Here is a 144179-nt window from a genome sequence, read left to right as displayed (position 1 = left end):
GAACAAAATATACAACATGTATTGATTCCATGTTTCACAGCTAGTACTACTACACTGAACAAAATATGAATACAACATGTAAAGTGTTGGTTTCATGAGCTGAAATAAAAGATCCTAGAAATGTTCCATACGCACAGAAATCTTATTTCTCTCAAATGTTTGGTGCACAAATTAGTTTACATCCCTGTTAGTGAGCATTTCTACCATGCCAAGATAATCCATCCACCTGACAGATCTGGCATATTAAGAAGCTGATTAAAATAACATGATCATTACACAGGTGCACCTTGTGCCGGGGGACAATAAAAGGCCACTAAAACGTGCAGTTTTGTCACACAACACAATTCCACAGATGTCTCAAGTTTTGAGGGAGTGAGCAAATTGGTATGCTGACTGCAGGAATGTCCCACCAGAGCTGTTGCCAGAGAATTCAATGTTAAGTTCTCTACCATAAACCTCCTATTATATATCCTTTTAGAGAATTTGGCAGTACGTCCAACCGGCCTCACAACCGCAGACCATGTGTAACCACGCCAACCCAGGGTCTCCACATCCAGCCCCTCCCCCCGAGGGATCACCTGAGACCAGCCACCCTTGACAGCTGATGAAACTGAGGGTGTATTTCTGTCTGTAATAAAGCCCTTTTGTTGGGAAAAACTCATTCTGATTGGCTGGACCTTGCTCCAATGTGGGTGGGCCAGTCTCCCAAGTGGGTGTGGCTATGCCCTCCCAGGCCCACCCATGACTGCGCCCCTGCCCAATAATGTGAAATCCATAGATTAGGGCCTAATTTATTTATTTAAATTGATTGATTTCCTTATATGAAATGTAACTCAGTAAAATCTTTAATTGTTGCATGTTCCTTTTCATATTTTTGTTTAGTACAATATTCGCACATCATTAACAATGGCATTGTTGGATTCCTTTTCACTAATAAATGACTCAACTAGAAATCAACATGCTGTGGTTAACCAATACATTGTAACGTGGGCTGCATTTTATACAGCAACATTCTGTTTAATTTAAATTACAACTGTTTAATACCTCATGCTGCCTGCAACATATTGCACATTTTCTGGGTGGGTTGGGTACCATGGCAACCTCTTACGCCACACCAATAAATAGCAGGAGAGGGAAGTAAAAAGACGCTGCCATTGTCATCAGACACAAACATTTGTTTTACTATCGTTGTTGGGAACCAAACAATTGATTCTCATCCAAAACCAAAGCCTAAAATAGCCTTTTTCCTTGTGTGGACCGGGAAAAATGTCCACACTTGTCTGGATTTTCATTGTTTTACTACAGTAAAACCAAACACACAAAAGAATAAATGTCCATAACCTCATACGTTGTTTTTAACTGGATGGGAACCCCAGGTCATATGCATTCTACTAATGGTGTGATAAACAACAAGATAACAAATCAGAAGCTAAACATTTAGAGTGTCACTGACAGGAAGTACCAGTTTGACCCAGTGCAGGCACACTGCTGATTGGTGCTGACTGTTGGCCTTGATGGCCAAACACAACAATGTACACTTAATCAGGTCTGAGAGGAAGAAGGTAAGAGAGTGTTCCCCACACCCATATGCACTATATAGACAAAAGTATGTGGACATGCCTTCAAATTAGTGAATTTGGCTATTTCAGCCACCCGTTCCTGACAGGTGTATAAAATTGAGCACACCGCCATGCAATCTCCATAGACAAACATTGGCAGTAGAATGGCCTTATTGAAGAGCTCAGTGACTTTCAACGTGGCACCGTCATACAATGGCACCTTTCTAACAAGTCAGTTCGTCACATTTCTGCCCTGCTACATCTGCCCCGATCAACTGTAAAGGCTGTTATTGTGAAGTGGAAACGTCTAGGAGCAACAACGGCTCAGCTACGAAATGGTAGGCCACACAATCTCACAGAATGGGACCGCATAGTGCTGAAACGCATAGGGTGTAAAAATAGTCTGTCGGTTAAAACACTCACTGCCGAGTTCCAAACTGCATCTGGAAGCAACTTCAGCACAATAACTGTTCGTCGGGAGCTTCATGAAATGGGTTTCCATGGTTGAGCAGCCGCATACAAGCCTAAGATCACCATGCGCAATGCCAAGCGTTGGCTAGAGTGGTGTAAAGCTCGCCGCCATTGGACTCTGGAGCAGTGGAAATGCAATCTCTGGAGTTTTTTAATAAATTTTTTATTTCACCTTTATCTAACCAGGTAGGCCAGTTGAGAACAAGTTCTCATTTACAACTGCGACCTGGCCAAGATAAAGCAAAGCAGTGTGACACAAACAACAGAGTTACATGTGGAATAAAGAAACGTACAGTCAATAAATTACACAATAGGAAAAAATCTTATACAGTGTGTGCAAATGAGGTAAGATTAGGGAGGTAAGGCAATAAATAGGCCGTAGTGGCGAAGTAATTACAATTTAGCAATTAAACACTGGAGTGATAGATGTGCAGAAGATGAATGTGCAAGTAGAGATACTGGGGTGCAAAGGAGCAAGATAAATAAATAAATAACAGTATGGGGATGAGTTAGTTGGATGGGCTAAATCAAATCTTATTTGTCACAAACACATGGTTAGCAGATGTTAATGCGAGTGTAGCGAAATGCTTGTGCTTCTAGCTCCGACCATGCAGTAATATCTAACAAGTAATCTAACCTAACAATTTCACAACAACTACCTTATACACACAAGTGTAAAGGAATGAATAAGAATATGTACATAAAAATATATGAATGAGTGATGGTACAGAACGGCATAGGCAAGATGCAGTAGATGGTGTAGAGTACAGTATATACATATGAGATGAGTAATGTAGGGTATGTAAACATTATATAAAGTGGCATTGTTTAAAGTGGCTAGTGATACATTTATTACATCAATTCTTTCATTATTAAAGTGGCTTGAGTTGAGTCAGTATGTTGGCAGCAGCCACTCAATGTTAGTGATGGCTGTTTAACAGTCTGATGGCCTTGAGATAGAAGCTGTTTTTCAGTCTCTCGGTCCCAGCTTTGATGCACCTGTACTGACCTCGCCTTCTGGATGATAGCGGGGTGAACAGGCAGTGGCTCGGGTGGTTGTTGTCCTTGATGATCTTTTTGGCCTTCCTGTGACATCGGGTGGTGTAGATGTCCTGGAGGGCAGGTAGTTTGCCCCCGGTGATGTGTTGTGCAGACCTCACTACCCTCTGGAGAGCCTTACGGTTATGGGCTGAGCAGTTGCCGTACCAGGCGGTGATACAGCCCGACAGGATGCTCTCGATTGTGCATCTGTAAAGGTTTGTGAGTGTTTTTGGTGACAAGCCGAATTTCTTCAGCCTCCTGAGGTTGAAGAGGCGCTGCTACGCCTTCTTCACCACGCTGTCTGTGTGGGTGGACCATTTCAGTTTGTCCATGATGTGTACGCCGAGGAACTTAAAACTTTCCACCCGCTCCACTACTGTCCCATCGATGTGGACAGGGGGCCGCTCCCCCTGCTGTTTCCTGAAGTCCACGATCATCTCCTTTGTTTTGTTGACATTGAGTGTGAGGTTATTTTCAGGCTATTTACAGATATGATGAATCACGCTTCACCATCTGGCAGTCCGACAGATTAATCTGAGTTTGGCAAATGGCAAGAGAATGCTACCTGCCCGAATGCATATTGCCAACTGTAAAGTTTGGTGGAGGAGGAATAATGGTCTGGGCTGTTTTTCATGGTTCTGGCTAGGTTCCTTAGTTCCAGTGAAGGGAAATCTTAAAGCTACAGCATACAATTACATTCTAGACGATTCTGTGCTTTCAACTTTGTGGCAACAGTTTGGGGAAAGCTCTTTCCTGTTTCAGCACAAAAGCGAGGTCCATACAGAAATGGTTTGTTGAGATCGGTGTGGATGAACTTGACTGGCCTGCACAGAGCCCTAACCTCAACCCCATCGAATTCTTTTGGCATGAATTGGAACGCCGACTGCGAGCCAGGCCTAATCACCCAACATCAGTGCCCAACCTCACTAATGCTCATGGCTGAATGGAAGCAAGTCCCCACACCAATGTTCCAACATCTAGTGGAAAGCCTTCCCAGAAGATTGAATGCTGTTATAGCAGCAAAGGGGGGACCAACTCCATATTAATGCCCATGATTTTGGAATGAGATGTTTTATGTGCAGGTGTCCACATACTTTTGGTCATGTAGATGGGGAGAGAGAGAGTGGGGAGAGAGAGAGAGAAAGGGAGAACGAGAGAGAGAGGGGGGGGAGAGGAGAGAGAGAAAAGGAGAGCGAGAGAGGGGGAGAGCGAGAGAGAGGGAGTTACTACTCTGCAGGAATTTTAATTAAACCCTCTTGCTGTTTGGGGTTTTCGGCTGGGTTTCTGTATAGCACTTTGTGACATTGGTTGATGTAACAAGGGCTTTATAAATACATTTGATTGATAGTGCATGTAGCTTGCTCTCCGTCAAGCCTCCAGCAGCATAATGTAATAACATCAAACATTTAACAGAATCAATCAACAGTCCATTGGCAGGGCAGTGGTTCCAATCATGACAGTATTGTCCCCAAGGCTCTGTGACTAGGGAATATAATGGGCTTTTGGTACAGAGGCCGTTTCAATCATTAATCTATGGTGCTGGGAGACAGGGGGACCCCAGCTAGATTTGTACCCAGCAGAGAGAGGGGAGCCTGGGGGTGGCCTCCTGTGATCTCAAAATTTCAGATTGGTCAGTCCCCTCAGTAAAGGTACAACACATTAATTTACAGAGAAGGGCTGAGAAGGTCAGTCTCCACAGACTGACTGCTTGTGGAAGGCCAAGGGACAGAGTATTCATTCTTCTATATACTGTACACTACACTCAGCCAACATCCTCGGCTTTTTAGCTGGAGGATAAGGGGCCAGCTTTGTATAAGCCCACATCCTTGGCTTTTTAGCTGGAGGATAAGGGGCTAGCTTTGTATAAGCCAACACCCTTGGCTTTTTAGCTGGAGGATAAGGGGCCAGCTTTGTATAAGCCAACATCCTTGGCTTTTTAGCTGGAGGATAAGGGGCCAGCTTTGTATAAGCCAACATCCTTGACTTTTTAGCTGGAGGATAAGGGGCCAGCTTTGTATAAGCCAACATCCTTGGCTTTTTAGCTGGAGGATAAGGGGCCAGCTTTGTATAAGCCAACATCCTTGACTTTTTAGCTGGAGGATGAGGGGCCAGCTTTGTATAAGCCAACACCCTTGACTTTTTAGCTGGAGGATAAGGGGCCAGCTTTGTATAAGCCAACATCCTTGGCTTTTTAGCTGGAGGATAAGGGGCCAGCTTTGTATAAGCCAACATCCTTGGCTTTTTAGCTGGAGGATAAGGGGCCAGCTTTGTATAAGCCAACACCCTTGACTTTTTAGCTGGAGGATAAGGGGCCAGCTTTGTATAAGCCAACACCCTTGGCTTTTTAGCTGGAGGATAAGGGGCCAGCTTTGTATAAGCCAACATCCTTGGCTTTTTAGCTGGAGGATAAGGGGCCAGCTTTGTATAAGCCAACATCCTTGGCTTTTTAGCTGGAGGATAAGGGGCCAGCTTTGTATAAGCCAACACCCTTGGCTTTTTAGCTGGAGGATAAGGGGCCAGCTTTGTATAAGCCAACACCCTTGGCTTTTTAGCTGGAGGATAAGGGGCCAGCTTTGTATAAGCCAACACCCTTGACTTTTTAGCTGGAGGATAAGGGGCCAGCTTTGTATAAGCCAACATCCTTGGCTTTTTAGCTGGAGGATAAGGGGCCAGCTTTGTATAAGCCAACATCCTTGGCTTTTTAGCTGGAGGATAAGGGGCCAGCTTTGTATAAGCCAACACCCTTGGCTTTTTAGCTGGAGGATAAGGGGCCAGCTTTGTATAAGCCAACACCCTTGGCTTTTTAGCTGGATGATAAGGGGCCAGCTTTGTATAAGCCAACACCCTTGGCTTTTTAGCTGGAGGATAAGGGGCCAGCTTTGTATAAGCCAACACCCTTGACTTTTTAGCTGGAGGATAAGGGGCCAGCTTTGTATAAGCCAACATCCTTGGCTTTTTAGCTGGAGGATAAGGGGCCAGCTTTGTATAAGCCAACATCCTTGGCTTTTTAGCTGGAGGATAAGGGGCCAGCTTTGTATAAGCCAACACCCTTGGCTTTTTAGCTGGAGGATAAGGGGCCAGCTTTGTATAAGCCAACACCCTTGGCTTTTTAGCTGGAGGATAAGGGGCCAGCTTTGTATAAGCCAACACCCTTGGCTTTTTAGCTGGAGGATAAGGGGCCAGCTTTGTATAAGCCAACATCCTTGGCTTTTTAGCTGGAGGATAAGGGGCCAGCTTTGTATAAGCCAACATCCTTGGCTTTTTAGCTGGAGGATAAGGGGCCAGCTTTGTATAAGCCAACATCCTTGGCTTTTTAGCTGGAGGATAAGGGGCCAGCTTTGTATAAGCCAACACCCTTGGCTTTTCTCCTGAAGGACATGATTCCATTGCACCACAACACTTTTTATTTTGTCTTCAGATGACTGTGGGCTGAAAACTAATTTCTCTCCTAGCAAAGGATGATATTTCTGACCTGTCAGCAATGCATTTTATTAGAGAAGAGGCAGAGTGGAGAGAGAGAGAGAGAGAGGGGGAGGGAGAGAGGGAGGGAGGGAGAGAGAGGGGGGAGGGTTGGGAGGGAGGGGAGGGAGAGAGAGAGGGGGGAGGGAGAGAGAGAGGGAGAGCGAGAGAGAGGGCGAGAAAGGGAGAGGGCATTAACACTGCAGGAATTTTAATTAAACCTTCCCTCTCAGTGAAGGCAGAGCGCTGTGGTGAGAACCTAGAGTGAGAGGTTGAGGGTCACACCTATGAGCTGCTGGAATTGTCTAGCAGGAAGCTCACATATAAAAACGCACAGTAACAGACGTTCCATTCCATCCGACGCTCTAGAATCTAAGAGGTGCATTCTTGGGATTCTAATATGAACAGTCATGGACAAAGAAGAATCAAGACTCTCGCCTTCGGTTGTGACTTGTCCTTGGTTGCTCAGCAACTCTCATGTATGGTTGAAAGAAACACTGTCTATAGTACAAAAGGCAGTCAGCGAATGCTGGGTATTCACATTTTGCACAGTAGAACATCTTTTCTAAGGGGAAAGCATGCTTCCAGATAGACAGACACTGGATGGTAATTTTGGTGGATATTTTTCTCCTCGTATATCCTTTTTTTATTTTGCGATGTTCATGTTATGATCAGTGGACTGACGTTCACTGTATATTTCAGCTATCTGTCAGTAGAGGGCACTAAATCGGACCAAAAGGTTTATTTCAGACGCTGAACACTGGTCCATGTCCGGTGAAAACCGGGCTAACATACAGAACCTGTCCTATTCTCCAGTTGTGATCCTTACAGAGTTGTCCATCCAGAAGCTGGGCTACCAGTAGAGGGTCTTTCTAGAGTGGATTGTCAGCACATCTCCAACTACAGTCCAGATCCTCCTTCCACAGCATCCTCGTTCTCAGACGTGTGAATCCTGGCTGGAGGTTGCCAAGTAACCACAGATCCCAAGGGCACCAATGCTACCTCAACCAATCTGTACTTGTCAATAGACTTAATTCGTGCAAGGTGCTTTTTGTAAGGTCTGTTTGAGGTACAGTATTTATTTAGCTACAGAAGAAAATCATATTTTATGTAAATGGTGAGGATTATTAATAAGTGCCGTTAGCACCATGGCAACAAAAATAGCATTATCCTCAAGCATCTTTTCTAACCCTATGGACTATTTATCAAGCCTGTTGGATTGAACCTGAGGGCTCTCTTCTCCCAGTACAGTGTGTGAACCAGAACCACATCAACCCTGGCTGACTAGATGGATAGAACCTGTTTTAGCAGGGACAATACAAGGAGGAGTCCTTTTTATATATCTCTCCATGGGTTGGCCTCTTGGCCTAGAGACAGACATATTTGGAATACCATCCCCAGTAAATGAAGCCTCTCAGCAGCAGAGGAGCTGCTAACAGCAGAGACAATGGACGTCTGTTAGCCCACAGTCAGGCAGTCCAAATATCAACACACTGCAATGTGCACCGTGACTGTAACGGTATGAACGTGGCAGTGTTCCAAATGGCACCCTTTTAGTTAGTGCACTGTTTTTGACCAGGGAATCTGGTCTAAAGTAGTGCACTATAGAGAGAATAGGGTGCCATTTGGGACACGACCTGTGACCTTACATTGAGATAAAGAACCTTATTGTTGGTGAACTGAAACCCCATATAATCCAGCCTGGATAAAACCCGGACAAAAAGTGACAGTTCAATAAACAACCAAATCTGTGGGCAAAAACTGGGTCAACTAAAATCCAGACTCGTTAAATTCAGACTCATCAAATCTCAGAACAATGAGAAAAGAGTGGGTTTGCAATGGGGACAGAATAGGATGAGTCATTCAACAGCCATCTGTAGTCATAGATGGTCTATGGTCCCTGAGGACACTAAGGAGCAATGGACCTAAGTAAGTAAGAGATTCTGTAGACGGCGTACAATCCATATTCATACCTGGCATGTCAACTCATATAAACAAATATTATATTATACTATAGGTCTACTATATTTATATGCTGGGGCTCCCGAGTGGTGCAGTGGTCTAAGGCACTGCATCTCAGTCCTAGAGGTGTCACTACAGACACCCTGGTTCAAATCCAGGCTGTATCACAACAGGCCGTGATTGGGAGTCCCATAGGGTACGCACAATTGGCCCAGCGTCGTCCGGGTTTGGCCTGGTGTAGGCCGTCATTGTAAATAAGAATTTGTTCTTAACTGACTTGCCTAGTTAAATAAAGGTTAAATGTGTTTTTTTATTTTATTGTATTCACTGAATGAAGTCCACAAAGACACTACAGTGAATACTGTAGTATTTAATATATCATACTGTAGTATTTACAGTTAATACTAGTATAAATAATGTAGTGAAAATAAATACTATACAATATACTATGGTAATTAATGTAGTGTTTTTGTGGATTGGAGTATACTGTAATATTTACTGTAGTGTTTTTGCATACTGTAATATATTCTAGTAATTACTGTAGGATTTTTGGGGACATTACTGTAGTATTTTGGTTTTATTATCTTTGACATAGAAGTGGGGGGCTTTCTCCTTGGGGAAAGCAACTGGAGAAAAACAAATAGCAAAATGTTCCATAAACTGTAGGTAGGTCTGGGTTCTGACAGGAGAGTTCAGAGCTTCTGCTCTTTTCTATATCCATAGGGAACACAATATATGGTCTAGACTTGGCATGTAGGTTTCTCCCTTACGAGTGGTACAAGTAAGGATACGGAGGGGAAAAGTGTAGTGTTTTTGCGGACATTACTGTAGCTTTTACTACTGTTTTTTTTTGTGGATAATACTGTAGTATTTACTGTAGTATTTTACAGCATACTACAATTAGGTGATAATGCCCGAGAAGCTGGTGTTTGGAGGATATATTGATATGGTGTTGTTAAGCCCGAGATTAAGTCTATACTGTAGAATACGTACATTTTATAGTAAGTACTACACATGATCGAGGGATACTACAGTATGTAGTATAGTATTCTATAGTATACTACAGTTTACAATAGAATTATATAAGTTTACAATAGAATTCTATAGTAAGTACTATAGTATTCCATAGTAAACTGTACTATTTTTCATATGGGAATATCCACAGCAATATGTAACAACACAACCCCAGTGTAAATAACTTACAGTAAATAATTTACATCAGATTTCAATGCTTCAGATTTGATCCCACCTAAACCCAAAACATTTGGTCAAAGTTACTTCGGCAGGGACTGTCCACGCCCAATTTAAATTCCAGCTGCCTGCGAGCTAAGTGGCTGAACCGTGCGGAACTAGAAAATCATGTTAGAAAAACAAGGTTCTTGTTCCAGAGGTTGGTCCAGTGGTTAACCCTCCATTTCACACCGTCTCTACAAACAACAACAAAAATACCAAAGGGAAGTGGAGTTCCCCTTTAAACAAGCAAAAACAAGGTTCTTGTGTAACAAGTTATAAGATGAGGTGTCACCAAACCTGGTGAATAGCATATTATATCCTACACGGGGTGTGTGTGTGTGATGTGTGTGAGGTGTTGCACCCACCCTGATGAATAGTATCTTCTCTCCAACGCGGTAGCGGCCCTGGGCCTGTCTCTCCACACAGAACTTATTGGAACACTTGCAGGGAGGGTCCTCCGAGATATGCTTCACCTGACACACACACACACTTTACTTGATTTGAAGACACAAATTTGCATTTCAGGACAGATATCTGGACCCCTAGGGAAACAGACAGCACCTTCTGGAACCCTGGGGAAACAGACAGCACCTTCTAAACCCTAGGGAAACAGACAGCACTTTCTGAACCCTGGGGAAACAGACAGCACCTTCTGGAACCCTTGGGGAAACAGACAGCACCTTCTGAACCCTGGGGAAACAGACAGCACCTTCTGGAACCCTGGGGAAACAGACAGCACCTTCTGGAACCCTGGGGAAACAGACAGCACCTTCTGGAACCCTGGGGAAACAGACAGCACCTTCTGAACCCTGGGGAAACAGACAGCACCTTCTGGAACCCTGGGGAAACAGACAGCACCTTCTGAACCCTTGGGGAAACAGAGAGCACCTTCTGGAACCCTGGGGAAACAGACAGCACCTTCTAAACCCTTGGGGAAACAGACAGCACCTTCTGAACCCTGGGGAAACAGACAGCACCTTCTGAACCCGTGGGGAAACAGACAGCACCTTCTGGAACCCTGGGGAAACAGACAGCACCTTCTGGAACCCTGGGGAAACAGACAGCACCTTCTGAACCCTGGGGAAACAGACAGCACCTTCTGAACCCTGGGGAAACAGACAGCACCTTCTGAACCCTGGGGAAACAGACAGCACCTTCTGGAACCCTGGGGAAACAGACAGCACCTTCTGGAACCCTGGGGAAACAGACAGCACCTTCTGGAACCCTGGGGAAACAGACAGCACCTTCTGAACCCTGGGGAAACAGACAGCACCTTCTGAACCCTTGGGGAAACAGACAGCACCTTCTGAACCCTTGGGGAAACAGAGAGCACCTTCTGAACCCTGGGGAAACAGACAGCACCTTCTGGAACCCTGGGGAAACAGACAGCACCTTCTGGAACCCTGGGGAAACAGACAGCACCTTCTGGAACCCTGGGGAAACAGACAGCACCTTCTGAACCCTAGGGAAACAGACAGCACCTTCTGGAACCCTGGGGAAACAGACAGCACCTTCTGGAACCCTGGGGAAACAGACAGCACCTTCTGAACCCTTGGGGAAACAGACAGCACCTTCTGGAACCCTGGGGAAACAGACAGCACCTTCTGAACCCTTGGGAAACAGACAGCACCTTCTGGAACCCTGGGGAAACAGACAGCACCTTCTGGAACCCTGGGGAAACAGACAGCACCGTCTGAACCCTGGGGAAACAGACAGCACCTTCTGAACCCTTGGGGAAACAGACAGCACCTTCTGGAACCCTGGGGAAACAGACAGCACCTTCTGAACCCTAGGGAAACAGACAGCACATTCTGAACTCTTGGGGAAACAGACAGCACCTTCTGAACCCTGGGGAAACAGACAGCACCTTCTGGAACCCTGGGGAAACAGACAGCACCTTCTGAACCCTGGGGAAACAGACAGCACCTTCTGGAACCCTGGGGAAACAGACAGCACCTTCTGGAACCCTGGGGAAACAGACAGCACCTTCTGGAACCCTGGGGAAACAGACAGCACCTTCTGAACCCTGGGGAAACAGACAGCACCTTCTGGAACCCTGGGGAAACAGACAGCACCTTCTGAACCCTTGATGAAACAGAGAGCACCTTCTGGAACCCTGGGAAAACAGACAGCACCTTCTAAACCCTTGGGGAAACAGACAGCACCTTCTGAACCCTGGGGAAACAGACAGCACCTTCTGAACCCGTGGGGAAACAGACAGCACCTTCTGGAACCCTGGGGAAACAGACAGCACCTTCTGGAACCCTGGGGAAACAGACAGCACCTTCTGAACCCTGGGGAAACAGACAGCACCTTCTGGAACCCTGGGGAAACAGACAGCACCTTCTGAACCCTTGGGGAAACAGACAGCACCTTCTGAACCCTTGGGGAAACAGAGAGCACCTTCTGAACCCTGGGGAAACAGACAGCACCTTCTGGAACCCTGGGGAAACAGACAGCACCTTCTGAACCCTAGGGAAACAGACAGCACATTCTGAACCCTTGGGGAAACAGACAGCACCTTCTGGAACCCTGGGGAAACAGACAGCACCTTCTGGAACCCTGGGGAAACAGACAGCACCTTCTGGAACCCTGGGGAAACAGACAGCACCTTCTGAACCCTAGGGAAACAGACAGCACCTTCTGGAACCCTGGGGAAACAGACAGCACCTTCTGGAACCCTGGGGAAACAGACAGCACCTTCTGAACCCTTGGGGAAACAGACAGCACCTTCTGGAACCCTGGGGAAACAGACAGCACCTTCTGAACCCTTGGGAAACAGACAGCACCTTCTGGAACCCTGGGGAAACAGACAGCACCTTCTGGAACCCTGGGGAAACAGACAGCACCGTCTGAACCCTGGGGAAACAGACAGCACCTTCTGAACCCTTGGGGAAACAGACAGCACCTTCTGGAACCCTGGGGAAACAGACAGCACCTTCTGAACCCTAGGGAAACAGACAGCACATTCTGAACTCTTGGGGAAACAGACAGCACCTTCTGAACCCTGGGGAAACAGACAGCACCTTCTGGAACCCTGGGGAAACAGACAGCACCTTCTGAACCCTGGGGAAACAGACAGCACCTTCTGGAACCCTGGGGAAACAGACAGCACCTTCTGGAACCCTGGGGAAACAGACAGCACCTTCTGGAACCCTGGGGAAACAGACAGCACCTTCTGAACCCTGGGGAAACAGACAGCACCTTCTGGAACCCTGGGGAAACAGACAGCACCTTCTGAACCCTTGGGGAAACAGAGAGCACCTTCTGGAACCCTGGGGAAACAGACAGCACCTTCTAAACCCTTGGGGAAACAGACAGCACCTTCTGAACCCTGGGGAAACAGACAGCACCTTCTGAACCCGTGGGGAAACAGACAGCACCTTCTGGAACCCTGGGGAAACAGACAGCACCTTCTGGAACCCTGGGGAAACAGACAGCACCTTCTGAACCCTGGGGAAACAGACAGCACCTTCTGAACCCTGGGGAAACAGACAGCACCTTCTGAACCCTGGGGAAACAGACAGCACCTTCTGGAACCCTGGGGAAACAGACAGCACCTTCTGGAACCCTGGGGAAACAGACAGCACCTTCTGGAACCCTGGGGAAACAGACAGCACCTTCTGAACCCTGGGGAAACAGACAGCACATTCTGAACCCTTGGGGAAACAGACAGCACCTTCTGAACCCTTGGGGAAACAGAGAGCACCTTCTGAACCCTGGGGAAACAGACAGCACCTTCTGGAACCCTGGGGAAACAGACAGCACCTTCTGGAACCCTGGGGAAACAGACAGCACCTTCTGGAACCCTGGGGAAACAGACAGCACCTTCTGAACCCTAGGGAAACAGACAGCACCTTCTGGAACCCTGGGGAAACAGACAGCACCTTCTTGAACCCTGGGGAAACAGACAGCACCTTCTGAACCCTTGGGGAAACAGACAGCACCTTCTGGAACCCTGGGGAAACAGACAGCACCTTCTGAACCCTTGGGAAACAGACAGCACCTTCTGGAACCCTGGGGAAACAGACAGCACCTTCTGGAACCCTGGGGAAACAGACAGCACCGTCTGAACCCTGGGGAAACAGACAGCACCTTCTGAACCCTTGGGGAAACAGACAGCACCTTCTGGAACCCTGGGGAAACAGACAGCACCTTCTGAACCCTAGGGAAACAGACAGCACATTCTGAACTCTTGGGGAAACAGACAGCACCTTCTGAACCCTGGGGAAACAGACAGCACCTTCTGGAACCCTGGGGAAACAGACAGCACCTTCTGAACCCTGGGGAAACAGACAGCACCTTCTGGAACCCTGGGGAAACAGACAGCACCTTCTGGAACCCTGGGGAAACAGACAGCACCTTCTGGAACCCTGGGGAAACAGACAGCACCTTCTGAACCCTGGGGAAACAGACAGCACCTTCTGGAACCCTGGGGAAACAGACAGCACCTTCTGAACCCTTGATGAAACAGAGAGCACCTTCTGGAACCCTGGGAAAACAGACAGCACCTTCTAAACCCTTGGGGAAACAGACAGCACCTTCTGAACCCTGGGGAAACAGACAGCACCTTCTGAACCCGTGGGGAAACAGACAGCACCTTCTGGAACCCTGGGGAAACAGACAGCACCTTCTGGAACCCTGGGGAAACAGACAGCACCTTCTGAACCCTGGGGAAACAGACAGCACCTTCTGGAACCCTGGGGAAACAGACAGCACCTTCTGAACCCTTGGGGAAACAGACAGCACCTTCTGAACCCTTGGGGAAACAGAGAGCACCTTCTGAACCCTGGGGAAACAGACAGCACCTTCTGGAACCCTGGGGAAACAGACAGCACCTTCTGAACCCTAGGGAAACAGACAGCACATTCTGAACCCTTGGGGAAACAGACAGCACCTTCTGGAACCCTGGGGAAACAGACAGCACCTTCTGGAACCCTGGGGAAACAGACAGCACCTTCTGGAACCCTGGGGAAACAGACAGCACCTTCTGAACCCTAGGGAAACAGACAGCACCTTCTGGAACCCTGGGGAAACAGACAGCACCTTCTGGAACCCTGGGGAAACAGACAGCACCTTCTGAACCCTTGGGGAAACAGACAGCACCTTCTGGAACCCTGGGGAAACAGACAGCACCTTCTGAACCCTTGGGAAACAGACAGCACCTTCTGGAACCCTGGGGAAACAGACAGCACCTTCTGGAACCCTGGGGAAACAGACAGCACCGTCTGAACCCTGGGGAAACAGACAGCACCTTCTGAACCCTTGGGGAAACAGACAGCACCTTCTGGAACCCTGGGGAAACAGACAGCACCTTCTGAACCCTAGGGAAACAGACAGCACATTCTGAACTCTTGGGGAAACAGACAGCACCTTCTGAACCCTGGGGAAACAGACAGCACCTTCTGGAACCCTGGGGAAACAGACAGCACCTTCTGAACCCTGGGGAAACAGACAGCACCTTCTGGAACCCTGGGGAAACAGACAGCACCTTCTGGAACCCTGGGGAAACAGACAGCACCTTCTGGAACCCTGGGGAAACAGACAGCACCTTCTGAACCCTGGGGAAACAGACAGCACCTTCTGGAACCCTGGGGAAACAGACAGCACCTTCTGAACCCTTGGGGAAACAGAGAGCACCTTCTGGAACCCTGGGGAAACAGACAGCACCTTCTAAACCCTTGGGGAAACAGACAGCACCTTCTGAACCCTGGGGAAACAGACAGCACCTTCTGAACCCGTGGGGAAACAGACAGCACCTTCTGGAACCCTGGGGAAACAGACAGCACCTTCTGGAACCCTGGGGAAACAGACAGCACCTTCTGAACCCTGGGGAAACAGACAGCACCTTCTGGAACCCTGGGGAAACAGACAGCACCTTCTGAACCCTTGGGGAAACAGACAGCACCTTCTGAACCCTTGGGGAAACAGAGAGCACCTTCTGAACCCTGGGGAAACAGACAGCACCTTCTGGAACCCTGGGGAAACAGACAGCACCTTCTGAACCCTAGGGAAACAGACAGCACATTCTGAACCCTTGGGGAAACAGACAGCACCTTCTGGAACCCTGGGGAAACAGACAGCACCTTCTGGAACCCTGGGGAAACAGACAGCACCTTCTGAACCCTTGGGGAAACAGACAGCACCTTCTGGAACCCTGGGGAAACAGACAGCACCTTCTGAACCCTTGGGGAAACAGACAGCACCGTCTGGAACCCTGGGGAAACAGACAGCACCTTCTGGAACCCTGGGGAAACAGACAGCACCTTCTGAACCCTTGGGAAACAGACAGCACCTTCTGGAACCCTGGGGAAACAGACAGCACCGTCTGAACCCTGGGGAAACAGACAGCACCTTCTGAACCCTTGGGGAAACAGACAGCACCTTCTGGAACCCTGGGGAAACAGACAGCACCTTCTGAACCCTAGGGAAACAGACAGCACATTCTGAACTCTTGGGGAAACAGACAGCACCTTCTGGAACCCTGGGGAAACAGACAGCACCTTCTGGAACCCTGGGGAAACAGACAGCACCTTCTGGAACCCTGGGGAAACAGACAGCACCTTCTGGAACCCTGGGGAAACAGACAGCACCTTCTGAACCCTTGGGGAAACAGAGAGCACCTTCTGAACCCTGGGGAAACAGACAGCACCTTCTGAACCCTGGGGAAACAGACAGCACATTCTGAACTCTTGGGGAAACAGACAGCACCTTCTGAACCCTTGGGGAAACAGACAGCACCTTCTGGAACCCTGGGGAAACAGACAGCACCTTCTGAACCCTAGGGAAACAGACAGCACATTCTGAACTCTTGGGGAAACAGACAGCACCTTCTGAACCCTTGGGGAAACAGACAGCACCTTCTGAACCCGTGGGGAAACAGACAGCACATTCTGAACTCTTGGGGAAACAGACAGCACCTTCTGAACCCTAGGGAAACAGACAGCACATTCTGAACTCTTGGGGAAACAGACAGCACCTTCTGAACCCTTGGGGAAACAGACAGCACCTTCTGGAACCCTGGGGAAACAGACAGCACCTTCTGAACCCTTGGGGAAACAGAGAGCACCTTCTGGAACCCTGGGGAAACAGACAGCACCTTCTGAACCCTTGGGGAAACAGACAGCACCTTCTGAACCCTTGGGGAAACAGACAGCACCTTCTGGAACCCTGGGGAAACAGACAGCACCTTCTGAACCCTTGGGGAAACAGACAGCACCTTCTGGAACCCTGGGGAAACAGACAGCACCTTCTGGAACCCTGGGGAAACAGAGAGCACCTTCTGGAACCCTGGGGAAACAGACAGAACCTTCTGGAACCCTTGGGGAAACAGAGAGCACCTTCTGGAACCCTGGGGAAACAGACAGCACCTTCTGGAACCCTGGGGAAACAGACAGCACCTTCTGGAACCCTGGGGAAACAGAGAGCACCTTCTGGAACCCTAGGGAAACAGACAGAACCTTCTCCTCCACACAGCAAGGCTGCCATGACTGCTGATACAGAGCAGTACCTCTCTATCCTCATCTTATGTAGGCCTGTTATCTGAAGGCCAGGTACTGTCAGCCTATAAACATGGCCCAGACTGCTATCTGAAGGCCAGGTACAGTCAGCGTGTAAACATGACCCAGACTGTTATCTGAAGGCCAGGTAGAGTCAGCGTGTAAACATGACCCAGACTGTTATCTGAAGGCCAGGTACAGTCAGTGTGTAAACATGACCCAGACTGCTATCTGAAGGCCAGGTACAGTCAGCCTGTTTAACGTGACCCAGACTTCCCAATATCGCCACAGCAAGCCTACACTGATATCCAAGGCTGTTCAGGTGTGATGATGGGCTGGTATTGAAGGATCTTGTCAGAAAATATCTGCTCCATGTACCAGTCATATGAACAGCCTACCTCCAGAATCAGCACCTCTCTCTGGCCTCCAACAACATTACCCATCATTCTAAACATAACCCTTAACCTTCTAGAAATAGCATTTCACCTTGTGGGGACTAACAAAATATCCCTAGTTGGTCAAGTGTCTTGTTTGTTTACTATTCTGGTGGAGATTTCTGTTATAGTTTATACACCAGATTAGTAGGGAGGTCAATAAGGGTCTAAAACCACCACAAATTACTGGTAATCCTCAGAAATTCCCAGAAATATCCATGGAAAAGTTCAGTATTTCTTGAAATTCAAGGAATTTTACCACCCAACTCACTGCATCATCCAACAGCTTCCCTGTGCTCTTCTGGCTAGATGACGAGCACTTGGTAGGAGAGGGGGATGGGGGGTTTGGAGAGGGGGATGGAGAGAGGGAGACAGGTGAAGGTAGAGGTGCTATCTCCTCCTGTTCTATCTCCTTCTCCAGCTTGATAAGCCCTGGAGGCTCCACGTTGTACCTAAAGAAAGAGACAATTGGAAAATCAGTTTACATTAAGGTATACATTACTTAAGGGATAAACAATGAGGGGCTACGGGTTCTATGGAAAATCATAAACAACATTGAAGGTGTGTTCCTCAGCAGAGAATAATAAACAACATGGAAGGTGTGTTCCCCAGCAGAGAATAATAAACAACATGGAAGGTGTATTCCACAACGCCTCAGCAGAGAATAATAAACAACATGGAAGGTGTGTTCCCCAGCAGAGAATAATAAACAACATGGAAGGTGTGTTCCCCAGCAGAGAATAATAAACAACATGGAAGGTGTGTTCCACAACGCCTCAGCAGAGAATAATAAACAACATGGAAGGTGTGTTCCCCAGCAGAGAATAATAAACAACATGGAAGGTGTGTTCCCCAGCAGAGAATAATAAACAACATGGAAGGTGTGTTCCTCAGCAGAGAATAATAAACAACATGGAAGGTGTGTTCCCCAGCAGAGAATAATAAACAACATGGAAGGTGTATTCCACAACGCCTCAGCAGAGAATAATAAACAACATGGAAGGTGTGTTCCTCAGCAGAGAATAATAAACAACATGGAAGGTGTGTTCCTCAGCAGAGAATAATAAACAACATGGAAGGTGTGTTCCACAACGCCTCAGCTGAGTGGAAATGACCTTTCACAGAGTTGCATTATTTTCCATCTCTTTTATACCATGGCTATAATTTAACACATTTTCCGCTAGAAATGTGTACAACAGCCACTGAAGTAGCTAACAAGTTAACTTGGATAGCTACAGTAGTTGCCGTGGTAACCAAACCATCAGTCCGAGCTTGCTATTACGAAAATCGAATACAACAATGCCAATAATATTTTCGATTTGACTTTTGCTTTTCAAAAGCAGCTCAAACATAGAACATTTAAGAACCATAGCCTTTTTAATTCTACCGTGAAAATATACTGTGTGTTATAGGAAAATTACGCTCTAGAATGCCCTTCGAGCCAATCAAAAACAAGTATTCAACTATGCAATGGTTTAAAGTGGCCTAGGGTGGTCTGGCAGTCAAAGCCACTGTCTTTTAGATCTATATACCACTGCAGCATGGGGTTGAATCTGGCCCACTGCCATTTCAGCACACAGATTATATATACCACTTCCATTTCAGCACACAGATTATATATACCACTGCAGCATGGGGTTGAATCTGGCCCACTGCCATTTCAGCACACAGATTATATATACCACTTCCATTTCAGCACACAGATTATATATACCACTGCAGCATGGGGTTGAATCTGGCCCACTGCCATTTCAGCACACAGATTATATATACCACTTCCATTTCAGCACACAGATTATATATACCACTGCAGCATGGGGTTGAATCTAGCCCACAGCCATTTCAGCACACAGATTATATATACCACTGCAGCATGGGGTTGAATCTGGCCCACTGCCATTTCAGCACACAGATTATATATACCACTGCAGCATGGGGTTGAATCTGGCCCACAGCCATTACAGCAGACAGATTATATATACCACTGCCATTTCAGCACACAGATTATATATACCACTGCAGCATGGGGTTGAATCTGGCCCACAGCCATTTCAGCACACAGATTATATATACCACTTCCATTTCAGCACACAGATTATATATACCACTGCAGCATGGGGTTGAATCTAGCCCACAGCCATTTCAGCACACAGATTATATATACCACTGCAGCATGGGGTTGAATCTGGCCCACTGCCATTTCAGCACACAGATTATATATACCACTGCAGCATGGGGTTGAATCTGGCCCACAGCCATTTCAGCACACAGATTATATATACCACTGCAGCATGGGGTTGAATCTGGCCCACTGCCATTTCAGCACACAGATTATATATACCACTGCAGCATGGGGTTGAATCTGGCCCACTGCCATTTCAGCACACAGATTATATATACCACTGCCATTTCAGCACACAGATTATATATACCACTGCAGCATGGGGTTGAATCTGGCCCACTGCCATTTCAGCACACAGATTTTATATACCACTGCCATTTCAGCACACAGATTATATATACCACTGCAGCATGGGGTTGAATCTGGCCCACTGCCATTTCAGCACACAGATTATATATACCACTGCAGCATGGGGTTGAATCTGGCCCACTGCCATTTCAGCACACAGATTATATATACCACTGCAGCATGGGGTTGAATCTGGCCCACTGCCATTTCAGCACACAGATTATATATACCACTGCAGCATGGGGTTGAATCTGGCCCACTGCCATTTCAGCACACAGATTATATATACCACTGCCATTTCAGCACACAGATTATATATACCACTGCCATTTCATCACTCTCTCAATCCAATTTATAAAAAATATATATTTTAGGAGTGGGACTGCCTCACTCCTTTAGATTTGATATTTTTACAGACTGAGGGATAATCGTTTCTGAGAGGATGTAATCAAAAGGATAATTTAACTTCTATTTAAATACACATGTATATAATATATAAACATACATACAAACTCAATTGATATTGAAGGCATTTTAATTGAATCATTTTTAATAAAAAAGGGAAAATCGCTCATCAATTCTTTCTTACCGAGATGCTATCCTTCCCAGCTGGAGGAGACACAGACACACTTCCCGTGGCTGTTTGTGCAGAACTAATAGGAGAAATCAACATAAATTAATTCATTAAGTGAATGATCTTCCTTGCAATACATCTCAATTGACCAGGTGGTAATATTATCTAATTGAAACTGTGTTAAAGTGGTTTAAAACTCCTATTCGCACATGCCAATGGGTATGAGAGGAAACGAGAAGTGATGTTTTGTTAAAGATTTTTAATATTGGTGTGGTAGCTTAAGATGAACATGAGTGTGGGGCTTAAAACAGCTACAGGAAATGTTTTTTTTGGGGGGCGGGGGGGGGAAGATCGACAAAACGGGAATTTCTAGACTAAAACTAGATTTCCACAAACACAGTGACAGACAGTGGGAGGATCGATGGGAATAATGACGTGTGACACAGCACACCATGCATCATGGCAGCAAAAGCTCTCCAAACCTGTTGTCGTACAGCTACACTGTGATGATGCACTATTCAATCCATCACAGGGAAAAGAAGGCCAGAAGGAGAAAGAACAGGACAGTTAGCTTAGCTACCCTGTTGTAACACACTGTGGTTGTGACCACACTAACTAGCCTTGGATGGACAACATTTACATTTTTACATTTTAGTCATTTAGCAGACGCTCTTATCCAGAGCGACTTACAGTAGTGAATACATACATTTCATTTCTAAACATCTTCTTTTTTTCATTTTTTTTTCTGTGCTGGCCCCCGTGGGAATCGAACCCACAACCCTGGCGTTTCAAACACCATGCTCTACCAACTGAGCTACAGGGAAGGACAATCAAGTTCTATTCCATTCTAGTCCTAAATGATCCAGGTTTTTTTTCTTCACTGAATAATAACATGTCTAGGAGCATAGCTGGCTGGGGTTGAAAACAGAGAGGAATAAACCAATCGTCAGCCAGAAAACCGACCAGGAGAGAGAAAAAAAACCTGAGAATCGTCTGCACCTCTACCGCTGACGTGGCCTACATCAATCAGGTTTAAAAGGCTAGGTATTCTCATGCATATTTCAAGACATGATCTGAGATCATCTTCACATTAAATTCAGACTTGTGTTCCAAATGGAACCCTATTCCCTATATAGGGCACTACTTTTGACAATGCCATAGGGCTCTGATTCAAAGCAGTGCACTATATAGGGAATAGGGTGCCATTTGGGACACAGACACATAATGCAGAACCTAGGCACTGACGTAGACTTTAACAGCATAGAAGAGAGCAACACGAAACTCCCTTCTGTACAACTGAGTGAAACTCATACTGAGTGAAACATTTACATAACATTCTCTCTCCAGCCAGCCAGCTAACTCCCCACTGTCTGTCTTCTCTTACTATGTGTTTCCTGGGACGTTCTGTACAGTGAACGACTGTTTAAAATACTCATTACAGTCCATATCAGTCATTTGGTAAGCCAAGGCAGTCACAGCAGTCTCAGGACAGTCTGCTGTCCAAGTGGGTATTGTGTGAAGTCAGGCTATTGTGGATGGAGTCTGTGGACAACAGAAGAGGAGCTTGTGTAGAGAGGGAGAGGAATGGAGAGGAGGGGATAGCTGGTCTCTGTCTGGGCTGTAAGTGATTTTGTTCGCTGGGGCAGGAGGACAGGACTGGGGAGAGAGTGGGACAGGGGTGGCGGGAGAGAGTCGGACAGGGGTGGGGAGAGAGGGGGACGGGTGGGAAGAGACAGGAGTGGGAGAGTGAGGGGGACAGGGGTGGTGGGAGAGAGGGAGACGGGGTGGAGAGAGGGAGGGGGACACGGGTGGAGAGAGGGAGGGGGACAGGGGTGGAGAGAGGGAGGGGGACACGGGTGGAGAGAGATGGGGACACGGGTGGAGAGAGATGGGGACACGGGTGGAGAGAGATGGGGACACGGGTGGAGAGAGATGGGGACATGGGTGGAGAGAGATGGGGACACGGGTGGAGAGAGATGAGGACAGGGGTGGAGAGAGGGAGGGGGACAGGGGTGGAGAGAGGGAGGGGGACAGGGGTGGAGAGAGATGGGGACACGGGTGGAGAGAGATGGGGACACGGGTGGAGAGAGATGGGGACACGGGTGGAGAGAGATGGGGACACGGGTGGAGAGAGAGGGGGACACGGGTGGAGAGAGGGAGGGGGACAGGGGTGGAGAGAGGGAGGGGGACACGGGTGGAGAGAGATGGGGACACGGGTGGAGAGAGATGGGGACACGGGTGGAGAGAGATGGGGACACGGGTGGAAAGAGATGGGGACACGGGTGGAGAGAGATGGGGACACGGGTGGAGAGAGATGGGGACACGGGTGGAGAGAGAGGGGGACACGGGTGGAGAGAGATGGGGACACGGGTGGAGAGAGATGAGGACACGGGTGGAGAGAGATGGGGACACGGGTGGAAAGAGATGGGGACACGGGTGGAGAGAGATGGGGACACGGGTGGAGAGAGATGGGGACACGGGTGGAGAGAGAGGGGGACACGGGTGGAGAGAGATGGGGACACGGGTGGAGAGAGATGGGGACACGGGTGGAGAGAGATGGGGACACGGGTGGAGAGAGATGGGGACACGGGTGGAGAGAGATGGGGAAACCTGACCGACTGTGATCAGAGGAAATGTACTCTTCTCGCCAGGGTTGAGGTTAATTTCATTTCACTTCAGTGAATTCAGGAAACGTTCAGATGCATTGTTCTAAAACCTAATGAGAGGCAACTGAGATCTGCGATTTGGTCAGTTGTCTTGTAGCTTGAAATAATCAATACAGAGCATTAAGGCAAATGGACATGCATCTGTACTCACCCAGTCCCTCAGACTCAAACAGGCAGGTCTCTCCCACCCCCACCTGACGACACCAGGTCAGGAAGTTAGCTGTGTTGTCCCTAGCAAAGAAGGAACCGGAGGGAGCACTGGCACGACACGGGATCCTCCAACACGGGATGGCCTGAGAGAGAGAGAGGTTAGGATTAGATGGAGAGAGGTTAGGATTAGAGGGAGAGAGGTTAGGATTAGAGGGAGAGAGGTTAGGATTAGAGGGAGAGAGGTTAGGATTAGGGGGAGAGAGGTTAGGATTAGATGGAGAGAGGTTAGGATTAGGGGGAGAGAGGTTAGGATTAGGGGGAGAGAGATAAGGATTAGAGGGAGAGAGGTTAGGATTAGGGGGAGAGAGGTTAGGATTAGGGGGAGAGAGATAAGGATTAGGGGGAGAGAGGTTAGGATTAGGGGGAGAGAGATAAGGATTAGAGGGAGAGAGGTTAGGATTAGATGGAGAGAGGTTAGGATTAGGGGGAGAGAGGTTAGGATTAGATGGAGAGAGGTTAGGATTAGAGGGAGAGAGGTTAGGATTAGAGGGCGAGAGGTTAGGATTAGAGGGAGCGAGGTTAGGATTAGATGGAGAGAGGTTAGGATTAGATGGAGAGAGGTTAGGATTAGAGGGAGAGAGGTTAGGATTAGATGGAGAGAGGTTAGGATTAGATGGAGAGAGGTTAGGATTAGATGGAGAGAGGTTAGGATTAGAGGGAGAGAGGTTAGGGAGAGAGGGAGAGAGGTTAGGATTAGATGGCGAGAGGTTAGGATTAGATGGAGAGAGGTTAGGATTAGAGGGAGAGAGGTTAGGATTAGAGGGTGAGAGGTTAGGATTAGATGGAGAGAGGTTAGGATTAGAGGGAGAGAGGTTAAGGTTAGAGGGAGAGAGGTTAGGGAGAGAGGTTAAGGTTACAAAACAAAAGTTTGTCAGGTCATCCACCACTTCATCCAGTGGTGCTGACTCTGTGTTTCTCAATGGGTGTGTGTCTTATGTTGGGAGAAAGACAGAAGATTAATTTCTGTTCCAACCAAGTACAGTTGAAGTCGGAAGTTTACATACACTTAAGTTGGAGTCATTAAAACTCGTTTTTCAACCACTCCACAAATGTATTCTTAACAAACTATAGTTTTGGAAAGCCGGTTAGAACATCTACTTTGTGCATGACGCAAGTAATTTTTCCAACAATTGTTTACAGACAGATTATTTCACTTATAATTCACCGTATCACAATTCCAGTGGGTCAAAAGTTTACATACACTAAGTTGACTGTGCCTTAAAACGGAATGGAAAATTCCAGAAAATTAGGTCATGGCTTTAGAATCTTCTGATAGGCTAATTGACATAATTTGAGTCAATTGGAGGGGTACCTGTGGATGTATTTCAAGGCCTACCTTCAAACTCAGTGCCTCTTTGCTTGACATCATGGGAAAATCAAAAGAAATCAGCCAAGACCTCAGAAAAACAATTGTAGACCTCCACAACTCTGGTTCATCATTGGGAGCAATTTCCAAATGCCTGAAGGTACCACGTTCATCTGTACAAACAATAGTACGCAAGTATAAACACCATGGGACCACGCAGCCGTCATACCGCTCAGGAAGGAGACGCGTTCTGTCTCCTAGAGATTTATGTACTTTGGTGCGAAAAGTGCAAATCAATCCCAGAACAACAGCAAAGGACCTTGTGAAGATGCTGGAGGAAACAGGAACAAAAGTATCTATATCCACAGTAAAACGAGTCCTATATCGACATAACCTGAAAGGCCGCTCAGCAAGGAAGAAGCCACTGCTCCAAAACCGCCATAAAAAAGCCAGACTACGGTTTGCAACTGCACATGGGAACAAAGATTGTACTTTTTGGAGAAATGTCCTCTGGTCTGATGAAACAAAAATACAACTGTTTGGCCATAATGACAATCGTTATGTTTGGAGGAAAAAGGGGAAGGCTTGCAAGCCGAAGAACACCATCCCAACCGTGAAGCACAGGGGTGGCAGCATCATGTTGTGGGGGTGCTTTGCTGCAGGAGGGACTGGTGCACTTCACAAAATAGATGGCATCATGAGGTAGGAAAGTTATGTAGATATATTGAAGCAACATCTCAAGACATCAGTCAGGAAGTTAAAGCTTGGTCGCAAATGGGTCTTCCAAATGCACAATGACCCCAAGCATACTTCCAAAGTTGTGGCAAAATGGCTTAAGGACAACAAAGTCAAGGTATTGGAGTGGTCATCACAAAGCCCTGACCTCAATCCCATATAAAATTTGTGGGCAGAACTGAAAAAGCGTATGCGAGCAAGGAGGCCTACAAACCTGACTCAGTTACACCAGCTCTGTCAGGAGGAATGGGCCAAAATTCACCCAATTTATTGTGGGAAGCTTGTGGAAGGCTACCGGAAACGTTTGACCCAAGTTAAACAATTTAAAGGCAATGCTACCAAATACTAATTGACTGTATGTAAACTTCTGACCCACTGGGAATGTGATGAAAGAAATAAAAGCTGAAATAAATCATTCTCTACTATTATTCTGACATTTCACATTCTTAAAATAAAGTGGTGATCCTAACTGACCTAAGACAGGGAATTTTTACTAGGATTAAATGTCAGGAATTGTGAAATACTGAGTTTAAATGTATTTGGCTAAGGTGTATGTTAACTTCAGCTGTATCTATTCTATCCTTAACAGAACGGCAAGGGTGTGTCATCCGTTATGATGTCATAGTGTAACGATCCTTCCCCAAATAATTATCTAAGAGATATCTTTATGTCTCTCTCTCTGCATCCCACCAGTCAAACAGACTGATCTAAGAGATATCTTTATGTCTCTCTCTCTGCATCCCACCAGTCAAACAGACTGATCTAAGAGATATCTGTATGTCTCTCTCTCTGCATCCCACCAGTCTGAATCAGACTGATCTAAGATATATCTTTATCTCTCTCTCTGCATCCCACCAGTCAAACAGACTGATCTAAGAGATATCTTTATCTCTCTCTCTCTCTGGATCCCACCAGTCTGAATCAGACTGATCTAAGAGATATCTGTCTCTCTCTCTCTGCATCCCACCAGTCTGAATCAGACTGATCTAAGATATATCTTTATCTCTCTCTCTGCATCCCACCAGTCAAACAGACTGATCTAAGAGATATCTTTATCTCTCTCTCTCTCTGGATCCCACCAGTCTGAATCAGACTGATCTAAGAGATATCTGTCTCTCTCTCTCTGCATCCCACCAGTCTGAATCAGACTGATCTAAGAGATATCTTTATCTCTCTCTCTCTCTGCATCCCACCAGTCAAACAGACTGATCTTAGAGATATCTGTATCTCTCGCTTTGCATCCCACCAGTCAGTCCACCACGCATAGACAATAACCTGGACAAGCGTTAAAATTTTCAGACAGTGACCACATAGCTAGATTTTCAGACAGTGACCACATAGCTAGATTTTCAGACAGTGACCACATAGCTAGATTTTCAGACAGTGACCACATAGCTAGATTTTCAGACAGTGACCACATAGCTAAACTTTCACACAGTGACCACATAGCTAGACGTTCAGACAGTGACCACATAGCTAGATTTTCAGACAGTGACCACATAGCTAGACTTTCAGACAGTGACCACATAGCTAGACTTTCAGACAGTGACCACATAGCTAGATTTTCAGACAGTGACCACATAGCTGGATTTTCAGACAGTGACCACATAGCTAGACTTTCAGACAGTGACCACATAGCTAAATGACATACTGCAGTCCCTCAGGCTCATCAGAATCTGATCGAGCTTCATTGCTCCTTTCAGAGAAAAGCCATTCCTTCTTAACTCAGTCTCAGTCCGAATATACCCCCTAGTATATCTGCCGTCTGCACCGATTTCAGATCTCTTCTCCATCTCTGGTTTCAGCTCTTGTTGTAGATGGTGGCTGGGAGGGAAACCGAGCAAGGGAGAGACGGATGGAGAGGCGGAGGGGAAGAGGGCAAGGCCACAACTCCACCAGGTCTGGTCTGGTAGAGAGGGGAGGAGGGGAGGATGGCTAGCCTACTACTATACCAGGTCTGGTCTGGTAGAGAGGGGTGGAGGGGAGGATGGCTAGCCTACTACTATACCAGGTCTGGTCTGGTAGAGAGGGGAGGAGGGGAGGATGGCTAGCCTACTACTATACCAGGTCTGGTCTGGTAGAGAGGGATGGAGGGGAAGAGGGCAAGGCCACAACTCCACCAGGTCTGGTCTGGTAGAGAGGGGTGGAGGGGAGGATGGCTAGCCTACTACTATACCAGGTCTGGTCTGGTAGAGAGGGGTGGAGGGGAGGATGGCTAGCCTACTACTATACCAGGTCTGGTCTGGTAGAGAGGGGTGGAGGGGAGGAGGGCTAGCCTACTACTATACCAGGTCTGGTCTGGTCTGGTAGAGAGGGGAGGAGGGGAGGAGGGCTAGCCTACTACTCCACCAGGTCTGGTCTGGTAGAGAGGGATGGAGGGGAGGAGGGCTAGCCTACTACTATACCAGGTCTGGTCTAGTCTGGTAGAGAGGGGAGGAGGGGAGGAGGGCTAGCCTACTACTCCACCAGGTCTGGTCTGGTAGAGAGGGATGGAGGGGAGGAGGGCTAGCCTACTACTCCACCAGGTCTGGTCTGGTCTGGTAGAGAGGGATGGAGGGGAGGAGGGCTAGCCTACTACTACACCAGGTCTGGTCTGTTAGAGAGGGGTGGAGGGGAGGAAGGCTAGCCTACTACTACACCAGGTCTGGTCTGTTAGAGAGGGATGGAGGGGAGGAGGGCTAGCCTACTACTACACCAGGTCTGGTCTGGTCTGGTAGAGAGGGGAGGAGGGGAGGAGGGGAGGAGGGCTAGCCTACAACTCCACCAGGTCTGGTCTGGTAGAGAGGGGTGGAGGGGAGGAGGGCTAGCCTACTACTCCATCAGGTCTGGTCTGGTAGAGAGGGATGGAGGGGAGGATGGCTAGCCTACTACTATACCAGGTCTGGTCTGGTAGAGAGGGATGGAGGGGAGGAGGGCTAGCCTACAACTCCACCAGGTCTGGTCTGGTAGAGAGGGGTGGAGGGGAGGAGGGCTAGCCTACTACTCCATCAGGTCTGGTCTGGTAGAGAGGGATGGAGGGGAGGAGGGCTAGCCTACTACTACACCGCGTCTGGTATGGTCTGATTTGAGGATCAAATGACACTGCAGGCTACATGCAGGCAGCAGCCCCCCACCAAACCTGGGTTCAAATACTATTTGGACATATTTCAAGTAGTATATTTGTGCTTGATTGAATTTGTCTGGCTTAATGGAATCAATGAAATAGTCCCAAAAGTGCAAACCTCATCCATCAGGGACTCCAGGAAGGCTAAAGCAAATGCTTAATGCTTATTTGAACAAAAACAAATAGTATTTGAACCCAGGTTTCAGGTCTCAACCCATCTCCTGTATCAACCTGCAGAACCCTCCTCTCCTCCTCTCCTGTAACTACCTGCAGAACCCTCCTCTCCTGTATCTACCTGCAGAACCCTCCTCTCCTCCTCTCCTGTATCTACCTGCAGAACCCTCCTCTCCTGTATCTACCTGCAGAACCCTCCTCTCCTCCTCTCCTGTATCTACCTGCAGAACCCTCTTCTCCTCATCTCCTGTATCTACCTGCAGAACCCTCCTCTCCTGTAACTACCTGCAGAACCCTCCTCTCCTGTATCTACCTGCAGAACCCTCCTCTCCTGTATCTACCTGCAGAACCCTCTTCTCCTCCTCTCCTGTAACCACCTGCAGAACCCTCCTCTCCTGTAACTACCTGCAGAACCCTCCTCTCCTGTAACTACCTGCAGAACCCTCCTCTCCTGTATCTACCTGCAGAACCCTCCTCTCCTCCTCTCCTGTAACTACCTGCAGAACCCTCCTCTCCTGTATCTACCTGCAGAACCCTCCTCTCCTGTATCAACCTGCAGAACCCTCCTCTCCTCCTCTCCTGTATCTACCTGCAGAACCCTCCTCTCCTGTATCTACCTGCAGAACCCTCCTCTCCTGTATCTACCTGCAGAACCCTCCTCTCCTGTATCTACCTGCAGAACCCTCCTCTCCTCCTCTCCTGTATCTACCTGCAGAACCCTCCTCTCCTGTATCTACCTGCAGAACCCTCCTCTCCTGTATCTACCTGCAGAACCCTCCTCTCCTCCTCTCCTGTAACTACCTGCAGAACCCTCCTCTCCTGTATCTACCTGCAGAACCCTCTTCTCCTCCTCTCCTGTAACTACCTGCAGAACCCTCCTCTCCTGTATCTACCTGCAGAACCCTCCTCTCCTGTATCTACCTGCAGAACCCTCCTCTCCTGTATCTACCTGCAGAACCCTCCTCTCCTCCTCTCCTGTATCTACCTACAGAACCCTCCTCTCCTGTAACCACCTGCAGAACCCTCCTCTCCTGTAACCACCTGCAGAACCCTCCTCTCCTGTATCTACCTACAGAACCCTCCTCTCCTGTAACCACCTGCAGAACCCTCCTCTCCTGTAACCACCTGCAGAACCCTCCTCTCCTGTATCTACCTGCAGAACCCTCCTCTCCTCCTCTCCTGTATCTACCTGCAGAACCCTCCTCTCCTGTATCTACCTGCAGAACCCTCCTCTCCTCCTCTCCTGTAACCACCTGCAGAACCCTCCTCTCCTCATCTCCTGTATCTACCTGCAGAACCCTCCTCTCCTGTAACTACCTGCAGAACCCTCCTCTCCTGTATCTACCTGCAGAACCCTCCTCTCCTGTATCTACCTGCAGAACCCTCTTCTCCTCCTCTCCTGTAACTACATGCAGAACCCTCCTCTCCTGTATCAACCTGCAGAACCCTCCTCTCCTCCTCTCCTGTATCTACCTGCAGAACCCTCCTCTCCTCCTCTCCTGTATCTACCTGCAGAACCCTCCTCTCCTCATCTCCTGTAACCACCTGCAGAACCCTCCTCTCCTCCTCTACTGTATCTACCTACAGAACCCTCCTCTCCTGTAACCACCTGCAGAACCCTCCTCTCCTGTAACCACCTGCAGAACCCTCCTCTCCTGTATCTACCTACAGAACCCTCCTCTCCTGTAACCACCTGCAGAACCCTCCTCTCCTGTAACCACCTGCAGAACCCTCCTCTCCTGTATCTACCTGCAGAACCCTCTTCTCCTGTATCTACCTGCAGAACCCTCCTCTCCTGTATCTACCTGCAGAACCCTCCTCTCCTGTATCTACCTGCAGAACCCTCCTCTCCTGTATCTACCTGCAGAACCCTCTTCTCCTGTATCTACCTGCAGAACCCTCCTCTCCTGTAACCACCTGCAGAACCCTCCTCTCCTGTAACCACCTGCAGAACCCTCCTCTCCTGTATCTACCTGCAGAACCCTCCTCTCCTGTAACCACCTGCAGAACCCTCCTCTCATGTAACCACCTGCAGAACCCTCCTCTCCTGTAACCAGCTGCAGAACCCTCCTCTCATGTAACCACCTGCAGAACCCTCCTCTCCTGTAACCACCTGCAGAACCCTCCTCTCCTGTATCTACCTGCAGAACCCTCCTCTCCTGTAACCACCTGCAGAACCCTCCTCTCATGTAACCACCTGCAGAACCCTCCTCTCCTGTAACCACCTGCAGAACCCTCCTCTCCTGTAACCACCTGCAGAACCCTCCTCTCCTGTATCTACCTGCAGAACCCTCCTCTCCTGTATCTACCTGCAGAACCCTCCTCTCCTGTAACTACCTGCAGAACCCTCCTCTCCTGTAACCACCTGCAGAACCCTCCTTTCCTGTAACCACCTGCAGAACCCTCCTCTCCTGTATCTACCTGCAGAACCCTCCTCTCCGGTTACCACCTGCAAAACCCTCCTCTCCTGTATCTACCTGCAGAACCCTCTTCTCCTGTATCTACCTGCAGAACCCTCCTCTCCTGTAACCACCTGCAGAACCCTCCTCTCATGTAACCACCTGCAGAACCCTCCTCGCCTGTCTGGTTGTAACCTGTATAGTTAGCGTCATGGGTGAAGGGAGATGGGAACCAATAATTCCAAGTCTAGAAAGCAAACATCTTGAAGTATTCTGCTAGGAAACAATAAAATAGTGACCACGAAGTCTATCGATCACTTCATTAATCGTTTATGAACTGCTTAAGTTGGTAAAACCATGGGGTTGACAGCCAATCAAATCAAAGTTGGTCGCGTACACAGATGTCATTGCAAGAGCAGCCCAATGCTAATGTTTCTAGCTCCAAGTGCAATTAAATAACCCCAAAATATTTATAAAAAAATATTGTAGTGCTAGACTACTGTACCTAATAAACTGTCCGGTGAGTACACTATATATACACACAAAAGTATGTGGACACCCCTTCAAATTAGTGGATTCGGCTTTTACAGCCCTACCCATTGCTGACAGGTGTATAAAATTGAGCACCACACAGCCATGCAATCTCCATAGACAAACATTGGCAGTAGAATGGCCTTACTGAAGAGCTCTGTGACTTTCAACGTGGCACCGTCATAGAATGCCACCTTTCTAACAAGTCAGTTCTTCAAATTTCTTCCCTGGTTAACTGTAAGGGCTGTTATTGTGAAGTGGAAACGTCTAGGAACAACAACGGCTGAGCCACAAAGTGGTAGGCCACACAAGCTCACAGAACGGAACCGCCGATCATCTGTCCTCAGTTGCAACACTCACTACCAAGTTCCAAACTGCCTCTGGAAGCAACGTCAGCACAAGAACTGTTCATCGGGATCTTCATTAAATGGGTTTCCATGGTTTCCATGGCCGAGCAGCCGCACATATGCATAAGATCACCATGCGCAATGCCAAGCGTCGGCTGGAGTGGTGTAAAGCTCGCCGCCATCTGGCGCAAAGGAAACGCATTCTCTGGAGTGATGAATCACGCTTCATCATCTGGCAGTCTGACGGATGAATCTGGGTTTGGCGTATGCCAGGAGAAAGCTACCTGCCCGAATGCATAGTGCAAGGTGTAAAGTTTGGTGGAGAAGGAATAATGGTCAGGGGCTGTTGTTCATGGTTCGGGCTAGGTTCCTTAGTTCCAGTGAAGGGAAATTTTAACGCTACAGCATACAATGACATTCTAGACGATTCTGGGCTTTCAACTTTGTGGCAACAGTTTGGGGAAGGCCCTTTCCTGTTTCAGAACAAAAGTGAGGTCCATACAGAAAGGGTTTGTCGAGATCAGTGTGGAAGATCTTGACAGGCCTGCACCGAGCCCTGACCTCAACCCCATCGAACACCTTTGGTATGAATTGGAACGCCAAATGCGAGCCAGGCCTAATTGCCCAACATCAGTGGCCGACCTCATTAACGCTCGTGGCTGAATGGAAGCAAGTCCCCGCAGCAATGTTCCAACATCTAGTGGAAAGCCTTCCCAGAAGAGTGGAGGCTGTTATAGCAGCAAAGGGGGGACCAACTCCATATTAATGCTTACGATTTTGGAATGAGATTTTCAACGAGCGGCTGTCCACATACTTTTGTTAATGTATTGCTCATGGCAGTTTATTTAGTACCGGCTCGGATCTCCCTTTGTCTCCAGAACGGAATTCTTTGGGCATAGATTGTACAAGGTACCTGAAATGTTTGCTGCTCAACTGGTATTACGGGACCTAACGTGTGCCAGGAAAAACATTCCCAACACCATTGTGTACCAGGTAGGATGGCTCCATGGACTCATGCTGCTTATGCCAAATCCTGACTCTGCCATCAGCATGACGTAACAGGAACTGGTATTCGTCAGACCAGGCAATGTTTTTCCACTCCTCATTTGTGCGGTGTTGGTGATGGCGTACCCACTGGAGCCACTTCTTCTTGTTTTTAGCTGATAGGAGTGAAACCCGTTGTGGTTGTCTGCTGTAATAGCCCATCCACGACAAGGACCGTCGAGTTGTGTGTTCTGAGATGCCGTTCCGCACACCACTGTTGTACCACTGTTTGTGGCATTCAGGCCAAAGAGTTCAATCTTGGTTTCATCAGACCAGATAATCTTGTTTCTCATGGTCTGAGTCCTTTAGGTGCCTTTTGGCAAACACCAAGCGGGCCGTTATGTGCCTTTTACTGAGGAGTGGCTTCCGTCTGGCCACTCTACCATAAATGCCTGATTGGTGGAGTGCTGCAGAGATGTTTGTCCTTCTGGAAGGTTCTCCCATCTCCACAGAGGAACTCTGGAGCTCTGTCAGAGTGACCATCGGGTTCTTGGTCACCTCCCTGACCAAGGACCTTCTCCCCCGATTTCTCAGTTTGGCCGGGCGGCCAGCTCTCTGTTTTTACAGAATCTGATCTGTTCGACTCGTTCAGTCAAAATAACTCATCTTTCGACTCATTCTGTTCATTTGAGTCAGTAATGCCAAGGGCACACAGGACTCCCTACCCATGAACGATGAACAAAGAAACTTGGAAGAAATCATGATTCTAAAAACCATCTAGTTCACCATTTGGGGGGCTTATCGGAGCTGTCAAGTGTGACTGAAACTTCTAAAACTGTGCTTCAAACAATGTACATTTGTGATTGCTAGGCATATATATAAGATTCTTTTTTGATACATTTTGAAAACGAGGTCTGGTTGCAGGCGCAACTGGACTAGATTAGATTGTGAACGACTCTTAGCGGAATGGGAGATTCCGGGAGATTTGCCCCAAATAGACCGAACTGCGAGAGCCATTCAAAATATTCGTTACCGAGTTTAAACGTTGAGCAGGAGGCAGCCGGTGTATATTTAAATTCTACAAAGCTATGTCTATCGATAACATTCAATAATCAATTGAATGCATTCATTCTTGCACCATGCGATCAATGATCAGTTTCAAACATGTATTTTTCCATTTCTCTGCGAGTAGACAGTTGCCACTGAAACGGAAGAGCGTGTATTAATCCTGCTGTAGATTTCATTGCGGCTGACAGGTCTGTTAATTGACTGAAGTATTGTGGAGAAATTGGCCACAGGTATATTAACAGTGCCATGTTCAATCTCTCATGAAATAACCTGCTTAGTAAGACCTGAGAGCAGGAAGAAAAAAAAGACATGGGAAAGGTAATAAGTCCTGAGAAGTAATACTGTAACAGTCTGCCTAACTGACTGACCATCTTTCAAGCCCAGTCTCTACAAACATGACCTATTGAGCTCAGAGATAAATATGGGTTCACTTTCCCCTTATCTTCTTTTAGGGAGAGTGAACAGGTTTCTAGGTCAGACAAGCTGAAACACCATACCACTTTCTCCAGAGTCTCAGTAGCTCGTTCTGCTCTTCTCCACATCCTGCCTCTCTCCGCTCAATTCATAAGGGCTTTATTTAGTTTCAGTTAAATTCAAAGGGGCTTTATTGGCATGGGGAAACATGTTTATATTGCCAAAAGAAGTGAAATAGATAAAACAAAAGTGAATTAAACTATCAAACAAAATTAACAGTAAGCTGCAGCTCTGTAACAGCCCCACACAAGCAGCTCTGTAACAGACCCACCATCCCCAGCTCTGTAACAGACCCACACCAGTCATTCTGTAACAGACCCACCATCCCCAGCTCTGTAACAGACCCACACCAGTCGTTCTGTAACAGACCCACCATCCCCAGCTCTGTAACAGACCCACACCAGCATCAGCTCTGTAACAGACCCACACCAGCATCAGGAGACCCACCATCAACAGCTCTGTAACAGACCCACACCAGCAGCTCTGTAACAGACCCACCATCCCCAGCTCTGTAACAGCCCCACACAAGCAGCTCTGTAACAGACCCACCATCCCCAGCTCTGTAACAGACCCACACCAGCATCAGCTCTGTAACATACCCACACCAGCATCAGGAGACCCACCATCCCCAGCTCTGTAACAGACCCACACCAGCATCAGCTCTGTAACAGACCCCTACCAGCATCAGGAGACCCACCATCAAAAGCTCTGTAACAGACCCACACCAGTATCAGGAGACCCACACCAGCAGCTCTGTAACAGACCCACACCAGCATCAGCTCTGTAACAGACCCACACCAGCATCAGGAGACCCACCATCCCCAGCTCTGTAACAGACCCACACCAGCATCAGGAGACCCACACCAGCAGCTCTGTAACAGACCCACACCAGCATCAGGAGACCCACACCAGCATCAGGAGACCCACACCAGCATCAGGAGACCCACACCAGCAGCTCTGTAACAGACCCACACCAGCATCAGGAGACCCACACCAGCAGCTCTGTAACAGACCCACACCAGCATCAGGAGACCCACACCAGCAGCTCTGTAACAGACCCACACCAGCATCAGCTCTGTAACAGACCCACACCAGCATCAGGAGACCCACCATCCCCAGCTCTGTAACAGACCCACACCAGCAGCTCTGTAACAGACGATACTTTTAGCCTGCCAGAAGTGCCAGAGGGTCAAGGTTTACACTCTTCTATTCCGTAGGGTTCCGCTGGTTCCATTGCGCCAGGCAAGCTCAATAAAGCACAGCAAAATGATTTCAAATACTATTTGAACCCAGTTCTGATAGCAGCAACACTCTGATGCCTCCAAGCAAACCCAGAGAAACTCTCGCTCAAAGCAAAACAAAAGAGCCGATTGGCCCCTCTTGGTCATTCCCTCAGTAAAATTATTACATTGCAATGCAACGCTCCAGCCCAGTGGTATAATTAAACAGCAATAGCACTTAGGGCCTGAAAGCATTAAAATTATTACCATATATATATATATATCAACTTTCTCAAAAACAGTTTCCCTTGTTTTTGACTTTGAAGCTAAATGCCCTCAAGAATCTATTCACATCCATAGTTTCTGTGGAACAACATTATAGTTAGTGATGCAGAATTGCTTTCAGAGATTTGACATTGACACTATGACCCGTTTTGTTGCCTTCTTCTCTCCCCAACCTATTTCTCGCTCTTTCTCTTCTCCATCCATCCATCCATCTCTCTCTCTCCCTCTCTCTCTCTCCAACCTATTTCTCCCTCTTTCTCTCCTCCATCCATCCCTCTCTGTCTCTCTCTCTCTCTCTCTCTCTCCAACCCATCTCTCTCTCTCTCTCTCCCCAACCAATTTCTCTCTCTCTTCCCCCCACAATCCCCCCCACAATCCCCCCCACAATCCCTCTCTATTTCTGATTTCTCGGCCGCATTCTAAAAATCGATGAGGTCCCAATGACACAGCCAGTCAGCATCACTGCTGAGGAAAACCAGGCTGAACTGGGGCCAGGCTGCTAACAGGCTTTTGATGGACAGAAGTGGAGAGGCATGAAGTAAGTAAGTAGGTAGGTAGGTAGGTAGCTAGGTAGCTAGGTAGCGTAACTGCTGACAAACCAGATCAGCAAACTAGATTTCAGGCATGATGTGTGGTGCACCAAAAGTGGGCCGTGGCACAAGATAATCAGAATATCATCTGTTAGCCCAGTGGTTAGAGTGTAGAGGCGGGAGGTAGCCTAGTGGTTAGAGTGTAGAGGAGGGAGGTAGCCTAGTGGTTAGAGTGTAGAGGAGGGAGGTAGCCTAGTGGTTAGAGTGTAGAGGAGGGAGGTAGCCTAGTGGTTAAAGTGTAGCCTAGTGGTTAGAGTGTAGAGGCGGGAGGTAGCCTAGTGGTTAGAGTGTAGAGGCAGGAGGTGGCCTAGTGGTTAGAGTGTAGAGGCGGGAGGTAGCCTAGTGGTTAGAGTGTAGAGGCGGGAGGTAGCCTAGTGGTTAGAGTGTAGAGGCGGGAGGTAGCCTAGTGGTTAGAGTGTAGAGGCGGCAGGTAGCCTAGTGGTTAGAGTGTAGGGGAGGCAGGTAGCCTAGTGGTTAGAGTGTAGAGGTGGCAGGTAGTCTAGTGGTTAGAGTGTAGAGGTGGCAGGGTAGCCTAGTGGTTAGAGTGTAGAGGTGGCAGGTAGCCTAGTGGTTAGAGTGTAGAGGTGGCAGGGTAGCCTAGTGGTTAGAGTGTAGAGGTGGCAGGTAGTCTAGTGGTTAGAGTGTAGAGGTGGCAGGTAGTCTAGTGGTTAGAGTGTAGAGGAGGGAGGTAGCCTAGTGGTTAAAGTGTAGCCTAGTGGTTAGAGTGTAGAGGCGGGAGGTAGCCTAGTGGTTAGAGTGTAGAGGCAGGAGGTGGCCTAGTGGTTAGAGTGTAGAGGCGGGAGGTAGCCTAGTGGTTAGAGTGTAGAGGCGGGAGGTAGCCTAGTGGTTAGAGTGTAGAGGCGGGAGGTAGCCTAGTGGTTAGAGTGTAGAGGAGGGAGGTAGCCTAGTGGTTAAAGTGTAGCCTAGTGGTTAGAGTGTAGAGGCGGGAGGTAGCCTAGTGGTTAGAGTGTAGAGGCAGGAGGTGGCCTAGTGGTTAGAGTGTAGAGGCGGGAGGTAGCCTAGTGGTTAGAGTGTAGAGGCAGGAGGTGGCCTAGTGGTTAGAGTGTAGAGGCGGGAGGTAGCCTAGTGGTTAGAGTGTAGAGGCGGGAGGTAGCCTAGTGGTTAGAGTGTAGAGGCGGGAGGTAGCCTAGTGGTTAGAGTGTAGAGGCGGCAGGTAGCCTAGTGGTTAGAGTGTAGGGGAGGCAGGTAGCCTAGTGGTTAGAGTGTAGAGGTGGCAGGTAGTCTAGTGGTTAGAGTGTAGAGGTGGCAGGGTAGCCTAGTGGTTAGAGTGTAGAGGTGGCAGGTAGCCTAGTGGTTAGAGTGTAGAGGTGGCAGGGTAGCCTAGTGGTTAGAGTGTAGAGGTGGCAGGTAGCCTAGTGGTTAGAGTGTAGAGGTGGCAGGTAGTCTAGTGGTTAGAGTGTAGAGATGGCAGGGTAGCCTAGTGGTTAGAGTGTAGAGGAGGGAGGTAGCCTAGTGGTTAGAGTGTTGGACTAGCAACCGAAAGGTTGCTGGATCAAATCCCTAAACTGACATGGTAAAAATCTGTCGTTCTGCCCCCCTGAACAAGGCAGTTAACCCACTGGTTCCCAGGATGGAGACGGGTACATTACTTTACAGTTGGGCTCACGGCCAAAACAAGCTAAAAATTCTCTTTAATTTACAAGGTAAACTTAGTGCTTGGTGTATTTAACATCAAGGATTCTATCAAAAGTGAACAACCCGTTTCTGTCATTAGACTGGTCGTATAAAACAGCACAGTCAGCGTTTAACAAGCTATACAGTACCTTCACATACAGTTTAACAAGCTATACAGTGTAACAAGCTATACAGTACATTCCCATACAGTGTAACAAGCTATACAGTACCTTCCCATACAGTGTAACAAGCTATACAGTACCTTCCCATACAGTGTAACAAGCTATACAGTACCTTCCCATACAGTGTAACAAGCTATACAGTACCTTCCCATACAGTTTAATAAGCTATACAGTACCTTCCCATACAGTGTAACAAGCTATACAGTACCTTCCCATACAGTTTAACAAGCTATACAGTACCTTCCCATACAGTGTAACAAGCTATACAGTACCTTCCCATACAGTGTAACAAGCTATACAGTACCTTCCCATACAGTGCTACTCACTCAAACATCGTGCACATGGCCTCTACTCAAATATGGGGCCGCCAGAGGGGGAAAGCTTGTACCAACAGCTCACTACAGCCATGGCATGACATGCCAAAGACCTTGCAGAAACAGACTTTGCTAGAATATCTTAGGAAATCCATTTTAAGAACACAAAATGCCTGGGAATCTGATGTCTTCAAGTCTCAATTTGGTGATTAGACTGTCTTAATATGAAAACATCAAAGCATTATACCATCCAATCAACAGATGCCTTCTTAACAAGAAGGAAGTCAGCTATCATTGAAGTAGGAATACTGATAACTTCAGTTTCTTTCAAATGCGGCATGTATGTAAGACCATCTGTCTAGCCACAGACTAATATTATGCCTGTTTTCAGATTCCTGTAGAACCATAAATAGGCTAAATTATAACACAATCCTAGAGGGGTGTGGGGGTGATTTTCTTCACCTCTAAAGTCAAATCCTGTCTGTCAATCTGGGGGAATTCAGAGGTTGTTTTAACAGCCAGAATACAGGGTTGGGTTGCGTTACTTGGCATTCCTAATATTCTTAGTCCTTGAGATGCCTAATGCTAAGTATTCTGAGTCATAATTCCATGGTTGCAGTAAGACCATGAGTTATTTACTAATTCAGTGGTAAGCATTCAATTCAAGGACAACAAAAACAACGAGACAAAATAATTCACATTTCCCAGATATACCTGAGAGGGTATTTTGCTGACAAGTCTTCGTTTTTTTTATGATTAGCACTGCATGGGGCAAAACTCGATCCTCAACAACAAAATCAGTCTGGTGATTACCTCCAGCCTAGCAGTTAGAGCGTTGGGCCAGTAACCGAAAGGTGGTTGGTTCAAATACCCGAACTGGCAAGGTGCCAATATTTTTTGTTTGTTGAATCAGTCGTTCTGCCCTTGATCAAGGCAGTTAACCCCCAACAACAACTGCTCCCCGGGCGCTGATGATATCGATTAAGGCAGCTCCCCGCACCTCTGTGATTCAGAGGGGTTGGGTTTAAATGCGGAAGACACATTTCGGTTTGAATGCATTCAGTTGTATTTTCTTTATTTAACCAGGTAGGCTAGTTGAGAACAAGTTCTCATTTACAATTGCGACCTGGCCAAGATAAAGCAAAACAGTTCGACACATACAACAACACAGAGTTACACATGGAAAAAACAAACATACAATCAATAATAATACAGTAGACTTTAACTGACAAGGTATCCTCCTTTCCCACAATGATCTTTAGTCTGGTCCCAGATCTGTCTTGTCATGGCAACCAACCAACCAACCAATCAACCACAGGAGTTGGTAATACAGCACAAACAGATCTGGGACCGTATTATAAAGGTTTCTCAGTAACAGTGCTGATCTAAGATCAGGTCCCCCTTGTCCATATCTATTCTCAGTAACAGTGCTGATCTCAGATCAGGTCCCCCTTGTCCATATCTATTCCTCATTATGATCTAAAAATGCTAAACTGATCCTAGATCAGCATTTTTTACTCTGAGATACTTTTTGAACACGGACCAACGGGAACCAGGCTATATGATCCCTGGCTTGGTTCTAGCTTTGCTGCGGTGAAGGTTTCTCAGGCAGTACCTTTCTGTGGCCAGCGTCAGGCACCTCTCCATGGTTCTGGGTTTGGTTCTGCTTGAACTTCTCCTGTAGCGTCTCAGCCAGCTGGCACAGCAGGAAGCCGTTGTCCAAACGCTCCATAAAGTTCTCTGCTGTGATCTCCAGACCTGGGGAGGAGAGGAGAGGAGGGCAACGGAGGGACGGGAAAGGACAAGGGAGAGGACAGGGGAGAGGAGAGGAGAAGAGGAGAATTTAACCTTTATTTAACGAGGCAAGAAGGGAGAGGACAGGGGAGAGGAGAAGATCAGGGGAAAGGAAAGGGAGGGGAGAGGAGAGGAGGAGAGGACAGGTGAAGAGGAGGATAGGGGAGAGGACAGGGGAAAGGACAGGACAGGGAGGGGAGGGGAGAGTACAGGGAGGGGAGATGACAGGGAGAGGAGAGGAGGAGAGGACAGGGAGGGGAGAGGAGGAGAGGACAGGAGAAGAGAAGAGGAGGATAGGGGAGAGGACAGGGGAGAGGACAGGACAGGGAAGGGAGAGGAGAGGAGAGGAGAGGGAGGAGAAAGGACAGAGAGGGGAGAGGACAGGGAGGGGAGTCCTGTTAGACAAAGAGACAGTATATCTGATGGTGATTCTATCATGTTGCATCATGACGCTAGTCTCATAACTTCTTGTTCTTCTGCTTAAAACTGTATGAAAGGATAGAAATTGATATAGAAAATAAAGTGAGTTAAGCCAACTGTGTAATATGTGTACTAAATTCAAAATATATGTACACTAAATTCTAAAGCCTGAATTCAATAAAAAAATACAGAGATAATTGAGAATCGCTGGTATGCCATGCAGTTAATATATTGGCCTATTAAATGAGGTCCTAATAGTTTATGGAGTTCTAATAGTAGCCTATAGTTCTTTGCTCTAATAGTAACCTATAGTTCTAATAGTAACCTATAGTTCAAACAGTAGCCCATAATTCTAATAGTAGCCTGTAGTTCTAATAATTAGAACTAGCCCATAGTTCTAATAGTAGCCCATAGTTCTAACAGTAGCCCATAGTTCTAACAGTAGCCTATAGTTCTAATAGTAGCCCATAGTTCTAACAGTAGCTCATAGTTCTAATAGTAGCCCATAGTTCTAATAGTAGCCCATAGTTCTAATAGTTAGAACTAGCCTTTTGTTATAATAGCAGCCAATAGTTCTAATAGTAGCCAATAGTTCTAATAGTAGCCCATAGTTCTAATAGTAGCCCATAGTTCTAATAGTAGCCCATAGCTCTAATGATAGCCCATAGTTCTAATGATAGCCCATAGTTCTAATAGTCAGAACTAGCCTTTTGTTCTAATAGTAGCCCATAGTTCTAACAGTAGCCCATAGTTCTAACAGTAGCCCATAGTTCTAACAGTAGCCCATAGTTCTAACAGTAGCCCATAGTTCTAACAGTAGCCTATAGTTCTAACAGTAGCCCATAGTTCTAATAGTAGCCCATAGTTCTAATAGTAGCCTATAGTTCTAATAGTAGCCCACAGTTCTAATAGTAGCCAATAGTTCTAATAGTTAGAACTAGCCTTTTGTTCTAATAGTAGTTCTAATAGTAGCCCATAGTCCCAATAGTAGCCCATAGTTCTAACAGTAGCCCATAGTTCTAATAGTAGCCAATAGTTCTAATAGTAGCCCATAGTTCTAATAGTTAGAACTAGCCTTTTGTTCTAATAGTAGTTCTAATAGTAGCCCATAGTCCCAATAGTAGCCCATAGTTCTAACAGTAGCCCATAGTTCTAATAGTAGCCAATAGTTCTATAGTTCTAATAGTAGCCTATAGTTATATAGTTCTAATAGTAGCCCATAGTTCTAATAGTAGCCTATAATTATAATAGTTAAAACTAGCTCATAGTTCTAACAGTAGCCCATAGTTCTAATAGTAGCCCATAGTTGTAATAGTAGCCTATAGTTCTAATAGTAGCCTATAGTCCTATAGTTCAAATAGTAGCCCATAGTTCTAATAGTAGCCTATAGTTATATAATTCTAATAGTAGCCAGTAGGACTAATAGTAGACCATAGTTCTAATAGTAGCCCATAGTTCTAATAGTAGCCCATAGTTCTAATAGTAGCCCATAGTTCTAATAGAAGCCCATATTTCTAATAGTTAGAACTAGCCTTTTGTTCTAATAGTAGCCCATAGTTCTAATAGTAGCCCATAGTTCTAATAGTTAGAACTAGTCTTCTGTTCTAATAGTAGCCCATAGCTCTAATAGTAGCCTAGAGTTCTAATAGTAGCCCATAGTTCTAATAGTTAGAACTAGCCTTCTGTTCTAATAGTAGCCCATAGCTCTAATAGTAGCACAGAGTTCAAATAGTAGCCAATAGTTCTAATAGTAGCCTATAATTATAATAGTAGCCTATAGTTATAATAGTAGCCTATAGTTCTATAGTTCTAATAGTAGCCCATAGTTCTAATAGTAGCCTATAGGTCTATAGTTCTAATAGTAGCCCGCAGTTCTAATAGTAGCCCATAGTTCTAATAGTAGCCTACAGTTATAATAGTTAGAACTAGCCCAGTTCTAATAATAGCCCATAGTCCTAATTGAAGCTTATAGTTCTAATAGTAGCCTATAGTTCTATAGTTCTAATAGTAGCCCATAGTTCTAATAGTAGCCTATAGTTCTAATAGTAGCCTATAGTTCTATAGTTCTAATAGTAGCCCATAGTTCTAATAGTAATCCATAGTTCTAATAGTAGCTCATAGTTCTAATAGTAGCCTAGAGTTCTAAAAGTAGCCCATAGTTCTAATAGTAACCCATAGTTCTAATAGTAGCATATAGTTCTAATAGTAGGCTATAGTTCTAAAAGTAGCCTATAGTTCTATAGTTCTAATAGTAGCCCATAGTTCTAATAGTAGCCTATAGTTATAATAGTTAGAACTAGCCCATAGTTATAATAGTAGCCCATAGTTCTAATAGTAGCCTATAGTTCTAATAGTAGCCTATAGTTCTATAGTTCTAATAGTAGCCCATAGTTCTAATAGTAGCCTATAGTTATATAATTCTAATAGTAGCCCATAGTTGAAATAGTAGCCCATAGTTCTAATAGCAGCCTGGAGTTCTAAAAGTAGCCTATAGTACTACAGTTCTAATAGTAGCCCAAAGTTCTAATAGTAATCCATAGTTCTAATAACAGCCTATAGTTATAATAGTTAGAACTAGCCCATAGTTCTAATAGTAGCCCATAGTTCTAATAGTAGCCTATAGTTCTAATAGTAGCCCATAGCTCTAATAGTAGCGCATAGTTCTAATAGTAGCCCATAGTTCTAATAGTAGCCTATAGTTCTAATAGTAGCCCATAGGTCTAATAGTAGCCTATAGTTCTATAGTTCTAATAGTAGCCCATAGTTCTAAGAGTAGCCCACAGTTCTAACAGCAGCCTATAGGTCTATAGTTCTAATAGTAGCCCATAGTTCTAATAGTAGCCCATAGTTCTAATAGTAGCCCATAGTCCTAATAGTAGCCCATAGTTATAATAGTAACCCATAGGTCTAATAGTAGCCTATAGTTCTAACAGTAGCTTATAGTTCTATAGTTCTAATAGTAGCCCATAGTTCTAAAAGTAGCCTATAATTATATAATTCTAATAGTAGCCCATAGTTCTAATAGTAGCCCATAGTTCTAAGAGTAGCCCATAGTCCTAATAGTAGCCCACAGTTCTAACAGTAGCCTATAGGTCTATAGTTCTAATAGTAGCCCGCAGTTCTAATAGTAGCCCATAGTTCTAATAGTAGCCTATAGTTATAATAGTTAGAACTAGCCCAGTTCTAATAGTAGCCCATAGTTCTAATTGAAGCTTATAGTTCTAATAGTAGCCTATAGTTCTATAGTTCTAATAGTAGCCCATAGTTATATAATTCTAATAATAGCCTAAAGTTCTAAAAGTAGCCTAAAGTTCTATTTGTAGCCCATGGTTATAATAGTGCCCTATTGTTCTAATGGTAGCCTATAGTTCTAATAGTAGCCTATAGTTCTAATAGTAGCCTATAGTTCTAATAGTAGCCCATAGTTCTAATAGTAGCCCATAGTTCCAATAGTAGCCCATAGTTCTAACAGTAGCCCATAGTTCTAACAGTAGCCCATAGTTCTAACAGTAGCCCATAGTTATAATAGTAGCCCATAGTTCTAATAGTAGCCTATAGTTCTAATAGTAGCCAATAGTTCCAATAGTAGCCCATAGTTCTATAGTTCTAATAGTAGCCTATAGTTATATAATTCTAATAGTAGCCCATAGTTCTAACAGTAGCCCATAGTTCTAAAAGTAGCCCATAGTTCTAAAAGTAGCCCATAGTTCTAATAGTAACCCATAGTTCTAATAGTAGCCCATAGTTCTAATAGTAGCCTATAGTTTTAATAGTAGCCCATAGTTCCAATAGTAGCTCATAGTTCTATAGTTCTAATAGTAGCCTATAGTTATATAATTCTAATAGTAGGTCATAGTTCTGACAGTAGCCCATAGTTCTAATAGTAGCCCATAGTTCTAATCGTAGCCTAAAGTTGTAATAGTAGCCCATAGTTCTATAGTTCTAATAGTAGCCCACTGTTCGAATAGTAGCCCACTGATCTAATAGTAGCCCATAGTTCCTACAACATCTGAAAACATAAGAGCAGACAAAGACAAAGTTTGAACAAGCCAGAGCTGGCATGTTGCATAGTAACGCCTCGTTATCCTTCACAGAGAACACTCACACTTCCCACACAGAACACACACACACACACAGTGCAGCAGAGATAGAACAGTGATCAACATATGGTCTTTCTAGTTGACTGGCGTCCAGACGACCATTCCCTCTCAGTTATATCCTTCTGACCGCAATAGGAGGTGGCAGTGGGGTGTCTAACTGTGGAAAACAAACCAGGGGGATTTCTGTCTTCATCTCAATGGGTAAAGGAAGGAGTTACAGAGTTTTAATGAGTTCCAAATGTGCTAATTGAGCACAGAGAGAGACGCAGAGAGAGACGCAGAGAGAGACAGAGACAGAGAGACACAGAGAGAGAGAGAGAGACACAAAGACACAGAGAGACACAGAGACAGAGAGAGAGAGACACAAAGACACAGAGACAGAGAGACAGAGAGAGAGGGTAATACCCTCTATAAGCTCCTGCCTTATTCTCAGTCCCCTTCCCCTCTCTCATTGAGGATCTGACATGTACAGTTTTTTAGAGACAAATGACTCTTTTTTTATGCACTGTGTCGTCTAGCCTGCAGATGAACATTCTGCATTGTAGTCAATCATGAAGGAAAATATCATTATCAGTAAAAGGCTATTAGCAAACGGCTAGCGCCACAAGGCTAGCGCCCCACAAGGCTAGCGCCACACAAGGCTAGCGCCCCACAAGGCTAGCGCCCCACAAGGCTAGTGCCCCACAAGGCTAGCTCCACACAAGGCTAGCACGCCACAAGCAAAGCTAGATAAACAGTGTGATGTGTCTTTTTACTCTAGTCTCCTCTCACCCTCCACCCCCAGACTAACCACCCCCAGGCTAACCACCCCCAGGCTAACCACCCCCAGGCTAACCACCCCCAGACTAACCACCCCCAGGCTAACCACCCCCAGGCTAACCACCCCCAGACTAACAACACCTCAGAGAAGCCACACCTCAGAGAAGCCACACCTCAGAGAAGCCACACCTCAGCTGGCTACCCTATGCCAACAGATAGGGCCTGACACGCAAGTGCACGCACACACACAGCTAACAGATAGGGCCCGACGTACACACACACACACACACACACACACACACACACACACACACACACACACACACACACACACACACACACACACACACACACACACACACACACACACACACACACACACACACACACACACACAGCTAACAGATAGGGCCCGACGTACACACACACACACACACACACAGCTAACAGATATGGCCTGACAGATAAGTAGATGGGTCTTCTATAGGGTCAGATTGGATGAAACATAATATACTGATTACAAGCACTTCCTGGAATAAGGAGGCTGCTGATATACGGAACAATTATCATGCAAAACAACTCCCACAGTGATGGATTACACAGTAGTCTACAACTGAACTTCTTCCTATCGTACATTAGGCAACTAAAGATGCTAATAATAACAATTATTCAATTAGGAGGAGAAGGTTTCAAAGCGTGTGTGACCCCACTCTCCATTCCAGCCTCGTTAATGTTTGTTAACGGCCTCCAGACCAACAGGAAAAACAGGAAGACCCTGGAGAATCCATACAAATTAAAGGGAATAATGAATAATGGCTGAAGCTGAATAGGCTACAAAAGGTATTTGCGCGTTAAACTCGGACAGCAAACAGGCCTTTACTCCACAGTTCATCCCCAGTGTTTAAGACCAGGTACCACAGGGTTAGCAGACACTCTGATTCAGAGCCACTTACAGTAGTGAGTCATTTAGCAGACTCTCTTATCCAGAGTCACTTACAGTAGTGAGTCATTTAGCAGACGCTCTTATCCAGAGCCACTTACAGTAAGTAGTGAGTCATTTAGCAGACGCTCTTATCCAGAGCCACTTACAGTAAGTAGTGAGTCATTTAGCAGATGCTCTTATCCAGAGCCACTTACAGTAAGTAGTGAGTCATTTAGCAGACTCTCTTATCCAGAGCCACTTACAGTAAGTAGTGAGTCATTTAGCAGACTCTCTTATCCAGAGCCACTTACAGTAAGTAGTGAGTCATTTAGCAGACTCTCTTATCCAGAGCCACTTACAGTAAGTAGTGAGTCATTTAGCAGACTCTCTTATCCAGAGCCACTTACAGTAGTGAGTCATTTAGCAGACGCTCTTATCCAGAGCCACTTACAGTAGTGAGTCATTTAGCAGACTCTCTTATCCAGAGCCACTTACAGTAGTGAGTCATTTAGCAGACTCTCTTATCCAGAGCCACTTACAGTAGTGAGTCATTTAGCAGACTCTCTTATCCAGAGCCACTTACAGTAGTGAGTCATTTAGCAGACGCTCTTATTTTAATTGTATTTCTTTATTTAACTTTTGTTTAACTAGGCAAGTCAGTTAAGAACAAATCCTTATTTACAATGACGGCCTAGGAACAGTGGGTTAACAGCCTTGTTCAGGGGCAGAACGACAAATTTGTACCTTGTCAGCTCGGGGATTCGATCTAGCAACCTTTCGGTTACTGGCCCAACGCTCTACCCACTAAGCTACCAGCCGCTCCAGAGCCACTTACAGTGAGTACATTTTCACACTATTTTTCTCCGTACTGGTCCCTGTGGGAATCGAACCTCACAACCTTCGCATTGCAAGCACCAAGCTCTACAAAAAATGTTTCATCCATTTCAAAATCTTGAGATTTTTTGGGTATTTTGGTCCATTAATATTTTCAAAAAGTACAAATAAAAAGTTGATGAAAATCTGTGAAAGTCTATTTTCATTTGTTTATCATAGTACAATTCATTAATTGTAACCACTTTAACACGGACATACAGCTAATTTCATCGAGAATGTTACAAACTGCCCAGTATGTAGCTTGTAACTTACTTTGAAGAGATAGATGTTGATTGGGTCCAAATGGGTGTTTGGTCGTCTAAATTCAGTTCACTTGTCTTTAACTGCCATTTCCCGAAAGTCACAATCTGCTATGTATAAGTCCAGTATCTTAAAACAAAATGAAACCAAAATATTTAGGCTGACTTCATCCAGTGTCCGGAATGAGATATCAGCTACTTTGCATGTTTAAACAATATTTCAGATAGGCCTTAAGGTGAAACTTAGTATACACTATGATGAAACACAGAATGATTTTCTGTTCAATGTGTCCATGTATTTGAACCAGCATGAATAGGATATGCTATGGACGGCTTTGCAAATCAGACAGCAACATCAAACTGCTTCCTGAACTTTGCTCAGTCACAGTCACAGCCCCATGACCGAAATAGCCTGCAGTCTAACTAACTGGTCTGCCTGAACCAGCCTGCAGACTAACTGGTCTGCCTGAAACAGCCTGCAGTCTAACTAACTGGTCTGCCTGAAACAGTCTGCAGACTAACTAACTGGTCTGCCTGAAACAGCCTGCAGACTAACTGGTCTGCCTGAAACAGTCTGCAGACTAACTAACTGGTCTGCCTGAAACAGCCTGCAGACTAACTAACTGATCTGCCTGAAACAGTCTGTAAACTAACTAACTGGTCTGCCTGAAACAGTCTGCAGACTAACTAACTGGTCTGCCTGAAACAGCCTGCAGACTAACTAACTGGTCTGCCTGAAACAGTCTGCAGACTAACTAACTGGTCTGCCTGAAACAGCCTGCAGTCTAACTAACTGGTCTGCCTGAAACAGTCTGCAGACTAACTAACTGGTCTGACTGAAATAGCCTGCAGACTAACTAACTGGTCTGCCTGAAACAGCCTGCAGACTAACTGGTCTGCCTGAAACAGTCTGCAGACTAACTAACTGGTCTGCCTGAAACAGCCCGCAGACTAACTGGTCTGCCTGAAACAGCCTGCAGACTAACTAACTGGTCTGCCTGAACCAGCCTGCAGTCTAACTGGTCTGCCTGAAACAAACTGCAGACTAACTAACTGGTCTGCCTGAACCAGCCTGCAGTCTAACTAACTGGTCTGCATGAAACAGCCTGCAGACTAACTAACTGGTCTGCCTGAAACAGCCTGCAGACTAACTAACTGGTGTGCCTGAAATAGCCTGCAGGCTAACTAACTGGTCTGCCTGAAACAGCCTGCAGACTAACTAACTGGTCTGCCTGAAACAGCCTGCAGACTAACTAACTGGTCTGCCTGAAACAGCCTGCAGACTAACTAACTGGTCTGCCTGAAACAGCCTGCAGACTAACTAACTGGTCTGCCTGAAATAGCCTGCAGGCTAACTAACTGGTCTGCCTGAAACAGCCTGCAGTCTAACTAACTGGTCTGCCTGAAACAGCCCGCAGACTAACTGGTCTGCCTGAAACAGTCTGCAGACTAACTAACTGGTCTGCCTGAAACAGCCTGCAGACTAACTAACTGGTCTGCCTGAAACAGCCAGCAGACTAACTGGTCTGCCTGAAACAGCCTGCAGACTAACTAACTGGTCTGCCTGAAACAGCCTGCAGACTAACTGGTCTGCCTGAAACAGACTGCAGACTAACTAACTGGTCTGCCTGAAACAGCCTGCAGACTAACTGGTCTGCCTGAAACAGTCTGCAGACTAACTAACTGCTCTGCCTGAAACAGTCTGCAGACTAACTGGTCTGCCTGAAACAGACTGCAGACTAACTAACTGGTCTGCCTGAAATAGCCTGCAGACTAACTGGTCTGCCTGAAACAGTCTGCAGACTAACTAACTGCTCTGCCTGAAACAGTCTGCAGACTAACTAACTGGTCTGCCTGAAACAGTCTGCAGACTAACTAACTGGTCTGCCTGAAACAGCCTGCAGTCTAACTAACTGGTCTGCCTGAAACAGTCTGCAGACTAACTAACTGGTCTGCCTGAAACAGCCTGCAGACTAACTAACTGGTCTGCCTGAAACAGCCTGCAGACTAACTAACTGGTCTGCCTGAAACAGCCTGCAGACTAACTAACTGGTCTGCCTGAAAAAGCCTGCAGTCTAACTAACTGGTCTGCCTGAAACAGCCTGCAGACTAACTGGTCTGCCTGAAACAGTCTGCAGACTAACTAACTGGTCTGCCTGAAACAGCCTGCAGACTAACTAACTGGTCTGCCTGAAACAGCCTGCAGACTAACTAACTGGTCTGCCTGAAACAGCCTGCAGACTAACTAACTGGTCTGCCTGAAACAGCCTGCAGACTAACTAACTAGTCTGCCTGAAAAAGCCTGCAGTCTAACTAACTGGTCTGCCTGAAACAGCCCGCAGACTAACTGGTCTGCCTGAAACAGCCTGCAGACTAACTAACTGGTCTGCCTGAAACAGTCTGCAGACTAACTAACTGGTCTGCCTGAAACAGCCTGCAGACTAACTAACTGGTCTGCCTGAAACAGCCTGCAGACTAACTGGTCTGCCTGAAACAGCCTGCAGACTAACTAACTGGTCTGCCTGAAACAGCCCGCAGACTAACTGGTCTGCCTGAAACAGCCCGCAGACTAACTGGTCTGCCTGAAACAGTCTGCAGACTAACTAACTGGTCTGCCTGAAACAGCCCGCAGACTAACTGGTCTGCCTGAAACAGTTTGCAGTCTAACTAACTGGTCTGCCTGAAACAGTCTGCAGACTAACTAACTAACTGGTCTGCCTGAAACAGTCTGCAGACTAACTAACGGGTCTGCCTGAAACAGCCTGCAGACTAACTAATTGGTCTGCCTGAAACAGCCTGCAGACTAACTAACTAACTGGTCTGCCTGAAACAGCCTGCAGACTAACTGGTCTGCCTGAACCAGTCTTTTTTTCTTCACTTTCATCTATCTGACATGTTTACTTAACACAGATGCTTATTAATCAAATCAAATCAATTTATATAGCCCTTCTTACATCAGCTGATATCTCAAAGTGCTGTACAGAAACCCAGCCTAAAATCCCAAACAGCGACACCGGTTGAGCATTCCTACAGCATTTCCCTCCAGAAGCCATGAGAAAGTTGTCCGGCTGCGGGGAACGTGTGAGGGGACCCTGTCTAGAGACCCTGGTTAGAGACCCTGTCTAGAGACCCTGTCCTGTCTAGAGACCCTGCCTAGAGACCCTGTCCTGTCTAGAGACCCTGCCCTGTCTAGAGACCCTGCCCTGTCTAGAGACCCTGTCTAGAGACCCTGGCCTGTCTAGAGACCCTGGTTAGAGACACTGATTAGAGACCCTGATAGAGACCTGGTTAGAGACCCTGTCCTGTCTAGAGACCCTGTCCTGTCTTGAAACCCTGGTTAGAGACCCTGGTTAGAGTCCCTATCCTGTCTAGAGACCCTGTCTAGAGACCCTGTCCTGTCTAGAGACCCTGTCCTGTCTAGAGACCCTGTCTAGAGACCCTGATTAGAGACCCTGTCCTGTCTAGAGACCCTGTCAAGGGCTCTCCATAGCGGTCAATAATAATAATAATAATAATACATTCATTTAGCAGATGCTTTTATCCAAAGCAACTTACAACAGTGAGTGCATACATTTTCTTATGGGTGGCCCCAGCAGAAATCAAACCCACAATCCTTACCCAGTATGTTGGTGAGCCACAGGGCCAGGTCTTCTTTCAATGGCAGAAGGCTGGCTTCGTGGCGGCTGGTCAGCCATTGGTTGTACTGCTGCATGTCCGTCAGGCCTGGGCCAATTACCTGCTTGGGACTCAGAGAGCTGCACATCGTGGTTACCTCCACGTCACTGGCCTATAGAAGGAGAGGAGGAGAGGGGTCAAAGACTGAGACAAGACACAGACCTGCTCTCTCTAACTCTGTCTCCTGATTCTTATTCTTTCTATCCATCCTTCCGCTGCACATATATCCTTCCCATCCTCCTCTACCGGTCCCTTTCCATCCTCCTCTACCGGTCCCTTTCCATCCTCCTCTACCGGTCCCTTCCCATCCTCCTCTACCGGTCCCTTCCCATCCTCCTCTACCGGTCCCTTCCCATCCTCCTCTACCGGTCCCTTTCCATCCTCCTCTACCGGTCCCTTCCCATCCTCCTCTACCGGTCCCTTTCCATCCTCCTCTACCGGTCCCTTTCCATCCTCCTCTACCGGTCCCTTTCCATCCTCCTCTACCGGTCCCTTTCCATCCTCCTCTACCGGTCCCTTTCCATCCTCCTCTACAGGTCCCTTTCCATCCTCCTCTACCGGTCCCTTTCCATCCTCCTCTACCGGTCCCTTTCCATCCTCCTCTACCGGTCCCTTTCCATCCTCCTCTACCGGTCCCTTCCCATCCTCCTCTACCGGTCCCTTTCCATCCTCCTCTACCGGTCGTTCCCACGGAGGCCTGTAGATGACCCTGGATAGTGCAGCCATAACACATAACCCCGTATGGGGAATTGTAGAATGCTGCTGAGTCACTCGATTAGGAAAACAACACATGCCAGTCTGTCTCGGTTGACCCCTCACTGCGCCCTGGCCCAAATTACAGGTCCACCAGGGTCATCGCCAAACAACTTTTTCACACAAAAACAGAGCTAGAATAAAGCTTGAATCCTTATTTGAAACAATAAAGCGTCACCCTGCTTCTGTTTCGGTAAAAAGTTGAGGGATGGGCCTGGAAAAATGCAACCACTCTCAAATTAATTCACAGAGCTATGGATGCAAGGACTGACCATTTACAATGTTTACAAACATTGGAGTAAAACAAGCTTATATTTTGGTTTCTGATGAGGTGATACCGATGAACTAAGCTTATGAGGCATTTATACTGGCATCTTCATTAAATAGTACCTGCAAAACACCAGTCTCAATGTCAACAGTGAAGAGGCGACTCCGAGATGCTGGCCTTCTAGGCAGAGTTGCAAAGAAAAAGCCATATCTCAGACTGGCCAATAAAAAGAAAAGATTAAGACGGGCAAAAGAACACAGACACTGGACCGAGGAACTCTGCCTAGAAGGCCAGCATCCCAGAGTCGCCTCTTCACTGTTGACATTGAGACTGGTGTTTTGCGGGTACTATTTAATGAAGCTGCCAGTTGAGGACTTGTGAGGTGTCCGTTTCTCAAACTAGACACTCTAATGTACTTGTCCTCTTGCTCAGTTGTGCACCGTGGCCTCCCACTCCTCTTTCTTTTCTGGTTAGAGCCAGTTTGCGCTGTTCTGTGAAGGGGGCAGTTACACAGCGTTGTACCAGATCTTCCGTTTCTTGCCAATTTCTCACATGGAATAGCCTTCATTTCTCAGAACAAGAATAGACAGACAAGTTTCAGAAGAAAGGTCTTTGTTTCTGGCCATTTTGAGCTTGTAATTGAACCCAGAAATGCTGATGCTCCAGATACTCAACTAGTCTAAAGAAGGCCAAACAGGACAACAGTCTTCAGCTGTGCTAACATAATTGCAAAAAGGTTTTCTAATGATCAATTAGCCTTTTAAAATGATAAACTTGGATTAGCTAACACAACTGCCATTGGAACACAGGAGTGATGGTTGCTGATAATGGGCCTCTGTACGCCTATGTAGATATTCCATTAAAAAAATCTGCCGTTTCCAGCTACAATAGTCATTTACAACATTAACAATGTCTACACTGTATTTCTGATCAATTTGATGTTATTTTAATGGATAAAAAATTAGCTTTTCTTTCAAAAACAAGGACATTTCTAAGTGACCCCAAACTTTTGAACGGTAGTGTACATCATTAACTCATAAGTCCAAAAAATGGATGTAGCAACTAAGGATTCGAGTTTTAATAATAGTAATTGTATGCAACTTGATAAAATATTTGCTTTCAATGTGTCCAAAATTGATAAATATATTAGGCATTTATAAATAAATCAATTACAAGTTCAAATAAATTTTCCTTCTGTTAACAAGCCTACAGTGCCTTTTATTGCTGAAGTATGCCCAGTTAGTTCACAGTAGCATAAAAGGTATGTTTGTGATTGTGAGCTTATGTAAATGCATTTTAAGGGGTGTTTTTGTCTCTTTTATGTCAGTGCATGTGTTCATGTCATTACCCATTGGGTACACACTGGTTGAATCAATGTTGTTTCCACATTATTTCAATGAAATTACGTTGAACCAATGTGGAATAGATGTTGAATTGACATCTGTGCCCAGTGGGTATGGATTTTCATTTTTACAACTATAAAAAAAAAGAAGGTTTTATTCTTGTCACTCATAAAATGAACCCGACCACAACAGTTTATACGTCTACGTTCAGCCAATTTAAAATGACATTAAAACACAAACACACAAATAAGAAATGTCTGAAAACAGTTAGATGGGAATATGACCACCCACTATAAACCAATGAAATTAAACATAGCTATTCAGCATAATAAAATACAACTTTTGAAGTTATTCATGTGAACTTCATTAAAAAGGTTCGGCTGCAGATAAAGAATAGATTCTCCACTAAAACAAGTCAACTGACTGACTGACTCCACACAGGCAGCTTGTTTGGTAGATAAATGTTATTTGGTCTCATACGTCAACAATTAATCTGCCTAAACATTTGATATTGAGCATATTTTGAGTTTTACTTTAAACTATACAGAAGAATAACTCTCATACCAACCTTGGAAATAAGACTACAGTTGTGTAGCCATCTGCCCATGGCTTATGGGACTGGAGTGTTGCATTCTAAACAGAATATCATGATTAATTGATTATTGGAGTGAGGTGTGTTAACTTCGGCTGGGGGAGAAGTGTGACCTCACCAATCAGGTCCCTGAGGACTGGAGTTGCCCATCCCTGCTATAATCAAGCTTTTTCCTAAAACTCTGGGGTTTTTTTGTTAATCTACAGAAATAACAATATAAGTATTGTTGAATAAGTAATTGAAATCTTATCATTTGATTCTGATTTATTCTAAATATGTAACAACTTCACAACAAATGCAATAATATATTTGCGGATAAAGCATACAGTATAAATCGTACCAAAAAAAACCTACTAGACCAATCAGAGGCATGCAATCAACAGTCCCGGTGCATCTTCCACTCACCCTCTGCAAAGCAACTCTTCTATCCGGACTGTCACCGTCCTCTCGTACAGTGTCTTTGCTCCTCCGTGCGTTCTGTATGCCTGCTTTTCACCATCTCTCATCTACCCATCGCTCTGTTGCCGAAAACATTTGCCCGGGGTAGATTCGGGCAATGCATAGCATATCTCTCACTCTGTCGATGATATTTTTGTTGTGGAGCCTAGTGCTGCACTGCCGATAGGAGGGGAGTTTTTGATCAGTCACACTGGAGTGACTGGGAGGGAATGTTATGCTGCGTTCCCTCCACCTCCACCTCTCCCTCTCTCTCTAATCTGACATTTGAGAAACTCGTTCGTGCGCAAGATTGTAATTAGATGGATGCTGAAGCAGAAGTGCATTAATTGGCCCAGCCAGTGTGCAATGTTATGTATTGCAATTGCTCGATTATAAATGACTATAACACAATACAAGTGACAAGAGTCGATGGACTTGTTCTTCTTGTACAATCTACACATAATCGCCAATTCAGGAAAAAAAAAGATGGTGAAACTCAAATGGGATAAATATTTTGTCGAAGGACAATACATTTGTTCTATTCGCTAGGTTTTATGATTTACACAACTTTTATCTTGAGAACTTTTATTTTGAAGTGACTGTGACGCGCTCGCATACCCGGAAGTTCACTTCACAACATCAACTGGTGGGGGAGAGGAGAGGACACGGAGAAAATAAGTAGCTTAAAACACCAAAGTCACTTTTCCAAACAACCTTTGGAGTAATTTCAGGCGTCATTTTTAACATTTTCAAACTCACTAGCAAATGTTCTGAGAGCAGATCGCAGCGTCACATGGAGGCTGTTGTAAAGAACTTGGAGCGGACCGCGGAGCTACTCGCCTTGTCGCAGACAGAGATAGTGCGGCGGTGGGACAAACAAACCCTGGACAGAGCCTTCCAGTGGGCTCAGTACTGCGAACACGTCTACACACGGTTCCATGCAAATCCAACCGTCAGGGACATCTTGGAAAAACAACTACAGGTGACAAACGAAAGTTTACGAACAATTTTTCAGGGGTATACGGACATCACGTTTTCTGACCTGTCGCAGTGTCAACACTTGCTGCTCGTGGGGTTACTAAGCAACGCCGCTGTTCCGAGCTCAGTCATCAAACTACTTTTCGACACTTCCTGTTCCAGAACGGCTGGAGGTAAATATAAGGACGCCACCGGTCATTGCACTGAACTCATAGAAGTGACATCAGCACGTAAAGTCTTAAGCGCCATTTATTTGAAACGCAGTACGTCCTTTCCTGGTCCTGATGCTGACGTGATAGGCATAACACTGATGGAGATATTGGATATCCTGCTCTCTCCAGCTACTGGCGGGTCCAAGGTGGGCCAAGCAGAGAAGTTATTGGACAACATCTTACAAACCTGTGGTGAAAATGAAAACTTCTCAGGAGTCGTTGCTGCTGCTCTTCTGTCAAGGAAAAACAACAAAACGGCAGCAACAACAACAAACATGGCTTCAGAAGGAGTTTCATTCGACTTTATCCTGGATTGGCTGCAGCACCACCACAGTTTACTCCAGCATATGTGTTCCACGTTGCCTATTGGACTTTTGATGGACCTCTACCAGCAGTCTGTGAGGTTTAGAGTGACCTACCGTGACATATTGAAGCAATGGGGGTCACAGTTGGAGTATGACATGGGAGAAGGAGAGTGGGTTCAAATGTATACTACCGACGGGGTGTCGTTCAAGACACTGTCTGACCATTATAGGTCGCTACTAGGGGCTTGTCCGTCAACAAAGGAGGACGTTGAGAGAGAGCTGACAGAGCTGAAGGTTGCCGATGGGGACTTTGATGTTGGAGGTCTGAGTGTTTGGGGTGACCTCCTCTCTGACCTGAACAAGGTCAGAGTGTTTGGGGTGACCTCCTCTCTGAGCTAAACAAGGTCTGAGTGTTTGGGGTGACCTCCTCTGAGCTAAACAAGGTCGGAGTGTTTGGGGTGACCTCCTCTCTGAGCTGAACAAGGTCTGAGTGTTTGGGGTGATCTCCTCTCTGAGCTGAACAAGGTCTGAGTGTTTGGGGTGACCTCTCTGAGCTGAAGAAGGTCTGAGTGTTTGGGGTGACTTCTCTGAGCTGAACAAGGTCTGAGTGTTTGGGGTGACCTCCTCTCTGAGCTGAACAAGGTCTGAGTGTTTGGGGTGACCTCCTCTCTGAGCTGAACAAGGTCTGAGTGTTTGGGGTGACCTCCTCTCTGAGCTGAACAAGGTCTGAGTGTTTGGGGTGACCTCCTCTCTGAGCTGAACAAGGTCTGAGTGTTTGGGGTGATCTCCTCTCTGAGCTGAACAAGGTCTGAGTGTTTGGGGTGATCTCCTCTCTGAGCTGAACAAGGTCTGAGTGTTTGGGGTGACCTCTCTGAGCTGAACAAGGTCTGAGTGTTTGGGGTGACCTCCTCTCTGAGCTGAACAAGGTCTGAGTGTTTGGGGTGACCTCCTCTCTGAGCTGAACAAGGTCTGAGTGTTTGGGGTGACCTCCTCTCTGAGCTGAACAAGGTCTGAGTGTTTGGGGTGACCTCCTCTCTGAGCTGAACAAGGTCTGAGTGTTTGGGGTGACCTCTCTGAGCTGAACAAGGTCTGAGTGTTTGGGGTGACCTCCTCTCTGAGCTGAACAAGGTCTGAGTGTTTGGGGTGGTCTTTTTTTTAACCTGAAACGTTAATGATCTAAAAACATGTAAAACATAATCCGTTGCCATCAGTTGAGACAAAACATGCTCTTGAATACAGGGTGATGCAACAAATGAAGAAAGAAAATTGGAGTTTACTTGTTTTTAGATAATTGACGTTAAAAGTAAAAAAAAAATATATATATATATATATATATTATTTATATATACTGTAAAACAGTTTGACAACCCTGTTTGTAAGCTTTTAAATGAAGCGTTTATCTTTTCCAGTAATGAAGACATGGATGTCTCATGGTACGGTGGGGTTTGCAGAATAGGTCAACTGTGATCACCTTTTATCTCCTGAATGTTTTGGCATTCAGGTCCAAAAAGTAACTTTCTGACCACTTCCTCCATAGGCAAACATGTATGGAAAGTTGAAATAAAAATGAAAGCTGTCAAAAAGTGAATTGAAATGGATTTACCACTCTCTTGAGCAGAACAAAGCCATGTGTAGCCTCATCAGTATCCTGGCATTGGCAGTCAGTGTTCGTTGGACAAATGCGGAAGTTTGATACAATTGATTTAAATATATTTGTTAAAGGATACATGTTTTTGTGCCAATACATTCATATACGTTTGTATTAATAGCAGAATAAAGAGGTCTTTCATTAAACAAATGTGTTTTTATTTCAAGTGAGCAATAATACTGTCACCCTTTTGTTTTCTTTTGGACACACCGAGCTACTGAAACATTTGTATTTATTATGGCTCCCCATTAGTTCCTGCCAAGGCAGCAGCTACTCTTCCTGGGGTTTATTATGGATCCCCATTAGTTCCTGCCAAGGCAGCAGCTACTCTTCCTGGGGTTTATTATGGATCCCCATTAGTTCCTGCCAAGGCAGCAGCTACTCTTCCTGGGGTTTATTATGGATCCCCATTAGTTCCTGCCAAGGCAGCAGCTACTCTTCCTGGGGTTTATTATGGATCCCCATTAGTTCCTGTCAAGGCAGCAGCTACTCTTCCTGGGGTTTATTATGGATCCCCATTAGTTCCTGCCAAGGCAGCAGCTACTCTTCCTGGGGTTTATTATGGATCCCCATTAGTTCCTGCCAAGGCAGCAGCTACACTTCCTGGGTTCCAAACACATCAAGATGCTTACATGACATATTAAACAAAATATAAAACAGTACATCATATAACATTATTACACAACTACATATCTACAATACAAAATGTACAATACCACCGAACAACAATATTACAATGTGCTTGTGTGCATATGTGTGTCTCTTCACAGTCCCCACTCTTCCATAAGGTGTATTTTAATCTGATTCTACTGCTTGGCAGTATGTCCAACATCAGAATGAGCTTGTTAATGAAATCCAAATCTCAATGAGCAGGAGTGACAGATGGTAGCGTCACACGTTGCCCAGGCAACCACTGCTTGAACTCTGAAAGCCAGAGAGAGAGGATGTTGTGCGCCTTCCAAATGAGTCCCCAGGGACACAAGGACCCGTGCCTCTCATTCACTATCAGAGCAGTTTGGAGAGGAGGAGGAGGAGGAGGAGGAAGAGAGCTAAGATGAGGTTCTAAGGTAATCCTGTCTTTGATGATTCTAGAGGTTCTGATGTGTGAAAATATACTGAGCAAAAATATAAACGCAACATGCAAAGTGTTGGTCCCATGTTTCATCAGCTGAAATAAAAGATTCCAGAAATGTTCCATATGCTCAAAAGCTTATTTCTCAAAAATGTTGTGCAGAAATTTGTTTACATCCCTGTTAGTGAGCATTTCTCCTTTGCCAAGACAATCCATCCACCTGACAGGTGTGGTATATCAATAAACTGATTAAATAGCATGCATGATCATTACACAGGTGCACCTTGTGCTGGGGACAATAAAAGGCCATGCTAAAATGTGCAGTTTTGTCACACAACACAATGCCACTGATGTCTCAAGTTTTGTGGGAGTGTGCAATTGGCATGCTGACTGGCAGGAATGTCCACCAGAGATGTTGCCAGCTAATTGAATGTTAATTTATCTACCATAAGCCGCAAACAACATCGTTTTAGAGAATTTGGCAGTATGTCCAACCGGCCTCACAACCGCAGACCATGTGTGGAGAAGCGATGAATCCCAGTTTCAACTCTACCGGGCATATGGCAGACAGTGTGCATGCCATCGTGTAGATGTGGTTTGTTGATGTCAGCGTTGTGCCCCATGGTGGTGGTGGGGTTATGGTATGGACAGGCATAAGCTATGGACAACGAACACAATTGCATTTTATCGTTGGTAATTTGAATGCACAGAGATATCGTGACGAGATCCTGAGGCCCTTTGTCGTGCCATTAATTCGCCGCCATCACCTCATGTTTCAGCATGATAATGTATGGCCCCATGTCACAAGGATCTGTGCACGTTTCCTGGAAGCTGAAAATGTGCCAGTGGCTTGCATACTCACCAGACATGTCACGACCCATTGAGCATGTTTGGGATGCTCTGGATCGACGTGTACGACAGCGTGTTCCAGTTCCCGCCAATATCCAGCCATTGAAGAGGAGTGGGACAACATTCCACAGGCCACAATCAACAGCCTGATCAACTCTATGCAAAGGAGATGTGTCGTGCTCAATGAGGCAAATGGTGGTCACACCAGATACTGACTGGTTTTCTGATCCACGCCCCATATCTGTGACCAACAGATGCATATCTGTATTCCCAGTCATGTGAAATCCATAGATTAGGTCCTCATTTATTTATTTCAATTGACTGATTTCCTTCTATAAACTGTAACTCAGTAAAATAGTTTTAATTGTTGCATGGTGCATTTATATTTTTGTTCAGTGTACATCTGTTTTATTGTCTGAGCTCCCGACTAGTAAGCTCCTTTTGAAAATCTAATTACAAACCCTTAACAGTCTCACATTTTGTCGGAATCTAAAATCTAAATGTATTGTGCAATATTTATATGGTATGCATGTATGTATGTATGTATGTATGTATGTATGTATGTATGTATGTATGTATGTATGTATGTATGTATGTATGTATGTATGTATGTATGTATGTATGTTTCTGTTGTTATAGCTGAATCAGTGCAAAAGCACAAATCAATGTTAAACGAAATGATAAAGGAAATTGTCAGTGAATTTAGGATGATGTATTTCCATAACTCTCTGTGATAGTACGGGTAGCAAGACAGGTTGTCGACTCGAGTGACACTGAATGACAATTAGACTGTCTCACAGGCTGGCCCACATAGGCCCTCATAGCCACCGGTGGAGCCTCCTCAGAGGAGGCAGGCCAGGACCATCCTACTTAGTGAATTTCATAAAAATACAAATTGTGAAACATAAATATGTATAGTATAAAACCATACTAAATGTGTTCATGTCACCAAATAATTGATTAAAACACACTGTTTTGCAATGAAGGCCTCAGCAGCACTCTGTAGGGTAGCACCATGGTGTAGCCAGAGGAGAGCTAGCTTCCGTCCTCCTCTGGGGACATTGACTTCAATACAAAACTTAGGAGGCTCATGGTTCTCACCCCCTTCCATAGACTTACACAGTAATTACGACAACCTATCAGAGCTCTTGCAGCATGAACTTACAAGTTATCCACCCAATCAAAGGATCAGAGAATGAATCTAGTACTGAAAACATAAGCTACAGCTAGCTAGCACTGCAGTGTATACAATGTGGTGAGTAGTTGACTCAAAGAGAAAGACAATAGTTAAAGTTTTGAACAAATTAATTCATTCAAAAATGAAGGAGAAGTTAGAGACAGAGAGAGAGCTAGTCATATTTCGTTGTATTTTTTTCCCACATTCACTTACTTAGCTAACGAATGCAACTAGCTAGTTTAGCCTACTCAAACACCCGGCTCAAACAGAGAGAGATGCTTTTGTGACTACGGCTATCCAAAACTGGAACTCTACAAGCTTTTGGTTTTATTAATTTATTGCCACAGGTGTAAGTGCTAAACTGCTTGCTGACTGTACACTGTACTGCATGATTGTATCAGGTTTACTAACGCGTTAGCTATGTTGACTGTGATGTTAGCTAATATCGTGGTTATGGTATGAAGATTTGGCTTGGAAAGGTTTTTTCGCCTGATGTGTCCTCAAGGGAACGGAAAAGGTGAGAGGAGGAGAGTGCATAGATACGAGAAGGAATTATACAACGATCAAAGTGATCATGCTGTTTGTATGTGGCCGCTATGAATGTGAAGTGTTTACGCGGGATCAGGAGTGTATTCATTCTGCCGATTCTGTTGAAAAATGTTTCTTGAACGGAAGCAAATGGAACGAAACGAGGATAAACAGACCTGAATTTATCCAATACAAGTCAGTTAAGAAGAAATTCTTATTTACAATGACGGTCTACCCCGTCTAAACCTGGACGATGCTGGGCCAATTGTGTGCCGCCCTATGGGACTCCCAATCACGGCCGGATGTGATACAGCCTGGATTCAAACCCGGGACTGTAGTGACGCCTCTAGCACTGAGATGCAGTGCCTTTAGACCGCTGCGCCACTTGGGAGCCAAACTGTTGTTTGCAACTGTTGGACTAATGATTACACCACAGATCAGCTAGATGCAGGCAAGAGGAGTGTGCAAGGCGATATTGAATGTGTCAATGTCTGTCACCTTGATAACTCAAATTTCTCTCGACCTGTGTGCACCGACATTGTAAACTTTCATTCACAGGCTAGGTTGTAGCAACTTCATGATGAAGGGAAAATTAGAACATCAACTAGTAGCCTAAACCTATTGATGTTACATTTAACTGGGTGAATTGAATATGAATGACAGTCATCCAATATGCTGTAATAAAAATAAGGCCATGTTCATAAAAATAAAATGTCCTCCCTCATCTTAAACGGCACCAACCGACACTGATAGCCACCCTGGCCAGGTTTATAGCACCGAACAAGATCACATAGGCTTGTGATGTTAATAAGCAATCATGTCTTGTTTCATATTTATTTATGTAGTTTATTACACATTTTGTCTATAAGTTTAGTTTATATACCGGTCTGTCTTGTTTCCGGATCGTTTACTGTTTTGTCTCCATGGAAACCATGTACAGTATATCAGTCTTTCATTTCACGAGACACTGAGAAAGACAGAAACAGAAAGATCTAACATTCTTCTGATATGTACCTTTAATTATGTAGAAAATGTGAATTCCGCATATAAGCAAATTCTTTATGGAAATTATTCTTCAAATAATCTCATTGTTTCTCTCCCCTCGCCTTCTCTCTCTCCCTCTTACACACACACACACCATGTCAGCAGTGTACCTTCTCTTCCTCACGAGCTAAACTGGGCCCCCACCCTCGATTCTACACAGCTGGTTGGCTGGCCCTCGTGACACACACACAAATCCCACCTCCCATGTGTGTGTCAGATCACCTCTGCTGCTCTGGGATCAATTAGTCAGATCAGGCCTCTTCTATCAAACCCAGAACAATGGCTGGTGTGTGACATAACAGCCAGCGGATTACTGGCAGGCACGGCGGGGTGTGGAGGGAAACGGCAACATGGCCACGGCTCGTTGAACACGCCACTGAAAAAGCAAGAGACGAGACGGAAGAGACAAGGGTCAGTGAGTCTGGAGCAGCGGTTACACAAGCAATTTATTAACACCTTTATGAGGAACATATGTACAGAGCTGGTGACAGAAACCCAGTGTGTTTCCTATAGCGTTTTCACCTGCTCCTCAATTCACAAGTCATTTATGAACAATCAATTGAACAGGCTTATCATTTATGAGCAATCAATTGAACAGGCTGATTTTTGTAATCTCGATGTTATGTTGGGGATATCCGTATATGTCGTCTTTGAGTTCACTGCTATATTTTGTTACGTTCCCCAGCAAGAAAACCAAAAATTGTCACTCAAACAGAAGGGGGAACTAACAAAGAGTCACTGACAACAACCAAAATGAAACAGGTGGGTTTTTAGGAAAGGTTCTGAAAGACACTGAAAGTTCCATCGCAATAACACCTGGGACCTGAAAGACACCTACTATGAGCGCCCATTAAATTTGCCCACAAAGATGCAAACAAAAGAAAAACCCACACCAAACTTAAAAGACAGGAAGCAAAGTAAAAGGTGACGCAAAATTAAATCCGATAAAGGATTGTTTGTCTCGAAATCAAAATAAGGAGAGAGAGAACTAAATGTGTTAACTAGCTGCATCACGACAACCGGAGCACTGGGCCAGCCACTCTCAAATAGCCCCTGGGCCAGCACAGGTGTAACACCTTCCTGCTAACGAGACGGCAACCAGCACAGGTGTAACACCTTCCTGCTAACGAGACGGCAACCAGCACAGGTGAAACACCTTCCTGCTAACGAGACGGCAACCAGCACAGGTGTAACACATACTGACTAACGAGGTGACACCAACCCCTAAAGACAACAAATATATCCTAGATTTTTGTTGGACAAGTTTGCTCACCACTAACAGAAAACAACTTCCATCTCACAACATAATTATCTTAAATGCATCGCTACTTAAATGCATCGCTTTCTCCAATATAAACTGGCTGTCAATCATAAAACACAAGACAAAGACATCCACTTATTTTTTGTAAATATATATATCCCCTTTTTATTGTAAATATATATATATCCCTTTTTTTGTAAATATATATATTGCTTTTTTTATATTATACATTTTTTATATAGCTGCTTAAAAGTCAAACGTTTTGAAAAACAGGGGTAAAATAATGTACGTTTCTAAAACTCTCATCCCCCTGGAACGAGCGCAACCAAAACAATACTCATCTCCAACACGGAAAAATGTGCAGTCAAAATAAATTGAGCCAAGCTGGCTCAATTTATACACTGGCTGAAACTTATTGACTACCAACCCTTGTTATACACATGGATGTTAATGGCTGTGTTTACATAGACAGACACATTTTGATATTCTGCCCAATAATTGGCAAAAGAGCTGAACTGATCGGTCAAAAGACCAATTAGTGGAGAAAAAAAATCTGAATTGGGCTGCCTGTATAAGTGCAGCCAATGTGTGGCAGTGAATCTGTGATGTTTGGCCTTGGCTTACACACTTTCATTGGTGTGTGTCCTGGTGTGAATCAGAGAGAGACAGCTCCTCTTCAACACACTAATCATCACCATGGCTGCTACCTTGTTCTGTCAGCTATGTGCTATACTGTGCAGAAGAGATGGAGAGAGGGAGAGAGAGAGAGAGATGAGAGCGAGGGAGTGAGAAAGAGAGAGATGGGGAGAGAGGGAGAGAGAGAGATGGGAAGAAAGAGAGAGAGGAGGAGAGAGAGATGGAGGGAAGGAGAGAGAGAGATGAGAAAGCGAGGGAGTGAGAAAGAGAGAGATGGGGAGAGAGGGAGAGAGAGAGATGGGAAGAAAGAGAGAGAGGAGGAGAGAGAGATGGAGGGAGAGAGAGAGAGTGAGAGAGATGGAGATGGAGAGGGAGAGGGGTGAGAAAGAGAGAGATGGGGAGAGAGGGAGAGAGAGAGATGGGAAGAAAGAGAGAGAGGAGGAGAGAGAGATGAGAGAGAGATGGAGAGGGAGAGAGAGGGAGTGAGAAAGAGAGAGATGGGGAGAGGGAGAGATTGGAAGAAAGAGAGAGAGGATGAGAGAGAGATGGAGAGGGTGCGAGAGATGAATACTGTGAAGAAGAGAGGTGAGAAGGAGAACCTGCAAGCGTCAGCCCCTTACATAGCTGTGGCGATAATGAAGTGGTGGCCATATGGCGTTCTGAGGTAGAGCGAGTACTACTATACTATTAAGTAGGTCTACTTTAATAGAGGCTGACATTACTTCTTCTGGGAGTCACAATACTCTCACGTTAAACATAATCTGTTATCTCCATTCCTGGTGTGCAATTGGGATGCGTTAGGCTAGCCCTCCTTTCTCCCTCAATTCCAATGTAACTGGAGTTTCAACACAAAGGTATTATTGTACATTTACATTTTAGTAATTTAGCAGACACTCTTATCCAGAGCGATTTACAGTAGTGAATGCATACATTCCATACATTGTTTCTCAGTACTGGTCCCCCGTGGGAAACAAACCCACAACCCTGGCGTTGCAAACACCATGCTCTACCAACTGAGCCACACGTGACCATTGTGAGTAATATGTGCTATTAAGCTGTGAACACAATCACTGTGTTTACCATGATGCCGACTGTCAAGTACTTTCAATAGACAGGAGATGTTTGACGATGATGTCATCGTTATCTCACACCAATCCGATTTAAGGGTTTTATTCTTCCTCACAGAGAGATGGGATCACGTCTGGTGGAGATGTTGTTCTAACCTTGATATCTGCGGTGTATAAAATACACAGAGGTTAGGGATTTGGATCTTTTGTCCCATATATATATATATATATATATATATATATATATACATATAGATACATATAGATACACTAAGTCTACACTGCCTCCCCAGAATGCATCTGTATATATATACAGATGCATTCTGGGGAGGCAGTGTAGACTTAGTGTATCTATTTTATATATCAGCCCTTAGAGGTCTATCATGTTTTCATATATTCTATTGTTATGTATTATCAATGAAGGCAATGTTTCTCTCGGTCAGATTTCAATTTGGGAAACAAATTGCTGCGAGAGATGCTTTGGGGCGTCTGTGAGGAGGGGTGGGGGTTGAGGGGTGTGAGAGGGGTGTACGTTGGGGGTTGAAGGATAGTATTCATTAAAACTAAACCCCAGTCCCCATCTGGTGGTTTGAATAGAGAGCCCACCGTAGGGGGGGGGGGGGGGTGCGGGGTGTAGGGACGTCCCTTGGCCCCTTGACAGGCACGTGCCTAAGCTGCTCCAGACGGTCCTCTCTTTGTGTGTGTGTGTGTGTGTGTGTGTGTGTGTGTGTGTGTGTGTGTGTGTGTGTGTGTGTGTGTGTGTGTGTGTGTGTGTGTGTGTGTTGTGTGTGTGTGTGTGTGCTCAGTGTCAGACTGGATGGGCAGAGAGGGTCCACAACACACCTGTGTCCCTCCATAGTCTCAACCAATCTGTAGACTGAACTTAAGACCTGGTCTAGCATGAATACAGAGGTGTATCATTCTAAATGGCACCCTATTCTCTATTTAGTGGACTACTTTTGACCAGGGCCCATAGGGTGCTATGTAGTACGTAGCCATATAAATGAGGAGGTATTAGTCTATCTAATGATGTATAGTATCCACTGCAGCGTTATGTTCTACACCAGAGTCAGACTTGGTGAGCTGCTGCTACTGCTGCTGCTGTCGTTGCAGAAATACTACTTTGGGAAATCGTGAAGATGAGGGGGAGGGATTGAGGACTTTGAATCCTTGGATAAAATGATTATCTCGGGAAGTGTGTGAATAATTTATGCTGGTCTGTGGATTGGTTTCTGGGGTAACTGAAAATCAAACAGATCGTCAGCTCTCCCCTTTCTGTCGACTGAAAAACAAGCCCATTGTGATGTCATAAGGCCTTACTGCATCGGTGATGTTCACGGAGCCTGAACGCGTCATAACATGACGTCATAAATATATGACTTGTACTCCATCACTGGATTCTATGGAGACCTAATGAATAATATTGGTTGCATCCTTGTATTCGGCAAACGCTTTTCAATGCTTTGCTCACATTGCTTTCAGAGAGTGTCGAATGAGTTTTTGTCTATAGCTTTTTCCTTGTACAAAAACTCAAGACAGAGACAAATCTGCTCAGATGGGTCAAGCTCAGAGCCCAACTGCCCCTAAAGGACAACCTGAGCATATAAAAGAAGAAGAAGATGAAGAAGAAGATAATGAAGAAGAAGATGCATCCAATAGTGGCTGCCTTCCGATTCGCTCTAACGTTGTCAGCTGCTCTCATGTTGTCAGCTGCTCTCATGTTGTCAGCTGCTCTCATGCTGTCGTGCTGTGGGGTCGGCTGCTCAGTGGGGTCGGCTGCTCAGTGGGGTCGGCTACTCAGGCAGGAAGGCAACACCACCAGGACCAAACCCCTCTCAACATGCCAATCGCAACAACAACAACAGCAGACCAACCTCATCTGTTTCAACCGGTTGGCCTAGATCTGCATCAGACAGACGAAACAGAAAAACCCACCAGACCACCAAATGTTGCCTGCTCAGAACATAATTACATTGGTTCAGTTTAGGACACAGTATGCCTTGCGGAGTATGGAGTGCTTCTGTGTGCAAGCGGTTGGGAGCCTAGATCCAAGATGGAGATCAATTATTGGAGGTTGGGAGCCTAGATCCAAGATGGAGATCAATCACTGGAGAGTTTAGATCCAAGATGGAGATGGATTACTGGAGAGCTTAGATCCAAGATGGAGATGGATTACTGGAGAGCTTAGATCCAAGATGGAGATGGATTACTGGAGAGCTTAGATCCAAGATGGAGATATGTTACAGTGCATGGCAATGATAGATTATTGGATGTTGGGAGCCTAGATCCAAGATGGAGATCGATCACTGGAGAGCTTAGATCCAAGAAGGAGATGGATTACTGGAGAGCTTAGATCCAAGATGGAGATGGATTACTGGAGAGCTTAGATCCAAGATGGAGATATGTTACAGTGCATGGCAATGATAGATTATTGGAGGTTGGGAGCCTAGATCCAAGATAGAGATCGATCACTGGAGAGCTTAGATCCAAGAAGGAGATGGATTACTGGAGAGCTTAGATCCAAGATGGAGATATGTTACAGTGCATGGCAATGATAGATTATTGGAGGTTGGGAGCCTAGATCCAAGATAGAGATCGATCACTGGAGAGCTTAGATCCAAGAAGGAGATGGATTACTGGAGAGCTTAGATCCAAGATGGAGATGGCTTACTGGAGAGCTTAGATCCAAGATGGAGATATGTTACAGTGCATGGCAATGGGGTTCATTTGCATATCACATCTTTTTATTTATTTTTATTTCACCTTTATTTAACCAGGTTGGCCAGTTGAGAACAAGTTCTCATTTACATCAGTGAAGTCATGATAAGTATCTCAAGCAAAAATACTCAAGATTACAACACGGTGTTGGATTTCATACCATTTCTTTCCATTAAAGACAGTTTGGTCAAATTCATTGTAACTTAAACCAATAAGGCAAAGGGAAATGGTTATTAAGCGTTTGGTTGAAATCTCAGCCCATCTGAAAAACACATACCCCTCTCAGTGATTGTTAACAAATCTAATACAACAACAACAAAAAATGAATTGATTTCAAATTATAAAATTATTTGACTTCAATTTGAGGCGCTCTCAACTATAGTAAAGGGGTGGATGAGATATGTGACAGACAGACTGATGTTGCAAATCTCACGTTAACAAGACAATGACAGTGGGAGGGGTAGGGGGTAGGGGGAAGGGAGTAGGGGAGAGGGGTAGGGGTTAGGGGAGAGGGGTAGGGGAGAAGGGTAGGGAGTAGGGGAGAGGGGTAGGGGGTAGGGGAGAGGGGTAGGGGGTAGGGGGTAGGGGAGAGGGGGTAGGGGAGAGGGGTAGGGGGAAGGGAGTAGGGGAGAGGTGTAGGGGGTAGGGGAGAGGGGTAGGGGAGAGGGGTAGGGAGTAGGGGAGAGGGGTAGGTGAGAGGGGAGAGGGGAGAGGGGTAGGGGAGAGGGGTAAGGGGTAGGGGAGAGGGTAGGGGGTAGGGGGTAGGGGAGAGGGGTAGGGGAGAGGGGGTAGGGGGTAGGGGAGAGGGGGTAGGGAGGAGGGGGTAGGGGAGAGGGGGTAGGGGGTAGGGGAGAGGGGTAGGGGAGAGGGGGTAGGGGGTAGGGGAGAGGGGTTAGGGGGTAGGGGAGAGGGGGTAGGGGAGAGGGGTAGGGGACATTGTGTAACTCTAATAGTCCTGAGGTGGTGTAATGTAGTGCTTTGGGGTGTAATAACATAATAATCACAGCGTTAGTTCCTCTGAAGGGTTGTCATTAAAAACCACTGGCTGGATCTTTACAAATGGAGGCATGAAACCATGACAAACATGTGACAGATCAACATACCACCTAAATAAGCAACCGATTCATTCAATTGACTGTATTGATATTTTCCAAAAAGAAAGTATTGTTTCATTATGGTTTGGACCTGTCCTGCAGTGCTTCCACTCCTAGCTTATGATCTGAAGACATCAATGTGTTTCACAACAAATATTATGATTTATTTTTTCATATGTTGGGAGAAGTATATGGTTATGGGACCAAAAACCATTCTACAGTTTTGCCAGTCCAAACCTATGTTATGTATGAGTTCTGATCTGGAGAGTTTTGTGTGCGTCTGCGTCTGCATGTGTGTGTGTGTGTGTGTGTGTGTGTGTGTGTGTGTGTGTGTGTGTGCGCGTGTGTGTGTGTGCGTCTGCGTGTGCGTGTGTGTGTGTGCGTCTGCGTGTGCGTGTGTGTGTGTGCGTGCGTGCGTGCGTGTGTGTGTGTGTGTGTGTGTGTGTGTGTGTGCATGTGTGTGCATGCCTGTGTGGGCATCAGGAGGATAATTAGAGTCAGGCAGGGTCCCAGGGGTGTAGTGGAGACCCCTTGGCATCAAATAGTCACTCTAGACCTTCTTCCTTTGGCGTCCCAGAGGACCCCAACTAGCACCTGCTGTCCCCATAGATGTATACAGGCTGTTGTCTGTCCAAACAGACACTCACTGGCTATACTCAGCTCATTTCTAGTGATACACCCCACCATACACACAATAGTACATGCATGAGTTAATTAATAAACACAATGTTTACACACATACTTCGACTATATTTAAAGTATTCAAACCCATAGCCACACACACAATACTGAACATCTAATCAAATGGCTTCCCAGACTATATGCATTGCCCCCCCCCCCCCCAAGCCTCCCCCCTTTTACGCTGCTGCTACTATCTGTTGATAATCTATGCATAGTCACTTTAATAACTCTACCTACATGTACATATTACCTCAATAACCTCGACTAACCGGTGCCCCCTGTAACACCCTGGCCATAGAGAGGGGTTTTTGGTTCTCTAATTTGGTTAGGCCAGGGTGTTACATGGGTGGGCGTTCTATGTTTATTTTTCTATGTTGGTTTGTTTCTTTGGTTTGGCCGTGTGTGGCTCTCAATCAGGAACAGCTGTAGATTGTTGTTGCTGATTGGGAGTCATACATAGGCAGCCTGTTTTTCCTTTGGGGTTTGTGGGTAGATATTTTCTGTTTAGTGTTTTGCACCTGACAGAACTGTTTGGCTGTCGGTTTCTTGCTTTTTGTGTTTAAAGTGTTCGATCTTTTAATAAATTCATGATGAGCACTAACCACGCTGCGCCTTGGTCCACTCTCTCCAAAGACAGCCGTTACACCCTCACACATTGACTCTGTACCGGTACCCCCTGTATATAGCCTCCACATTGACTCTGTACCGGTACCCCCCTGTATATAGCCTCCACATTGACTCTGTACCGGTACCCCCTGTATATAGCCTCCACATTGACTCGGTACTGGTACCCCCTGTATATAGCCTCCACATTGACTCGGTACTGGTACCCCACTGTATATAGCCTCCACATTGACTCTGTACCGGTACCCCCCTGTATATAGCCTCCACATTGACTCTGTACCGGTACCCCCTGTATATAGCCTCCACATTGACTCTGTACCGGTACCCCCCCCCCCCTGTATATAGCCTCCACATTGACTCTGTACCGGTACCCCCTGTATAAAGCCTCCACATTGACTCGGTACCGGTACCCCCTGTATATAGCCTCCACATTGACTCTGTACCGGTACCCCCTGTATATAGCCTCCACATTGACTCGGTACCGGTACCCCCTGTATATAGCCTCCACATTGACTCTGTACTGGTACCCCCTGTATATAGCCTCCACATTGACTCGGCACTGGTAACCCCTGTATATAGCCTCCACATTGACTCGGTACTGGTACCCCACTGTATATAGCCTCCACATTGACTCTGTACCGGTACCCCCCTGTATATAGCCTCCACATTGACTCGGTACCGGTACCCCCCTGTATATAGCCTCCACATTGACTCTGTACCGGTACCCCCCTGTATATAGCCTCCACATTGACTCTGTACCGGTACCCCCTGTATATAGCCTCCACATTGACTCTGTACCGGTACCCCCCCTGTATATAGCCTCCACATTGACTCTGTACCGGTACCCCCTGTATATAGCCTCCACATTGACTCTGTACCGGTACCCCCTGTATATAGCCTCCACATTGACTCTGTACCGGTACCCTCTGTATATAGCCTCCACATTGACTCTGTACCGGTACCCCATGTATATAGCCTCCACATTGACTCTGTACCGGTACTCCCCTGTATATAGCCTCCACATTGACTCTGTACCGGTACCCCCCCTGTATATAGCCTCCACATTGACTCTGTACCGGTACCCCCCCTGTATATAGCCTCCACATTGACTCTGTACCGGTACCCCCCTGTATATAGCCTCCACATTGACTCTGTACCGGTACCCCCTGTATATTGACTCTGTACCAGTACCCCCTGTATATAGCCTCCACATTGACTCTGTACCGGTACCCCCCCCCTGTATATAGCCTCCACATTGACTCTGTACCGGTACCCCCCTTGTATATAGCCTCCACATTGACTCTGTACCGGTACACCCTGTATATAGCCTCCACATTGACTCTGTACCGGTACCCCCTGTATATAGCCTCGCTATTGTTATTTTACTGCTGCTCTTTAATTATTTGTTACTTTTATTTCTTTATCTTTTTTTAGGTATTTTTTTCTATAAACTGCATTGTTGGTTAAGGGCTTGTAAGTAAGCATTTCACTGTTGTATTCGGCACATGTGATAAATAAAGTTTGACTTGATTTGAAAGTACATGTATGAGTTATACAATAAACACTATGCTTACACACAGATTTCAACCATATTTAAAGTTACAGGAATCGTATTCAAACCCATATTCAAACCCATAGCCACACAGATATCCAATACATGTGTATTGTCCAATTACAGCCTTAACAGGCGTTGTCTCCAGGGTAACAGCCATGACCATCCCCGGGCTGGTTAGCCGTGAGAGAAAACACGTGTTTCCTGTCAAACGAACAAACCCAGTGAGAAGCAGACTGTGCTCAGTGTCAGGTAGACAGGTTTCACAGTGTCAGGTAGACAGGTTTCACAGTGTCCAGGTAGACAGGTAGACAGGTTTCACAGTGTCACGTTGATAGGTTTCACAGCGTGTATTGTGGGGGAGGTTTATCTCTGCTCCTTACTGGAGAAAGGTCCGTGTCTTGTCCCATGGTCCTAGGCCAAATCATTCTGTACAGAGATATGGTCCATGAGACAGGGTCCATTGCCATTGAAACATTTCGATGATATCTAAAGCAAATATACAAATTGAGAACCCCAGAGTTATCTTAGAGCATATCATGCAATCTATGCCTTACAATCTCACAGAGCCGGACAACCATGTATACATTCTTGTTGAGTAGCAAAAAAATCAGACCTTATGTTGTTACAGGTGGATAGAGGAGAAAACCTCAACGTTTGAAAAATGATCTACTGATCTGTAATTCATTTAGGTTTGATTAGCACGAGGTCCTTTGTTCGGGTCAAACGGTTCAGTCTGTTACAGCGGTGTTACATGATAGATTTATCGACCTCTGGCCAGTCTCAGAAATGCTGTTTGAGGTCGGAGACATAAGGTATTATTTTATTCATTGTTTTCATACAGTAGACTTAAGGTACATGACAGGTTATGTAATCTCCAGATAACTTTCAGATTGCTGTCCAGTGTCCACCACTCCCTGAGTCAATAGTCTCCCCTGTCCACTCTACACTCTGAAGAATTCTCCATTGGTGCCAGCTCCAGCAGTCAATAGTCTCCCCTGTCCACTCTACACTCTGGAGAATCCTCCATTGATCTACTAACAAGTGTAACCGATGTGAAATGGTTAGTTAGTTAGCGGTGGTGCGCGCTAATAGCATTTCAATCGGTGACGTCACTCGCTCTGAGACTTGAAGTAGGGTTTCCCCTTGCGTTGCAAGGGCCGCGGCTTTTGTGGCGCGATGGGTAACGATGCTTCGTGGGGTGTCAGTTGTTGATGTGTGCAAGGGTCCCTGGTTCGAGCCCAGGTTGGGGCGAAGAGAGGGACGGAACCTACACTGTTACACAAGCAACGAGAGGAACTGAAGACGGAGGAGACTGATTGATTATTCGTCGCATGCTTTCTACAGGTGTAGACTAACAGTGAAATGCTTAATCGCGGGCCTTTCCCAACAATGCAGAGAGAAAGAAAATAGAGAAATAATAGAAAAGTAAAACAAGTAATAATAAAAGTAATAATTGATACACAATGAGTAATGATAACTTGGCTATATACAACGGGATCCAGTACTGAGTCGATTTGCAGGGGTACGAGGTCATTGAGGTAGATATGTACATATTAGGAATAAAGTGAAAGATAAAGAAGAGCAGCTGTGTATGTGATAAGTCAAAGAAAATGCAAAAAGGGTCAATGCAGATATTCCAGGTAGCTATTTAGTTAACTATTTAGCTAATTATTTAGCAGTCTTATGGCTTGGGGTAGAAGCTGTTCAGTGCCCTGTTGGTTCCAGACTGCATCGGTACCGCTTGCGGTGCATTACCAGAGAGATCAGTCTATGACTTGGGAGTCTGGAGTCTTTGACAGGGACTTCCTCTGACACCGCCTGGTATAGAGAGGTCCTGGATGACAGGGAGCTCGGCCCCAGTGGCGTACTGGGCTGTACACACTACCCTCTGTAGCGCCTTGTGGTCGGAAGCCAAGCATGTGTCATACCAAGTGGTGATGCAGCCAGTCAAGATGCTCTCAATGGTGCAGCTGTAGAACTTTTTGAAGATCTGAGGGCCAATGCCAAATCTTTTAGGCCTTCTGAGGGGGAAGAGGCACTATCGTCCCCTCCTTACGACTGTGTTGGTGTGTTTGGACCATGATAAGTCCTTAGTGATGTGGACACAGAGGAACTTGAAGCTCTCGATCCGCTCCACTACAGCCCTGTCGATGTCAACGGGGGCGTGCTTGGTCCTCACGTTTCCTGTAGTCCACAATCAGCTCATTTGTCTTTCTGAAGTTGAAGGAGAGGTTGTTGTGGTCTCTGACCTCCTCTCTATAGGATGTCTCATTGTCGTTGGTGATCAGGTCTACCACTGTTGTGTTGTCGGAAAACTTAATGATGGTGTTACAGTGGTGCACGGCTACGCAGTGGTGGGTGAACAGGGAGTACAGGAGGGGAGAGGTGGGGAGATTAAGCACGCACCCCTAAGGTGCCCCGGTGTTGAGGTTACCTAGGCGTTCTTGGGCACAGGGACTATGGTGGTCTGCTTGGAACATGTAGGTATTACAGACTGAGTCAGTGAGAGGTTGAAAATATCAGCAAAGACACTTGCCAGCTGGTCAGCGCATGCTCTGAGTATGTGTCCTGGTAATCCGTCTGGCTCTTCAGCATTGTGAATGTTAACCTGTTTAAAGGTCTTACTCACATCGGCTGTGAAAAGTGTGTTCCCACGGTTGTCCGGAACAGCTGGTGCTCTCATGCATGGTTCAGTGTTGCTTGACTCGAAGCGAGCGCAGAAGGCATTTAGCTTGTCTGTCAGGCTCACGTCACTGGGCAGCTCCTGGTTGGGTTTCCCTATGTAATCTATGATATTTTACAAGCCCTGCCACATCCGACGAGTGTCAGAGCCGGTGTAGTAGGATTCAATCTTAGTCCTATATTCACTGTTTAATGGTTCATCGGAGGGCGTAGTGGGAGTTCTTATAAGCGTCAGGATTAGTGTCCCACTCCTTGAAAGCAGGAGCTCTAGCCTTTAGCTCAGTGCGGACGTTGCCTGTAATCTATGGCTTCTGGTTGGGATACGTACGTACGGTCACTGTGGGGATGACGTCATCGATGCACTTACTAATGAAGCCGGTGACTGATGTGGTGTACTCCTCAATGCCATCGGATGAATCCCGGAACATTTTCCAGTCTGCTCTAGCAAAACAGTCCCATAGCTTAGCATCCGCTTCATCTGACCTATTCCGTATTGAGCGTATTGTCACTGGTACTTCCTGTTTGAGTTTTTGCTTGTAAGGAGGAATCAGGAGGATAGTTATGATCAGATTTTCCAAATGGAGGGCGACGGAGCGCTTTCTTCGCATCTCTGTGTGTAGAGTTAAGGTGATCTAAAGGTTTTTCACCTGTCGTTGCATACTGGTGGAAATGTGATAAGACGGATTTCAGTTTTCCTGCATTAAAATCACCGGTCACTAGGAACGCCACCTCTAGATGAGCGTTTCTTGTTTGCTTATACAACTTGTTGAGTGTGGTCTTAGTGCCAGACTAATATGTCTTCCCTCAGACTAATATGTCTTTCCTCAGACTGTTTCTTCCCTCAGACTAATGTGTCTTCCCTCAGACTAATGTGTCTTCCCTCAGACTAATATGTCTTCCCTCAGACTAATGTGTCTTCCCTCAGACTAATGTGTCTTCCCTCAGACTAATGTGTCTTCCCTCAGACTAATGTGTCTTCCCTCAGACTAATATGTCTTCCCTCACACTAATATGTCTTCCCTCAGACTAATGTGTCTTCCCTCAGACTAATGTGTCTTCCCTCAGACTAATGTGTCTTCCCTCAGACTAATATGTCTTCCCTCAGACTAATATGTCTTCCCTCAGACTAATGTGTCTTCCCTCAGACTAATGTCTTTCCTCAGACTAATGTCTTCCAACAGACTAATATGTCTTCCCTCAGACTAATATGTCTTCCCTCAGACTAATATGTGTTCCCTCAGACTAATATGTCTTCCCTCAGACTAATATGTCTTCCCTCAGACTAATATGTCTTCCCTCAGACTAATATGTCTTCCCTCAGACTAATGTGTCTTCCCTCAGACTAATGTGTCTTCCCTCAGACTAATGTGTCTTCCCTCAGACTAATATGTCTTCCCTCAGACTAATGTCTTCCCTCAGACTAATATGTCTTCCCTCAGACTAATATGTCTTCCCTCAGACTAATGTCTTTCCTCAGACTAATGTCTCCCAACAGACTAATATGTCTTCCCTCAGACTAATATGTCTTCCCTCAGACTAATGTCTTCCCTCAGACTAATATGTCTTCCCTCAGACTAATGTCTTCCCTCAGACTAATATGTCTTCCCTCAGACTAATATGTCTTCCCTCAGACTAATGTCTTTCCTCAGACTGTCTCCCAACAGACTAATATGTCTTCCCTCAGACTAATATGTCTTCCCTCAGACTAATATGTCTTCCCTCAGACTAATGTCTTCCCTCAGACTAATATGTCTTCCCTCAGACTAATATGTCTTCCCTCAGACTAATGTCTTCCCTCAGACTAATATGTCTTCCCTCAGACTAATATGTCTTCCCTCAGACTAATGTCTTCCCTCAGACTAATATGTCTTCCCTCAGACTAATATGTCTTCCCTCAGACTAATGTCTTTCCTCAGACTAATGTGTCTCAGACAGTCAGCGGCTCTGTGGGATGAGCTATTGAGAAGGTTCTGAAGCTTCATTCAGTGCTTTAACCCAGCGAGCAAAGCTGGTTGAAGTGATGTCATTACAGCCAGTTTACAACAATTTCAACCAATTAATATTCATCTGATTATAATGATGTCATTTCAAACATTATTGCCCGCTGAGAGAAACACAGGAAGTAATGGACGGAGAGAAAAAGAAAGGATAAAGCCATTGTTTAGGTAGTTATTTCTTTATAAAATGATTTCAGCATTTATATATATATAACACTTTTTTGACATCAGCAAACCTCTCCAATAAACACGATATTATTAGAAGCCATACAAACACATTTATAATTTATACATAAACGTCGGACTCAAAGCCCAAATATAGCAACATTCGTCAGTACTTTTTCAGTATTTGTATATATTTTTAAACACCCTTGCAGAGAATTTATTATTATTACTTTTTAGCAAACAATAAGGAAAAGAAAGGACATCCCATTGATGAAGATTCATTCAAGCCAATGAATATTCATGATAATTCAGTGGGTTATTACACAAATACCATATACTTTCAAAAAGGACCACTTACTGTAGGTTGGCAACGAAAGAAATGAAGACACATCTAGATCAACACAAACATTCAATTGTTTTCGATTTTCAGATTTTCTTGTCTGGCAAAAATGTTATAATCGTTCTCTGTATTATAAAGCAATGTTGTAATTGGTCTTTTTTTTTTTTTTACCTAGAACAGCAGCGATTTAGTTCATATAAACGTACACTTTATATTCTCCTTTATCTTTATGACAACTCCCCCCAAAAAATACCTAGTTTGATACAGCAAGCCAGTGTTACAGTAGTTTACGGAACAGAAACTGGATGGATAGTAGCAACCGTTGCATGGGGGAATTATTGCAATGCACATCAAACACAGTTGCTCAATCAATGATGCCCTTGAGAGAAAAGTTCTCCTTCACACGTAGAAATACAATAGCAGCCCAAGATGGCCGCCCTGTAGTCATGATGCCAGGGTGCCAATGTTCATTCGAGTGTAATTCTGTGCTTATAGTGCAATCATTTTATATTTTTAAATCTCTCATGGATACCATAATATGAACATAAAAGTCCATGTTATCACTGGTATGGTACTACACATATTATTCAAAATAAAGCAGTGAAAGGGATGAGGACTATCAGTGGTTATGAAAAAGCTGTATCAGAAACATCTATTTGAGCAAATTCATGCAACAACGCACATATAAATATTACACTGAGTTTTACACTTCACACACGCACGCACGCACGCACGCACACACACACACACACACACACACACACACACACACACACACACTAGTTTAAGTCTTTTCCTTAGTTGTTTAGGCCTTGCTCAAGAACAAGACTTTGTTTTGTAAGCGGATCATACAACTCCCTGAAAAGATTATGTCCGTGAAAAATATGGCCTTTTTACATCAATTTGTCACACAGATCGACGACCCAAATCCACAATAGTCTCACAGAAACAGTATATATAAAGTACATAAAACGCCATTGATAAGAAATATAATAATATCTAGTTTTTTTTTTTATATATTTTGTTTTAATACTTACAGTATCAGTGCAATCAGAAAGTGATATTTCAGACAAGGGTTTTATAGACCTATGACGTTCACAATATCTGGCTCGTTTGTTGTTTCAAGTACATTTTTATGAGGTTAGGGAGCCTTGAAGGTATAATAACTAGACCTACCGTTGCCCTTAAACTGCTAGGATCGAAGGCTCTAGATGGGCGACATGGGGATTATAATCACACTCTATTACAGATTGCACTGCATTGCGATGAACTGAAAATATATTTTACACTGATATTTTAACCTGCTTGTGTGGAACCAACGCGTGATTTTATTATTATTATTTTTTTTTTCGCAATATACGTAAATATTTTACATACAGTATCTATTTTTTTTATGCTAATTTGTGCAAACCACAATGGCATTTCTCTCTCTCTCTCTCTCTCTCTCTCTCTCTCTCTCTCTCTCTCTCTTTTAGTGGGTGAACTACCCTAGCCTGGTCTCAAATCTGTTTGTGCCCTGGTCATTGTAGGAGTGGTCTATGGTCATTGTAGGCGTTGGCAAGACAGCACAAACAGATTAGAAACCAGGCTAGAACACCCCAACCGCTGCCATAACATGATTATATCTGGGGCCGTATGTATCAAGCATCTCAGAGTAGGATAGCTGATCTAGAATCTGCCACCTAATATTATTCATTATGATATAAAAGGCAAAACATGATCCAAAATCTGCACTTCTGCTCTGATACACTTGATACATACGGCCTTGTTCTATGAGTAGTCTCAATCTGCCCAGGTCTGTCCAGCTGGTTCCTCCTCTACATTCTCCCAGCTGTCTGGTGCCACCCAGCCCCCGTTGAGCCCAGTTGTAGTGGCCCCGTAACTCTTCCCTGCGCCTACTGCCGCCATGCCACCACTATAGCCCTGTGTGATGTCACCCGTCTCCTCTGCCAGCTCGTCCTCGTCAATGAAGCCACACTTCTCGTCGCTGGTCAGCTCCGGGTCGGCCCATGGCTGCTTCTCGCCCGACGCAAAGATCCCGTAGAAGATGACCCCTCCGTAGTGAACCAGGGCAGCGATGAGGAACACCCACTGCCACTCCTCTCGAGTCTAGAGACAGGAAGTGATGCCAGAACACAGGAAATGGGAGCTCTGGTGAGTAAGATTTCAAATGTGTTTATAACAAGACAAATAAACTTGAACATAAACTTTTGTTGGCGTGAAGGAACATACTTTGTCTCTATATGGTAAACCATAACAATTATAGTGGTATATTGTAGTTAACCAGATGGAACTTGTAGAACATTTAAGTCACCAGCTGTTAACCAAAAAAATAAACGAACTAGCTTCCTGAAACAGAATGTGTACCTTGTTTTTGGTCATGGCCCCCACGATGAGTGGGCACACCATCCCTGACAGGGTTCCCACACCGTTAGATATACCCATCAGGATACTGGCATAGCGAGGGGCGATATCCAGGTGGTTCACATTGAAACCTACAAAATACATCGTTTTATGAAAACGGTCAAGAAGATCAACAGTCAGTATATGTGATTTAAAATCAGAATTTTAGGTTGAGTGAACACACAATTCAACCAGATAATTTATTCGACCTTATTCATTGCATATTTTCCAGTGTGCCTTTCGAGCAAATTATAGTTACTACACATTGAATGTGTTTGTTAAGTGACAGAGAAATGGTTGTTGTATTCAGTGGCTTTCAGTCCTGTTGCGTTCACCAAGCGAGTGTCCGTTGTTATCTTTATATTTAAAACGTTTATGACACAACATTATATACTGTACAGTATATCAGAAGACCTTTATTTGAGGGTTCAGTTACACCCTAACACAGTGGTCTGAAACTCCTATTTTAGAGGCCATATCATACCGGCAAGAAACATTATGCTGGCTTGCAAAGTCGTGTATAATTCCAACAATTTTAACTTTTAATCATCCGCAACCTGCATTGAGAATGACTGCCGGAGTAGTGAAGATTGACTATTGAGACTACCTAAATCATATAAACTGGGAAAGCCATTTACTGAAACAAGCAATTATGAAAATGAACCTGCAATAGACTATGCTGGGAAATAGGATAATGAAGTGAACCTGCAATAGACTATGCTGGGAAATAGGATAATGAAGTGAACCTGCAATAGACTATGCTGGGAAATAGGATAATGAAGTGAACCTGCAATAGACTATGCTGGGAAATAGGATAATGAAGTGAACCTGCAATAGACTATGCTTGGAAATAGGATAATGAAGTGAACCTGCAATAGACTATGCTGGGAAATAGGATAATGAAGTGAACCTGCAATAGACTATGCTGGGAAATAGGATAATGAAGTGAACCTGCAATAGACTATGCTGGGAAATAGGATAATGAAGTGAATGGTTTGGAGCAAAGATGAATTTGTTATTTTACTCAACAAGCTTGTTCAAGTTTAGCTCACTTCCAGCAGAGTTTGTTGAGTAAACAAACTAACCACATTAGCACAAATTCTTGTCCACTCAACTCACAGAATAACACTGATTAGGCAATTGTTTAAGTTGGCTTTTATTTATTTATTTATTACAGTGAACGCCGAAATATTACCTTTAAAAGGTGCATAGCCGACAAAGCTCGGAACATGATTAAATCCCGGGCCTAAATGAGAGTGTTCAACTTGAACATTTAATTGTTTACAAAATCTTTCAAATGTTCTACTACTCACCTGATATAGCGAAGCCACTGAAGCCCACAGCCATGACCAGGAACGAGATGGCCACACCCTTGGTGTGAGAGAAACCAACCACAAGAAGCAAGGTGGCCTCCATTCCAAACCCTACACACAGGCAACAACAATACATTTTAGTCATTTAGCAGATACTCTTTATCCAAAGTGACTTTCAATCAGTGCATTCAACTACAGTAGGTATAGTAAAACAACCTCATATCACAACCTTTGCAAGTGAAAAACCCTCTTAAAACAAGTCACTATCTGCCAACTCAGTGCAAGCAAGAGTAAAGGAAAACCCTATTACAGTTAGTATGCTTCTTTGTGACCTACAGCCTAGTTATTATCCTTGGTGACCTACAGTCTAGTTATTATCCTTGGTGACCTACAGTCTAGTTATTATCCTTGGTGACCTACAGTCTAGTTATTATCCTTGGTGACCTACAGTCTAGTTATTATCCTCGGTTATCTACAATCTAGTTATTATCCTTGGTGACCTACAGTCTAGTTATTATCCTTGGTGATCTACAGTCTAGTTATTATCCTTGGTGACCTACAGTCTAGTTGTTATCCTTGGTGACCTACAGCCTAGTTATTATCCTTGGTGACCTACAGTCTAGTTATTATCCTTGGTGACCTACAGTCTAGTTATTATCCTTGGTGACCTACAGCCTAGTTATTATCCTTGGTGATCTACAGTCTAGTTATTATCCTTGGTGACCTACAGTCTAGTTGTTATCCTTGGTGACCTACAGCCTAGTTATTATCCTTGGTGACCTACAGTCTAGTTATTATCCTTGGTGACCTACAGTCTAGTTATTATCCTTGGTTATCTACAATCTAGTTATTATCCTTGGTGACCTACAGTCTAGTTATTATCCTTGGTGATCTACAGTCTAGTTATTATCCTTGGTGACCTACAGTCTAGTTGTTATCCTTGGTGACCTACAGCCTAGTTATTATCCTTGGTGACCTACAGTCTAGTTATTATCCTTGGTGACCTACAGTCTAGTTATTATCCTTGGTGACCTACAGCCTAGTTATTATCCGTGGTGACCTATAGTCTAGTTATTATCCTTGGTGACCTACAGTCTAGTTATTATCCTTGGTGACCTACAGTCTAGTTATTATCCTTGGTGACCTACAGTCTAGTTATTATCCTTGGTGACCTACAGTCTAGTTATTATCCTTGGTGACCTACAGTCTAGTTATTATCCTTGCTGACCTACAGCCTAGTTATTTTCCTCGGTTATCTACAGTCTAGTTGTTATCCTTGGTGACCTACAGCCTAGTTATTATCCTCGGTGACCTACAGCCTAGTTATTATCCTTGGTGACCTACAGTCTAGTTATTATCCTTGGTGACCTACAGCCTAGTTATTATCCTTGGTGACCTACAGTCTAGTTATTATCCTTGGTGACCTACAGTCTAGTAATTATCCTTGGTGACCTACAGTCTAGTTATTATCCTTGGTGACCTACAGTCTAGTTATTATCCTTGGTGACCTACAGTCTAGTTATTATCCTTGGTGACCTACAGTCTAGTTATTATCCTTGGTGACCTACAGTCTAGTTATTATCCTTGGTGACCTACAGTCTAGTTATTATCCTTGGTGATCTACAGTCTAGTTATTATCCTTGGTGACCTACAGTCTAGTTGTTATCCTTGGTGACCTACAGCCTAGTTATTATCCTTGGTGACCTACAGTCTAGTTATTATCCTTGGTGACCTACAGTCTAGTTATTATCCTTGGTTATCTACAATCTAGTTATTATCCTTGGTGACCTACAGTCTAGTTATTATCCTTGGTGATCTACAGTCTAGTTATTATCCTTGGTGACCTACAGTCTAGTTGTTATCCTTGGTGACCTACAGCCTAGTTATTATCCTTGGTGACCTACAGTCTAGTTATTATCCTTGGTGACCTACAGTCTAGTTATTATCCTTGGTGACCTACAGCCTAGTTATTATCCGTGGTGACCTACAGTCTAGTTATTATCCTTGGTGACCTACAGTCTAGTTATTATCCTTGGTGACCTACAGTCTAGTTATTATCCTTGGTGACCTACAGTCTAGTTGTTATCCTTGGTGATCTACAGTCTAGTTATTATCCTTGGTGACCTACAGTCTAGTTATTATCCTTGGTGACCTACAGTCTAGTTATTATCCTTGCTGACCTACAGCCTAGTTATTATCCTCGGTTATCTACAGTCTAGTTGTTATCCTTGGTGACCTACAGCCTAGTTATTATCCTCGGTGACCTACAGCCTAGTTATTATCCTTGGTGACCTACAGTCTAGTTATTATCCTTGGTGACCTACAGTCTAGTTATTATCCTTGGTGACCTACAGCCTAGTTATTATCCTTGGTGACCTACAGTCTAGTTATTATCCTTGGTGACCTACAGTCTAGTTATTATCCTTGGTGACCTACAGCCTAGTTATTATCCTTGGTTATCTACAGTCTAGTTATTATCCTTGGTGACCTACAGTCTAGTTATTATCCTTGGTGACCTACAGTCTAGTTATTATCCTTGGTGACCTACAGTCTAGTTATTATCCTTGGTGACCTACAGTCTAGTTATTATCCTTGGTGATCTACAGTCTAGTTATTATCCTTGGTGACCTACAGTCTAGTTGTTATCCTTGGTGACCTACAGCCTAGTTATTATCCTTGGTGACCTACAGTCTAGTTATTATCCTTGGTGACCTACAGTCTAGTTATTATCCTTGGTGACCTACAGCCTAGTTATTATCCTTGGTGACCTACAGTCTAGTTATTATCCTTGGTGACCTACAGTCTAGTTATTATCCTTGGTGACCTACAGTCTAGTTATTATCCTTGGTGACCTACAGTCTAGTTATTATCCTTGGTGACCTACAGTCTAGTTATTATCCTTGGTGACCTACAGTCTAGTTATTATCCTTGGTGACCTACAGTCTAGCTATTATCATTGGTGACCTACAGTCTAGTTATTATCCTTGGTGACCTACAGTCTAGTTATTATCCTTGGTGACCTACAGTCTAGTTATTATCCTTGGTGACCTACAGTCTAGTTATTATCCTTGGTGACCTACAGCCTAGTTATTATCCTTGGTTATCTACAGTCTAGTTATTATTCTTGGTGACCTACAGTCTACAATGTGATATGAACAGGTTAGGAATGTGTTATGTATAGGTTATGCGTGTGTTATGAAGTCCTTATGTAGCTCATCCTTATCTCCGCAGTTCATGATCTTCCAGACCATGACGGTGGAAGTTGACAGGATGATCTGTATAGATTATGAATGTGTTACAAAGTTTTCTATGTAGCCCTTTTGAAATCCCTATGTAGCCCTTATGAAGTCCTTATGAAGTCCTTATGTAGCCCTCACCTCCACAGTTCATGATTTTCCTGACGGTGGTAGTAGACAGGATGTTTCTGGTGCGTAGCCAGTCAGCCAGCTGTCCTCCGATGGGCACGATGATGGTCATCACCAAGTGAGGCAGGGCCGACACCATGCCCACCTGACAACACAAACATCAACATCAACAATAACATAAATACAAACAATAACAATAACATTAAGGGGCTTGATGATGTCCTCAGTAAGTGTGGAGGTGCTGACAGCATGCACACCTGACAACACATACAGTGAACCATAAACATTTCAACATTAAAGTTGACCGTAAATAACATCGACATGGCAGTCAATGCCAAAACTGACAACCTATGAAATGGCCCATCTAGATACATATTTATTATGTGTCAAATTTCATTTCAGAAGTCTGTTTCCAACATGTGCGCAATTTCTCCTTGTTATGTTGTTCTGTGTTGAGATCTTTCAAACGCAGATTAGTTTGTCATTCATGGCCTTGACGTGTTCCCACGTATCATGATGTCATGACGTATCATGATGTCATGACGTATCATGATGTCATGACGTATCATGATGTGACGATGTCATGACGTATCATGATGTCATGACGTATCATGATGTCATGACGTATCATGATGTCATGACGTATCATGATGTCATGACGTATCATGATGTCATGCTGTCATGATGTATTATGATGTCATGACGTATCATGATGTCATGACGTAATGGTGCAGGGTGCGGAGGGAGTAGAAAAGAGAGATATCATCTTTCAAGCTACACCTCTTAAATCCATCCTCCCAAATATGACAGCTCAAAAAATGTATATCCTAAAAAAAAACAGTGATTGTCCCAGAACACATCTTCCTACGTGCTTTAACCACCACTGACTCCAAATATCACACCAAGGCTATAATTCACACCCTGATCCACAAGAGGGCCAGCGATCCACCCAGCATCTGAATTATTACACCTGTCAGACCAGCCTGAGTTATATCGGCACCACTCTCCCTGGGAACAACGATCTAATTCAAACGCCAGGTCTGCGTCCCAAAATGAAACGCTATTTACTACGTAGTGCACTACTTTTGATAGCCGGGCCAATAGGATGCCATTTAGGACGCAGACCAGCATATGTCTGTGGTGTCTAGAGGACATTTTACCCTCAATGTTACGAAATGGAAATGAAATCCAACACTGGTACTCAGTAAAGCAATTGATACGCCCCGTACAAGTGATGTCCAATGCATTTGACACTATGGATATTTTTTTATTAGAATGTCTGATGAGTTTTGTTTGTCCCGGTTACGTCTTACACAAATCAAGCCAACTATTCACACCTGGCTGGCATTGTGAGTGAACGGCTCATCATTTTACCTTGCTGATCTCGAAGCCGAACACCTCCTCGAAGTAGGCCGGCTGGCTGATGAGGAGGAGGTAAAAGGTCCAGCTCCTGCAGAAGTTGGCCACGATGATAGCATAGACGGGCATTGAGGTGAAGAACTTCCTCCATGGAGTCTTGTATTTCTGCAGAGCCATAGTTGTGTATAGCAGAGCACATGTCAGTTAGTTGGATAGGTGGAGAAGAGGAGGAGAAGGAGGAGAAGGAAGAGAACTCACGCTAGCAGGACCGAATAGTTCTTGACCCTCTCCGATGCTCTCCTCGATGTAACGTCTCTCCTCGGCGGTGATGGTGGGGTGAACCTCTGGACTCTCATAGGACACCAGGATCCAGAACATGTACCAGAACATCCCAAAGCAGCCTAGAGAGAGAGACAGAGACAGAGAGAGAGAGAGACAGAGACAGAGACAGAGAGAGACAAACAGAGAGACAGAGAGAGAGAGAGAGAGAGAGAGAGAGAGGACAGAGAGCGTGAGAAAGAGAGAGAGAGAGAGAGAGAGAGAGAGAGAGAGAGAGAGAGAGAGAGTGGAAAGAGAGAGAGAGAGAGAGAGAGTTATATTACTGTAAATCTGATTAATAAAATATGAGGTATATGTATATTTATGGTTTATTCCAGATTTTGTTTTTTTATTACTTAGTCAACAGACACAAATAAAGTCAAATAGACAATCTTGTCTCAAAAAGGATCCCCCTAGGACAGATATAGCTACTCTAAGAATAACTATGGACGGTGATTTAGCCAGGATAGTCCACTCAGTAACAAGTGCCACTGTTTTCCAGGTGATGAACCTACCGTACAGATAGAAGACGGAGGACCAGCCAGAGTACTGGACCAAGATCCCAGCCAGAGGCATGGCTATCACGGCACCAGCATATGATCCACAGAATGAGGTGGTGGCCAGACGGCTCCTCTCCAGTGGTGGGGCCCACTTACTCCAGATGCCATGACAGGCTGGGTAGGTCACTCCCTATGGAGGAACACATAGTATATGATATATTATATTATACATACACTACTGTTCAAAAGTTTGGGGTCACTTAGAAATGTCCTTGTTTTGAAAGAAAATTTAAAAAATTGTCCATTGAAATAACATAAAATTGATCAGAAATACAGTGTAGACATTATTAATGTTGTTAATGACTATTGTAGCTGGAAATGGCAGATTTTTTATGGAATATCTACATAGGCGTACAGAGACCCATTATCAGCAACCATCACTCCTGTGTTCCAATGGCACGTTGTGTTAGCTAATCCAAGTTTATCATTTAAAAGGCTAATTTATCATTAGAAAACCCTTTTGTAATTATGTTAGTACAGCTGAAAACTGTAGTTCTGATTAAAGAAGCAATAAAACTGGCCTTCTTTAGACTAGTTGAGTATCTGGAGCATCAGCATTTGTGGGTTCGATTACAGGCTCAAAATGGCCAGAAACAATTAACTTTCTTCTGAAACTCGTCAGTCTATTCTTGTTCTGAGAAAGGAAGGCTATCCCATGTGAGAAATTGTCCAGAAACTAAAGATCTCGTACAACGCTGTGTACTACTCCCTTCACAGAACAGCGCAACCTGACTAACCAGAATAGAAAGAGGAGTGGGAGGCCCCGGTGCACAACTGAGCAAGAGGACAAGTACATTAGAGTGTCTAGTTTGAGAAACAGACGCCTCACAAGACCTCAACTGGCAGCTTCATTAAATAGTACCTGCAAAACAGCAGTCTCAATGTCAACACTGAAGAGGCGACTCCAGGATGCTGGCCTTCTAGGCAGAGTTCCTCTGTCCAGTGTATGTGTTCTTTTGCCCATCTTAATCTTTTCATTTTATTGGTCAGTCTGAGATATGGCTTTTCTTTTGCAACTCTGCCTAGAAGGCCAGCATCCTGGAGTCGCCTCTTCACTGTTGACATTGAGACTGCTGTTTTGCGGGTACTATTTAATGAAGCTGCCAGTTGAGGACTTGTGTGGCGTCTGTTTCTTAAACTAGACACTCTAATGTACTTGTCCTCTTGCTCAGTTGTGCACCGGGGCCTCCCACTCCTCTTTCTATTCTGGTTAGAGCCAGTTTGCGCTGTTCTGTGAAGGGAGTAGTTACACAGCGTTGTACCTGTCTGTTGAACAGACAGACTGACAGAGAAACGTACAAACCGACCGACTGACAGAGTGGGTCATGTAATTCAGTCCTGCATTCATTTCCCTCTTATATCCTGACCTTAAAATGACGCAGACAATTTCCAAATGACTTAACCAAATAGGATTTAATATCATCAAACAAATATTCAGTAATAAATCAGACTGGGATGAGTCAGTGTTTGTAAAGGGCACTGACAACTGAGCAGCCAGTTCTTCTCATTAGTCAAATACAAGCAAGATTATCATGTCTTATCAAAAACAAACTGACACGACACATTTGAGCTGAACTTTCCTACTCTGGATATATGGGTTGAGGTGGGACTGCGGCTGTGTCAAATGGCAGCCTATTCGACCCTGGTCAAAAGTAGTGCACTGCTTAGGGAATAATATATATATATGGAATCAGGTGTCATTTGAGACTATATATATGGAATAGGGTGCCATTTGAGACTATATATATGGAATAGAGTACCATTTGAGACTATATATGAAATAGAATGCCATTTGAGACTATAAATGGAATAGAGTACCATTTGAGACTATATATGGAATAGGGTGCCATTTTAGACTATATATGGAATAGAGGGCCATTTGAGACTATATATGGAATAGGGCGCCATTTGAGACTATATATGGAATAGAGGGCCATTTGAGACTATATATGGAATAGAGGGCCATTTGAGACTATATATGGAATAGGGTGCCATTTTAGACTATATATGGAATAGAGGGCCATTTGAGACTATATATGGAATAGGGCGCCATTTGAGACTATATATGGAATAGAGGGCCATTTGAGACTATATATGGAATAGAGGGCCATTTGAGACTATATATGGAATAGGGCGCCATTTGAGACACGACCTGAGACTGAGTCAGCCAGGGCAGATTCAAGCTAACGATCCTACTACGCCACAAAAAGAGAATTGCTCCCATAAATTTTCAATTACTCACTAAGTGGCACACAATCAACTATTGATAGACACAAATTGCTTGGGCTTGCTGTGGGAGTCACCCTGAAATGCTAATGTTTAATTTGCAGTAAGAAGTCGATGCACAAGGGAGGACGGAGCACAGACACAGACTGCTTCTGTTTCTCCATTGAGGAATGGAGGGATGGAGGGATGGAAGGATGGATAGAGGGATGGAGGGATGGAAGGATGGATAGAGGGATGGAGGGATGGAGAGATGGAGGGATAGAGAGCTGGAGCGATGGAGAGATGGAGAGCTGGAGGGATGGAGGGATGGAGAGATGGAGAGATGGAGGGATAGAGTGCTGGAGGGATGGAGGGATAGAGAGCTGGAGGGATGGAGAGATAGAGGGATGGAGGGATAGAGAGATAGAGGGATGGAGAGCTGGAGGGATGGAGAGATGGAAGGATGGAGAGATGGAGGGATAGAGAGCTGGGGGGATGGAGAGATGGAGGGATGGAGAGATGGAAGGATGGAGGGATAGAGAGCTGGAGGGATGGAGAGATGGAGGGATAGAGAGATGGAAGGATGGATAGATGGAGAGATGGAGGGATGGATAGATGGAGGGATGGATAGATGGAGGGATGGAGAGCTGGAAGGATGGAAGGATGGAGGGATAGAGAGATAGAAGGATGGATAGATGGAGAGATGGAGGGATGGATAGATGGAGGGATGGATAGATGGAGGGATGGAGAGCTGGAGGGATGGAGGGATGGAGGGATAGAGAGATGGAAGGATGGATAGATGGAGGGATGGATAGATGGAGGGATGGAGGGATGGAGGGATGGATAGATGGAGGGATGGATAGATGGAGGGATGGAGAGCTGGAAGGATGGAGGGTAGGAGGCTTCTATTCATAGGACAGGAGGATTAAAAAATGAACAAAAATAATAAAGGAAAGATGACCTTCAGTCTGATAGTGGTATTTCAGTCTGATAGTGGTCCTTCAGTCTGATAGTGGTCCTTCAGTCTGATAGTGGTATTTCAGTCTGATAGTGGTATTTCAGTCTGATAGTGGTATTTCAGTATTTCAGTCTGATAGCAGTATTTCAGTCTGATAGTGGTATTTCAGTCTGATAGTGGTCCTTCAGTCTGATAGTGGTATTTCAGTCTGATAGTGGTATTTCAGTCTGATAGCGGTCCTTCAGTCTGATAGTGGTATTTCAGTCTGATAGCGGTATTTCAGTCTGATAGTGGTCCATCAGTCTGCTAGCGGTATTTCAGTCTGATAGTGGTCCTTCAGTCTGATAGTGGTATTTCAGTCTGATAGCGGTATTTCAGTCTGATAGTGGTCCATCAGTCTGCTAGCGGTATTTCAGTCTGATAGTGGTCCTTCAGTCTGATAGTGGTATTTCAGTCTGATAGCGGTATTTCAGTCTGATAGTGGTATTTCAGTCTGATAGTGGTCCTTCAGTCTGATAGTGGTCCTTCAGTCTGATAGTGGTATTTCAGTCTGATAGTAGTATTTCAGTCTGATAGCGGTATTTCAGTCTGATAGTGGTATTTCAGTCTGATAGTGGTCCTTCAGTCTGATAGTGGTATTTCAGTCTGATAGTGGTATTTCAGTCTGATAGCGGTCCTTCAGTCTGATAGTGGTATTTCAGTCTGATAGCGGTATTTCAGTCTGATAGTGGTCCATCAGTCTGCTAGCGGTATTTCAGTCTGATAGTGGTCCTTCAGTCTGATAGTGGTATTTCAGTCTGATAGCGGTATTTCAGTCTGATAGTGGTATTTCAGTCTGATAGTGGTCCTTCAGTCTGATAGTGGTCCTTCAGTCTGATAGTGGTATTTCAGTCTGATAGTAGTATTTCAGTCTGATAGCGGTATTTCAGTCTGATAGTGGTATTTCAGTCTGATAGTGGTATTTCAGTCTGATAGTGGTCCTTCAGTTTGATAGTGGTCCTTCAGTCTGATAGTGGTATTTCAGTCTGATAGTGGTATTTCAGTCTGATAGTGGTATTTCAGTATTTCAGTCTGATAGCGGTATTTCAGTCTGATAGTGGTATTTCAGTCTGATAGTGGTATTTCAGTCTGATAGCGGTCCTTCAGTCTGATAGTGGTATTTCAGTCTGATAATGGTATTTCAGTCTGATAGTGATATTTCAGTCTGATAGTGGTATTTCAGTCTGATAGCGGTATTTCACAGTCTGATAGCGGTATTTCAGTCTGATAGTGGTATTTCAGTCTGATAGTGGTCCTTCATTACATTTACATTTAAGTCGTTTAGCAGACGCTCTTATCCAGAGCGACTTACAAATTGGTGCATTCACCTATAATATCCAGTAGAACAACCACTTTACAATCCTTCAGTCTGATAGTGGTATTTCAGTCTGATAGTGGTATTTCAGTCTGATAGTGGTATTTCAGTCTGATAGCGGTATTTCAGTCTGATAGTGGTATTTCAGTCTGATAGTGGTCCTTCAGTCTGATAGTGGTCCTTCAGTCTGATAGTGGTATTTCAGTCTGATAGTGGTATTTCAGTCTGATAGTGGTATTTCAGTCTGATAGTGGTATTTCAGTCTGATAGTGGTATTTCAGTCTGATAGTGGTCCATCAGTCTGATAGTGGTATTTCAGTCTGATAGTGGTCCTTCAGTCTGATAGTGGTATTTCAGTCTGATAGTGGTATTTCAGTCTGATAGTGGTATTTCAGTCTGATAGTGGTATTTCAGTATTTCAGTCCGATAGCAGTATTTCAGTCTGATAGTGGTATTTCAGTCTGATAGTGGTCCTTCAGTCTGATAGTGGTATTTCAGTCTGATAGTGGTATTTCAGTCTGATAGCGGTCCTTCAGTCTGATAGTGGTATTTCAGTCTGATAGCGGTATTTCAGTCTGATAGTGGTCCATCAGTCTGCTAGCGGTATTTCAGTCTGATAGTGGTCCTTCAGTCTGATAGTGGTATTTCAGTCTGATAGCGGTATTTCAGTCTGATAGTGGTATTTCAGTCTGATAGTGGTCCTTCAGTCTGATAGTGGTCCTTCAGTCTGATAGTGGTATTTCAGTCTGATAGTAGTATTTCAGTCTGATAGCGGTATTTCAGTCTGATAGTGGTATTTCAGTCTGATAGTGGTATTTCAGTCTGATAGTGGTCCTTCAGTTTGATAGTGGTCCTTCAGTCTGATAGTGGTATTTCAGTCTGATAGTGGTATTTCAGTCTGATAGTGGTATTTCAGTATTTCAGTCTGATAGCGGTATTTCAGTCTGATAGTGGTATTTCAGTCTGATAGTGGTATTTCAGTCTGATAGCGGTCCTTCAGTCTGATAGTGGTATTTCAGTCTGATAATGGTATTTCAGTCTGATAGTGATATTTCAGTCTGATAGTGGTATTTCAGTCTGATAGCGGTATTTCACAGTCTGATAGCGGTATTTCAGTCTGATAGTGGTATTTCAGTCTGATAGTGGTCCTTCAGTCTGATAGTGGTATTTCAGTCTGATAGTGGTATTTCAGTCTGATAGTGGTATTTCAGTCTGATAGCGGTATTTCAGTCTGATAGTGGTATTTCAGTCTGATAGTGGTCCTTCAGTCTGATAGTGGTCCTTCAGTCTGATAGTGGTATTTCAGTCTGATAGTGGTATTTCAGTCTGATAGTGGTATTTCAGTCTGATAGTGGTATTTCAGTCTGATAGTGGTATTTCAGTCTGATAGTGGTCCATCAGTCTGATAGTGGTATTTCAGTCTGATAGCGGTATTTCAGTCTGATAGTGGTCTTTCAGTCTGATAGTGGTCCTTCAGTCTGATAGTGGTATTTCAGTCTGATAGCGGTATTTCAGTCTGATAGTGGTATTTCAGTCTGATAGTGGTCTTTCAGTCTGATAGTGGTCCTTCAGTCTGATAGTGGTATTTCAGTCTGATAGTGGTCCTTCAGTCTGATAGTGGTATTTCAGTCTGATAGTGGCATTTCAGTCTGATAGCGGTATTTCAGTCTGATAGTGGTCCTTCAGTCTGATAGTGGTCCTTCAGTCTGATAGTGGTATTTCAGTCTGATAGTGGTATTTCAGTCTGATAGTGGTATTTCAGTCTGATAGTGGTCCATCAGTCTGATAGTGGTATTTCAGTCTGATAGTGGTATTTCAGTCTGATAGTGGTATTTCAGTCTGATAGCGGTATTTCAGTCTGATAGTGGTCTTTCAGTCTGATAGTGGTCCTTCAGTCTGATAGTGGTATTTCAGTCTGATAGTGGTATTTCAGTCTGATAGCGGTCCTTCAGTCTGATAGCGGTATTTCAGTCTGATAGTGGTATTTCAGTCTGATAGTGGTATTTCAGTCTGATAGTGGTCCTTCAGTCTGATAGTGGTCCATCAGTCTGATAGCGGTATTTCAGTCTGATAGCGGTATTTCAGTCTGATGGTGGTCCTTCACCGCTGCTACATCCTCATTTTCCTTCTCTATTTGGTGTGATTTGATTTGATGATGGCGTCACGTGGGTTTCCTTTCTTTTGTTTATTTGCCTTTATATGTGAACAACCCTACCTCTCCCCCCACATTTCCCAGGTATGTTTCTTGTTTTCACTAAAGCTCAGGGTCAGGTATGACAGAGTCTAATAGCTTCCTCACAAAAACTGCATACAGTACATTGAATGCAGGTACACAGATAGAATGACGCTGCAGTTTTAAAGTGTACATATTTTCAAATGCATTTTCTGTGTAACTGTGTACACAGATATAATGCTTCCACTTACACTAATGATTTAGTGATATGGTATTCCAATCCTATGATCTCTGTGATGATCTTGAATGAACACCAAAAGTCTAGAGATAAACACTGCCATAATACTGACGCACAACGAGAAGCAGAAAAGTCAGATTTGTTAGCAGTAGATGTGTCTTCTGGACCTTTCTCATGTTATTGATGTGTATACACACCTATTGGTTTATTTTAATGCTGATATGCATAATTAATGACAAGGTCTCCCTCGGGAAAAAAGTGTTCTGACCTCAATGGAAGGTTAAACAACGTGTGTGATATAGGACCAAACCAACCAATCAGCAGCCCACAGTCTTACCTCCACCAGACCTTGTAGTATCCGAACACAGATGACGCAGCGATAGTCCACCCGGGCAGCGGAGGGGATGAGCATGTTGAGGGTGGACGTGAGGAAGATGGCTAGCCCAAACACTCTGCGAACAAAGAGAAACAACGGAAATACTATTTGTAATCCATCCAATCACAATCCCATACATTAGCTGGCCTTAGCATATCAATTGATTGAATACTGTGCTGTAAACCAAAGTGGACATAAAATACTGGACATGGACCGACATGGAATTATGTTCAACAAAATGCTTTCATTATTATCATATTTAATGTACAGCTAAAATAATCATATTTTCTCTCTATGTGTTCTAACTATCACGCTGGACATTTAAAACATAAAATAATCAATATATGAGAAAAGAAAGAACAAAAGAAACCTGTCGCATACGCAAAATAAAACGTGTTAATTTCAGCGGAAGCTTCGTTTAGGGGTGAAATGACAAGGTGAGGACAGTCTGTTACGGCAGAAGGCGCTCAGCTGGGACAGACTAGAGACGGTCCCTGCTGAATTACACTAAACCATCTCTTATCATCTCAATCCTGTCTCAACGTGGATAGGAATATAATAAAATACATGGATATTTTAGTCATTTAGCAGACGCTCGTATCCAGGGCGATTTACAGAATATAATAGAACATCGCCTATTTCCACAGGAATTATGTTGTATGGTTGTGTATATAGCCTATAATGTTGTCTAATGAAACGCGAACATTTTTATTTTAAAGCAACAATTGGGAAATAAAAATGATAGGTCTATTTGTTCATTTTTTATCTCGTCCTATCTGTGAACACTTGAGCGCACATAACATGTCTGGCATTACTAGTGCCCGTTGCCATGCCTCCCACCGAGTTAAAAAAAAAGATCCGACACGGTAGTCCCGTGGGAGCTCATTATCACGAGGAGGCACGAGGAGGCACGCCTCGCAGCCGGTAATAGAATCCCCAATATCTGGCGGGAGGTCAGAGTCCTCCTCCGTGATACCAGCTAAATCCACCCGTCTGACACACATCTGGATTTAACAAGTGTCTGCTTTAAACTGAAACGGTGTTACTCTGGTTATAAATCTGGATTTAACAAGTGTCTGCTTTAAACTGAAACGGTGTGACTCTGGTTATACATCTCACAGGTAGATGTCAACCAAAAAAGTAACAGAACTGAACTGTGGTAAAGTTTCACCGCAGCTAGAATAGAACAGAAAGGAATATAATATAATATATTTACTGTGTTACGCCTACTTAATTTTTTTCCCCAAAGAAAACTTCCGTATAGATACATGTTATACTATTTAAAATGGTTAAAATACCCCCCCAAAAATGGGATGATATTTACCTGTTTGCTGCCAGTCGCGAGCATATCCACCCTCCGGGTATTTGAGTGACTATGTAGCCCCAGAAGAAGGAACCGTGGATCATCCCCACCGTCTCTGGATCCCAGTTGAACTTCGCTTTCTTCCCAAAACCAAAACAATAACACATAGAAACACCAGATGAGTTATTAATGAACCATATGCATAACAATGTCCTGATTGTCCTATTTTTTTGTTCTTCCGTAAACAGTATCAAGTAAAATAGTGTGAAAGGTATTAATACAGGCTTTGGATTCTTATAAGGCCATTCCAACCAGAAAATGTTGCTTGGGTCAACAGAAAGGGATGGGGAAAAAGGATCAAAGTTGGTATTCCAACTCTATTCATTTGCTAATTTAAGTTTGCAGACTTTATGTCTAATGATAAAAAGTCGTGATGACTGCAGGGCTTATGTGGGCTATGGTGTCTGTTTGTTGGATGACTCATTCAACTGAAATCGTGCCTTTGCTATCTCAGATGCAGAAGAAGAGCGGGCGGGCGGGGGACTGGGTCATATAGTTCCCATTCCTATTGGCAACCAATTCACTGCCTATAATAGTGCACTGCTTTTGACCAGGTCCCATAGGAAGTAGTGTTCCATTTGAGGGCCCCTAGGGTTCTGGTAAAAACCAGTTCACTATGTATGGAATAGGGTGTCATTTGGGACGCAGATATAATACGGCAGGCACCTCTGTGATGATGATCTTGCCGTCCTTGTGTATGGTACTGTTATTGACCATGCCCACGATAGCCACGCCCAGGTTACACCGGATACCGAAGGAGATGCAGAAACCGAGGCCGCTCATGATGGCGATGATGTAACGGCGAGGGAGGCCGAAGCACGTGCAGTCACATAAAGGCGGTTTCTTCTCCTGCTGCTCCGAAGGCCGTCCGTCCTCCGTTAACTCGATCACCTCACCTGTCTTCTGACGTTTCTCCACCACCCTTTTAGACCAAACAGGCACCCGTAGGACTATTAATAACATCCTGTATTTCCTTAAAAATATATATATATTTGGGCTATTCTTGTAATTATCAGGCTTATTTAAAAGTTACATGACAAACAGTTTGGCTTTTAAATTGAATAGGCCTATAGACTAAGCTAATTAACACCAGATAGATGATGGCTACGGCGAGAAAGTGGGGACATTTCGTTGTATTATAAGGTAAAGAATAAGGATATATCCACTTATTTTGAATGTTTTGAAGGAAATTCTTGAAGATCATTCGGATTGGTGTGAAAAAAGTGTTTATTCTCTAAATTAGACTGAATCACCTTCTGTTTGTCTCTTTTATTCATATTTTTTTAAAGAAAAAAACATTTTTCTTTAAAAAAATATATACATTTTTTACTCGTTCTTCAAATATTGAAACATAATTTAAAATAGCATGGACATTTGTAGTAATTGTATTCTGAAGTGCAAATCAAGAGTTAGAATGCTGATGTTATTTGTGAAACTATAACATTTTTACGGTTCAATGTTCCGTTCGGTGTTTTTTAATTCCACCTGTTCTAAGAACGACAGCTTGGCGAAACGAATACACTAAAAGGACATTCGTACCGCATTGCAGCAGTACACAGACAGCACTGAACTTACATGTATGCTACATATAGACTGTCTGTGTCGGTATACTGAGAGCTCAGTAAGATAACCAATTAAATGTATTAAGATCGAGTTTTGCATTTTATTAGATTAAAATGTAAGACGTATCATAACAAATTATAGGCTACTAAATTCGATAGATGTGATAAAATGAGATTGCATAGGAAAACCAAGAGTCTTCTGCCAACATTGTATTGTGTGATGTATCACGGCATTACTATTCAGTGAAATGGTTAACACCTCCAACCACAGGGAATAGAAACACTATAATGAATAAACCATGACAGAAGAAAAAAAAATAGATGTTTCAAAAAATAGATTGCTAATAAAATGCAATGTAAAACATTTTTATTAGCTCTTACAATTGTATATGTGTTTTACAAATTTGTTTCAATCAATCATCAATCTTTATAGTGAAAAGCACATTATTTTCAGTCACGAAAAACGAAATTAATTAGCCTAAATAATGCTTTTGGAAAGTCACGTGTTTCAAACCCTGACAATTTAGAATGATCATGTTTTTCTATCATTTTAAATTATTCGATCAAAACCTGAATTTAGAAACAAGTAATGTGATCACCATGGTAGCCTATATATATATCGAGTATTTTCCGTCAACGGAGTAGCCTACAATTTTCCTATAAAAATCCATTCCCTGATTCCAATGCAGTGTCGCATTTTACACGACCACAAAGAATGACAGTTGTTATCTAACAGATCGATCTTGGTTAATACTGATGAATATATAACGTAACAGATATCGCCGACCCCTTATGTCAAGACGCGTTCTGATGCATTAATTATTTAAAACACAACCCTCACTCTCCCGGGAAATATCTGATCCTTAAATATTCGACCACTCTGATATTATTGTGCATTTCCACTTCCTGTCCTGTTGATAATTAATCTAAAAATATGTGTTTTTTTGTTTGTTCTGTTTTGAATTTAGTCCAGAATCACAGCAACCAATTTGCAAGTGAGATTTTATTTCTCATGGGGTTTGGGTGTTAGTGAGATTTTTTCTCTCTCTCATTGCCTGGATGAGACAGGAAGCAATTCACACCTGCATTACATATGGATATAGATTTTAACATTTAAATTCCCTATTTACGCTTTTTTAAAAAAAAAAAATTTATTACCGTAATTCGAGGTGAAAAGCAGACAGAGAGAAGGGGGAAGGTTTCCAGCTACTTATTTTACCTGTACAGATGGCCGAAGGTCTTTCCTGCCAAACTCTTCAGCCCTTCTTTACTGGGCGGGAAAGCCCGATGCTTAACGGGTTCGGGATCGGATTCCATTATTCCAAATTCTTCTTGATTTCTGCTCGCTTTCTTCAATATTACGATAAATAATTCAAATATGAAATATTGCTAAACATATTCGGTAAAATGTGAATCCGAATGATGTGCCTCTTTCTCGGTAGAAAAATCGAGGTTTAGACATCCAATGCCAGGTGTATTGAATGAGCTGAGAAAACAAAAAAAACGATTATATTGCAGAATTAGGCGACCAATCTGATATGGTATGGTTTCACAGTCACAAAACAGTCTGATAAATCTTCCTTTGCCTTATGCAATGTACATCCATTCAGTGCCATCTTGTAGGCTACAGATCCCAGTCAATTGCTAAAATAAAAAAATATTACAAAATCACCCTCTTGATAACGTTTGAAATGTGTCCATAATATGATAAGATCATGAGAGAAACAACGTCGATGATTATGCGGAAAAGGTCAAAATTGTATGGCTATTTTCCAGCGGAAGAAGCTCCACTCTCCCTTATCTTTCGTGACGATCTACAGTGAGGCAGGTAGCGGTTAGGAGAACGTTCAGCACCACGGAGAGCGAACGGCTGCGCGCGCCCAGTCAGCTGTGTCATGTACCTGTCGACAGCTCCGCTCCGTGGCGCGCGATACACAACACATGCGCACACTCGTCTCTCTTTACCAGGGGTGTGTTCATATTGGCAAGGTTGATGTACATACAGTGTACACACTTCGTGACTAAAATGTGATTAATGTTTAATAAGCTGCATCCTGACGGGTTGCGTCACTGGCATTGGCAACTGCTCGGCATCCGACCGCAACGCACTACAGAGGGTAGTGCGTACGACCCAGAACATCACCGGGGCCAAGCTTCCTGCCATCCAGGACCTGTATATCAGGTGGTATTAGAGGAAGGCCCTAAAAATTGTCAAAGACTCCTGCCACCCAAGTCATAGACTGTTCTCTCTGCTACCGCAAGGCAAGCGGTACCGGAGCGCCAAGTCTAGGTCCAAGAGGCTTCTAAACAGCTTCTACCCCCAAGCCATGACTCCTGAACAGCTAATCAAATTGCTACCCAGAATATTTGTATTGCCCCCCCCCCTCCCCTTCATATACGCTGCTGCTACTCTCTCTTATTATCTATCCATAGACACTTTAATAACTCTACCTACATGTACATATTACCTCAATTACCTCGACACCGGTGCCCCCGCACATTGACTCCGTACTGGTGACCCCTGCATATAACCCAGTCATTGTTATTTTTGCTGCTCTTTAATTATTTGTTATTGTTATCTCTTAATTATTTAAAAATAATGATCTCATATTTTCTTAAAACTACATTGTTGGTTAGAAGGGCTTGTCAGTAAGCATTTCACGGTAAGGTTCTACACCTGTTGTATTCTGCGCATGTGACAAATACAATTTGATTTGATTTGAAATCCAAAACGTTGGTCCTCAGTTTAGAGCCTCTGTAGGCCCTAAGTCATCTTTTTTTATGCCTTTCTTTCTCTCCATCTCTGGCACTTAACAGTTATATTTCAATGGGCCATTCCAGGGCTCTAAGGGGCTCTAGGGGGATACTATGGGAACCAGATTACGATATGAATCAAGTCCTATAGGGTAAGGATCGTCAACTAGATTCAGCCGCGCGACGATTTTGCCTTGAGCGGATGGTCAGGGGGCCGGAACAATTTACAAATAATAATGCAAATTGACCACAAGAAGCTCAAATAGATATAATATTTTACTAAAACACAAACATTTCAAACCCTGTTTACATTTGCATACGATCACATAAACTCAGCAAAAAGAGAAACATCCTCTCACTGCATTTATTTTCAGCAAACTTTACATGTGTAAATATCTGTATGAACATAACAAGATTCAACAACTGAGACATAAACTGAACAAGTTCCACAGACATGTGACTAACAGAAATGGAATAATGTGTCCCTGAAAAAAAATGGTAGGGGGGGGGGGTCCACCGGTCGAATGTCCATTGCTCGTGTTTCTTGGCCCAAGCAAGTCTCTTCTTATTGGTGTCCTTTAGTAGTGGTTTCTTTGCAGCAATTCGACCATGAAGGCCTGATTCACACAGTCTCCTCTGAACAGTTGATGTTGAGATGTGTCTGTTACTTGAACTCTCTGAAGCATTTATTTGGGTTGCAATTTCTGAGGCTGGTACCCCTAATGAACTTATCCTCTGCAGCAGAGGTAACTCTGGGTCGTCCTTTCCTGTGGCGGTTCTCATGAGACAGTTTCATCATAGTGCTTGATGGTTTTTGCGGCTGCACTTGAAGAAACTTGACTGACCTTCATGTCTTAATGTAATGATGGACTGTCATTTCTCTTTGCTTATTTGAGCTGTTCTTCCCATTATATGGACTTGGTCTTTTACCAAATAGTGATGTCTTCTGTATACCACCCCTACCTTGTCACAACACAACTGATTGGCTCAAACACATTAAGGAAATAAATTCCACAAATTAACTTTTAACAAGGTACACCTATTAATTGAAATACATTCCAGGTGAATACCCCATGAAGCTGGTTGAGAGAATGCCAAGAGTGTGCAAAGCTGTCATCAAGGCAAAAGGTGGCTACTTTGAAGAATCTCTAATATTAAACCTATTTTGATTTGTTTAACACTTTTTTTTGGTTACTACATGATTCCATATGTGTTATTTCAGAGTTCTGATGTCTTCACTACTATTATTCTGGAATGAGTAGGTGTGTCCAAACTTTTGACTGGTACAGTGCATATTTTACAAATATACAGAGGGAGCTGAGGAGAAAGACAGTCCTATGAGCTGAGGAGAAAGACAACTAAAGCACAGACATGGTCTCGCTCCAGGTCGTCTTTATTGCAGTCACGCTGTTCATCTCTAGAAAGACTTCTCCAGGCATTGTGACAGAGATCTTATAGTCTGTGCAGTCCTGCTGCTGTAATAAAGACAACCTAGAACACACCCACCTGCCAAGTATTTTCCAATCAAGAGAGGCCATTTGGAGAGGATGGATTTTTTAAACAGTTGGATGGTAATTTACCATGTTCTCTTCCGTCGACATTCACTGTGGAGTGACAGCAGTCAAGCTCTGGCCACGCCCAATGGTCCTCTGGTTCCTTTCCCTCTCAAACATCCCTGTTACTGACGTCACACGACTCACACCTGAGTGCTGCCTGGAACTCTTTTCTAAACTGTTGTCCAAAAAAGCAGCTAAACAGGCGGGTTGACGCAGGTGTTCAGGCTACATAGACAGATCTCCAGGGAGAATGCTACGGGCTGCTAGGACGCGGACGGCCTGGGTACGCCATTCGCATCATGATGGCTGCGTTCCTGGTCATGTGGTATGACAGGTAGAAGAGGGCGAAGATTATGAGCATGACTGTTAAGACAAGGGTCAGACGGAGACGTCGCCCCCTGCAGTGGTGGAGGTGTTTCTGCGGGCGGCGGCTGCGGAGGTGGAGCTCTCTGACACTGCGGCGGCAGCATGAGTTGTCGCACATACAGTACCAACTTTTGGAGAGGTATTGTTTGACGGAATAGTAAACTTTTGTAAAAAATAAATACATTTAGTCAGTCGCACACTCTATTCTTCCAATACTTTAAAAGGGGGAAGTTCAGGATTTTACAACTTGATTGTACAACTTCAGGATTCTTCGCCCTGAAAGTAGTCTCATGGGTCAGGAGAAACTGTAATCCATGGTTTGGGTTAAACAGTCAGCTAACTCCAGCTAACTTTAGCCACCACTAGCTAACATTCATTAAAAGTGATAGGATTAGAAAAACTGAATCATGGATTTCAGACGGTCCTCTGGAGCTCAGTTGGTTGAGCGTAGCGCTTAGCAACGGCAGGAAAATGGTTTCAATACCACCTGTACGCATTGACTTAGTGACATATACAGTTTCTCCTGAACCCCATAAAACTACTTTCCCGGGTGAGGAACCACCTAACATCAAGTTGTACAATCCCTTTTTAATGAATAACCCAACAACTTCATGGTATCTATTAAACCTCATCCCCAGGAAAATTGCTAGAGCCAGCAGGTGGACATTTCCATTGATACTTTAGTGACCCCTACTGGTAAATCAGTACTGCCAATGGCCACTATTACAGAGACAGTTTGCAGTGATCTGTCATAGTTACAGAACTATGAACTAAACAGGAACTAGCATCCAATCACATTCACACAATCTACCAGAACACTTAAAAATAATACTTTATTGAATACCTTAAAAGAACATAAGATGTCCCTGCTGCTGACTGTAGGGACCCTTTACAGGCAGGGTGAGATAACAGAAAATGTAAACATAGTAATTAAACAAGTAATAAAACTACAGCCTACATAAATAAACACTATTGTGTGCCAAAATCCCTAAGTACCCATTAATGCCAGTCGCGCTGCCCCCTTGTCCTCCCTATCCCCCCCGTCTCCCTGTTCTGGGCCAACTCATTCGCCCGTGTCCTTTGTGGCACTTAACTGGAAAGTAGTACAGGGCTGCAGTTCAAACAAAAGACTCGGCCAAAAACCCTCACCTTAGGCCCTTGGGGGATTCCTGTCACCATCTTGGCAGGCGGTGCAAATTATTAGCCAAGCAAGGGAAGCTTGCGATGTAAGACCCTCGGCCCTGGTTTTAGTAGTCAATTTACAAGCATAAGTAAAAACGAATGTAAATATGTTCTAAATTGTACTACTAATGCACAAACTCGTAAAGTCATTTGGTTACCTTTTAGAAATTATAATACATTTCTTCAGAAGTTCCAGCTAGACAGGCTAACTAGTTAACTAATTAATTTGCTAGCTAACATATAGTAGGTGTAAATGAGTAATTATACATTTAATTTAATTAGACATGCAATCATAATTGACTAGCCCATAAAAGCACCCACAAGTTACCGGTGGCTAACAAGACAATCTCAGGATGAACGAGCGATGAATTTCCGGGCAAGGCCATTTGAAAAATCATTCCTTCCTCCCCCTGCAAGTGTATACTCGTCAGGCAGCATTACAGGTTCTCAGAAGTGTCCACTTAATGAGGGCTGAAGGGGTAGGTCTTAAGTGTTTGGACTGCAGCCCAGGTCTGCTAAAACTAGGGCCTGTACAAATTGATCATCAAGAAACCAGAGCAGCGTTTAAATACAGACCTCACCCCCCCCCTAGCTACCGTTGAATCTTTAAATGTACCATTTCAGTGTACAATCCAGGGTTACACCAAACAGTCTAGTATCTTGAACTTGGCCAATCTCCACATTCATTACAAGATTTAGCTAATGATTTGGCCCACATACAATGCTTAGTTTGATACATAGAGCATATATTGGATAACACCAGCTGTGGGCAGTAACCACCCCTTCAGCATGTTGGAAGTAGGTCAGCACCCTTCTGATTCTGAAAGACAACGCTCCAACGCCCATCCCGTCTATGGAACCTGAAACAGAGGAACACTTGGTCAGCATAGATCCAAAACCTCACCTAGGCTACAGTTTGACAGACTACTACAGTAACACCTATATATAGTTAGTAGCAGAACCTCAGAGTGGAGTTAGAATCAGAGGCTGTTACCAGCTCTCATACGAGGTGTCAGAAAAGTTATTTGAGTTGTGTCATCACTGGCTCTGCTGCTACTATACACCAACCACTAGAAGACAAAGTGGTGTCTGAGTAGTACGAAGGGTTGTTTACCAGAGGACAGAGGGATGGTGGATCACTGCACATCACATGGTCTCAGATTGACCAACCAGAATGCAGCTTTGAGAGCCTGGTGGGAGAAAGACCAATCATATCAGGGATGTTAACTGGTGAGGGTCCAAAAAGACAATTAGCACAGAAACATGAAATATATGTATATACATTTTATCTAGACCAACAGTGGGCAATTAAGAGTGCTTCTATCAAGGGCCGGTAGTTAGGTTAGCAAGCCAACTAATGGGAGCATTTAAAACAAAAACAGGTCTTTCTCAGAGTCACTAATATCGATCATTATCATTCAGTAGCAGAACTGGACAAAGATATCTTCACAGAAAGACAGGCACCAACAGTCATAATACTCCAGAAAAGTTAGTTTCACTGCCTCAAGAGTCGTAGTGTGCAAGTGGAGAGCCTGGTTTACCTGAGGGACAGGGTGGAGGGCCGTTCACTGCAGGTCACATGGTCAGACTGACACCAGACTGCAGTACTCGACTCCTGGTGGGATGAAGGATAAAAAAAATATATCAGGAGACCTCAGTCACTGCAACTGTCACATGTATTTAACTAGGGAAGTCAGTTAAGAACATTTTTCATTGACTGCCTAACCCCATCAAACCCTAACCTCAACAGCCCAATTGTGCACAGCCCTATGGGACTCATTGTGATAAAGCCTAGAATCAAACCAGGGTCTGTAGTGACAGACCATTACAGTAACACCTATATATAGTTAGTAGCAGAGCCTCAGAGTGGAGTTAGAATCAGAGGCTGTTACCAGCTCTCATACGAGGTGTCAGAAAAGTTATTTGAGTTGTGTCATCACTGGCTCTGCTGCTCAACCTGACCAGGTGTTGTCAGGAAACAGATTGATTAACATCGGTTAATGAGACTCACCTGACGACGTGATGGCTGCCTCTGATATCATGGACTTCCTACAGCCGCCTTTGTAGACCAGAACAGATCAGCCAGAACCCCTGTTACCGACCAGACAAATAGTCGTTTAATTAAACTACATGATAAATTGTTTATCACCGGTAATTAAGTCTTTAGCGCGGTTCTATTAATAAGGCCGGGCGACTAGCTAACTAACAAGTTTGAACTAATATGCTTTGTAAAAGCCCAGGTCTTTCTCAGAGTCACTAATATCGATCACTATCATTCAGTAGCAGAACTGGACAAAGATATCTTCACAGAAAGACCCAATATTGTAATTAAAACGTTAAGCGGCATAAAAGAAAAATGGCGCATTACCGACCCACGTGGTTTAGGTACTGTTAAGATTAAACGTTTAGCTTGCTTCGTAGTAACGTTAAATTACATGCCAACCTGTTTAAGTTAACTAACTAATGTTTAAAGTATGGTAGCCACCTACCTAACTATGTTTATTCCACTAAATTAATAATTGAAATAAATGAGAAATCGCTAGCCAAGTACTTCGTAACCCAGAACAGCTAAAGCAAACGAGGTGCAGCATAAAGTCCGTTAACGACCCAACTAGCTCTCAACAAGTCTGCAAATGATTACTCACCAAAAGTATATAGTCATTTTATGACGGATGCATTGTATTTGTTGTGCGGCTGCCAAAGATAACTTTTAGTTTTATAACGACAGCCATAACTCTCTCCGGCAGATTTCAAGATGCCAAGCCGTGTCTTTGGTAGTGAAAGACTGAATGAGCGAAGAGCAGGGTATTTATAAGGCTTTTTCCTGTCTGGGGGTAGACCCACCGGCTAATCAGCCAATTATTCGTCTGTAGTTCTGAGCTACACAGGCTCCCGTAGGTTACAGAGCATTGTCTGTACTTCAATAACTACAAATCCCACAGAGAAAATGTCTGTCCCTCAAAATGGCAAGAGCACTTAAAGAACTGAGTGAATCAAGTAAGGGTATAGGGAGGGAAATAACTCAAGTACAAATCAAGGCAGGTAAAAAATAAAAAAAGGTGAAATTTGAGAGAATTTGTGTCCAACATTTGTGTGATCTTTTATTTCAGCTCATGAAACATGGGACCAACACTTTACATGTTGCGTTTATATTTTTGTTCATGTATACTTGACATAGCCCAGTCCTAATGGACATAATATATCATATTGTCTACACATTCTACCACAACAAGTTATTATTCTTATTTCTATGATACTCATTTTACATTGCTTGTTCTATTTTTGATTTGACGTTTGATTATTATTGATATCGGTACTGCAATGTTGAGGAGAGGTTGCAAGTAGGCATTTCACTGTACCGTTTATACCTGCTGTATCCTGTGTATGTGACAAATCAACTTTGATTTGATTCTCCCAGTAGGCTTCACTCTGTCTCAGTAAACTCCATTAATAAGAAGGCAGGGAGAGTGGCTGGCTGCTGAGACTGACTGGCCAGTGGCAGTATCCAGTATGATACTTAGCAGACACTTTCATCCTAAGTGACGTTTTATGGTGCAGTGAGTGCATACAAAGGTATGTGTACAGGATCCCTGTGGGGAACGAACCCACAACCCACCACACTCTAATCCAATCGAGCCACAAAGGACCACCATGTGTAGGCTATATAGGGCTGGTTTCCCAAACACAAATTAAGCCTAGTCCTGGACTAAAAAGCACTTTCAATGGAGATTCTCCAGGACTAGGCTTAATCTGTGTCCGGGAAACCAGCCCTTAGTGTAACAGTGTTGGCCTAGGCTATATGGTTGTCGTGAACACTTGTCAAAACCAGTCATACCTCTTTCTGTCTCGTCTCAGCTGCCTCTGCTAGCTGACGTCTCCTCGTCTCCTGCGAATGGAGCAGAACATGATGTTGAGTGTTTCAATCATAGAATTACATAGATAAGGGATTTAAGACTGCTTCAAGGACAGCTTTTTTCCATCTACGTAACATTCCAAAAATCAGAAACTTTCTGTCCAAAAATGACGCAGAAAAATTAATCCATGCTTTTGTTACTTCTAGGCTCGACTACTGCAATGCTCTACTTTCCGGCTACCCGGATAAAGCACTAAACAAACTTCAGTTAGTGCTAAATACGGCTGCTAGAATCCTGACTAGAACCAAAAAATTTGATCATATTACTCCAGTGCTAGCCTCCCTACACTGGCTTCCTGTTAAGGCAAGGGCTGATTTCAAGGTTTTACTGCTAACCTACAAAGCATTACATGGGCTTGCTCCTACCTATCTTTCCGATTTGGTCCTGCCGTACATACCTACACGTACGCTACGGTCACAAGACGCAGGCCTCCTAATTGTCCCTAGAATTTCTAAGCAAACGGCTGGAGGTAGGGCTTTCTCCTATAGAGCTCCATTTTTATGGAATGGTCTGCCTACCCATGTGAGAGACGCAGACTCAGTCTCAACTTTTAAGTCTTTACTGAAGACTTATCTCTTCAGTAGGTCCTATGATTAAGTATAGTCTGGCCCAGGAGTGTGAAGGTGAACGGAAAGGCTGGAGCAACGAACCGCCCTTGCTGTCTCTGCCTTGTCGGTTCCCCTCTTCCCACTGGGATTCTCTGCCTCTAACCCTTTTACAGGGGCTGAGTCACTGACTTACTGGTGTTCTTCCATGCCGTCCATGGGAGGGGTGCGTCACTTGAGTAGGTTGAGCCACTGACGTGGTCTTCCTGTCTGGGTTGGCGCCCCCCCCTTGGGTTGTGCCGTGGCGGACATCTTTGTGGGCTATACTCGGCCTTGTCTTCGGACGGTAAGTTGGTGGTTGTAGATATCCCTCTAGTGGTGTGGGGGCTGTGCTTTGGCAAAGTGGGTGGGGTTATATCCTGCCTGTTTGGCCCTGTCCGGGGGTATCATCGGATGGGGCCACAGTGTCTTCTGATCCCTCCTGTCTCAGCCTCCAGTATTTATGCTGCAGTAGTTTATGTGTCGGGGGGCTAGGGTCAGTCTGTTACATCTGGAGTATTCTCTTGTCTTATCCGGTGTCCTGTGTGAATGTAAATATGCTCTCTCTAATTCTCTCTTTCTCTCTTTCTTTCTTTCTTTCTCTCGGAGGACCTGAGCACTAGGACCATGCCTCAGGACTACCTGGCATGATGACTCCTTGCTGTCCCCAGTCCACCTGGCCATGCTGCTGCTCCAGTTTCAACTGTTCTGCCTGCGGCTACGGAACCCTGACCTGTTCACCGGACGTGCTTGTTGCACCCTCGACAATTACTATGATTATTATTATTTGACCATGCTGGTCATTTACGAACATTTTAACATCTTGACCATGTTCTGTTATAATATCCACCCGGCACAGCCAGAAGAGGACTGGCCACCCCTCATAGCCTGGTTCCTCTCTAGGTTTCTTCCTAGGTTTTTGGCCTTTCTCAGGAGTTTTTCCTAGGGAGTTTTTCCCAGCCACCGTGCTTCTTTCACATGCATTGCTTGCTGTTTGGGGTTTTAGGCTGGGTTTCTGTACAGCACTTTGAGATTTCAGCTGATGTACGAAGGGCTATATAAATAAATTTGATTTGATTTTTGATTTGATAGGATAGCTGTGGTTTCACTACCGGTCAAAAGTTTGGACACCTACTCATACAAGGGTTTTTCTTTATTTTTACTATTTTCTACATTGTAGACTAATAGTGAAGACATCAAAACTATGAAATAACACATATGGAATCATGTACTAACCAAAAAAGTGTGTCACATATATTTTTAAATGCAAGCTTTTACAGAGGCAGTAGGATGGTTTGCCATGCTTCACGCTGGTAGAAAGCCATCTTTACTTCTTGCTGCGGTGGGGTGCTGCCATCTTTACTTCTTGCTGCGGTGGGGTGCTGCCATCTTTACTTCTTGCTGCTGTGGGGTGCAGCCATCTTTACTTCTTGCTGCGGTGGGGTGCAGCCATCTTTACTTCTTGCTGCGGTGTGTGCAGCCATCTTTACTTCTTGCTGCGGTGGGGTGCAGCCATCTTTACTTCTTGCTGCGGTGTGTGCAGCCATCTTTACTTCTTGCTGCGGTGGGGTGCTGCCATCTTTACTTCTTGCTGCGGTGGGGTGCAGCCATCTTTACTTCTTGCTGCTGTGGGGTGCAGCCATCTTTACTTCTTGCTGCGGTGGGGTGCAGCCATCTTTACTTCTTGCTGCGGTAGTGTGCAGCCATCTTTACTTCTTGTTGCGGTGGTGTGCTGCCACCACCAGGTAGCTGTCTGAGGTGAGGTCCTTGGTGTTGGAGGATCCCCTCCACTCTGGAGATCTGGAGCATCCGACATGGGTCGTGTTTCAGAAGGTAGCTCTCAAAGGTCTCCCAGCCTCCTCCCACACGCACCATCACATGCTTGTTGTGTAGCATCTAGGAGAAGAAGATTATTGTCCATTCAGTGTTCACAAATTAACATGTGTGTTCTGCTTTATCCCAGGCAATGCGAATAACAAACATATGTAAAAACTGGGATAATCTTTAGCTGACATATAATTTCATGGTGTAGTACAGGGATATATTCAAATCAGATCCTAGAGGTCTAGAGTACTGCTGATTTTCTGTTCTACCTGATAATTAATAGAACTCACTTGGTGTCCCAGGTGTAAATCAGACCTTGATTAGAGGGGAATAATAAAAATCACAATGGAACTGGCTTTTAGGTCCAGATTTGAAATGGCTTTTTTTATTAGTTGGTAATCTCTAGAATCCACAGCTAGTACTACTACACTGAACAAAATATACAACATGTATTGATTCCATGTTTCACAGCTAGTACTACTATGCTTTGAGATTTTCTGTTCTACGTGATAATTAACCAGTTAAACGTAACAAAAGGTAATCGAAAATGTATCTGGACAGCAGCAAATAAAATCTCTGTGAGAGATGAAGCCTTTAGAGAGACAGAGATGAGTTGCCTCAACAGCTTCCTGTTTTGGTCTAGCTGTCTACAAGGACATTTAGTGAGAAAGGAACTGCCCTGTTCCATTATTTCTCCAAGCTGCTGGTAAAATTACCATATAAGCAAATTGCTGCTGTTGCCATCTGCTGCACTCTGAAGGAGATAGTGCATCGATAGTAATGCATTTAAAACTCCTGATTATACTGTGTGTTGATGATTTTCCACATTGCTCACCAATCAATCAATTTAATGTACTGTCTCACGAATCATTCAGTTTAATGTACTGTCTCTACCTGCTCACCAATCAATCACTTTAATGTACCATCTCTACCTGCTCACCAATCAATCAGCCTAGTGCAGTGTCTCTACCTGCTCAATGTCTCTCTGATGCATCCATTTACAACGTTTACAATTGGGCCCATATTGTGATAAGGATCTGGACTGCCCTAATTGCCATGATGGTTAGAAGCCCCTTTTACCTGGATACATTAACAATAAACACATTAATAACAAGGCAGGCACATCAATGACCTAACTTCACTTTGACAGCTAAGTCTTTATATAATCTAACTCCTCTCAGGAGCTTGTTATCACCTGAAGGCATCATCATGTTTGACTGATATTCGGTAGAGAACAGAAATCAGAGAAGTTAAGCGTATGTCCATCCTACATCCTGATATTACCAAGTTCTGACCACCAGATGGTGCTGTTCCTGCTATTAGGTGATTTTATTTTCAAGAAGCCCCCCCCACCTCAAAGTTTAAGGGTTAGCTCACCCAAATAAAACAAATTACATGTTAGTTTCTTTACCCTGTAAGCTGTCTATGGACAAGGTATGACAGCAACCCATGCTTTGGTTTTGTAGGCCACTGATTCAAATGCTAATTTTTTTTTTTTGGCACAAATCCAATGCAAGTCAATGATACCTACATTACCAGTTAAAAGTTTTAAAACACCTACTCATTCAAGGGTTTTTCTTTATATTTACTATTTTCTACATTGTAGAATAATAGTGAAGACATCAAAACTATGAAATAACACATATGGAATCATGTAGTAACCAAATAAGTATTTTTTGTTTGAGATTCTTCAAATAGCCACCGTTTGCCTTGATGACAGCTTTGCACACTCTTGGCATTCTCTCAACCAGCTTCACCTGGAATGCTTTTCCAACAGTCTTGAATGAGTTCCAACATATGCTGAGCACTTGCTGGCTGCTTTTCCTTCGCTCTGCGGTCCAACTCGTCCCAAACCATCTCAATTGGGTTGAGGTCGGGTGATTGTGGAGCCCAGGTCATCTGATGCAGCACTCCATCACTCTACTTCTTGGTCAAATAGCCCTTACACAGACTGGAGGTGTGTTGGATCATTGTCCTGTTGAAAAACAAATGACAGTCCCACTAAGCCCAAACCAGATGGGATGGTGTATCGCTGCAGAATGCTGTTCTAGCCATGCTGGTTAAGTGTGCATTGAATTCTAAATAAATTACAGACAGTGTCACCAGCAATGCACCCCCACACCGTAACACCTCCTCCTCCATGCTTCACGATGGGAACCACACATTGGGAGATCTGTTTACTAACATCGCATCTCACAAAGACATGGCTGTTGGAACAAAAAATCTGAAATTTGGACTACAGACCAAAGGACACATTTCCACCAGTCTAATGTCCATTACTCGTGTTTCTTGGCCCAAGCAAGTCTCTTCTTCTTATTGGTGTCCTTTAGTAGTGGTTTCTTTGCAGCAATTCAACCATGAAGGCCTGATTCACGCAGTCTCCTCTGAACAGTTGATGTTGAGATGTGTCTGTTACTTGAACTCAGTGAAACATTTATTTGGGCTGCAATTTCTGAGGCTGGTAACTCTAATGAACTTATCCTCTGGGCCTTCCTATCCTGTGGCGGTCCTCATGAGAGCCAGTTTCATCATAGCGCTTGATGGTTTTTGCAACTGCACTTGAAACGTTAAAAGTTCTTGAAATGTTCCGTATTGACTGACCTTCATGTGTCAAAGTAATGGACAAAAAATAAAATATATTTCAAATTGTTTAACACTTTTTTGCTTAGTACATGATTCCATGTGTTATTTCATAGTTTTCATGTGTCCACTATTATTCGACAATCTAGAACATAGTAAAAATAAAGAAAAACCCTTGTATGAGTAGGTGTCCAAACTTTTGACCGGTAGTGTATATTAGCATTTTCACAGCTCATACCCAAATCATCTAAGCAACATCATGGATTTACACACATTTTTAGATAGTTTACAATTTGGATATAACGTGTGAAAATGCTAATATAGGGTACAACAAATAGGCCATAATATGGCCTTTTTCCCCTGGAGTGACTTCCCCGGTGGTTTGACCCACGCACTGCTACTGATCCCATCCCAACGAGGATAAAGTACATTTTTACATTTTAGTCATTTAGCAGACGCTCTTATCCAGAGCGACTTACAGTAGTGAATGATTACATATTTATTTTTTTGGTACTCTGTTCTCTATGTCTGTATCCGTTCTTTATGTCTGACAAGTAGTATTGAGCTGCGGCTTGGAGTATTGTTTCATGTAATATATTCCAGGAATTGTGAATTTTTTAGCTGTTAGGGTTGTCCTAGGCTACTTGGCTAAAGTACTTACACCAGGCCAGCTAGTGTACAATAGAATACCAGATCTAGCTACAAGTTGGACATTCCATACGCTCAGGCCAGGGCCACAATGTATGAATTGATTAGATCAGAAGCACCGTTATAATCGTTGACCAGTACAGGAAATTAGGTAAAACCACAAATTATTTTGCTTTGACCAGAGCTACACCATAATGGTAATTAACTAAGTGAAATGCTACATTGTCATATTACAAGTGTTAATGTTATGAACAGCTATAGTGTTTATACATCCCTCCGTAATAAATGAATTTCTACAATGCACCAGTTCTTTCCAGCCAATAGTTCAGCTCAATTCTTGTTTGAAGACTAAAGGATTAGACTAATTTAAAACATTGTCTTTGAAGGGAATGTCATTATGATTGCATCTGAGAATATTGTGTCAGTCTTTATTTTAACCACTGACAAGTGTCCATTTAACATTCAGGCAAATTGCTGGAGCAGGCTGTTGGACATACGATGTTGATACTTCACTTATCCCTACTGATAAATCAGTACTGCCAATGGCCACTATTACAGAGACTGCATGGATAACAGTGATGGGTCATAAAGGCAGAGTTGCATTAGAACTATAAACCAACCCAGTATCAATTTCATTCACACAGAATACCAGAACACGTTATAAAACTTTATTGACAAAAAAATTTAAACTAAAACACCAGTCCTCACACTGGAGATCAACCATACTGTCGCTGACACCAGCTGTAGGGTACATTGAAATACATATTTTGTTAATGTAGTAGACAAGTCCATTAAGAACCAATTCTTATTTACATTGACGGCATACACAGGCCAAACCCGGACGACACCGGGCCAGTTGCGCAATGCCCTAAGGTATATCCAATCACGGCCGGTTGTGATACAGCCCAGATTCAAACCAGGGTCTGTAGTGAGGTCTCCAGTACTGAGATGCAGCGCCTTAGAACGCTGCGCCACTCAGTAGTTTATAGGTAGGGCAAGCAGAGGGAGGGGTGACGAGTACATTTTAAGGGATACTTTAGGCTTTTGACAACGAGGCTCTTTTGTCTACTACCTGAGTCAGATGACCTCAATACCATTTATGTCTCTGCATCTAGTTTGAAGGAAGTAGCCAACTGGCGCAATTGTAAGTCAGCATATACCACAAAACATCTTCATTTCGCTAATGCTATTTAGCAATAGCTGGCTACTTCCTTTGAAACTGGATGCAGACCAAACTGATATCCATGAGGACATTGGACTCTGGGGAAGTAAATAAAAGGCCTCATAAAATAAAAACTGAAGTATTCCTTTAAGGGCCAGCAGTACTTCTCCTTTAAGGGCCAGCAGTACTTCTCCTTTAAGGGCCAGCAGTACTTCTCCTTTAAGGGCCAGCAGTACTTCTCCTTTAAGGGCCAGCAGTACTTCTCCTTTAAGGGCCAGCAGTACTTCTCCTTTAAGGGCCAGCAGTACTTCCCCGTTCTGGGCCAACTAATTTGCCTGTCCTTTGTGGCACTAACATTATAACTGGGCAGTAGTGTGAAAACAGTATTTGTTTTGTGGCTCGACAAGCAGTGCTTTATCAGACATCCCCATTTTAGCTAACGTTACAGCAATGTGTTTTCACAACTTGCTAAATTGCAACATTGATAACATGTAAAGTCAATTGAATTGTCCCATATGCAATGCTTAATAAGGGCTGAAGGGGTAGTTTGGACTGCAGCCCAGGTCTGCTAAAACTAGGGCCTGTAAGAATTGATTATCAAGCAACCAGAGCAGTGTTATCAGACCTCACCCCCCCTAGCTACCGTTGAATCTTTAAATGTACCATTACAGTGTACAATCCAGGGTTACACCAAACAGTCTAGTATCTTGAACTTGGCCAATCCCCACATTCATTACAAGATTTAGCTAATGATTTTGCCCACATACGATGCTTAGTTTGATACATAGAGCATATATTGGATAACACCAGCTGTGGGCAGTAACCACCCCTTCAACATGTTGGAAGTAGGTCAGCACCCTTCTGATTCTGAAAGACAACGCTCCAACGCCCATCCCGTCTATGGAACCTGAAACAGAGGAACACTTGGTCAGCATAGATCCAAAACCTCACCTAGGCTACAGTTTGACAGACTACTACAGTAACACCTATATATAGTTAGTAGCAGAACCTCAGAGTGGAGTTAGAATCAGAGGCTGTTACCAGCTCTCATACGAGGTGTCAGAAAAGTTATTTGAGTTGTGTCATCACTGGCTCTGCTGCTACTATACACCAACCACTAGAAGACAAAGTGTCTAGGCAGTACGAAGGGTTGTTTACCAGAGGACAGAGGGATGGTGGATCACTGCACATCACATGGTCTCAGATTGACCAAACAGAATGCAGCATTGAGAGCCTGGTGGGAGAAAGACCAATCATATCAGGGATGCTAACTGGTGAGGGTCCAAAAAGACAATTCGCACAGAAACATGTATATTTATATATTTTTAGCTAGACCAACATAGTGAGATATTTAGAGTGCTTCTGTCAAGGGTCAGTAGTTATGTTAGCCAGCCAACTAATGGGAGCATTTAAAACAAAAACAGGTCTTTCTCAGAGTCACTAATATCGATCATTATCATTCAGTAGCAGAACTGGACAAAGATATCTTCACAGAAAGACAGGCACCAACAGTCATAATACTACAGAAAAGTTAGTTTCACTGCCTCAAGAGTCATAGTGTTCAAGTGGAGCCTGGTTTACCTGAGTGACAGGGTGGAGGGCCGTTCACTGCAGGTCACATGGTCAGACTGACACCAGACTGCAGTACTGTCACCCGACTCCTGGTGGGATGAAGGATAAAAAATATACATCAGGAGACCTCAGTCACTGCAACAGTCACATTTATTTAACTAGGGAAGTCAGTTAAGAACATTTTTCATTGACTGCCTAACCCCATCAAACCCTAACCTCAACAGCCCAATTGTGCACAGCCCTATGGGACTCCGGTTGTGATAAAAGCCTAGAATCAAACCAGGGTCTGTAGTGACAGACTACTACAGTAACACCTATATATAGTTAGCAGCAGAACCTCAGAGTAGAGTTAGAATCAGAGGCTGTTACCAGCTCTCATACGAGGTGTCAGAAAAGTTATTTGAGTTGTGTCATCACTGGCTCTGCTGCTCAACCTGACCAGGTGTTGTCAGGAAACAGATTGATTAACATCGGTTAATGAGACTCACCTGACGACGTGATGGCTGCCTGATATCATGGACTTCCTACAGCCGCCTTTGTAGACCAGAACAGATCAGCCAGTTAGTCTGGTGGTGCCATCAGAACCCCTGTTACCGACCAGACAAATGGTCGTTTAATTAAACTACATGATAAATTGTTTATCACCGGTAATTAAGGCTTTAGCGCGGTTCTATTAATAAGGCCGGGCGACTAGCTAACTAACAAGTTTGAACTAATATGCTTTGTAAAAACCCAGGTCTTTCTCAGAGTCACTAATATCGATCACTATCATTCAGTAGCAGAACTGGACAAAGATATCTTCACAGAAAGACCCAATATTGTAATTAAAACGTTAAGCGGCATAAAAGAAAAATGGCGCATTACCGACCCACGTGGTTTAGCTACTGTTAAGATTAAACGTTTAGCTAGCTTCGTAGTAACGTTAAATTACATGCCAACCTGTTTAAGTTACTTTAAACATTACCTAGTCATGGTAGCCACCTACCTAACTATGTTTATTCCACTAAATTAATAATTGAAATAAACGAGAAATCGCTAGCCAAGTACTTCGTAACCCAGAACAGCTAAAGCAAACGAGGTGCAGCATAAAGTCCGTTAACGACCCAACTAGCTCTCAACAAGTCTGCAAATGATTACTCACCAAAAGTATATAGTCATTTTATGACGGATGCATTGTATTTGTTGTGCGGCTGCCAAAGATAACTTTTAGTTTTATAACGACAGCCATAACTCTCTCCGGCAGATTTCAAGATGCCAAGCCGTGTCTTTGGTAGTGAAAGACTGAATGAGCGAAGAGCAGGGTATTTATAAGGCTTTTTCCTGTCTGGGGGTAGACCCACCGGCTAATCAGCCAATTATTCGTCTGTAGTTCTGAGCTACACAGGCTCCCGTAGGTTACAGAGCATTGTCTGTACTTCAATAACTACAAATCCCACAAAGAAAATGTCTGTCCCTCAAAATGGCAAGAGCACTTAAAGAACTGAGTGAATGAAGTAAGGGTATAGGGAGGGAAATAACTCAAGTACAAACCAAGGCAGGTAAAAAATAAAAAAAGGTGAAATTTGAGAGAATTTGTGTCCAACATTTGTGCGATCTTTTATTTCAGCTCATGAAACATGGGACCAACACTTTACATGTTGCGTTTATATTTTTGTTCATGTATACTTGATATAGCCTAGTCCTAATGGACATAATATATCATATTGTCTACACATTCTACCACAACAAGTTATTATTCTTATTTCTATGATACTCCTTTTACATTGCTTGTTCTATTTTTGATTTGACGTTTGATTATTATTGATATCGGTACTGCAATGTTGAGGAGAGGTTGCAAGTAGGCATTTCACTCTACCGTTTATACCTGCTGTATCCTGTGTATGTGACAAATCAACTTTGATTTGATTCTCCCAGTAGGCTTCACTCTGTCTCAGTAAACTCCATTAATAAGAAGGCAGGGAGAGTGGCTGGCTGCTGAGACTGACTGGCCAGTGGCAGTATCCAGTATGATACTTAGCAGACACTTTCATCCTAAGTGACTTTTTATGGTACAGTGAGTGCATACAAAGGTATGTGTACAGGATCCCTGTGGGGAATGAACCCACAACCCCACCACACTCTAATCCAATCGAGCCACAAAGGACCACCATGTGTAGGCTATATAGGGCTGGTTTCCCAAACACAAATTAAGCCTAGTCCTGGACTAAAAAGCACTTTCAATGGAGATTCTCCAGGACTAGGCTTAATCTGTGTCCGGGAAACCAGCCCTTAGTGTAACAGTGTTGGCCTAGGCTATATGGTTGTCGTGAACACTTGTCAAAACCAGTCATACCTCTTTCTGTCTCTTCTCAGCTGCCTCTGCTAGCTGGCGTCTCCTCGTCTCCTGCGAATGGAGCAGAACATGATGTTGAGTGTTTCAATCATAGAATTACATAGATAAGGGATTTAAGACTGCTTCAAGGACAGCTTTTTTCCATCTACGTAACATTGCAAAAATCAGAAACTTTCTGTCCAAAAATGACGCAGAAAAATTAATCCATGCTTTTGTTACTTCTAGGCTCGACTACTGCAATGCTCTACTTTCCGGCTACCCGGATAAAGCACTAAACAAACTTCAGTTAATGCTAAATACGGCTGCTAGAATCCTGACTAGAACCAAAAAATTTGATCATATTACTCCAGTGCTAGCCTCCCTACACTGGCTTCCTGTTAAGGCAAGGGCTGATTTCAAGGTTTTACTGCTAACCTACAAAGCATTACATGGGCTTGCTCCTACCTATCTTTCCGATTTGGTCCTGCCGTACATACCTACACGTACGCTACGGTCACAAGACGCAGGCCTCCTAATTGTCCCTAGAATTTCTAAGCAAACGGCTGGAGGTAGGGCTTTCTCCTATAGAGCTCCATTTTTATGGAATGGTCTGCCTACCCATGTGAGAGACGCAGACTCAGTCTCAACCTTTAAGTCTTTACTGAAGACTTATCTCTTCAGTAGGTCCTATGATTAAGTATAGTCTGGCCCAGGAGTGTGAAGGTGAACGGAAAGGCTGGAGCAACGAACCGCCCTTGCTGTCTCTGCCTTGTCGGTTCCCCTCTTCCCACTGGGATTCTCTGCCTCTAACCCTTTTACAGGGGCTGAGTCACTGACTTACTGGTGTTCTTCCATGCCGTCCATGGGAGGGGTGCGTCACTTGAGTAGGTTGAGCCACTGACGTGGTCTTCCTGTCTGGGTTGGCGCCCCCCCTTGGGTTGTGCCGTGGCGGAGATCTTTGTGGGCTATACTCGGCCTTGTCTTCGGACGGTAAGTTGGTGGTTGTAGATATCCCTCTAGTGGTGTGGGGGCTGTGCTTTGGCAAAGTGGGTGGGGTTATATCCTGCCTGTTTGGCCCTGTCCGGGGGTATCATCGGATGGGGCCACAGTGTCTTCTGATCCCTCCTGTCTCAGCCTCCAGTATTTATGCTGCAGTAGTTTATGTGTCGGGGGGCTAGGGTCAGTCTGTTACATCTGGAGTAACAGACTGTGTGTCCTGTGTCCTGTGTGTCCTGTGTCCGGTGTCCTGTGTGAATGTAAATATGCTCTCTCTAATTCTCTCTTTCTCTCTTTCTTTCTTTCTTTCTCTCGGAGGACCTGAGCCCTAGGACCATGCCTCAGGACTACCTGGCATGATGACTCCTTGCTGTCCCCAGTCCACCTGGCCATGCTGCTGCTCCAGTTTCAACTGTTCTGCCTGCGGCTACGGAACCCTGACCTGTTCACCGGACGTGCTTGTTGCACCCTCGACAATTACTATGATTATTATTATTTGACCATGCTGGTCATTTACGAACATTTTAACATCTTGACCATGTTCTGTTATAATATCCACCCGGCACAGCCAGAAGAGGACTGGCCACCCCTCATAGCCTGGTTCCTCTCTAGGTTTCTTCCTAGGTTTTTGGCCTTTCTCAGGAGTTTTTCCTAGGGAGTTTTTCCCAGCCACCGTGCTTCTTTCACATGCATTGCTTGCTGTTTGGGGTTTTAGGCTGGGTTTCTGTACAGCACTTTGAGATTTCAGCTGATGTACGAAGGGCTATATAAATAAATTTGATTTGATTTTTGATTTGATAGGATAGCTGTGGTTTCACTACCGGTCAAAAGTTTGGACACCTACTCATACAAGGGTTTTTCTTTATTTTTACTATTTTCTACATTGTAGACTAATAGTGAAGACATCAAAGCTATGAAATAACACATATGGAATCATGTACTAACCAAAAAAGTGTGTCACATATATTTTTAAATGCAAGCTTTTACAGAGGCAGTAGGATGGTTTGCCATGCTTCACGCTGGTAGAAAGCCATCTTTACTTCTTGCTGCGGTGGGGTGCTGCCATCTTTACTTCTTGCTGCGGTGGGGTGCTGCCATCTTTACTTCTTGCTGCTGTGGGGTGCAGCCATCTTTACTTCTTGCTGCGGTGGGGTGCAGCCATCTTTACTTCTTGCTGCGGTGTGGGCAGCCATCTTTACTTCTTGCTGCGGTGGGGTGCAGCCATCTTTACTTCTTGCTGCGGTGTGTGCAGCCATCTTTACTTCTTGCTGCGGTGGGGTGCTGCCATCTTTACTTCTTGCTGCGGTGGGGTGCAGCCATCTTTACTTCTTGCTGCTGTGGGGTGCAGCCATCTTTACTTCTTGCTGCGGTGGGGTGCAGCCATCTTTACTTCTTGCTGCGGTAGTGTGCAGCCATCTTTACTTCTTGTTGCGGTGGTGTGCTGCCACCACCAGGTAGCTGTCTGAGGTGAGGTCCTTGGTGTTGGAGGATCCCCTCCACTCTGGAGATCTGGAGGATCCGACATGGGTCGTGTTTCAGAAGGTAGCTCTCAAAGGTCTCCCAGCCTCCTCCCACACGCACCATCACATGCTTGTTGTGTAGCATCTAGGAGAAGAAGATTATTGTCCATTCAGTGTTCACAAATTAACATGTGTGTTCTGCTTTATCCCAGGCAATGCAAATAACAAACATAAGTAAAAACTGGGATAATCTTTAGCTGACAATATAATTTCATGGTGTAGTACAGGGATATATTCAAATCAGATCCTAGAGGTCTAGAGTACTGCTGATTTTCTGTTCTACCTGATAATTAATAGAACTCACTTGGTGTCCCAGGTGTAAATCAGACCTTGATTAGAGGGGAATAATAAAAATCACAATGGAACTGGCTTTGAGATTTTCTGTTCTACGTGATAATTAACCAGTTAAACGTAACAAAAGGTAATCGAAAATGTATCTGGACAGCAGCAAATAAAATCTCTGTGAGAGATGAAGCCTTTAGAGAGACAGAGATGAGTTGCCTCAAATGCTTCCTGTTTTGGTCTAGCTGTCTACAAGGACATTTAGTGAGAAAGGAACTGCCCTGTTCCATTATTTCTCCAAGCTGCTGGTAAAATTACCATATAAGCAAATTGCTGCTGTTGCCATCTGCTGCACTCTGAAGGAGATAGTGCATCGATAGTAATGCATTTAAAACTCCTGATTATACTGTGTGTTGATGATTTTCCACATTGCTCACCAATCAATCAATTTAATGTACTGTCTCACGAATCATTCAGTTTAATGTACTGTCTCTACCTGCTCACCAATCAATCACTTTAATGTACCATCTCTACCTGCTCACCAATCAATCAGCCTAGTGTAGTGTCTCTACCTGCTCAATGTCTCTCTGATGCATCCATTTACAACGTTTACAATTGGGCCCATATTGTGATAAGGATCTGGACTGCCCTAATTGCCATGATGGTTAGAAGCCCCTTTTACCTGGATACATTAACAATAAACACATTAATAACAAGGCAGGCACATCAATGACCTAACTTCACTTTGACAGCTAAGTCTTTATATAATCTAACTCCTCTCAGGAGCTTGTTATCACCTGAAGGCATCATCATGTTTGACTGATATTCGGTAGAGAACAGAAATCAGAGAAGTTAAGCGTATGTCCATCCTACATCCTGATATTACCAAGTTCTGACCACCAGATGGTGCTGTTCCTGCTATTAGGTGATTTTATTTTCAAGAAGCCCCCCCCACCTCAAAGTTTAAGGGTTAGCTCACCCAAATAAAACAAATTACATGTTAGTTTCTTTACCCTGTAAGCTGTCTATGGACAAGGTATGACAGCAACCCATGCTTTGGTTTTGTAGGCCACTGATTCAAATGCTAATTTTTTAGGATATGTGGCACAAATCCAATGCAAGTCAATGATACCTACATTACCAGTTAAAAGTTTTAAAACACCTACTCATTCAAGGGTTTTTCTTTATATTTACTATTTTCTACATTGTAGAATAATAGTGAAGACATCAAAACTATGAAATAACACATATGGAATCATGTAGTAACCAAATAAGTATTTTTTGTTTGAGATTCTTCAAATAGCCACCGTTTGCCTTGATGACAGCTTTGCACACTCTTGGCATTCTCTCAACCAGCTTCACCTGGAATGCTTTTCCAACAGTCTTGAATGAGTTCCAACATATGCTGAGCACTTGCTGGCTGCTTTTCCTTCACTCTGCGGTCCAACTCGTCCCAAACCATCTCAATTGGGTTGAGGTCGGGTGATTGTAGAGGCCAGGTCATCTGATGCAGCACTCCATCACTCTACTTCTTGGTCAAATAGCCCTTACACAGCCTGGAGGTGTGTTGGATCATTGTCCTGTTGAAAAACAAATGACAGTCCCACTAAGCCCAAACCAGATGGGATGGTGTATCGCTGCAGAATGCTGTTGTAGCCATGCTGGTTAAGTGTGCATTGAATTCTAAATAAATCACAGACAGTGTCACCAGCAATGCACCCCCACACCGTAACACCTCCTCCTCCATGCTTCACGATGGGAACCACACATTGGGAGATCTGTTTACTAACACCGCATCTCACAAAGACATGGCTGTTGGAACAAAAAATCTCAAATTTGGACTACAAACCAAAGGACCGATTTCCACCGGTCTAATGTCCATTACTCATGTTTCTTGGCCCAAGCAAGTCTCTTCTTCTTATTGGTGTCTTTTAGTAGTGTGTTTCTTTGCAGCAATTCAACCATGAAGGCCTGATTCACGCAGTCTCCTCTGAACAGTTGATGTTGAGATGTGTCTGTTACTTGAACTCAGTGAAACATTTATTTGGGCTGCAATTTCTGAGGCTGGTAACTCTAATGAACTTATCCTCTGGGCCTTCCTATCCTGTGGCGGTCCTCATGAGAGCCAGTTTCATCATAGCGCTTGATGGTTTTTGCAACTGCACTTGAAACGTTAAAAGTTCTTGAAATGTTCCGTATTGACTGACCTTCACGTGTCAAAGTAATGGACAAAAAATAAAATATATTTCAATTTGTTTAACACTTTTTTGCTTAGTACATGATTCCATGTGTTATTTCATAGTTTTCATGTGTCCACTATTATTCGACAATCTAGAACATAGTAAAAATAAAGAAAAACCCTTGTATGAGTAGGTGTCCAAACTTTTGACCGGTAGTGTATATTAGCATTTTCACACCTCATACCCAAATCATCTAAGCAACATCATGGATTTACACACATTTTTAGATAGTTTACAATTTGGATATAACGTGTGAAAATGCTAATATAGGGTACAACAAATAGGCCAAATATGGCCTTTTTCCCCTGGAGTGACTTCCCCGGTGGTTTGACCCACGCACTGCTACTGATCCCATCCCAACGAGGATAAAGTACATTTTTACATTTTAGTCATTTAGCAGACGCTCTTATCCAGAGCGACTTACAGTAGTGAATGATTACATATTTATTTTTTTGGTACTCTGTTCTCTATGTCTGTATCCGTTCTCTATGTCTGACAAGTAGTATTGAGCTGCGGCTTGGAGTATTGTTTCATGTAATATATTCCAGGAATTGTGAATTTTTTAGCTGTTAGGGTTGTCCTAGGCTACTTGGCTAAAGTACTTACACCAGGCCAGCTAGTGTACAATAGAATACCAGATCTAGCTACAAGTTGGACATTCCATACGCTCAGGCCAGGGCCACAATGTATGAATTGATTAGATCAGAAGCACCGTTATAATCGTTGACCAGTACAGGAAATTAGGTAAAACCACAAATTATTTTGCTTTGACCAGAGCTACACCATAATGGTAATTAACTAAGTGAAATGCTACATTGTCATATTACAAGTGTTAATGTTATGAACAGCTATAGTGTTTATACATCCCTCCGTAATAAATGAATTTCTACAATGCACCAGTTCTTTCCAGCCAATAGTTCAGCTCAATTCTTGTTTGAAGACTAAAGGATTAGACTAATTTAAAACATTGTCTTTGATGGGAATGTCATTATGATTGCTTCTGAGAATATTGTGTCAGTCTTTATTTTAACCACTGACAAGTGTCCATTTAACATTCAGGCAAATTGCTGGAGCAGGCTGTTGGACATACGATGTTGATACTTCACTTATCCCTACTGATAAATCAGTACTGCCAATGGCCACTATTACAGAGACTGCATGGATAACAGTGATGGGTCATAAAGGCAGAGTTGCATTAGAACTATAAACCAACCCAGTATCAATTTCATTCACACAGAAAACCAGAACACGTTATAAAACTTTATTGACAAAAATATTCAAACTAAAACACCAGTCCTCACACTGGAGATCAACCATACTGTCGCTGACACCAGCTGTAGGGTACATTGAAATACATATTTTGTTAATGTAGTAGACAAGTCCATTAAGAACATATTCTTATTTACATTGACGGCATACACAGGCCAAACCCGGACGACACCGGGCCAATTGCGCAATGCCCTAAGGTATATCCAATCACGGCCGGTTGTGATACAGCCCAGATTCAAACCAGGGTCTGTAGTGAGGTCTCCAGTACTGAGATGCAGCGCCTTAGAACGCTGCGCCACTCAGTAGTTTATAGGTAGGGCAAGCAGAGGGAGGGGTGACGAGTACATTTTAAGGCTTTTGACAACGAGGCTCTTTTGTCTACTTCCTGAGTCAGATGACCTCAATACCATTTATGTCTCTGCATCTAGTTTGAAGGAAGTAGCCAACTGGCGCAATTGTAAGTCAGCATTAGCAGATACCACAAAACATCTTCATTTCGCTAATGCTATTTAGCAATAGCTGGCTACTTCCTTTGAAACTGGATGCAGACCAAACTGATATCCATGAGGACATTGGACTCTGGGGAAGGAAATAAAAGGCCCCATAAAAACTGAAGTATTCCTTTAAGGGCCAGCAGTACTTCCCCGTTCTGGGCCAACTAATTTGCCTGTCCTTTGTGGCACTTTAACATATAACTGGGCAGTAGTGTGAAAACAGTATTTGTTTTGTGGCTCGACAAGCAGTGCTTTATCAGACATCCCCATTTTAGCTACCGTTACAGCAATGTGTTTTCACAACTTGCTAAATTGCAACATTGATAACATGTAAAGTCAATTGAATTGTCCCATATGCAATGCTTAATAAGGGCTGAAGGGGTAGTTTGGACTGCAGCCCAGGTCTGCTAAAACTAGGGCCTGTAAGAATTGATTATCAAGCAACCAGAGCAGTGTTATCAGACCTCACCCCCCCCCTAGCTACCGTTGAATCTTTAAATGTACCATTACAGTGTACAACCCAGGGTTACACCAAACAGTCTAGTATCTTGAACTTGGCCAATCTCCACATTCATTACAAGATTTAGCTAATGATTTTGCCCACATACAATGCTTAGTTTGATACATAGAGCATATATTGGATAACACCAGCTGTGGGCAGTAACCACCCCTTCAACATGTTGGAAGTAGGTCAGCACCCTTCTGATTCTGAAAGACAACGCTCCAACGCCCATCCCGTCTATGGAACCTGAAACAGAGGAACACTTGGTCAGCATAGATCCAAAACCTCACCTAGGCTCCAGTTTGACAGACTACTACAGTAACACCTATATATAGTTAGTAGCAGAACCTCAGAGTGGAGTTAGAATCAGAGGCTGTTACCAGCTCTCATACGAGGTGTCAGAAAAGTTATTTGAGTTTTGTCATCACTGGCTCTGCTGCTACTATACACCAACCACTAGAAGACAAAGTGTCTAGGCAGTACGAAGGGTTGTTTACCAGAGAACAGAGGGATGGTGGATCACTGCACATCACATGGTCTCAGATTGACCAACCAGAATGCAGCTTTGAGAGCCTGGTGGGAGAAAGACCAATCATATCAGGGATGCTAACTGGTGAGGGTCCAAAAAGACAATTAGCACAGAAACATGAAATATATTTATATATTTTTAGCTAGACCAACATAGTGAGATATTTAGAGTGCTTCTGTCAAGGGTCAGTAGTTATGTTAGCAAGCCAACTAATGGGAGCATTTAAAACAAAAAACATGTCTTTCTCAGAGTCACTAATATCGATCATTATCATTCAGTAGCAGAACTGGACAAAGTTATCTTCATAGAAAGACCAGCACCAACAGTCATAAGACTCCAGAAAAGTTAGTTTCACTGCCTCAAGAGTCGTAGTGTGCAAGTGGAGAGCCTGGTTTACCTGAGGGACAGGGTGGAGCGCAGTTCACATGGTCAGACTGACACCAGACTGCAGCACTCGACTCCTGGTGGGATTAAGGATTAAAAAAATCTGAATACCTCAGTCACTGCAACAGTCACATTTATTTAACTAGGGAAGTAAATTACATTTGTTCTTATTTACATTCACTGCCTAACCTCATCAAACCCTAACAGGACAATTGTGCACAGCCCTATGGGACTCATTGTGATAAAGCCTAGAATCAAACCAGGGTCTGTAGTGACAGACTACTACAGTAACACCTATATATAGTTAGTAGCAGAGCCTCAGAGTAGAGTTAGAATCAGAGGCTGTTACCAGCTCTCATACGAGGTGTCAGAAAAGTTATTTGAGTTGTGTCATCACTGGCTCTGCTGCTCAACCTGACCAGGTGTTGTCAGGAAACAGATTGATTAACATCGGTTAATGAGACTCACCTGACGACGTGATGGCTGCCTCTGATATCATGGACTTCCTACAGCCGCCTTTGTAGACCAGAACAGATCAGCCTCAGTGCCATTAGAACCCCTGAAATACAATACTGACAAGACAAATGGTAGTTTGAGACACTTCATTTATCATGCAGTTAATTAAAGCCAAGTAAGGTCAACTAGCTAACTGGTTAACTAATATGAGTTATAAAACCCAGGTCTTTCTCAGAGTCACTAATATCGATCACTATCATTCAGTAGCAGAACTGGACAAAGATATCTTCACAGAAAGACCCAATATTATAATTAAAACGTTGTGCAGTGTACAAAAAAAAAAGTTTTAACATCAGCGCACTATGGACCCACGTGGCACTAGCTAGGTTAATGTTAATTAGCGTTAAACCTTCAGCTAGCTTCGAAGTTTAGTTTATACCTGTTGGCATGTAATTTACTTTAAATATTAGCTAGTTAACATAAGTATTATTCCACTAAATTATTAATTGGAAGAGTCGTAAACCAAAATAGCTAACGTTAGCCATCTTGAACGTGCAGAGAAAATAAATTACAAACTAGGCTAACTCAATAAGTCTGCAAATCATTACTCACCAATGGTAGTTTATCATTTTATGACGGATGTATAATATTTTCTGTCCGGATACCAAATATAACCTAGTTTTATAATGATAGCCATAATACAGCCGGCAACCTTCTCTAAATGTCTTGACTCAGCGAAAGAGCGAACGAGGGGAAGAGCAGACTATTTATAGGGCTTTTTCCTGGTCTGGCCTGTACGCCGGCTCATCAGCCAATTATTCGTCTGTAGTTCTGAGCTACAGAGGCTCCCGCAGGTCAGACAGAATGATCTGTACTTCAAGGACTACAAATCCCTTATTTTTTTGGGGGGCGAACAACTTCAAAAACTGTCATCATCATGTCTAGTTCAGACGGTATTTACAGTGAAGGGTTTGTCCCTGACCATTTCTTATGCTTTATTTTTTTAAACCAAAGAGATTCATTCCATTCGAATGGACGTCAACAATTAAATATGTTTTTAATGATAATGCTGAATTCTTACTAAAGTCCTACCTAACGATGTCCATCATAAACACATTGGGATCCATTACTGACCCCTAGAGCTTATTAGCAGTACTGCTAAAAACAATTTATTTTATTTTATTTATTTCACCTTTATTTAACCAGGTAGGCCAGTTGAGAACAAGTTCTCATTTACAACTGTGACCTGGCCAAGATAAAGCAAAGCAGTGCGACACAAACAACAACACAGAGTTACACGTGGAATAAAAAAAATACAGTCAATAATACAATAGAAAAATAAAAAGTCTATATGCAGTGTGTGCAAATGAGGCAAGGGAGGTAGGCAAAAAATAGGCCGTAGTGGCAAAGTAATTGCAATTAAACACTGGAGTGATAGATGTGCAGAAAATGTGCAGAAGATTAATGTGCAAGTAAAGATACTGGGGTGCAAAGGAGCAAAATAAATAAATAACAGTATGGGGATGAGGTAGTTGGATGGGCTATTTACAGATGGGCTATGTACAGGTGCAGTGATCTGTTCTGACAGCTGGTGCTTAAAGTTAGTGAGGGAGATATGAGTCTCCAGCTTCAGTGATTTTTGCAGTTCGTTCCAGTCATTGACAGCAGAGAACTGGAAGGAAAGGCAGCCAAAGGAGGAATTGGCTTTGGGGGTGACCAATGAAATATACCTGCTGGAGCGCGTGCTACGGGTGGGTGCTGCTATGGTGACCAGTGAGCTGAGATAAGGCGGGGCTTTACCTAGGAAAGACTTGTAGATGACCTGGAGTCAGTGGGTTTGGCGACGAGTATGAAGCGAGGGCCAGCCAACGAGAGCGTACAGGTCGCAGTGGCAGGCAGTATATGGGGCTTTGGTGACAAAATGGATGGCACTGTGATAGACTGCATCCAATTTGTTGAGTAGAGTGTTGGAGGCTATTTTGTAAGTGACATCGCTGAAGTCAAGGATCGGTAGGATAGTCAGTTTTACGAGGGTATGTTTGGCAGCATGAGTGAAGGATGCTTCTTTTGCGAAATAGGAAGCCGATTCTGGATTTAATTTTGGATTGGAGATGCTTAATGTGAGTCTGGAAGGAGAGTTTACAGTCTAACCAGACACCTAGGTATTTGTAGTTGTCCACATATTCTAAGTGGACGGGCAGGTGCGGGCAGCGATCGGTTGAAGAGCATGCAGTAAGTTTTACTTGCATTTAAGTTGGAGGCCACGGAAGGAGAGTTGTATGGCATTGAAGCTCGTCTGGAGGTTAGTTAACACAGTGTCCAAAGAAGTGCCAAAAGTATACAGAATGGTGTCGTCTGCGTAGAGGTGGATCAGGGAATCACCCGCAGCAAGAGCGACATCATTGATGTATACAGAGAAGAGAGTCGGCCCGAGAATTGAACCATGTGGCACCCCCATAGAGACTGCAGAGGTCCGGACAAGCCCTCTGATTTGACACACTAAACTCTGAGAAGTAGTTGGTGAACCAGGCGAGGCAGTCATTTGAGAAACCAAGGCTGTTGAGTCTGCCGATAAGAATGTGGTGATCAGGTTACAAAGCACTGTAACCTGATAAGTGATCATCACAGGAAGTACATTATATTCCAAGATGGATGCAATGTAACTGATCCCTTTTTTTACCAAAAACCCACAGAGAAAACATCAACAAGAGTCTTTTATTTCTACAAAATTACATTGGCGTGACTTCATGCCCCTGAAAATGGCAAGAGCACCTGAAGCAGTAAGGGAATAGGGAGGAAAAGCACTCGAGTACAAAGCAAGGCAGGTTAAAAAGTCAATACTTCATCAAGTACACACTAGCGCCCTGCTAGTTCAGGCATGTTTCTTTCCTTCCATTTCAGTTAAGTTCTCATTGTGGTCGACAGGTAAGGCCAGTCGACAAAAATCGACTCAGTCCTATATGTTACCATCGTACCGACAGAATGCATAAACATTGTGTCACGTCGACAATATTCCAGTACATGCACAGGTTGAAATGGGAATACTCAAAATCTACGAGATACAGCCAACTACCCATACAACACGTCAAGCCGTCAACAATTTTATTATATTAAATAAAGCAGAGATCAAGATAAACATCCTTCGTACATTACAAACCAATACTAAAGTGGAGCAAATAACTCCTATTGCACAGACAATAGGAAAACCAAACCCTAAAGTAAAATGTCAACTGAATAGATAGATAGTGTTGGTGCGTGAACTCTAAAACAGCATTCAAATGTGGTTCATAAGTAGTTATATAAAAATGTAGTTAATTTTCACACTGATATACAATAGAAAATGTTTTATGAATCATCTAGGCCTATGTTGAACATTAAGGACTTTGTAGCGTTTATCATTTTTTAGGAGAAATCTATCATATAAACTGTCACAAGAATGAGAACATTCCTTAAAAAGTTTTAAAATGTCAGAAAAAAATTACAAAAGCAGTAAGCAAAATGGTATAAAATCTGCAAAGTTGAAATGGCAGAGAGAAAGAGAGAGCGAGAAAAGGTGGAGAGAGAGCAAGAGAGAGAGAGAGAAGGGGGGAGAGAGAGAGCAGAGGACTAGTAGATGGAGAGAGAGAGAGAGAAGGGGGGAGAGAGCAGAGGACTAGTAGATGGAGAGAGAGAGAGAGAAGGGGGGAGAGAGCAGAGGACTAGTAGATGGAGAGAGAGAGAGAGAGAAGGGGTGAGAGAGCAGAGGACTAGTAGATAGAGAGAGAGAGAGAGAGAGAAGGGGGGAGAGAGCAGAGGACTAGTAGATAGAGAGAGAGAGAGAGAAGGGGGGAGAGAGCAGAGGACTAGTAGATAGAGAGAGAGAGAGAGAAGGGGGGAGAGAGCAGAGGACTAGTAGATGGAGAGAGAGAGAGAGAAGGGGGGAGAGAGCAGAGGACTAGTAGATGGAGAGAGAGAGAGAAGGGGGGAGAGAGCAGAGGACTAGTAGATGGAGAGAGAGAGAGAGAGAGAAGGGGGGAGAGAGCAGAGGACTAGTAGATGGAGAGAGAGAGAGAGAGAGAAGGGGGGAGAGAGCAGAGGACTAGTAGATAGAGAGAGAGAGAGAGAAGGGGGGAGAGAGCAGAGGACTAGTAGATGGAGAGAGAGAGAGAGAGAAGGGGGGAGAGAGCAGAGAAAGTGATTGGCAAGGCGCCTGGTACAGTTTATAGATGTACTGTGAGTGTGTATACTGTATGCTACTCATAGCTGTGTCATAGTCACCCTGTCCGTTCCAAAGATCCATATCTCGTGTACATCTTGGCATTAGGGGAGGCCTGTACTGGCTGCACACGGCCAACATCGAGCAGCAGAATCTTTCTTTCTACCAAGGCGAAGCATGGCAAACTATCCTACTGCATCTGAAAAAGCTTGTATTTAAAATAAAACATTTTTAGAAGGACAGACAGCCAAAAAAAGGCATTTTCAAGTCAACTGGTACCAATACTCTTCATGTTGTTGGCTGAACCTCAGTGTAGATTGAGACTTTCATAATCTCTCCATGTCCATCGATCTTTAGCCCACCTGCCACTACAGACAGAAGGGGAAAAAAATGTGAATTCTGCTATTGAATAGGAATGACCACAGCAATTAACAGTATATTGCCTGTATGAAGTTCCTATTTTGTAGACATAAATATGTAAAATATTGTAACAACAACAACATTTCTACGGCTCCAACTGAGCATACATCAGCAGTTACAATGCATCTGTAACCCCTCCTCCAGACATCACCTAATCTGTGTTCTAGATGAAAGGACCCACCTTCAGCCCTCCTCCCCCTCCAGACATCACCTAATCTGTGTTCTAGATGAAAGGACCCACCTTCAGCCCTCCTCCCCCTCCAGACATCACCTAATCTGTGTTCTAGATGAAAGGACCCACCTTCAGCCCTCCTCCAGACATCACCTAATCTGTGTTCTAGATGAAAGGACCCACCTTCAGCCCTCCTCCCCCTCCAGACATCACCTAATCTGTGTTCTAGATGAAAGGACCCACCTTTAGCCCTCCTCCCCCTCCAGACATCACCTAATCTGTGTTCTAGATGAAAGGACCCACCTTCAGCCCTCCTCCCCCTCCAGACATCACCTAATCTGTGTTCTAGATGAAAGGACCCACCTTCAGCCCTCCTCCCCTTCCAGACATCACCTAATCTGTGTTCTAGATGAAAGGACCCACCTTTAGCCCTCCTCCCCCTCCAGATGGAGACGTGGTCATCTCTTGTTTGTTCATCTCCTCCTGTTTCTTTTTCTTTCTCTCAACTGCTTCTGGGTTTTTGACACCCCTGTAGGTTGTCTAAGAGGAGATGGGGAAGTCAGAATGGCAGCTGGCTAAAGACATTGGTTGTGTCTCAAATGGAAGGGTTGCAGAAATAATGCTGAGCTGGTGGTGGGGGGGAGAAGGGGGTGGTGGTGGGTGATGGTGTGGGGGAGAAGGGGGTGGTGATGGGGAGGATGGTGGTGTGTGGGATAAGTGGGGTGATGGTGTTGGCGAGAAGGGGGTGGTGGTGGGTGATGGTGTGGGAGAAGGGAGGTGGTGGTGGGTGATGGTGTGTGGGAGAAGGGAGGTGGTGGTGGGTGATGGTGTGTGGGAGAAGGGAGGTGGTGGTGGGTGATGGTGTGTGGGAGAAGGGGGGTGGTGGTGGGTGATGGTGTGTGGGAGAAGGGGGGTGGTGGTGGGTGATGGTGTGTGGGAGAAGGGGGGTGGTGGTGGGTGATGGTGTGGGGGAGAAGGGGGGTGGTGGTGGGTGATGGTGTGTGGGAGAAGGGGGGTGGTGGTGGGTGATGGTGTGGGGGAGAAGGGGGGTGGTGGTGGGTGATGGTGTGGGGGAGAAGGGAGGTGGTGGTGGGTGATGGTGTGTGGGAGAAGGGGGGTGGTGGTGGGTGATGGTGTGTGGGAGAAGGGAGGTGGTGGTGGGTGATGGTGTGTGGGAGAAGGGAGGTGGTGGTGGGTGATGGTGTGTGGGAGAAGGGGGGTGGTGGTGGGTGATGGTGTGTGGGAGAAGGGAGGTGGTGGTGGGTGATGGTGTGGGGGAGAAGGGAGGTGGTGGTGGGTGATGGTGTGTGGGAGAAGGGAGGTGGTGGTGGGTGATGGTGTGGGGGAGAAGGGAGGTGGTGGTGGGTGATGGTGTGGGGGAGAAGGGAGGTGGTGGTGGGTGATGGTGTGTGGGAGAAGGGAGGTGGTGGTGGGTGATGGTGTGTGGGAGAAGGGAGGTGGTGGTGGGTGGTGATGGTGTGTGGGAGAAGGGAGGTGGTGGTGGGTGATGGTGTGTGGGAGAAGGGAGGTGGTGGTGGGTGATGGTGTGTGGGAGAAGGGAGGTGGTGGTGGGTGATGGTGTGTGGGAGAAGGGAGGTGGTGGTGGGTGATGATGGTGTGTGGGAGAAGGGGGGTGGTGGTGGGTGATGGTGTGTGTGTGTGGGGGTGGAAGATGCCAGAGAATCCAAGAGATGAGCTCATACATTCTCCTCATACTCACCTGGGTGCTTAAATAAGCTGACATGTTTTATTTATTTGGCTTGACTGAAGAATTTCTGTCACAGTAAAAAATGCCCACCAGTCTAGACATTGATTGATGATACTTTAGTAGCCTTGCAACAAGGGTACAAACAACAAAGATTGGATTTCTTGGTTAAAGTCTCTAGTTATATAGGCTACCCTTTTCACACGATATAGCCGAACAGAGCCGAGCTGCAGTGTGCTGACCCGCTCACACAGCACATCTATCGTAGCTGCTGGAACTGTGCTGAAAAAGATTGGAGTCAGCACAGTAGGGTTTGGGTCAGAACAATAGTGTGAAAACGATTTAAAGGATAGGTCCACCGGTTTACCTTCTCTCTGCCTTCTCACAATTCACTTTATTACTTGTAAATAAGTCATACTTGACATTCATTTTTTGTTTATTTAACCTTTATTTAACTAGGCAAGTCAGTTAAGAACAAATTCTTATTTTACAATGACGGCCTAACCCCCCCGGCCAAACCCCGCCGGCCAAACCCGGACAACACTGGGCCAATTGTGCGCCACCCTATGGGATTCCTGATCACGGCCGGTTGTGATACAGCCCAGGATCGAACCAGGGTCTGTAGTGACACCTCAAGCACTGAGATGCAGTGCCTTAGACCACTGCACCACTCGGGAGCCCCATGCTAATGGACATAATATATCATATTGTCTACACATTCTACCACAACAAGTTATTATTCTTATTTCTATGATACTCCTTTTACATTGCTTGTTCTATTTTTGATTTGACGTTTGATTATTATTGATATCGGTACTGCAATGTTGAGGAGAGGTTGCAAGTAGGCATTTCACTGTACCGTTTATACCTGCTGTATCCTGTGTATGTGACAAATCAACTTTGATTTGATTCTCCCAGTAGGCTTCACTCTGTCTCAGTAAACTCCATTAATAAGAAGGCAGGGAGAGTGGCTGGCTGCTGAGACTGACTGGCCAGTGGCAGTATCCAGTATGATACTTAGCAGACACTTTCATCCTAAGTGACGTTTTATGGTGCAGTGAGTGCATACAAAGGTATGTGTACAGGATCCCTGTGGGGAATGAACCCACAACCCCACCACACTCTAATCCAATCGAGCCACAAAGGACCACCATGTGTAGGCTATATAGGGCTGGTTTCCCAAACACAAATTAAGCCTAGTCCTGGACTAAAAAGCACTTTCAATGGAGATTCTCCAGGACTAGGCTTAATCTGTGTCCGGGAAACCAGCCCTTAGTGTAACAGTGTTGGCCTAGGCTATATGGTTGTCGTGAACACTTGTCAAAACCAGTCATACCTCTTTCTGTCTCTTCTCAGCTGCCTCTGCTAGCTGACGTCTCCTCGTCTCCTGCGAAGGAAGCAGAACATGATGCTGAGTGTTTCAATCATAGAATTACATAGATAAAAGGATTTATTATCTATTTATTTATAGGATCTCTGTGGTTTCAATCTATTGGAAGAGGGTATGAGCATTACAATTATCATTCATATAACTTCCATAACACGGGGAGAGACGTTTTCAAAATAATGTATCTCAGAAGAATAATGTAACCAAGTTGACATGAACAAACAAATCTGGGACCAGGTTATGTTTGGTAACAGGAATGACAAGGAGGGGCATACTGGCACAAACAGACTGGTACCCAGGCTATACCCAGATAGGGGCGGGTCTGAAACTAGTTTGGTAAGGTAAACATGGAACAATAACAAAATGTGTAGTTAGCTCGCTAGCTATGTTTACTGTCAATAACCAATACTCCGGCACACCTAGATAGCATTTTGTTCAAAACAACGTTTCACTAGAACTAGTTAGGTCAACGTTGATCGAAGGACAGAAAATGGCACACCCAGAGTAGCTAGCAACTAAGCTAGCTAATGAACATGTTATAATTAACAAGGATAGTTTGTAGTTTGCTAGCTAACTTACTGGGTCTGGTGTCGGTACCACGTCGTCTCCAGCTCCACCAAGGCACGGCAAGCACATCCCCATACTTGAGCAAGGCAATCAATTTGTTAGTGTCCGTTTTGAATGTTTGTTTGCTCGCTAGTTGACTAGAATAACAACAACAAAAAAAAATCTCACATACAGCTAGCAAAATTGCCTAGCTTCTCTTATAAGCACATCGACGAAGCTAGCTAACTAGCCATTCCGCTTGTACTAAATCTACGAGCCAACTACTCGCTACTAACTAAGCAGTTGTATTGCTAGCTAGCTAAATATTTATCCACGCTAACCTTTTGTTGAAACGACGCGTCATTTGTAAAACATTCACTTGAAAGACAGCGGAAAAAAGAAAAGATGACCTAGTAAACCAATGTAAACACAGCATATGGGCTATGTTCATGGACATACAAGAACTGGGACCCGACCTCACGTTGCGTTTGCACCCATAGAAACCGTTATCTGACGTTGCGATCTGAAACAACCCCTTTAGTCCGCCAGGCGCGATAGAAGCTGTGGTGTACACGACTGCCATCGTGTGGTGAGGAGTGGACGTTACCCCTTTATGTTACAGGTCGCACCTTTGCAGCGGTTGTGAGATTCTGTTAATCTACGCAGTTATACTGCAAAACATAAATTAAAATATGCCTGGAACGTAACCATTTCCATTGGGGCGGGTGTCCAGCAAATCAATTCAAACTAATGGAATAAGTAGTGGTTTCATTATCATAGCCAACAAACTACCCAATTTTCTATGTTTTTTTTTTATCATAGGAGACTTTATTTAATATGTAAACAAATGAAATTATGTAGTCCTTAGTTTCAAACCATAACCATGTTTTCCATAATGTGATCTAATGTTGCTCATGGAATGTCATTCCCTTGCTACATTATTTGGGAGCTAGAGAGGATGCACCATATAATTAGGAATTAGAATAGGATCTCACCGAGTGCCATTCATGTAAAGTGTTTCCTTCAAATCAATAAAAATGGAGAAAAAAAATAAACACACTTTGCTGAACTATTGTACATGTTCTTTACAAGAGTATATCCTGGAAAATATGATATCATCAAATTCACAGCTATCCGTCTTAATGTGTGTAATTCATTTACACATAGATGCAATCTAGATAAATGTTCCCGACTCTTGTTTAATGTATCCAAATAGTCCATAAAATTATACTATTTGCAATATAGGCTCACCTTTTGGTCATCTTGGATCAGCCTATCCCTGCTTGAATAGCATTTTCTACACAGAGTTCGCCATTCTCCCAATCAATATAATCAATAGCCGTTTTATTATAGCATACTGTGAGAACCATAACCAATCGCATTTCAAACCCCACCCATGAATACAGCTAAATTTAACGTGTCAAAAGCCAGTGCGTTAGTCAGTGTGTCTGTTGGAAGAGAAGACAATGGTCCGACTCCGCTTCAAGGAGGCATATTTAATTTCATGTTTATCAGTTAGTTTAATAGTATTGTTGCATCGGAGGCACGGGGGATAACGGGAATCGCGCAATGGAAGTTCAAGTTCAGTTTAATTCCGTGGATCCCGGACTCGAACTTTCCTCAGCGGGGAATGGTAGGGCTAACACCAACTCCACTTTAAATAGTTTCTGTGCGGATTCATTTCCTAAGGGTTTATCTTTTGTTAAAATTGGCATTGGGATTATATTTTAGATATAGCCTAATTGCTTTTCTGACATGGTCTAGGCCTACGTTTTTATAAAAATAAAAAAAAAACTCTCAAAAGCGAAGCGACTCTCAATAGAATCAACACGTTTCTATCTCAATCATGAATGAAAGGTTAACTTTACAGTCGCTTTAATGTCGATGCACGTCAGTTATTCCTGAGGCGAAACTGCGCGCAACTCTATAGGAATAGATTTGGGATTTTACGCACTAGGGCTAATATGAATGTCAAAATATATTTCGAATATTGAAAAAAAAGATTTGCACATCATTTTTTAGGGGGGGACCATAAAAACAGTAATTACGAAATTGTCTATATATTTTCATCATATTTCTCCCCCTCAGAGATATTCATTAAATGCATTCAATTGCATAGCCTATCAAACAATGTAACACAGGTTACTAAAATGATATTCATATGAATAACTTTATTGACATAACTTCCAGTAGCCTACACAAAGAGAGTACAAAACATTAAGGACACCTGCGCTTTCCATCACATAGACTGACCAGCTGAATCCAGGTGAAAGCTATGATCCCTTATTGATGTCACTTGTTAAATCCACTTCAATCAGTATAGATGAAGGGGAAGAGACAGGTTAAAGAATGATTTTTAAGCCTTGAGATAATTGAGACATGGATTGTGTATGTGTGCCATTCAGAGGGTGAATGGGAAAGACAAAATATTTCAGTGCCTTTGAACGGGGTATAGTAGTAGGTGCCAGGCGCACCGGTTTGAGCATGTCAAGAACTGCAACTCTGCTGGGTTTTTCACTTTCAACAGTTTCCCCTTTGTGTATCAAGAATGGTCCACCACCCAAAGGACATCCAGCCAACTTGACACAACTGTGGGAAGCATTGGAGTCAACATGGGCCAGCATCCCTGTGGAACGCTTTTAACACCTTGTAGAGTCCATGCCCTGACTAATTGAGGCTGTTCTGAGGGCAAGAAGGCAGGGGACGGACGGACGGACTAATAATAATAGTAACACTAATAATCAATAATAACACTAATAATCAATAATCATGTTTATTCAACATAATAGTCAAGAATAGGTTACTTCCAGAACCACTTGCTGGTGATGTTAATTTGACCAAAACGTGCATCTGTTGCACCATGGACACTAAAGTCATCATAACTAGCCTACTTTTCTTGTATGGTTAGCCTAATGTTTTTCTTACAGAGTTGGTGGCGGTTGTGTCCCATATTGAAAACAGTGGAATTGTGTCATCATCATTCATCAGTTGGTCTCCCCCAGGGACTTTTGTTACCCGTCATTGTGCCTTCTTGTGTTTACTACAGTGCTTTTGTTAATTCAGGTGTTCATTTGTTTGCTACAGTGCTTTCTTCATTCGGGTCTTGAGAAAGGCTTCTGTGCTGAAACGTAGACATGAAACCGTCTCAACTATATCCCCTCCTTATTTTGTCTATAGTATGTAACTATAGGGGATATTTTTACTGTGTGGCACTGATCTTTAGAATGTCATTTTTTATTATAAACTGGGTAAAAACGTATGATGCTTTGTTTGATTTGGTTTTGTCTGTTTATTAGGCCTTTCTTAAAACTTTTACACGCTCCAAACTTAACACAGTTTGAAGCTATAAAGTTTGTTTCCTCTCAGTCTGGTGTGGTTGTTTTGAAAACTAAAATGTAAATCAATCAAATTAATTAATAAACCACCTTTTAAATCAGCAGTTGTCACAAACACACACAACCTAATTATGATATTGTAACGAATTATTGGCAAAACATCAGATGTGCTTGGTCACAACACCAATAATTGGGCAGAAGATCAGAATGGTTTAAGTGCAGCCATTAAGTCTCTTAAAGTCAAGAGGTCTGTTGTTTTGTTTTAATATATAATCAATGTTCCAGGAAGTCAGAGAGAAGTACCTGTAGTGCTCACCAATCGATCAGATTAATGTATCGTCTGTCTATCTACATATTGATAGTGTTTGGGCTAAAGTACTGTCTCTACCTGCTCACCAGCCAATCAGCCTAATGTACTGTCTCTACCTGCTCATCAATCAATCAGCCTAGTGTAGTGTCTCTACCTGCTCATCAATCAAGCAGCTTAATGTACTGTCTCTACCTGCTCACCAATCAATCACTTTAATGTACTGTCTCTACCTGCTCAATGTCTCTCTGATGCATCCATTTACAACGTTTACCATTGGGCCCATATTGTGATAAGGATCTGGACTGCCCTAATTGCCATGATGATTAGAAGCCCATTTTACCTGGATACATTAACAATAAACACATTAATAACAAGGCACATCAATGACCTTACTTCACTTTGACGGCTAAGTCTTTATATAATCTAACTCCTCTCAGGAGCTTGTTATCACCTGAAGGCATCATCATGTTTGACTGATATTCGGTAGAGGAACACTGAGGTAACAGAAATCCCCATTAGAATCACAGACAGACAGAACACTGACAGAGCACTGACAGTCAGACAGAACACTGACAGTCAGACAGAATACTGACAGTTAGACAGAACACTGGCAGTCAAACAGAACACTGACAGTTAGACAGAATACTGACAGTCAGACAGAATACTGACAGTTAGACAGAACACTGACAGTCAGACAGAACACTGACAGTTAGATAGAATACTGACAGTCAGACAGAATACTGACAGTTAGACAGAACACTGACAGTCAGACAGAACACTGACAATTAGACAGAACACTGACAGAACACTGACAGTTAGACAGAATACTGACAGTCAGACAGAATACTGACAGTTAGACAGAACACTGACAGTCAGACACAACACTGACAGTTAGACAGAACACTGACAGAACACTGACAGTCAGACAGAACACTGACAGTTAGACAGAATACTGACAGTTAGACAGAACACAGATAGAACACTGCCAGTCAGACAGAACACTGACAGTCAGACAGAATACTGACAGTTAGACAGAACACTGGCAGTCAGACAGAACACTGACAGTTAGACAGAATACTGACAGTCAGACAGAACACTGGCAGTCAGACAGAACACTGACAGTTAGACAGAACACTGACAGTTAGACAGAATACTGACAGTCAGACAGAACACTGCCAGTTAGACAGAACACTGACAGTCAGGCAGAACACTGGCAGTCAGACAGAACACTGACAGAACACTGGCAGTCAGACAGAACACTGACAGTTAGACAGAACACTGACAGAACACTGACAGAACACTGACAGTCAGACAGAACACTGACAGTCAGACAGAATACTGACAGTTAGACAGAACACTGACAGTTAGACAGAACACTGACAGTCAGACAGAACACTGACAGTTAGACAGAACACTGGCAGTTAGACAGAACACTGACAGTTAGACAGAACACTGACAGAACTGGCAGTCAGACAGAACACTGACAGTCAGACAGAATACTGACAGTCAGACAGAACACTGACAGTTAGACAGAATACTGACAGTCAGACAGAATACTGGCAGTCAGACAGAACACTGACAGTTGGACAGAACACTGATTGAACACAGACAGAACACTGACAGTCAGACAGAATACTGGCAGTCCGACAGAACACTGACAGTCAGACAGAACACTGACAGTTAGACAGAACACTGACAGAACACTGACAGTCAGACAGAACACTGACAGTTGGACAGAACACTGATTGAACACAGACAGAACACTGACAGTCAGACAGAATACTGACAGTTAGACAGAACACTGGCAGTTAGACAGAACACTGACAGTTAGACAGAACACTGATTGAACACAGACAGAACACTGACAGTCAGACAGAATACTGACAGTCAGACAGAACACTGACAGTTAGCCAGAACACTGATTGAACACAGACAGAACACTGACAGTCAGACAGAATACTGGCAGTCAGACAGAACACTGACAGTTGGACAGAACACTGATTGAACACAGACAGAACACTGAGAGTCAGACAGAACACTGACAGAACACTGACAGTCAGACAGAACACTGACAGTCATACAGAATACTGACAGTTAGACAGAACACTGACAGTTAGACAGAACACTGACAGAACACTGAGAGAACTGGCAGTCAGACAGAATACTGACAGTCAGACAGAACACTGACAGTTAGACAGAACACTGACAGTCAGACAGAATACTGACAGTTAGACAGAACACTGACAGTTAGACAGAACACTGGCAGTCAGACAGAATACTGACAGTCAGACAGAACACTGACAGTTAGACAGAACACTGACAGTTAGACAGAACACTGACAGTTAGACAGAATACTGGCAGTCAGACAGAACACTGACAGTCTGACAGAACACTGACAGAACACTGACAGAACTCTGACAGAACGCTGACAGAACGCTGACAGAACACTGACAGAAGGCTGACAGAATGCTGACAGAATGCTGACAGAACGCTGACAGAACGCTGACAGAACGCTGACAGAATGCTGACAGAACGCTGACAGAACGCTGACAGACTGCTGACAGAACGCTGACAGACTGCTGACAGAACGCTGACAGAACGCTGACAGAACGCTGACAGAACGCTGACAGAAGGCTAACAGAATGCTGACAGAACGCTGACAGAACGCTGACAGAATGCTGACAGAAGGCTGACAGAACGCTGACAGAATGCTGACAGAAGGCTGACAGAACGCTGACAGAACGCTGACAGAACGCTGACAGAACGCTGACAGAAGGCTAACAGAATGCTGACAGAAGGCTGACAGAACGCTGACAGAATGCTGACAGAAGGCTGACAGAATGCTGACAGAACGCTGACAGAACACTGACAGAACGCTGACAGAATGCTGACAGAACGCTGACAGAACGCTGACAGAATGCTGACAGAATGCTGACAGAACGCTGACAGAACGCTGACAGAACGCTGACAGAACGCTGACAGAAGGCTGACAGAAGGCTGACAGACTGCTGACAGAACGCTGACAGAACGCTGACAGAAGGCTGACAGAAGGCTGACAGAAGGCTGACAGAACGCTGACAGAACGCTGACAGAACGCTGGCAGAACGCTGACAGAACGCTGACAGAACGCTGACAGAACGCTGACAGAACACTGACAGAACGCTGACAGAACGCTGACAGAACGCTGACAGAACGCTGACAGAACGCTGACAGAACGCTGACAGAACGCTGACAGAACGCTGAATTTTCCAATTAATTCCGCTTCTCCTTCATATTATAACTAGGTGTTACGCAACACTCTGGCTCTGGTTCTGCATCCTAAATGGCACACTATTCCCTCTCAAGGTTCCACTAGTCCGTACCGATCTAAGTAGATCCGCTTTCAGGTTTAATGCCCCAATTGTTGGAATAACCTGCAGAACTGCTTTCATCTTGATCCCCTGGTGCTGCCAGGACAGTTTAACACTCCAGTATTAAATGTGTTGAATTAGAGTTGCAGTTGTTTTGATTGAATGAAGAGATTATTGTGGTTGTAATGTTTAAAGTTGTAATTTAAAAAAATGTATTTTGTTATCTTTGTTAGAGTGATAATTTTGTACTGTTGTATTGTTGTATTACTGTGTGCTCAGGGCCCCTTTAGAAATTAGACCCTGGTCTGAATGGATTTCCCCTGACAAAATAAATAAATATATATATAGTTCCAGTAAAAAGTTTGGATACATCTACTCATTCAAGGGTTTTTCTTTATTTTGACTATTTTCTACATCGTAAAATAATAGTGAAGACATCAGAACTATGAAATAACACATATGGAATCATGTAGTAACCAAAAAAGTGTTAAACAATTGAAAATATATTTAATATTTGAGATTCATCAAAGTAGCCACGCTTTGCCTTGATGACAGCTTTACACACTCTTGGCCTTCTCTCAACCAGTTTTTTGTTATTATTAACTGACTTGCCTAGTTAAATAAAGATTTAAAAAATAAATAAAAATTCCATCGAAACTATGAAACATGTTGAAGAACAATCTTGTCTTAAATGGCCATGTACTCTTATAATCTCCACCCGGCACAGCCAGAAGAGGACTGGCCACGCCTCAGAGCCTGGTTCCTCTCTAGGTTTCTTCCTAGGTTCCTGCCTTTTCTAGGGAGTTTTTCCTAGCCACCGTGCTTCTACATCTACATCTGCATATATATATATATATATATATATATATATTTACCTGTTTACCCAATATGGGGGATTGGAAATGATGCAGACATTTACATTGATAGAAGCCACAAAAATGACAAAATTATCTCTGTTAGCTACCTATAACCAGGACGGGCAATTATTATTTAGGGAAACAATTATTGTGAACTATCTTATACTGTCCCTAACATCATTACCCCATAGCAACAGGAATAAATAAACACTGTCCCTACCCTTCCCCCACAAACAACTGCAAGCTCAGATGAAGTGAAGACTTGATGTGTGAATGCATATTGTGGTGGTTAATTTCTTTACTAACAAATGAGGAGAGACAAACTTATCACACATGTCAGAGTTATACTTAAACTAAATCTTTAATCACGTGTTAATAATGGAGCAGGTCAATACAACGCACACATATAAAGTGAATCGATTGAGTGCTCTAAGATAATGATGGCTGGTCGGTGATTCACGCCCAGATGATTTGCTGAGAGCCCCGAGACAAAAGTACAAAGGTATTTTATAGCCATGATACACCTCTTTCAACCTACATGACGAACAACAGATACATAGAATGGGTCACAAAGTTAAGATTTGTATGAAAGATACCTATAATAAATAGCAGACAGTATCTGCTGTGTCAACAGTTTTCATTGTATAGACCAGTGTCTGGCCCCCCAACTCCATACTGGAGCCATGTCTCCCTGGTACGGTATAGAACAGAAACATTAACTCATGTTCTGGAATGCTCTATAAGTTTTATCACCCAAAAGACATCGTAAATCACCTGTCAGTGTTAAATCTCTAAGAGGCCCATCCTCAGTAGAACACACACACAGTAGTTAACAGAATACTCTATTCTTGTTGCATAAAACAACCATTTGATGCAATAAAAGTAATATAACAATCTTGCAATTTTCCAGGATAATATACAGTTGTAGCTGTTTGAGAAGGCATGGAAACATGAGCAAGAATGGGGAGATTTGATTAACCAACATCATGTCCTAGCTGATGGAGCTCAGATACACCCCTTTCCCCTAAAACACGTTGTGACCATTTTCCCAAGCATCTCTGAGCAGTCACACCTTTTGATTATTTTGTGCCGCCAGGGCCACAATAATTCGCCCCCTATCTGATTGTCTGAGTGTGACCCCCCCCCCCCCCTCCATGGGTTACTGCAGCTCGTGTTGCCAGCACTGCCACTGCCTGGGAGGGGGTCTCCACTGGAATCCCCACCGGCTAGGTACAAAGTCGTCAAGATTCTCATTAGCAGCTTTGAGAAATTCCTTGTATATTATGCTCACCCACCCGGGGGCTTTGGCTAAGTTGGACCTACCCTGTCAGGCAGGCTCAAACCATTTTTCTTTTTCACTCACTTAACTCACCACACTTCTACAATCACAAAACACACACCCCATCTTCCAGCACAACCCCCCCCCCCCATATACACCCTCTCATACCCACATACTGTGTACACCCTCACATACC

At 44.1% G+C, this 144179-nt stretch overlaps 4 protein-coding genes, 1 long non-coding RNA gene and 13 other non-coding genes across 22 annotated transcripts in view; 1 reads left to right on the top strand and 17 right to left on the bottom strand.

Annotated features, from left to right (window-relative positions):
* The window catches only part of gas2a (growth arrest-specific 2a), a 55567-nt gene extending 824 nt beyond the window's left edge, over positions 1-54743 (bottom strand). Inside the window, exons 1-7 of the mRNA XM_029751857.1 lie at positions 54661-54743; positions 51672-51840; positions 40541-40683; positions 23520-23661; positions 20718-20781; positions 17930-18110; positions 10091-10198 (exon numbers count right to left, since the gene is read on the bottom strand). Coding sequence (XP_029607717.1) covers positions 10091-10198; positions 17930-18110; positions 20718-20781; positions 23520-23661; positions 40541-40683; positions 51672-51840; positions 54661-54699 — 846 coding nt within the window. The 5' untranslated portion in view covers positions 54700-54743. The remainder of the gene's footprint in view (positions 1-10090; positions 10199-17929; positions 18111-20717; positions 20782-23519; positions 23662-40540; positions 40684-51671; positions 51841-54660) is intronic.
* Positions 21454-21526, bottom strand: trnas-uga (transfer RNA serine (anticodon UGA)). The gene has a single exon. It is a non-coding gene; the product is annotated as a tRNA-Ser (tRNA).
* Positions 54744-55780: 1037 nt separating the features above from the next.
* fancf (FA complementation group F) lies at positions 55781-57932 on the top strand. 2 transcript variants are annotated; one of them, XM_029751855.1, is made up of 2 exons: positions 55781-57101; positions 57219-57932. In XM_029751855.1, the coding sequence occupies exon 1, from the start codon at positions 55916-55918 to the stop codon at positions 57014-57016; it is 1101 nt and encodes a 366-aa protein (XP_029607715.1). In that variant the 5' UTR covers positions 55781-55915; the 3' UTR covers positions 57017-57101; positions 57219-57932. The 2 variants fall into 2 exon arrangements, with proteins under 2 accessions (XP_029607715.1, XP_029607716.1); XM_029751856.1 differs by having other exon boundaries at positions 55781-57704; positions 57746-57932.
* A 21268-nt stretch (positions 57933-79200) lies between these two features.
* LOC115192908 (vesicular glutamate transporter 2.1) lies at positions 79201-99173 on the bottom strand. Its single transcript, XM_029751854.1, has 11 exons — positions 98522-99173; positions 96407-96662; positions 95702-95820; positions 94339-94453; positions 87029-87203; positions 86454-86596; positions 86211-86360; positions 84849-84981; positions 81472-81582; positions 80123-80250; positions 79201-79864 (listed from the first exon to the last, which is right to left on the bottom strand). The coding sequence occupies exons 1-11, from the start codon at positions 98617-98619 to the stop codon at positions 79538-79540; spliced, it is 1755 nt and encodes a 584-aa protein (XP_029607714.1). The 5' UTR covers positions 98620-99173; the 3' UTR covers positions 79201-79537.
* Positions 99174-102793: 3620 nt separating this feature from the next.
* LOC115192907 (uncharacterized) lies at positions 102794-105957 on the bottom strand. The gene is made up of 5 exons (XR_003878010.1): positions 105806-105957; positions 105172-105251; positions 104702-104775; positions 104275-104350; positions 102794-104020 (listed from the first exon to the last, which is right to left on the bottom strand). It is a non-coding gene; the product is annotated as an uncharacterized LOC115192907 (long non-coding RNA).
* LOC115193133 (small nucleolar RNA SNORD60) lies at positions 104119-104207 on the bottom strand. The gene has a single exon (XR_003878096.1). It is a non-coding gene; the product is annotated as a small nucleolar RNA SNORD60 (small nucleolar RNA).
* On the bottom strand, positions 104546-104615 carry LOC115193127 (small nucleolar RNA SNORD38). Its single transcript, XR_003878090.1, has one exon. It is a non-coding gene; the product is annotated as a small nucleolar RNA SNORD38 (small nucleolar RNA).
* Positions 105017-105105, bottom strand: LOC115193129 (small nucleolar RNA SNORD60). The gene has a single exon (XR_003878092.1). It is a non-coding gene; the product is annotated as a small nucleolar RNA SNORD60 (small nucleolar RNA).
* LOC115193124 (small nucleolar RNA SNORD38) lies at positions 105404-105473 on the bottom strand. Its single transcript, XR_003878087.1, has one exon. It is a non-coding gene; the product is annotated as a small nucleolar RNA SNORD38 (small nucleolar RNA).
* Positions 105958-113364: 7407 nt separating the features above from the next.
* On the bottom strand, positions 113365-135369 carry svip (small VCP interacting protein). Of its 4 annotated transcripts, none has more exons than XM_029751850.1 (9): positions 135194-135369; positions 134886-134949; positions 134256-134306; positions 131638-131754; positions 130685-130990; positions 126440-126543; positions 115454-115533; positions 115031-115106; positions 113365-114779 (listed from the first exon to the last, which is right to left on the bottom strand). In XM_029751850.1, exons 1-5 carry the CDS (start codon positions 135307-135309, stop codon positions 130976-130978), a joined length of 363 nt encoding a protein of 120 aa, XP_029607710.1. In that variant the 5' UTR covers positions 135310-135369; the 3' UTR covers positions 113365-114779; positions 115031-115106; positions 115454-115533; positions 126440-126543; positions 130685-130975. The 4 variants fall into 4 exon arrangements, with proteins under 4 accessions (XP_029607710.1, XP_029607713.1, XP_029607711.1 ...); XM_029751851.1 differs by lacking the exons at positions 113365-114779; positions 115031-115106; positions 115454-115533 and adding exons at positions 124041-125304; positions 125556-125631; positions 125985-126048; XM_029751853.1 differs by lacking the exon at positions 135194-135369 and having other exon boundaries at positions 134886-135187.
* On the bottom strand, positions 114878-114966 carry LOC115193131 (small nucleolar RNA SNORD60). Its single transcript, XR_003878094.1, has one exon. It is a non-coding gene; the product is annotated as a small nucleolar RNA SNORD60 (small nucleolar RNA).
* Positions 115300-115369, bottom strand: LOC115193126 (small nucleolar RNA SNORD38). Its single transcript, XR_003878089.1, has one exon. It is a non-coding gene; the product is annotated as a small nucleolar RNA SNORD38 (small nucleolar RNA).
* LOC115193130 (small nucleolar RNA SNORD60) lies at positions 115778-115866 on the bottom strand. Its single transcript, XR_003878093.1, has one exon. It is a non-coding gene; the product is annotated as a small nucleolar RNA SNORD60 (small nucleolar RNA).
* LOC115193123 (small nucleolar RNA SNORD38) lies at positions 116184-116253 on the bottom strand. The gene has a single exon (XR_003878086.1). It is a non-coding gene; the product is annotated as a small nucleolar RNA SNORD38 (small nucleolar RNA).
* LOC115193134 (small nucleolar RNA SNORD60) lies at positions 125403-125491 on the bottom strand. Its single transcript, XR_003878097.1, has one exon. It is a non-coding gene; the product is annotated as a small nucleolar RNA SNORD60 (small nucleolar RNA).
* On the bottom strand, positions 125829-125898 carry LOC115193125 (small nucleolar RNA SNORD38). Its single transcript, XR_003878088.1, has one exon. It is a non-coding gene; the product is annotated as a small nucleolar RNA SNORD38 (small nucleolar RNA).
* LOC115193128 (small nucleolar RNA SNORD60) lies at positions 126285-126373 on the bottom strand. Its single transcript, XR_003878091.1, has one exon. It is a non-coding gene; the product is annotated as a small nucleolar RNA SNORD60 (small nucleolar RNA).
* On the bottom strand, positions 126655-126724 carry LOC115193122 (small nucleolar RNA SNORD38). The gene has a single exon (XR_003878085.1). It is a non-coding gene; the product is annotated as a small nucleolar RNA SNORD38 (small nucleolar RNA).
* Positions 135370-144179: the final 8810 nt, after the last annotated feature.

Source organism: Salmo trutta, chromosome 4 (genome assembly GCF_901001165.1).
Source record: "Salmo trutta chromosome 4, fSalTru1.1, whole genome shotgun sequence".
NCBI classification, from domain to species: domain Eukaryota; kingdom Metazoa; phylum Chordata; class Actinopteri; order Salmoniformes; family Salmonidae; genus Salmo; species Salmo trutta.
Note: the sequence above shows the minus strand (reverse complement) of the source record. Positions and strands in the feature narration are given on the sequence as shown.

What these genes read in the sequence shown, in the direction of transcription:
- fancf (XM_029751855.1), top strand. Translation starts at nt 55,916, where the DNA reads ATGGAGGCTGTTGTAAAGAACTTGGAGCGGACCGCGGAGCTACTCGCC.
- LOC115192908 (XM_029751854.1), bottom strand. Translation starts at nt 98,619, where the DNA reads ATGGAATCCGATCCCGAACCCGTTAAGCATCGGGCTTTCCCGCCCAGT. An exon ending in ACCTTCGGCCATCTGTACAG is followed by an intron (nt 96,663 to 98,521) that starts GTAAAATAAGTA and finishes TTGGTCTAAAAG; the next exon opens with GGTGGTGGAGAAACGTCAGA. An exon ending in TCGGCTTCGAGATCAGCAAG is followed by an intron (nt 84,982 to 86,210) that starts GTAAAATGATGA and finishes TTGTGTTGTCAG; the next exon opens with GTGGGCATGGTGTCGGCCCT.
- svip (XM_029751850.1), bottom strand. Translation starts at nt 135,309, where the DNA reads ATGTCCATGAACATAGCCCATATGCTGTGTTTACATTGGTTTACTAGG. An exon ending in ACGCGTCGTTTCAACAAAAG is followed by an intron (nt 134,950 to 135,193) that starts GTTAGCGTGGAT and finishes GCCTTGCTCAAG; the next exon opens with TATGGGGATGTGCTTGCCGT. An exon ending in TGGTACCGACACCAGACCCA is followed by an intron (nt 134,307 to 134,885) that starts GTAAGTTAGCTA and finishes CTTCCTTCGCAG; the next exon opens with GAGACGAGGAGACGTCAGCT.